This window comes from Thamnophis sirtalis, unplaced genomic scaffold, assembly GCF_051295495.1.
Source record: "Thamnophis sirtalis isolate CommonGarterSnake01/CBP01778 unplaced genomic scaffold, rThaSir2_p1.2 scaffold_10, whole genome shotgun sequence".
NCBI lineage: Eukaryota > Metazoa > Chordata > Lepidosauria > Squamata > Natricidae > Thamnophis > Thamnophis sirtalis.
Genome location: NW_028261390.1, coordinates 69394369 through 69516264, shown reverse-complemented (window position 1 = coordinate 69516264; position 121896 = coordinate 69394369). Strand labels below are relative to the sequence as shown.

General features: G+C 43.3%; 6 protein-coding genes across 10 annotated transcripts in view; 4 read left to right on the top strand and 2 right to left on the bottom strand.

Moving 5' to 3' along the window:
• The first annotated feature begins 615 nt into the window (after positions 1-615).
• On the top strand, positions 616-24393 carry LOC148043924 (uncharacterized). 3 transcript variants are annotated; one of them, XM_087724828.1, is made up of 7 exons: positions 616-919; positions 1001-1054; positions 1960-2025; positions 2248-2373; positions 3960-4055; positions 20939-21081; positions 24238-24393. In XM_087724828.1, coding segments are annotated over exons 2-7 (513 nt in total). In that variant the 5' UTR covers positions 616-919; positions 1001-1052; the 3' UTR covers positions 24318-24393. The 3 variants fall into 3 exon arrangements, 2 of the variants coding, with proteins under 2 accessions (XP_087580954.1, XP_087580953.1); XM_087724827.1 differs by lacking the exon at positions 24238-24393 and having other exon boundaries at positions 20939-21790; XR_015697921.1 differs by lacking the exons at positions 1001-1054; positions 20939-21081; positions 24238-24393 and adding an exon at positions 4155-4832.
• On the bottom strand, positions 11996-35830 carry UBE2K (ubiquitin conjugating enzyme E2 K). 2 transcript variants are annotated; one of them, XM_087724825.1, is made up of 7 exons: positions 35671-35830; positions 21785-21878; positions 18891-18949; positions 15868-15950; positions 14622-14721; positions 14263-14391; positions 11996-13083 (listed from the first exon to the last, which is right to left on the bottom strand). In XM_087724825.1, the coding sequence occupies exons 1-7, from the start codon at positions 35731-35733 to the stop codon at positions 13009-13011; spliced, it is 603 nt and encodes a 200-aa protein (XP_087580951.1). In that variant the 5' UTR covers positions 35734-35830; the 3' UTR covers positions 11996-13008. The 2 variants fall into 2 exon arrangements, with proteins under 2 accessions (XP_087580951.1, XP_087580952.1); XM_087724826.1 differs by lacking the exons at positions 18891-18949; positions 35671-35830.
• A 320-nt stretch (positions 35831-36150) lies between these two features.
• On the top strand, positions 36151-72086 carry SMIM14 (small integral membrane protein 14). 2 transcript variants are annotated; one of them, XM_087724821.1, is made up of 6 exons: positions 36151-36294; positions 40452-40555; positions 50918-51023; positions 57928-57976; positions 65541-65689; positions 67353-72086. In XM_087724821.1, the coding sequence occupies exons 3-6, from the start codon at positions 50949-50951 to the stop codon at positions 67383-67385; spliced, it is 306 nt and encodes a 101-aa protein (XP_087580947.1). In that variant the 5' UTR covers positions 36151-36294; positions 40452-40555; positions 50918-50948; the 3' UTR covers positions 67386-72086. The 2 variants fall into 2 exon arrangements, with proteins under 2 accessions (XP_087580947.1, XP_087580946.1); XM_087724820.1 differs by lacking the exons at positions 36151-36294; positions 40452-40555 and adding an exon at positions 44913-45069.
• A 4456-nt stretch (positions 72087-76542) lies between these two features.
• On the top strand, positions 76543-102120 carry UGDH (UDP-glucose 6-dehydrogenase). The gene is made up of 12 exons (XM_087724818.1): positions 76543-76695; positions 85005-85173; positions 87102-87203; positions 89068-89268; positions 89351-89548; positions 90141-90288; positions 91270-91364; positions 93615-93745; positions 96266-96399; positions 98653-98744; positions 98822-98932; positions 100230-102120. Exons 2-12 carry the CDS (start codon positions 85012-85014, stop codon positions 100338-100340), a joined length of 1485 nt encoding a protein of 494 aa, XP_087580944.1. The 5' UTR covers positions 76543-76695; positions 85005-85011; the 3' UTR covers positions 100341-102120.
• On the bottom strand, positions 101700-119776 carry LIAS (lipoic acid synthetase). Its single transcript, XM_087724819.1, has 11 exons — positions 119595-119776; positions 116963-117129; positions 114930-115023; positions 113900-113980; positions 112535-112691; positions 110172-110229; positions 109924-110052; positions 107006-107151; positions 104980-105050; positions 103525-103636; positions 101700-102275 (listed from the first exon to the last, which is right to left on the bottom strand). Exons 1-11 carry the CDS (start codon positions 119673-119675, stop codon positions 102223-102225), a joined length of 1149 nt encoding a protein of 382 aa, XP_087580945.1. The 5' UTR covers positions 119676-119776; the 3' UTR covers positions 101700-102222.
• Positions 119777-119850: 74 nt separating this feature from the next.
• The window catches only part of RPL9 (ribosomal protein L9), a 10520-nt gene continuing 8474 nt past the window's right edge, over positions 119851-121896 (top strand). The window contains exons 1-2 of the mRNA XM_087724817.1: positions 119851-119918; positions 121826-121878. Coding sequence (XP_087580943.1) covers positions 121833-121878 — 46 coding nt within the window. The 5' untranslated portion in view covers positions 119851-119918; positions 121826-121832. The remainder of the gene's footprint in view (positions 119919-121825; positions 121879-121896) is intronic.

The window sequence follows — 121896 nt, the reverse complement described above, 5'->3', positions numbered from 1 at the left end:
GAGTAACGGGGGGCGGAGGGGGAGAAAGCTGTGGAATGCTTGCCTGCCTGCCTGCCTGCTCAATTGGGGGAGGAAGAAGGAGCTCCGCCGCTGAAGAGCCTGGACGGCCATTTGTCTGGAACGGTGTAGTAAGGTCACCTGCTCGGCCAAAGGGGTGGTGGACTAGATGACCTCTCAGGACCCTTTGTTTGTTTTAAAAAATACAAATAATAAATACAAATAATGCAGACATAGTAAATACAATTTATTTTTATTTATGTATTTGTATTTAAAATGCAAATAATAAATACAAATAATGCAAACATGGTAAATATTTTTTTTATGTATTTGTATTTAAAATGCAAATAATAAATACAAATAATGCAGACATAGTAAATAAAATTTATTTTTATTTATGTATTTGTATTTAAATGCAAATAATAAATACAAATAATGCTGTTGGGGGCAATATGCTGACTCTGTAAACCGCTTAGAGAGGGCTGAAAGCCCTATGAAGCGGTATATAAGTCTACTGCTATTGCAAACATGGTAAATAACAAAAAGAAAGAAAAGGGGAAAAAAAACCCAAATATTATAGTGCACCACCCCCCCCCCCCCCGACCCTTAAAAAAAAACACCTTATATTTCTTCGTCTATAACAACTAAAGGAGGGGAAAGCCAAGGGAAATCATCAAAGCCATTAAAAAGTGGTGGGCAAAGGATAATTGACGCGCAAAATATAGCCTCTCATTATCAAGACAACCCCTGCCTTCTCGAGGTGCCCACCGTTTTTCCAACAGAAGGGGCTCTGTCGACTCTTGGGCCCAGCCAGCTCAAGTAGTACTCAGCCTAGAATCATGGATCCCCTTGATTCGGGATGCATGCGACTCTACAGCGAAGGGACTGGCGATGCCATACTGACGCTAAAGACTTAAGTCAAGTAAGTCATTAAAAAGTGAAAGAGAATATTTTGACCATGCAACACTTGGAAAAATACAGCATCCTTCACTTAATCTTCCAGGGAAAGAGGACAAAGGAGGTCCAGGCAGAAGAAGAACATCGTGGCTTTTAAAATGTAAGGGACGGGTTTGGAGTAAACTCAGCAGCACTTTTTCATGCGGCTGTTGACAAAAATAAGATTTGCCAGCATGGTCACCAACATCCAATGACGCAGTGTTTTTCAACCTTGGCAACTTGAAGATGTCCGGACTTCAACTCCCAGAATTCCCCAGCCAGCGAATGCTGGCTGGGGAATTCTGGGAGTTGAAGTCCGGACATCTTCAAGTTGCCAAGGTTGAAAAACACTGCAATGACGGATATGGCACAAGAAGAAGGTAACAACTAAAATATATACAATATATTCCAATTGTGCCCTTATCCCCTCCAAAACAACATACGTTCTTGAGGAGGTTTATCCTCTTGGCCTTCCACCAACACAGATGTTATAAAATCCCCCCATATTTCATTATAGTCATTTGCTTTTTGATCACCCCCTTTTTAAAATTTAATTTCCGTTGTTAATTTATCATTTGTTGCCATGCTCCAAATTTCATTATGCCACTCATTTCTTTGAATATCCCAATTTTGTCCCCAATATTTAGCCATCACTAATCTAGCTGCCATTATCAAATGTACAATTCCTTTTCGGTTTCATTTATATCCCGTTTTTCCACCAGCGCTCCCAGGAGCCTTTCAACTCAATCTGAAACTTGTCGGGAGAGGCATTTTATAGAGGGGGATGTGAGGGTTCCCTGGGTCCTCATTTTACCCACCTTGGAAGGATGGAAGGCTGAGACAACCTTGAGCCTGTGAGATTTGAACTGCCAAACTGCAGCTAGTAGTCAGCTGAAGTAGCCTGCAGTTTCGCACTCTAACCACTGTGCCACCTTCTTCCAAAGATATGCAAAAAAATTGTTATTGATTTTAGATGTGTGTAAAAAACATTGTAATTCTTATAAACTTTTCTTCATTTGTTTAAAGGTACAGTCATACTGTCAAAGTCTTTGATCGCCATGGTCAAGTGAAAAATGAAATTATTTTACCAGGGTAAGTTTTAAATCTCAGGTTATGGCCTTAAATGTCTAAATTTAAAACCTCGCTTGTGGATGACTTAAAACAGACACTGGAGGTTTTGAAAAGAAACCCAAATAGATTTTCTCCATCTAGTATGCCAGTATCTTCATGTGCAGTTTTAAAATATGAGTAGGACAGACAATAAAACTGACGTTTATTAAAGAGCATTTAATTATTTTTTTTGTCTTTCAATAGGAACTGCATCATTATGAATTGGAATCAAGATGGAGATACTCTAGCAATTATGGTTGATAAATCCAGTGCTGTTTATCTGTGGGATGCCAATACAAACAAAACCAGTTTGATGGATACTAGCATGAGGTAATTTATTTATCAAATTAATGTAATGTAATGCCATGTATTTCAAGGGTGGCCTCTCATTTGGTGTGTGTGTCAATCTCACTGCCATCTTGGGAATTTGACTATTCTCCATATGGAGTAGATTACACATCTGTGTGTCACTATGTTATGTAATTTGCATGAGAAATTATAAAGCATCCAACAAAGATGCCTTCATTGAATCCTAAAGATTTGCTGTTTTGTCCATGTTGCTAATGAAGAAGTGTTCCAAAAGAATTTCTCCTGCAAATAACCATAATTCAACAATATTCATGCAAGTCTACCTGCCTAGACTTCCTCTTGTAAATCAAGGAGTTGTAGTTCAGTCTGTTTTTAAAATACTTTCCCTTCACTCTGGTCTCAAAACAAAACGGCTCCTTTTGTTTTCTTAATGGTTTATGCATAATTTCTCTAAAGTTGTCTCCATGGATTATTATTGTTTCCTCCATCTTATTTCACTTCTTCCTTCTTAGAAAAATAATTAATTTTAGGCAAGGGCAATATCTGCATTTTTAAATAATTTATCTAAATGCAAATGTTAATTTTGAATTTGGAAGTTGGTAATTTTAAGGTATGGGGTTTGATATCAGAATATATTATTGTTTTCTTTCCTTTTAATTTTATGTTCACATCAAGAACTATTGATAAATGGGCACATACTTTATGCTCAATTTTCTATTATTTTAATTATAATTGAATCATGCTAGTTACCATTGGCCTGGTGTTTTATGCATTCATTTTGGAATCGTTCTCTCATTCCTTTGTGTAAATTTAACTAGTTAATTCTTTTGAAAGCCATTCCAAACTTTTGGATTAAAAGAACAAATATCTTGATAAACTAATCATTTTAAGGCTGATTCAGATTTTTGTTTTTGTAATCAGTTTGGCATTTATAATATTTCTTGTGCTTTTACAAGTCAAGGACATACTTATTCCATGTTTGGAGACAAGGCAGATTTCCCCTCCTGTTTTTCATACAATGACCACCTTTTGAGGTGGATTGGACTGAGAGATCGTGATGCATCCTAAATCCCCTAGCTGGCTTTCAGTGGGAAAGTGGGACTAAAATTTGGTATCTTCTGGTGATTGGCACAAAGTCGTCCAGCTAGTTGTTATGACTAAAGTGGAATTAGAACTCACCGTCTCCTGGTGATTGGCACAAAGTCACCCGGCTGGCTATCTTGCCTCACTCCCGCAACTAGAACTCTCTCTCTCCCAGTTTTTGCCTGGTGCCTTAATCACTGGAGCAAAGTGGCTCTCCCATTTCCCAATCAAACTGGGCCAGGAGTTTGCCTCGGTCATGATAAAACTACTGCCTTTTCATTGTGATATGGCCAAGTGATGACGCGCATCCTGTGAATAGAGTGTGAGAATGGCCTGGTGTAGAGACGAGAAATCCCTTTGGCAGCAGTAAATCCCCGTGGATTAATTACACTTTCAAGGTGGCTGCTGGTGTTGCCAATAGTCCTGGAAATGTATTTCAGCAAGCAAGACAAGCTGATTCAAACAGATGCAGTCTCCACCTGCTACTCGCTTGACAAAAAAAACCAAGTTGTTTTCTTTCCCAGGAGATTAATTCTGACCAGGCGCCCCAAGAAAATGTCAGTGCCGATCGAGGCCACAAAGAAAACAGCACCAGCACAGAAGCAGATTGACCTGCAAAGGTAAACACAGGCTGGCTTGGTCTCCTGGGGAGGAGGGGGTGGTTAGCATTCGGCCTTTCTGGTTTTATTAACGGTTTCATTGGACCCTCTCTGTTGCAGCATGTGCTCTTCTCCTTTGCATGGAAGATGGCAGCTGGAATGGCCCCACTTCCCTTCTCTTGGGACACCCATACTTTTTAATAAAAAGTCCTCCTGAGTGGGGAGTTACACGTGCAAAGTGATAGGTTGGAGGGAGGTGCCTGAAATGATTCAAATCGAGCACTCCTCCCAAGCGTAAGGCTTGAATACTGACCGCAAGGTAAAGATAGAGGAGGTGCCTACCTCGCCTAGAGGGGTGTCCTTAGGTTTATGTGTACACCCAAAACTGACAGGAACACGTGTCTCCCATCGGGAAGGTTGCTGGAAGCCTGGATTTAGGCATGTGAACACCTGCTTTAGCCGGGAATGAAAAAGCAAAATGCACAGGATTTATGTAAAAGAAAATGGACTAAAATATGGGAGGATACTATAGTAATTTAATTCAATTTGAGAAAACAAAGGCACTTTCAACTGTAATGAAAGATAAAATAAAGAAGCCTTAAAAGAGCTTGAAAAGTTCTTTTGGGGAAAAAAAACGCTTTTCTTAAAAAGTTGTTATTGGGGCTATGAATGTTTCTCGTTTAAATTGAGATTATTTTACCATCATTATATATGTTTGGGTATTGTAATGTTATGTTTAAAGGAAGAAAAGTTAAAAAGGTGATTTAATGATGCTGTTTTGATGAGCTATAAGAATCATTTACCGTATTTTCACGACCAAAAGCCGCACCGGATTAAAAGCCGCAGTATCAATTAACGTTAATTTTTTTAACTTTTTCCACATATAAAGCGCACCGGGTTATAAGCCGCACATTTCCCGACGCTTCTGGACATCGCGAGGAGCGGCACGAGGGTTCTTGGCGCTCCGGGGGGCGCCGAGGGCGGCTGGGAGGGGCGCGCGGCTTGGTTTCTCCTCCCTGGACGTCGCAGCGGCGGCCCCGGGCTCACCGATCTCTGTGTTTTTCGCATCGGGGCATGCTCTTGCAGCGCGCCCCGATGCGAAAGGCACTGGGATCGGTGAGCCCGGGGCCGCCGCTGCGACGTCCAGGGAGGAGAAACCAAGCCGCGCGCCCCTCCCAGCTGCTTTCGGTGCTTCCTGGAGCGCCGGGAGCCACAGATGTCCAGAAGCGGCTTTTGGGGCTGGTGGGGATTGGATTTCCGGCTCGGTGGCCCCTGTCGCTTCTGGACGTCTGTTGTGGTTGTGGGGAGCCGAGGAGAGTGTGGAGGGGAGCGCGCGACGGTTCTTGGCGCTCCGGGAGGCGGGAGAGGCGCGCGGTTTGATTTCTCCTCCCTGGACGTCGCCCGATCTCTGTGTTTTTCGCATCGGGGCGTGCTGCAAGAGCATGCCCCGATGCGAAGGGCGCGGGGATCGGTGCGCTTGGGGCTGCTGCTGCGGCGTCCAGGGAGGAGAGGCCGGGCCGCGCGCCTCTCCCGCTTCCCGGAGCGCCGGGGGCCGTCGCGCGCTCTTCTCCGCGCTCTCCTCGGCTCCTCACAGCTGCGGTGGACGTCCAGAGGCGACAGGGGCTGTCGAGCTGGGGGTCCGGTCCCCATTGGCCCCAGGGGCCGCTTCTGGACATCTATTGCAGTCGCGAGGAGCAAAGCAGCTGGGAGATCTTTTTCCACATATAAAGCGCACCGGGTTATAAGCCGCACTGCCGATTTTGGATCAAAATTTAGGATTTTTAGTGCGGCTTATGGTCGTGAAAATACGGTACCTATGTTTACCAGCCAGAGGCTGAGAGGGAGACTCTTTAATCCCTCTCCTTTCTGCTGCCCTTCTGACACTTTTGCAACTACTAAACATTTCTTCCCTCTAAACCTCTTTATGAAAACTTACTGTTTTTCTAATCACAGATGCTAATTAAGGGGAAGAAATTGCAAACCCACAATCCAGGAAAAGCCCGTTTCCCAACTCCATCATATTGATGGAGTTTTTGTGTTTGTCTTTGTGTTTGTAAACTGCATTATATGAGATGAGGGAAATGTATGGATAAACATAGCTACCACCTTTACAGCTGTGATTTTCATAAATGTATATGGTTGTAAGAAAGTGAATGATTTATAGCTCTTTCGTGGAAAGGGGAGTTTAAGAAACAGCTGAGATGAAAAAGGAAGGGAAAGCTTATACTGCATGTGAACAGAAAGAAGATAGTTTTAAGAAATGTGATTCAGAAGATCTGAAGCCAGCATATGGTGTGTAGCAAAATTTAAGTGATTTTGGCATTTTAATCTGGATATACCCATAATAAAGCCTTTGGAACTACAAAGTGAAGACTAGGTGTTGCTAAATGTGTACTAAGCTTGTTTTCTTTTAATCAAATTAGCAGATAACTAACCAAGTGCCACCCCCTAGAAAAATCTGCTGGAGTACCCATTTCTCTGCAGCCTGCTCCTAAATGCACCTTCTTTGGATTTGGGGAATAAATATTTCTTCTTTCCTCACAGCTTCTCTGGATCTCATTTTTATTTATTCTTCTGCAACCCCTGGCTGAAATTGGAGCTGCCAATTAGTCTTCTGCCCCATTAGTTGCTTTCCTTGTCACAGTTGTTAAGTGAACCATGGCAGGTGCTAAGTTGGTCAAACGGTTGTTAAGTGAAGCTGGTTTCCCTGTTGACTTTGTCAGAAGGTCGCAAAAGGTGATCCCATGACCCTGGGACACTGCAACCCCCATAAAGAATCAACCAGTTGCCAAGCCACCTGAATTTTGATCAAGTGGCTTCAGGAATGAATGCTGCCAATGACGCAAGTATGAAAAATGGTCATACGTTCCCCTTTTTCAGTGCTGTTATAACTTTGAGTGGTCACTAAATAAACACGTGTAAGCAGAGAACTACCTCTATCTGCAGCGACGCGCGTTTGGGGTGCCATCTGGACACATGGCCAACCAGTGTTGGGGAGGGAGTCAGGGCTCCCACCCCCCACCGCTCATGCAAGCAGGGCCGTGGAAAGCTGGGTGTGGCAGTCCTGCTAAGACCGGGCGGGGTCTCCGGGGGCTGGGACTTCAAATCCCATCAAGCCATCGTGTTGGCTGGGGATAATGGCGCTGTAGTTCCAGCCTTAACCCTGGTGTAAGAAGCTTTGCGCTGAGCCAGAATGAAGCCGAGGAGTTCCGGCAGCGCCTCTTGAACGTCATCAAATCCGGACGGAGGCGTGTTTTGCAGTCAGCGACATCCGGGCTCCGTTGCCACCGCGGCCGCCTTCTGGAAACGCACGTGATCGCCGCGGCTTCGCTTTCCCTCCATCTACGCAGAAAAGCGCATGCGCAGATCAAGGACCCTAGGTTTCGGCGAGGGAAGTGCACCTTAACAGCGGCAGGAAGCCGGAAGTGAGCGTTTCCGGAACATAACATAAACATAATAAGAGAATATCACAAGATCTGGGCCAAATTTGAAGCATAATAGGAGTTGAATGTAGAAATGCTGCTTCTTTCATATCCTAGCAGGAAACTCTACAACGAAGGAGATCCTGGAGCTTCTATTAGAATGTAGATAGCAGTAGCAGTAGCCGCACAGCAGGCAAAGATGGCGTCCTTAGTTGGAGTACCCCTAACATGTTTGGCATCCGTAAAAATTTGTTGTGGCCTGCCAGTGGAGCAGGTGGCAGACTCGGACAGTGAGGAGGTTGGGGAGGAACCTGGGCCAGTACTGGAGTCTGGGGAAGGCTCTGAGGAGGGCTCTGTTTCGGAGGCAGAGAGGGGGCCAGAGCCGTATGCCAGTTATCAGCTGCCTTCAGAGTCAGACGTCAGTGAGGCAGAAGAACAGCTGGAGCCTGTTCCCAGTGTGCGCAAAGTTGCCAGATGAAGGGAACAGCTAAGGAACAAGGGTTGACTTGGGACTCAGGCCTCAGGTGGATGATGGATGGTCCCTCCACGAGGAAATAAGAGAGGGGTGAAAGAGTTAAATTTGCAGGAGACAATTAGTTCGCTTAATTGGTTCGTGACTCTCCGAGACTCCTTGCCAAGTTTTGCAGATATCAGCCTGGCAGCTCTCCAAACCAGATAAGGTCTATGACTGTAAATCCTCCCTTGAAAGATTTTACTGGATGTGAAGGAGCAGAATTCACAGGAAATAAAACATTTTTTTTGTCGGAACAAGGAATTTGTTCTTGGGAAGCCTCGGTCAGAAGAAAAATGATGGGTTCCAAGACACTCAGTGAGCTTCCATGGCTGGAGGTGAACCAGGATCCTAGTTCTTCACGATTCTGGTCTTAACGGTTTAACCATTACAACTCACTTCTGTCTAGATTCCTCGAGTCAAAATGGTTCTCTTGGCTAAGATTTCCTCCAAAGACGAGCTGTTCAAACAGAACAACAGCGAAAGGAGCACGAGGGGAAAGCCAGAAAGATACCGAGGAGCAGTTTTGGTGCTTGGCCATCTGTAGAGCTGAGGTTCTTCCATCAACCACTTGAGAGGTCTCACCTGCTCTACTTCCTGCGGGACCCTTAAGGGTTGGCCGACGGCATCCTTCACTTTCATTTACTGTCCATATCCTATTTGGCAACTGAGCCTGGGCATTTGGAGACATTATACTCTCTGTGAGGGACCCCACGAGCTAAAAAAAACCTCCAAATCCTACCAGGGAAATCGCAAGAAATGAAGAGCAGGGATTCACGTCTCCCGTCCCTACCCCTGCGCACTCTTTTCTCATGCCAGGGTTGATCTCTATGGTGCTGTAACACCTCCAGGGGCCGCTCTGCACACACCTGCTCCATAACCAAGAGTGAGAATTTCAAGGGCTCAGAGCATCTCCTCAGCCAAGGTCATCACAGTAGGAACAAAGTTTCTGCAGCTCTCTAAAGTATAGGTCCCGTTACATTTGTCCTCTTGCTGGCCAGGCTTTCAAGTCTACCTTCATCCCCCTGCAGCTCCTGCCGAAACCTGGCCACCCCATCGTAGTCTTCTCCGATGCCTGCTACCTTTGCTCTAGCAACAGACTTTATGTAGGGGTCTGCATGGGGTGAGGAGTACGAGAGGTTGGCCACTTTCTGTAGCCTCACTTACACACACGCACACTCCTCCTGTGTCATTCCTGCCCTATATACCATTCTTGCTCTGCTACACCTGTGCTACGCAGCTGCAATTGCAGAAGTTGATGTTTCGTTGCAAGGTCATTGAGCCCCTTCTCAAACAACCTGTGGCTGCTAAGTCAGGCGGGACATAAGAACCGCAGCTGGGCCAAAGCAGCCTTATCTATCTGCATTTAAAATGATAAAAGTAGGAGCCAAAGCGCCTTTTCCAAAAACAAGGATGCTGCATCCTGCGTCCCGTTTGCGTAAGTTTACTCGCGCTGCAACCTATTCCTTTCATTTACTCTCCGCCGTTCCCCAAACAAAAGGAGGAAAATAATGCATGTAGAAATCCGACTGCCGACAACAAAATTAACACTAAATGCTGCTGAAAAAACACAAGCCTCCGATTACGATCAGCTGGTATGGGGAATCTTTTATCACACTCGGTCGTGTACGGTACTTCACCCCTTAAATGGGACCTTGTAATAGGGAAAGAGCGTGCCTCCAGTAGGAACTTTTGGAAAGTGCTTCCATGTGATGTGCGTTTTTGCACTTTGCTTGAGGTCTCTGGGAAAAAGGCTCCCTTCTGAATGACTAACTGATCCCAGCCCTCTTCTGAAAAACACCCCAAACCAAAGCTGGACTAGCTCAGGGTTCGGGTTCTGTGCAGGAGAAATTATGCCAATGTTGTTGGGAGGGAGTGCATTATGCAGCAGCTCCTTTAACCGCACACGTACATCAAAAAGGTTGCTCGATTGATGCTTCATAATATTTATTTTCCAAAAAGAAAACGAAAACCCTGAAAACTTAGCCAATGTTAATCATTTCCAAGTCATTGCTATCTGTGATTAGATAATCCAGACAGAATTTTAACCTGTTCAGCTCAATTGCCTTCCAAAGCCAATCTAAGTATCTAGTCCCTCGCACTGCCAGTTATGATCAGTCTTAGTTAAACATGAATATAGGCCAATATGGTTCTTCCTTTCTCCATAAATCTCTCCTCCTTTAATTGGGGTTGAAGCACTAGCCAAGAGTAGTACTTCTAAGGATTCCATATACATTGGCTCCCCATCGGCCGAGGTTCACTCTCTTTTGTAGAAATTTATTAAAGTTCAGGCGAAATCATCACTCTGAGCAAGGAACCCCTGAACAGGGATGTACAGCTAGCCCTCGACTTAGTTCTTGGTTCTCGACTAAGGACCGCAATTGAGCCCAGCACTTCTGTTTTTAGGTAAGACCTTTGTTAAGTGAGGTTTGCCCCATTTTACGACCTTTCTTGCCACAGCTGTTAAGTGCATCACCACGTGATTGGTAAGTTAGTAACACGATTGTTAAAAAGAATTGACTTGGCTTGTCACAAGGTTGCAAAAGAGGGCCACATGGGGATGCTATAAAGGTCGTAAATCTGAAAAATTGTAATAAGTCCCATTTTCCAGTGCCGTTGTAATTTGAACAGCTACTTAGACCTGGCTGTTCCGGCAGGCCTGGGGCTGACGAGTTCCCGGCCCCACTTAAACTGTTGTGGCTGTTGTTTTGTTTTTAATTTTGTTTGTCTTTTGTTCTGTTTGTATTCCCCTTCCCTTTGGTTTGTTAGCCGCCCTGAGTCCCTCGGGAATAGGGCGGCATACAAGTTGAATGAACCTGAACCACTAAATGAACTGTTAATAAGTCAAGGACTAGATGTATATATCACGAGCCCCTTTCTAATTTCATTTTGACACCACCACAGAATTTTCCTTAGAAAGGTTATCGAAATATAAAAAGCAGAAGACATTTTATCCCAACTAACTACTCCCAAGTTCTTTCTTTTAATAATTCGCCAAGAACAAGGAAATATGAAATCTATGTTTACACAATTACCACCAGGGTAAATAATATTGTGATGACCTCATCAAAATATAGACTGTTAAAGAAAAATACAAACACAAATGGCAAATTTCCAGGGCTGTATTTGCCCCAGCTAGTATTTTAACAAAAATGTTGAGCAGCAACAATTTTCTTTTTTAAAAAATAAAATAAATATCAAGGAAATACCAAGGAAAAAAAAAGGGTGGGGGGAGGTGTTTCGTCACATTTCCTTTGGCTTCTGCCAGTGATTTACGCGACTGAGATAAATCACACAATCACCGAAGGCAGAAATGGGATGTGAAAAAGCAGTGTTTTGTATTGCACAAATAATTTACTATTTTCTGTGTCATAATATCTGAAACTATAGATAACTTGAATATCTGGCAGGAAAGAATCCTGCATGCCCATCTCGACTTCTCATTATTATAATATTATTATTATTATTATTTTTTACAGTAAATGTAACACGACAATTTCGCAAAAACGTACGAGTAGCCCATTTTGCCTGTCCTTCAGTTAAAACACATATTATGTAATGTTTAACATTTCTATCTACAGTACATAAGAAACTGGATTGAGGAAAATAATTTTGATATGCTCCACGTGTGCCATTGCCTTTTGCTCAGAAAAATTGGCGGGGCAGCGCTGAAATTCTCCGACTTTTTTAGTTTTATAGAAAACTTAACAACCCAAAGAAGAGTTCAGATCTCTCCAGAGTGAATACAAAGACACAGTGTATGTACAGTTTCTTTAGCAAGATCATTCATCCTGGAGAAATTACTATCGGCATTTAACATATATGTACAGTTTAAAAAAAAACAAAACCAACAAGATTTCCAAATGTCAGCTGGGGGAAAACACACACAAGTGGCTCTTGCACAACCAACCTTGTATAAGCAACTGATTATTATGTCCAAAAAAAGCTGACAGCGTCACAGAAAAAGGAATGGTATTCTCAAGTGTATTATTTTTTTTTTTAACAGAGACCCGGTTTTTTTCAGCAAATTCGTTCTAGCCAGAATTTATTGAAAGAGGTTTTGATTTCTGCAGAAGAAATAAAACAGCAGCTCCACTGGTTTGTGCTATGTCCAAAGATACCAAACCTTTTTTATACAATTGTGTAGAAATTACAATGGTGGAAACACTCGTATGGATTATTCCAAAGAGACCACGCGAAGTGGGAAAAACTAGGCTAGGATGGCACAGGTACCCACACATTCTGGAGAGGTTCCTAGTGTGATTATTGCAACTGTGCGTGCAGCTGAAGGGTTGGGTAGGTGGGAGGAGGCTGGGAAGGAAGAGGAGGAGGGGTGCTCAGGATCACCCCACCCCAAGGTGGTGAAAGTATCAGAGTGAAGCCTCCCCCCCTCCCCCCACCCCAACATTGAGCTTCGAGGCCATCTGGAAAAAAAAATCTTTAGGCAAAAAAAGTTTACAAGAATGAATACTCCTTAAGTACTTCGAATGGCGCTCTGGTTCAGTTCACCCTAACTTGCTTCAAAGCATCTAGGTAAAAGTACAGGCATGCAAATATTAAGGTCAGTCCACAGGCATGTTAAGATCCATATTTTTTTTTTAAAAAAAAAAAACGGTAAGGGAGCCGGGATGGGTGAACATCAACGATTGATGATTACAGACACACAACCTGATGTGTTCTGGACAAAGTCAAAATCCTGATGCAAATTCCAGCTCGCACTGCTAACACTACAGCAGACAAGGTTGTCCCCACCAGTAATTTTTTTTTTTTTTTTTTAGCCAAGCTCGAGGAATTTACAATATTTAGTGTTTTTTTTGTGTGTTTTGTTTTGTTTTTAAATTTACACAGATGTTTAATTCGCTTTATTTACAAAGCAGTTGGTTGTTTTTTTTTGTCAGTCTCCAACAGGGCCTAGATAGCATCAGGCAAGAATGCCAGTTTTAAAAGAGAATCTATATTGAAACCTAAAAAGAAGAGATGATGTGACGTTTCCTCAAGAAGAGGCAGGCTGGGCTACACTGAAGCAGTTTCTGCACAGGGCTCAGTTACTCAGGAGTAGTTCTGTTGCTCTTTCTACATCCCATGATTTTGATGACAAGGCCACTATTACTGCATTCTGAAAGAAAGAAAAAAAGGCAAGAAGCAACTAAGATCAGGAGCACCTCTATCAAAAAAATATACTGTATTTTTTGGAGTATAATACACACCTTCCCCGCCCCCTAAAAGAGGTTGAAAATTTGGGTGCCTCTTATTCACTGAATGTAGCCCTACCCACCGCCCCCCACCCTTTGGCCTCTGCCTCCCAGCAATCTGCCTCCTTGCAGCAAACAGGGAAAATTGGCTTGAAACAGCTGATCATCCCCTGCTTAAATTGAAAGTGAAACTTGCTGTTTATTAATTATTAATTATTTATTAATTAGACACATACCGCTTCATAGGGCTTTCAGCCCTCTCTAAGCGGTTTACAGATTTTAGCAAATTGAGTCAGCAAATCGCCCCCACAGTCTGGGTCCTCATTTCACCCACCTCGGAAGGATGAGTCAACCTTGAGCCGGTGAGATTTGAACCGCTGAACTGCAGATAACAGTCAGCTGAAGTGGCTTGCAGTACTGCACCCCAACCACTGCGCCACCTCGGCTCCTTCCTTGTTTGCTACAAGGAGGCAAATTGCTGGGAGGCAGAGGCAGAATTTTTTTTCTAATCAGGCTAAATTAAAACAGGCTGTTTGCTGCAAGGAGGTAAATCAATAACTATAAATGTCTATAGAATGTTCAAATTATGAGACTTATTTTTTTAAAGGCTGCTTTATTATTGTTCTAGGCAACTTAACAAAATGAAGAAGCTTTTTTAAAATAAATGCTTGATCTGAAGAGGCCCAGTGCTATCGTCTCTTCTTTTAAATAGCAGAGAACACCCCACTAATAATAGAGGAGCAAAAGGGGAGTGGAGTTTTCAGAAGACAATTAATTAATTCCTGCATTCTTGCCAAGTATTGCAGCATCTGAAAGATCTCGGCCTGGCCACTCTCCAAGCCCGATAAAAGTTGTCATTGTGAACTCTCTTGAAAGACTGTGGGAGAGGAAAGACTTTCCTGGAGGGGAATTCACTGTACATTAAATAAAAGGGGTTTATCGGGACGAGGACTGGGCTTCGTGCGGCTGGGGAAGCCTGGGTCGGAACAGTTAGGTAGCTCTAATTCTGGATCTTAGGAAAGCAGATTTGGTTTGAAAAACCCAACCCTTTACCACACTTGGTAACATTGAAGTTAGCAGGCCTTACGCGAAGCGAGGCTTACCCTATCAAATCCCATAGCACAAAGATTTTCTATCTTCTTGGTATATTCCGGACTAGAAAGTGGTGCTCCAGCATACACGTGCGCCCAAAGTCGAGCTGTCTGTTTAAACATTTCTGAATTCTGTTTGTACTGTGTCAAAGGAGAGAAAGGGGGAAGACAAATTGAAACCTTGTGGAAATCTGTAGCTGTGGAGACATGTGATAAATACTCTTCAACGCAGAGTGAAAAAGCATCTTTCTTTTTTCATGCTGGTTTCCAGATTTTTAAAACCCCCACTTCCTGGAGGGTTGGGTGGGTTTGGAGAAAACCTTGGAAACTCAAGGTGGATTTTCTAAAAGGAAAGGGAATAGCGGTGGTACCTGATTTGCCACAACTGCATCTTGTGGGTCGTCAGGTTCTGCAGCCGCCAAGAGGGCTTGTAAGGATAACAACACTGTTCTTAAAGTCATCGCTGCGGCCCTGGAAAGATAAGGTCGGAAAATGAGGACGTGACTGAGATAGGTAACATCAAGATGTAACAGACTGTTAGCTAGTACAAGACCAGACCACTGTAATATCCCTTTGGCAGAAAAATCACCACCTGAGACGCGGTGGCTCAGGGGCTAAGATGCTGAGCTTGTTGATCAGAAAGGTCGGCAGTTCGAATCCCCAGCGCCGCATAACGGACTGAGCTCCCATTATTTGTCCCAGCTTCTGCCAACCTAGCAGTTCGAAAGCATGTAAAAATGCAAGTAGAAAAATAGGGACCACATTTGGTGGGAAGGGAACAGCGTTCCGTGCGCCTTCGGCATTGTGTCATGCCAGGCACATGACCACAGAGACGTCTTCGGACAGCGCTGGCTCTTTGGCTTTGAAACGGAGATGAGCACTGCCCCCTAGAGTCGGGAACAACTAGCACGTATGTGCGAGGGGAACCTTTACCTTTATCTAAGTCAAAAATTATCAACTGCATAATATTCACTTGGCTAAACTCTTTCTACGCAACAACTTTTTGCTTCATCCCATTTTTCTTGGCTATTAACCCTGTTTATTTCTACATTTTTTCTTTTCTTTTTCTGCTCAAAATGAAGCTACAGTGATATTCTAGCTTCTAGTAACTGGCTTACTAAAGGTGGTTACTATAGGAGGGCGATATCAGTGGTTAAAATATATGTATACATTATATATTGGACCTCTGGGCAGCTATACACATCAAATCAAAAAAGTGATAGCATCCGATACAAAGCAGAGTTTCTTTACGTTCACTTTCTATACTTGAGAAATGAAATTACTGCTACATTTCTCCATGTCTCAGGAGTTCAGCTATACGGCCAAATTAAGTTGCATGAATGAAAATACTCCCATTTTTTTCTTCTGCCTCGATGCTTCATCGTTTTTGCTTAGGGTATAGTTTGCCATCAAACTTCGGAAACTGTGATCAAAACTGTTCAAAACTCACAATGTAAGAAGCACTTTGGCAAATCATTTGGGGAGCAGCAATAGCCAGTTTGAGACTTCAAATATCATGGTAGACTAAGAAAGGATCACTATTTCCTCCCGTATCTACAAATATAATGCAATTATTTGCAGGATTCCCCCCCACCCAAACTTCGTGCGGAACCTTACCACTGATCTTTTAGGATATCCAAACAGATAGCTCCGGTGACTGAGCTAATATTAGGATGCCAAATTTTGGTGATAAACCGCACCTAAAATACAAGAGAAGCTGTTATGAAAATAGTAGCTACACAACAAATAAGCAAGATACAGCGGTGATTTCCAACTTTTCTGACTCTGGACTGCCAGCGGCGGGGGTGGTGGTGTAGGCGAGTGGTTGTAGAAGGGATGGTTTTGTGTGCGCACGTGCACCACTTATACAAATGCGGCTCTGTGCGCCTGCCCGTCACTTGTGTGGTCTGGTTCCCAATGGGCCACAGCTTGGCACCGGGTTGCAGATCGGGGGGTTGGGGAACCCTGCCACACAGGACAATTTTACAGTGTTTTTATGGATAAAGTTGGCTGGTCCACAAAAGAGTGATCATCTTAACATCTGGGCTCTGCGGAATTGGACTCAGCATCGTATTACTTTGGAACATGTGTTCATGTGTGCTCCTACGGTACCCTAGATTTCTGAACAACCGTGCCCTGGTGTCAGGCCTGCAGCCCTCTTTTCTTTCGGGTCTTTGGCCAGCCATACTTTCTATTATTCTACCATGCATTTTCTGCTGTGGGAAAATGGGAAGGGGGATTGTAAGGAGTTAGGTGATAGGTAGCCATAACAACATTCTTTCTAGAAAGCCAAGGTCATCCTTTGTCTTTGCACCTGACCGGAACTGGATGGGTGGAAGCTGCCAGCATGGCAGTGGGAGATTGGACCATGAGATGGACTTGTGGCTGTGGGGGCAAGATCCTGAACTTTCAACTAGGTGGGAAAACCGGGAAGCTTTCAGATTCGGGTTTTCCCCATATGTGCCAATATGGCTCTCTTAATAAATTGGAACTTTGAGGAATCCTTTGCCTCGGACTTTTACTTTTGGATGCTATTTGGAACCCTGACACCCGGGATCTGGATTCTGCTGCTTAGTACTGTCAAGAGTTGTATTTTGTCCCTGCTAGCTCCTACAGCCATGCTCACAAGTCCTCTCATTCAGACCTTCTCACAAGTAACACAACTCCAGACTTAAAGTCTGTAGATATTCTCAAATCATCCAGGGCATGGTTGTCCCAAAGATGCTTTTTCAGGAGGCAACTGGGCTTTATGGTTTGTTCTTTGAAGACGTTTCACTTCTCATCCCAGAAACTTTTTCAGCTCCGACTGGATGGTGAGGAATGGAAGGATTGATAATCCTTGCGGACAGCTGGTCATTTGCATCCTTTTGGAGAGCCACTGAGGCCACTTGGAGGTTTATCTGTGTCCTCAGGGTTCACAGCACCTGAGTAGTGCAAATGGGTCCTGTAGTCTGCAATTTCTCTCTGGAAAAAGTAGTAGGAGTTCTACTCAGGTGACCCTGAGGACACAGATAAGCCCCCAAGTGGCCTCAATGATTCTCTAAAAGGATGCAAATGACCAGCTGTATGCAAGGAGTATCAATCCTTCCACTCCCCACCATCCAGTCAGAGCTGAAGAAGATTCTTGGAAAACAATCGAAACACCTTCAAAAGAAAAATACAAGAAATGTCCAGTAACTTCAAGTAAAAAGCATCCTTGGGACAACACCAGACTAATCTCACTTCCAACGGCTTGGGGAAAGGGAACAACATTAATTTAGATTTTGGTGAGGAGATGAAACTTCAACTCATGATTATCAACAGTTCTAAACCACATCAAATCTGGTTGTGTGTTTGTTTTTTAATCTTTCAAAATAAAGATTCCTGGGAGAAACTGAGAACTCAAACTTTATATTTCTTCCCCTCTAATTTAACCACATTTCATTCCTTGGTAATTAACATTGTTCTTCAGGTTCTTGGGGCCTTTGAGAGTGAAACTTTTCATTTGATGGCAGCTTCTGTGAATGAAGGACTCTTGATCAGATGGATGAAGCATGGTCGCAACAGTGGGGCTTGGAACAGCTAGGAAATGTTTGGGACAATCTTTCAAGGTCAAGGGGGGGTTTAGGGGTGTTCTTTTCACTAAGAGACCTTCCTGAGTTTAAGTTGTCTGCATTTGGGGTGCCAACGACAGGATTTGGGTGGATTGTGTATGAAATTGTGTGGTGAACCACAATATAGGGCTTAAATGCTCCTTTTTAAAATGTGTTGCTATTTGTACCCTGTTTCCTCAGAAATAAGACCTCCCCAGATAATAAGCCCAATTGGGCTTTTGAGCGCATGCATTAAAATAAGCCCTCCCCAAAAAATATTGCAACACAGCAACAGCCATGCGGTGACCACGCTCGCCGCCTCCTGTACCTCAAAAATACTAAGACCTCCCTGAAAATAAGGCCAAGCGCTTATTGGGGGTCAAAAGAAAATAAGACCCTGTCTTATTTTCGGGGAAACATGGTAAGAATTGAGTGAAAGAAATACAGGTTCACTGGCTCATTTAGAGATGCCCACTTTAAATTAAAGTTGTATTAGGTTTCACCAACTCTCATACTGCCCACAGATGAGGATATAGAAATTCTGTAAGACGGTGTTTTTCTCTATTATTTTCCAACTGATATTATTGTTACAGGGGAAAACCTTACTTTGACGATTGCTATGGTTTTATCATTAATCTATTTGGCTTTTTTAAAAAATAGCCAAGAAAAGAAACACTTCCACCTATTGGTTCCACTGAAAACGCAAGCATATATACAATTTTCTACTGTTGCACTTGAGCCACTATAAGAAGCAATCTCATTAAATAAAAATCTTATTTAATTGAAGTGACATTAGTACATGTGATCACACTTAAAGCAAAGAGACAATGAAATTAATTTTTACACAAATGGAAGTTTTGATGTACCATAAAGCATTTCATAAGCAGGGAGTTTCACAAAGCATCATAAAAGATAAATTGGAGTTTTTTTGGGGGGTGGGGGTGGGGGTCCTGTATTCAATTAGAAAGACCTTAGAGGGGCAGCCAAGACAAATAAAGAGTACTGCACAAAAAGGATTCATAAAGAAAGAATCCAAAGAATTATTCACAATAATTATATTCACCATACCTTAGGGGGATTAAAAGGATACGTTTCTGGAATTTTTATTTCTAATTGATATCTTCCTCCTATAAAAACCAGAACATATAACCACTAAATACTTATCAGACATTAATTTATCACAGCAATGAACTTTCCTTTAAGTTAAATAATAAACAATAAGATTTTAAAAGTTTGCTTTGGTTCTAAGGCAGGATGGACACCTTTTCTAATGTAGCTGGAAATTGTATTGCTAGCCTTCCAGCATGTTTACCTCTACCATTGTAAGTATTACACAGAGATTACTCAGTTTGCAAACCCCTTGAGGTCGAAATCCTTCAGTGCATCATCTATAATACCACAGTAATTGTTCTTATTTCTTCCTGTTGCCTTTTTTCTCCCCCGAGAAAAGCTCTTGGCATATGGGCACAATTTACTAAAAGCTGTAATAAAATCCTCCATTTGATTAAATGAAGGTGAGCTATTCCAATATTCCAGTGACAATTTAACAAGGAGCAAACACAAATGTAGATGTAAACTTATGATGCCAAAACACTAGTTCAGTGTTTCTCAACCTTGGCAACTTGAAGATGTCCGGACTTCAATTCCCAGAGAATTCTGAGAGTTGAAGTCCGGACATCTTCAAGTTGCCAAGGTTGAGAAACACTGCACTAGTTCCACTCTCCCCCCCCCCCCCAAAGTGTCAAGGACAATCAATTAAGACTAGCAAATCTCCAAGGATAGATGGAAAAGATTGAAGACTGTTGGGATAAGATCTTGAGAACAGGAAATGTCCAACCTTGGCAACTTTTTTAAGATCGGTGGATTTCCGCTCCCAAAATTCTCCAATCAACCGTGCTTAAAATTGCCAAGGTCAGTGAAGGAGAAGACTTGAAGGAGAAGGACGTTGAAGAACGTTCTTTCCCAACAAAAACAAAGCATTTAATTTGACGTGTCTTCCTAAGACGAAGACATGCTCACAGTTTTTATCCGGTAAACCGGCTACTTAAAAACGAGGCAGAGAGGACCAGGATGGTGGCCATCCATCCAAACATGATTCATTTCGCTTCAGCCAAAATAGTACTCCTGAGAAGGAGGCTGTGTCTGAGTCATCCTTCCTCAGGCTATCCATAAAACAAACTAAAAGCTATGCAGAGTGACAGTCTGACAAAGGCCAGGAGAGAAAGAACACATAAAAGGGGGTGGGGGGTGGGGGACAACCACAGATCATGAGTGACTTCTCTGAAAAGAAAGGAACCCAACAGGAACACTGTGGCGGTGTTTCTTGAAGAATGTCTACTTTCTTGAGTAGACATTCAACCTCTCACTATTTAGTCTAAGTTCAGAGGTTTTCCAGCTGGAGCCATGATCAAGCACGCAGCCCTCTACAGAAACCACCAAAAAGATGCGGGGGGGAAAGAATCTTTTTTTTTTTTTTTTAGGAAACTAATCAAGGAGCGAAGCAACCTAGAACTAAGGAGAAATTTCCTGACAGTGAGAACAATTAATCAGTGGAACAGAAGATGTAAATGCTCCAACATTGGAGGTATTTAAGATGTTGGATAACCATTTGTCTGAAGTGGTGTAGGGTTTCCTGCCTAAGTAGGGGGGGTTGGACTAGAAGACCTCCAAGGTCCCTTCCAACTCTGTTATTCTAATTGAATGGGGATTTCATTATTTTTAAAGAAGAAGAAAAAAACTACTTTAGGATCCTCCCAAGGAACACCATGAAACAACTATATATCAAAAGGAGCGACACCAATGAAAAGAGCTCTCCACAGGTATTTGCTAACTATTTTAAATGAACCTCCAACTCCTTTAAATCAGGGGTGGTGAATGTCGGTGACTCCTTGATGACTTGTGGACTTCAACTCCCAGAATCCCTGAGCCAGCCATTCTGAGAGTTGGAAGCCCACAAGTCATAAAAGGGCCATTGGTTCCCCACCTTTGCCTTATAACGAAGAAAGAAGCATTGTCATGTTTCTGTTTCCATTTCAAAAAAAGTGTTTTTATCCCCCTCCAGGTACGTTCTGCATTGACTCCAGTTCCAAGCATTCGTCTTTTATATTTTGTTTTAGGGACAACTTTTCATTAAGGAAACTATTTGCTTCATACGAGCGGAAAGAGACAGATCTGAAGGCACTTAAAACTATTCACATGTCAACAGAATACCCACCAGCTGCTTGGAATTTTGTTGCTAAGCTGAGTCAGGGAAGAGAAGGTGAGAAGAGAAAAAAAAATGAATTGAAAAAACTGTCCAACAGTTACATTTCCAGTGCAAAATCTCAACCTCTAGAGAGTGGATTCCCCCAAATGGCAGCTCCTAGTGCAAACCATTTGTGGGTGCTACCTGGCGTGGAAATTTGGGAGGGGGGGAGGGTTGTACAAATTGGGAGTTCTCTAGAAGCAGGGACTAATATTCAGAATTCTATCCGTATTCAGGGAATTGCTAAGAATTCTCATGATTGAAATATACGTAACTTGAGGAAGCCCAGGTAACTGGTTTACGGAAACAGAATACCAAATTTATATTTTTGCCTGTTTTATTAATGTAAAATGTAATCTTTCAGCAATTATTTCATTGTGCAAATATTGGCCAGGAATAACGACTGAAAGCTGTTTTAAATATTTAAGATGTTTTGAATGGTAAATTAAGCCAAACGTCCACACACAAACACACACACACACAAAAAACCCAGACCATAAGAACGGCGAGAGTTACAGAATAGCTTGAGTACTATAAACCACAATGCAACTTTTAGTTATCCTGCACGAATTATTAAATTTAGGGGTAAATTACAATATTTATATTTGCAACATATTTACGGTGTTTTGCAAAGGACTTCCAAAATGAGACAGATTGCACTTACGAGCTTTAACAACAAGATTAGAAAATCTTAGACTGGCAGAAAAAAATTACTTACCTTCATATGGTGTGTCTGGAGGCCCTGCTATTTCTCCTCTTAGTTCTGTAAAATTTTCATCTACAAGATCTACTTTAATTTGATTTTTGTTCGTCTGAAAAATAAAACAGAAAAAACAAAACAAAAAAACAGTTTAGAGGTTTACTATTCATTGTATTCTTTGTTGGTTGGTTTACTTAAATTTAGAGAGATGAATTTGCCATTTAAAATTGGTTTTAATAATTGTGTTTTAATTTCAAAATTGAGCCCAATCTTTTCAGTTCTCTTCACATTGATTAAATACTCAATTCCAGTTGACACACTAGAACAAATTCAACAGAAATCCTTCTAGGAAATACTAGAAAACAGCACGGGAAACCCAAAGCTGTATAAACCACATGGGTTGCTGCTGCTAGCAATTTCCAGCCTCAGCTTTTGATACGGGGAGCATCCACCTGCTTCTCATTTTCACAGTAGTCAAGCCATGATTTCCTTGACCCCTGATCAATCAATAATAGATATCTCTAATTTCTATAATTGCACTAACAGTCTATACCAGGGGTGTCACACTAAATGTCATTCAGGGTTGTGTTTGACTTGGGGGGGGGGGAGGGGGGCATGGCCAGCTCAATGTCACTCATGTCGGGGGCACCTCTGGTGGCCTGCACACTCTACCAGCGAAAATGGGCTACCGAGCTCCGTTTTCACTGGCAGAAGCCCCCCTTTACCAGTCCTTCACTATTCCCAGGGTGGCCCCATGGGCCAGATCTGGTCCCCCGGGATTTGAGTTTGACGCCCCTGGTCTATGACTTTGTGATTTCAGCATCAGACCAAAGCTATAATCCTACCACTGTACACAATCACTGGAATTCAATAAGGATATTTAAAATAATGTACAGGTAATACTTGACTTACGACAGTTCCTTTAGAGAACGTTTGAACTTACAATACCACTGAAAAAGGCGACCTATGACTGTTCTTCACACTGAGACTGTGGCAGCATCCCTGTCAAATCACAGCAATCACATGGCCAGTGTGTGACTGTTGAAAGTCTGAATCTGGGTTGGGAGTCTCTCTTACTGGATCCCTCATAACTTCCAACTGTCACTAAGCATGCAGCCATAAGAGAAGGAATACCATGCACTAAAATAAGCCCTCCCTGAAAATATTGCAGCACAGCAGCAGCCATGAGGGGACCATGCCAGCCGCCTCCTGCACCTCAAAAATAATAAGACCTCCCCAAAAATAAGGCCAAGCGCTTATTTTGGGGGTCAAAAGAAAATAAGACCCTGTCTTATTTTCGGGGAAACACGGTATGTACTGCTTCACAGTGCTTTCCAGCCCTCGCTAAGCGGTTTACAGAGCCAGCATATTTGCCCCCAACAATCTGGGTCCTCATTTTACCCACCTTGGAAGGATGGAAGGCTGAGTCAACCTTGAGCCTGGTGAGATTTGAACTGCCAAATTGCAGGAAACCAGCAATCAGCAGAAGTAGCCTGCAATACTGCACTCTAACCACTGCGCCACCACGGCTCTCATAGACAACAGTTATGAAAACATTCCAATCAAACTGGTATTTTGTAGAGATGCATATTCTGTAACATGTCTCAACTTGTCTCAGGTAGAAGCATTGGACCAATATGATCTTGGCTTGGAAGCTCAACAGGTTTAGGATTCGTTAGAATTGATAAATCAAGAGGAAATTTCAAAGCGCTAAGTTATACTAGTAGGGAAGCAATTTACTGGAAACCACCACAGGAGGAAAGTATGGTAAACTAACTTTATGGGTATATCCATATAATTTCCAAGATTCAAGCTTAACTTGAGAGTATCTTCACATTTATCTTTTAAAATAACAACATCTTCTAGTTTTAAGTATTAGGAAATATTTTCAAACAGTGGCACCAGGTGACAGGATATCCCACTCTTCTCTGCTTTTCAATCACTTGAGCTATTTTGCTGCCTATGCAAACCAAAACCAACAGGATAAAATAACAACCCCATAATCCCTTGCAGGGTGGAGTCTGGGCAACTGAATGGAGCTGGGTGTTTACTGGCCGGATACCCTTCCTGTTGCCAATGCGGAGTTATATTCAGGACATATATTCTCATTGTGCCCAGAGAGAGAAATATCTGCCTCTACCTAGGATCGAACTCACAGACTCCTGATGGGGAGGCGAGAGCTCTGCCTTTAGGCCACCGGACCACTCAAGCAACAGGATGAAATGATTCATCAATATCTACTCTGCTAGGCATCCGATACCTAAATTTTAGGGCATGTGAAATTTTTCCAACTTTCAATTGCCAAACATTAGGGGATTGTAAAGGTATTTTGGTTACTTTAATATAACTTAGATGTGCTTCGGGATTGGGTGGCCTATACATTTATTAAACAGTTAAACAGCCTGGTAAGTTAACTACGTAAACATCATAACTTTTTAACAGTTTGCTTGTTTCATTTAACATACTTTAAGGCAAAACTAGGATGGTATTGCTGGGAAAATCAGAGAGGTTGTTCAGCCTGCTGAAAAAACACCTTTTGGGGCAACCATGACCTGGATGACGGAGAATCTCCATAGACAACTGGCTCTACAATGGAGCTTTATTTGTTTATAAAAGCTGTAAACTGAGGTATGCTTTGCTCTCATTTGTATATATCCTAAACCAGATAATGAATTCTACTTATGGTTGAAGGACTCGGATTAGTTAGGGGGGGGGGGGAATGCAAATTCTGTCCCGAAATCCATTTGCAGTTTCAAATTAAATAGCAACCGAAGTCTAATTGGTCACTTCATTGAAAATGGAAATCCTTCCGATTAGCTTACTTTCCTTTGGCATGTATTTATACCTCCCTATTGTTTTTAAGTCATGCATTACACGCTGTGGGCTGCCTGTTTACATCATGCCTAACTTCTGTGACTATCCCTAATTATATCTGACCCATTTACATGTATGATTAAGAAAATAATGATAGGTGTATTTCCAAATAATACGTATTTTTTTTTTAGATTGTACTGCTTTTCGTAAGAAGCATAAACATATTTGTTTGGCTGTTGAGTTTCTCACAGCTCAATTACATATTTACAATAAACCAATTACCAATGTATCCCCTACTTAAGTCTAGGTGGTAGTTGAATTTTCCAGGTATGTTGGAAACACAAAAGGACTCAAGATATGGTATAAATCTTAAAACTGTTGTTTTTCCTGGAGTGAGAAAGATCCCATTATCCGCTGGTGCTTGGCAAAGTGGCTTCAGTTTATATCAATTTCTTTGTTCCTACTGGTTAAAACCATTTAAACGATGCTTCAATAACGTTACAATCATTTAAATCAACAATTTCATAAATAAAAGCCCTAAATTACTCATTTCATTTCAAATATTTCCAGCAAGATTTTATATAACCAGCCACAATTTTTCCACCTGAGCACAAGGTCCATATTGCTGCAAATGTTATTGTGTAAAATAATGTTGTTAAACAAGTCACTCTGGTTCACTACAACTAATTTGCCGCTCAGTAGTCTTATGGCCTTTAACAGACGTAGCTGTCTAACTTTATAAATACATATTTGGTGATGTGTGTCTGCAAACGCTAGGAAGAACTGCAGTAGAATGAATGCTTCAAGCACCTAAAAGCAAAATAGTGTACCCATTTTTCATTTTTTTTAATGGCGATTCCTCCCCTCCAAAAATCAACTCACACACAACAGTATCCCACACGTTGTAGCTGCAAAGGAGATAACTAAACTCCTTTCAAAATTACATATTGTGAAAAATAAAAAATGAAACATTACCCTTTGCAATTGTTATTTATAGCCTCCATTAAAATTCACCTCGGAGTCCACATTCAATCATTTTTTCCTCTTCCACAACTCGAAGTCAGCTTGCCTTGTCTTAAGAAAATTCTCCATCTATTGTTATTTTACATTATCTTATCTATCATGGTGCCTGTTGGTTGAGATGGGCAGCTGTGTACATTTGATTAATAACTGGAATAAATTTCATTGAACTGCTACAACAAACAGTCCGTGCCACTAATTTAGTGTTTCAGCTTATCATCTCGGGGCAAGCCCTCAAGTTCCTGGAGCAGACTTTCTGCTTTCAACTGTCAAACGATGGCCCTGAATTTATTTGAAATTGTCTTTGTTGAAATTTCCAAATCTTGGCCGAGTAGAAAAAAAAAATATCCATTGCAATTGGCATCATTTGTATAATTCAGCAAAGTTGGTCATTTGCACCCATTTACATCATTTAGTGGTGCATATTACACGATGAGGTACTTACCCCACTATGTAATTTGCGACATTTAGACAAAATCAATCTTTTATATGCAAGCCTGTATTTGCACAAAAGGAACCACACACCACCATCATTCTGGCCTTCTCTATTCCTTGAGACCTTCCTTCTAATATCGTTTACACTAGCAAACTTCGTGGACATCAGGGTGTGTGTGTGTGTGTGTGTGTGTGTGTGTGTGTGTGTGTGTTTCTCCACATTTATTTTAATTCAGAGTTAATTGGATTGTTTTAACTCTATAATTGTGCTGGTGTCGTGGGAATTATTGTCTGCCACTTTAAACAGCAGATGGGTAAAAACGCTTATGGCTCATTTACAAATCCCATCGACCTCAATCCCGTCAGCGTTACACATCCAGAGGCTGCAAACAAGTTGCCCAACGGTCAGTCAACATTTCTACCTGTTAATTTAATTATTTTGACGCTGCTGTAAGCTGCCTTGCTTTTACAGTAAACACCAAGACCACAACGAAGAAACCAGCCTGAGAAATGTTTGGTTGAAATGAACAGTTGTGCACAAAGTAATGTGAAAGTACATTAAGAGGATATGGACCTGCCAATCAAACAGCCAGGGCTTCATGCTAACAGGTGGGTTTTGCTGAAAATAAGGCGCATTGGCTTTTCCCATGATCAATTCTAAAGAAAAAGACCAGATTTCACTGCCTTTCTCAGGGAATTATGAGAATTAATTAGCCAAAATTATGGATGTTTGTGTATAGGTAGTCGTTCATTCAGTGGTTGTCTCGAGTTACGATGGCACTGAAAAAAGTGATTGATCAATTTTCACACTTACAACCGTTGCTGCATCCCCATGGTCCCCTGATCAAAATTCAGATCCTACTTATGACGCTTGCAGCGTCCCGGGGTCATGTGATCCCCTTTTGCGACCTTCTGACAAGCAAAGTCAGTGGGGAAGTCAGATTCACTTAACAACCATGTGACTAACTTGACAGCTGAAGTGATTTGCTTAACAACTGTGACAAGGAAGTCGTAAAACGGGGCAAAATTCACTTAAGAGCTGTCTTGCTTGCTTAGCAACGGAAAATTGGGGCTGAATTGTGATGGTACATGGAGGGCCTAACCTTAACCCTAACCCTAAAATGCTATTTTTTCGCAGAGCTCCCACTCTTATTACCTGAACGGCTTTTCTTAGTTCTCTTCCCATCTCATTTATGATCCAAGGGCCTTTTGCTTCCCAACGCCTTAGAGAAGGCAATCCCACGCCACAAAAGTTGCCATCCCATTCTAATTTCTAAAATGTCAGATAGAAAACCGATCCAATACATGGAAAGGAATTGTTATTGTTGCTGAATTTTAAAATAAAATATGAAAGAAATGAAATCAATCTTCTTTCCTGGTTATATTTGGGAAATGCTCTATGGACGCTGCATTTCCGATCTGTTCAATTGGGATGTTTATTTGGTAATCATAAAGCATAAAACATCTGTTTCTTTAGTGGTATGCAACAGAAACATTGTCATATTTGCGTTTGGTTTACAAAATAAGGGTACTTTCCGTAAGCAATTATGTTAAAATTCAAACAGGCAATCTGCAAACTCATCTTAAAATAGAGAAAACCGTCAAAGGTGAAGGTTATTGGTGGTTAGTTGGTTATTTTTGAGAACGCAATCATTAAAATGCTATCAGAGTTCTTTTTCCTAGTATTGATGTTACCAGAATGCTAATATAAAATTGCATTCTTCATCTTGCTGATATCAAATGCAAAATTTTGGAAAAGCAAGCCTCCAATTTTGGAAGAAGGAAATGACAAAAAATTCTTGCAATACAGAAGCCGGTTTAAAGTTGAAAACTAAGTAGAAAAATCAGTAGAAATGAGAGCTTTTTACCTTTCTTTGGATTATATTTTTGGCTCCTGTCCGATGCTACTTGTCCTAAGAATAAGGGTCTCTGAATTCCCAGGCAGCTATTTTGGAATTGACCTGTAGCTCAACAATCTACTGCAAAATGATGTACCATTAACTTGCCTTGTTCCAAAAATTCTGCAGAATCTTCCTTGACTGTGTGCTTCAAGGTGCATAAAGAAACAGTATACTGGGAATGATGGCAAACCTATGGCACACGTGCCAGAAGTGGCAGGCAGAGTGCAGCGTGCTGGCAATCTGGTCTTCATGGGCGCCGGAGTGCTTGAAAACAGCCCGAAAAATGGCCAAAACCAGACCATTTTTCCGGGCTGTTTTCAGGCTGTTTTCCAGGCCAAAAATGGCCTGGAAAACCACCCTCAAAACAGCTGGAAAAACGGCCAGAAAACAGGCATGTGTGCACCGATTAGCAGGCTTTGGGGTTTTCGGTGATCCAGCATGCACTCTCCGGTTTGGCCACTTGGTGCCAAAAAGGTTCGCCATCACGGGTATACTGGGAGTGATTGGAAAACTTGTAATTGCTTGCGTACCGTACCCTTCAAATGACTGGATATTTTGCAAGCACAAGATTTGCTAAGATTAATCCATTCTAAGGTACAGTTGGGCATGTTTCATCTTTATCCCATTTAGCATAAATTTCTAATTGGCTTGAACTGGAATCTTCAATATTCCTGAAAAGCTGTATATTAAATAGCTGCCTACATAGGCTGCAGAACATACTTCTGCCTTCCTTTGGTCGACTATGCTGCCCGCATTTTTTTCTTCTTCTACAGTTGTGTTTGTGATACTCTGCAACACTACATTAAAAAAAAAATTCATCGAAAGGCACATTACTGTGAAAATACATAAACAAGGGATATTGTAATGTCAGTCGTGTAACAATCTGAATATGTCACGCTGTTCACAGAATGGTAACAGCAAAGTGCAATTATTCATTAATTTTACATAATGCTAAATTACTGAAGCTTCCGTGTAGTAATTGTATTTAGTAAATGCAGAAGGAGGGAAGTAATGGTGTATTCCCCTTGTGCACAGATGTTACAAATTATAGTTTGATAACATCACTACGCTTGGAAATGCCAACAACTTATGGAATTGTTGTGGCCCGCCAGCAACCAGCGGAGTTGGCAGCAGATTCGGACAGTAAGGAGGTTGCGGAGGAGGATGGGCCAGTCCTGGAGCCTGGGGAAGGCTCTGATGAGGGCTCTGTGTCGGAAGCAGAGTGGGGGCCAGAGCCATATGCCAGTTATCAGCTGCCTTCGGAGTCAGACATCAGTGAGGCAGACGAACAGCTGGAGCCTGTTCCCAGTGTGCGCATGCACAGAGTTGCCAGGCGAAGGGAACAGCTTAAGAACAGGGGTTGACTTGGGAGGAAGGCCACAGGTGGACGGTGAATGGCCCCTCCCAGAGGAAATAAAAGAGGAGCGAAAGGGGAGTAGAGTTTGCAGGAGACAATTAGTTTGCTTAATTGGTTTGTGACTCTCCGAGACTCCTTGCCAAGTTTTGCAGCAAATATTCCCTCAAAAGACTTTGCTGAATGTGAATGAGCAGAATTCACAGTAAATTAATAAAAGGGGTTTTTGTCGGAAGTTTGCTTCACGCTCTCGGAAGCCTTGTCAGAACAGGAATAGATAAAAAAGAAAGAAATTTCTTGCAGAAAAATTGTCATATATATTTTTTCACTAAACCCCTCAGATTTTTAGAAATAAATATAATCAAATTTAAAGCTGTAAATATCCCCTTTCAGACCATCATTCTTAGGAAATCTATCTGTAAATCAGGTTAGATATGCTGAACTCAATATATTAATCATTTTCACTATCTTCTCTTAGTCAATTTTTTGGAGAAAACCCACACTGCAGAATTTTAAAAAAATGGATTAAAAATTAATCCAGCTTTAGGACATTACATTTTCTAGAAAATCTTTCAATGTATATTGTGTGTTTAAAAGACTGCAGGAAATGAGGGGAGGGGGTTTGGTGAAATTTATTCCAGGCAAATGGAAATAAAGATCATAGCTATGTACTTTTTTAAAAAAAAACCTGAATCAATGTATAAAGAAGTATTGCGATGTTAAGTAAAATTTATAGACATGTCAAAAAGCAAGCACATCCCATTGATCTGTTTTAACTTTTTCATCATATTTCAACATTTCATCACATGATCTACAGCTATCGCTCCTACTGATATCAAAGTGCATAAATCTACCACTAGAAAGAACTGCATAAATTACACATACAGGGGAGATCCCAAAAGTGCTTCCCTCCCCCCCCCCCCACCAACCGAGGAGGCAAGTGGACTTCTTTTTTCTTCTCATCCAAGAAGCTTCTTCAGCTCAAGGCCTTCAGACTGGGAGGTCTGGGAATCTCTCCAGAGTTTTAGCTGTACAATTTGGGATGAACACCAAAGGGTGTGGGGGGGTAGGAATGGGTTTCCACAGGAAAAAGAATTGCGGACTAAAGGAACCATTTGCACCACTCGGGTGGCCCCGAGGACAGATAAACTTCCAAGGGCTTCAAGGACTGTCTAAAAGGATGTAGATTTCCAGCTGTCTGCAAGGAATATAAATCCTTTCATTCCCCTCTATCCTGTCCGAGCCGAAGAAGCTTCCTGGATGGGAAGCGAAATGTCTTCAAAAGACAAACCAACAAAGTCCAGTTGCCTCCTTTGGGACAACCGTGACCTGGATGACTGAGAATCTCTACTGACAACCAGGGAGAGGTGACACAAGGAAACCTTTGCTGTCCAGAAAGACCATCAAGACTAAAGTTTGCTTATGAGTGGCTAGATAAAGACCAGGGCCTTCTGGAACAATTGAGCCTGCAGAATTATTTGGCCCTTTGGAGAGATCCAAAGACAGAATTTGATCAGAAGAACCCCCATAAAGCAGGGGTGTCAAACTCAATTTCATTGAGGGCCACGTCAGGACTGTGGTTGACCTGGGAGGGGGGGGGGAGGCATGACTAAGTGGGCGTGGCCAGTTTGATGCCACTCCCCAAACTGCTGGCATGTTTCCCCTTCGCATTGAGTAGACCAGGACGGCCCCGCGGACCACATCATGGGCCGGATCCAGCCTGTGGGCCTTGAGTTTGACACCCCTACATAAAGCATGGTGATGGTGGAAATGATAAGACTTGTGGATGCTTCGATGCATCGTGGACCAGGTGGCCTCCATCCAAAAGGATCTTAGTGGTGTTTTTTTTAGCACAGTTGAGTAAGAAACAGTAATCCTGCTGTTTAAAAATATGAATCTAGCTTTTATCTTTCCAAATTATCAGCTTTTTACAGACAGGATGCTTAACTGGATGATGGATAACCAACTCCATCCATTCCTAGATAGCACAGATTATATCTACTGTATGTACATTTTGATCTTGATTTTAAAACTGAAAACTGCTTACAGAGGGTAATGCAGAAACAGACACCAGCACTGATGTTACCTAGTAATGAAACATCTGCAAGAAAACAACCAAACTACCTCAGCTATCTTATTTTCATTTGTTCAGCTGACATTAGCAAGGCGATATCAAAGGAAAAAGTAGAACTACTTAAATCAAATAAATACTATCTCAAGAGTTTAAAACTACTGTAAAAATAGACAACACCCAGCTAATAATTATTGTATTTTCTATTAAAACAGATACAGACATCACATTCTTACATAACTTATGAATTTTAATATCCTTTAGCAGCCCAAACATTCCTAACTAACATTTCTAAGGTGTGATTTTCCATCAAGCTATACAAAATAGATTTTGTAAGTACATGTATATGAGTAGTCCTTGACTTAAGACCACAAATTGTCTTTGTTGCTAAGTGAGACATTTGTTAAGAGAATTTTGCCCAATTATACAATCTTTCTTCACACAGTTAAGTGAATGACTGCGGTTGTTAAATCAGTACATGGCTGTTAAGTGAACCCTGGCTTCTACAATGACTTTGTTTGTCAGAGGGGATCACATGACATAGCAATGGTCATAAATATGAACCAGTTGCCAAGCATCTGGATTTCGATCACCTGACCACAGGGATGCTGCAATGGCTGTGTGAACAACGTTCATCAGTCAGATTTTCAGTGCCATTACAACTTCGGTCACTAAACAAACGGTTGTAAGTTGAGGACAAACTTTACACTCCACACTTGAAGTTAACATGAAAGAAAGCTAAAGATATTTGGATTAACATGTGATACATCTTTGTTGGAATTAATTTTATGGCTGTTATATAAATACATTTAGAATTGGGTCAACTGGATCTTTTTATACAATAAAGTTGAAAAACATTACTTTCCAGCTGTTCAATGCTAGTTCCTCAAATTATTTTACTTTACTAAATCAGATTGTTAAAAGAATCACACACATTCCAAAGAATATTTCTTTGTTTTAACATATATTAAACAGTGTCTCAGAGATCAATGCCTGTATTTCAGGAAAATACATTCCATCTGAAGAAAAGACAGGATTATGTGGCCATCTATTTCTATCCAGTTGGCATTTTACTGATGTTGAGAAAAAGCAGGATTATTACAACTATGACAGGGACGGAACAAGAATTTCTTAGTTGTAAACTAAACTAGTACTGAATATTGAGTAGCATCAGGTTCAAAATACTTCACATTTTGTGAAAATAAGTGAAAATAGTAGTGAACTAGTAGAAAATAGGGCTAAGACTATACATACCACTCTGAATAAATTGGAGTAAGATCAGGATACAAATATAATGCATTATAATGCTCACTTTTTCACTATTATCAGTTGTGCCAACTGATATTATAATATGTTCTTAATCCACTGAGATATACAGATCTGAGTGTAGAGTTAAAGGGCCTCTGGAAAGAATATCATGCTAATTGATAATACACAGCATAAACAGAATATATATTTTAAATGAAAGAACTGTTTTTTAATGTGGGCCCCTTCATCAATTTTTACAATCAATTATATATGTATTGAGAGAAATCCTTTTTTAAAATAAAAATAATAAAAACATCCTCTCGATGAATTGTCATCCAAAAAGCAGTGTTATTGATGAACATTTAAAATATGTAAGAATGAAATAAGAGTTCTTTTAATCAATGGTTATATAGGTTATAGTTACATCTGATTCTTTCCATATCTGTATCATAGGGAAATATCTTAAATATATTTGGTTTCAATATTTTTTTTCAAATAGTTTCTCCAGTCTAATATAGCTTCCCACAGTCCATGCATTTTAACACACCATCCCATGCACTGCATTAAACTATGTTGTTGACTTGTTTTCACCTTAGCATGTTGTACACCAAAGGCCAACAAACAGGCCATAGCTTAAAGCTTACTCACTACAATTAAATAAGACTACATCAACACACAGGTTGTTGCAATTTCCTTCCTTCCTTAGTGCTAATTCATATTTCTGGCTTGCTCAAGCTCTTAAACAATATTTAAAGATTCAAGACTTGTTAGAAGAACTAGGGATTGGCTAAAAAAGCCACAATCACTTGCTTACCTGGATTCTGGCTTATTCCACAAACTATAGTTTTTCTATATAATGAAGCCTTGCCTATTTTACATACTCTGATGTTTTACTCTTTCTGTGTTCACACATATACACTTGAATTACAGAAAACTGTGCCCATTAAACCAGTATCAGGGAAAGACCCCAGATTCTGCTGCCAGGTTAAACCCCTCAGCAACAAGGGCACACAACACTACTTTTCACTTAAATCCCACTAGAAAAACTTTCCTCTGACGCGGTCAGGTTCCCTGGTCAACTGGATGGAGTAGCAGACCTGTAAGGATATATCCCAACCTAAAGGAAAGACTGCTGGGCCTATAAATGGAAAGAGAAGGCCTGGCTTCTTTGTTAGATTTTGTCCTGCCTTTATAGGTTATAGGTAACTCAAGGTGGCAAACCTAACTCTCCTTCCTCCTCCTCCTCCTGTTTTCCCTGAAACAACCACCTGTGAGGTGGGTCAGACTGAGAAAGAGGGACCGGCCTAACCAAAGTCACGCAGCTACCTTTCTTACTTAAGGCAGGCCTAAAATTTACAATCTCCTGAGGACTGGCCCAAAGTCACCAGCCAGCTTTTTATGCCATAGCAGGACTAGAACTCCCAGTCTCCTGGCCCAAAAGGCATCCAAGCTACCTTTCTTAGGCCAAAAACTCACCATCTCTCACAGGTTGGCTTAAGGGCACCCAGCTGGCTTTTGTGGCTTATGGAAGAACTAGAACTCCCGTCACCCAGTACCTAGCTGTTGGATTAGACCTCCCACTCTCCTGGTGAATGGCCACCTTTCTCGAGCCTAAACTCACCATTTCCCAAGGACTGGCCCCAAGTGACCCAGCTAGCTTTTATGCTATTCACAGGACTAGAATTCCCAGTCTCCTGGTGACTGGCCCAAAGGCACCCAGCTATCTTTCTCAGGCCTAAAACTCACCATCTCCCACAGGTTGGCTTAAGGGCACCCAGCCGACTTTTGTGGCTTATGGAGGAACTAGAACTCCCATCACCCAGGACCTAACTGCTGGACTAAACCTCCCACTCTCCTGGTGAGTGGTCACCTTTCTCGAGCCTAAAACTCACCATCTCCCAAGGACTGGCCCCAAGTGACCCAGCTAGCTTTTATGCTGTTCACAGGACTAGAACTCCCAGTCTCCTAGTGACTGGCCCAAAGGCACCCAGCTATCTTTCTCAGACTTAAAACTCGCCATCTCCCGAGGACTGGCCCAAAGGCACCCAGCCAACTTTTGTGGCTTATGGAGGAACTAGAACTCCCATCACCCAGTACCTAACTGCTGGACTAGACCTCCCACTCTCCTGGTGAGTGGCCACCTTTCTCGAGCCTAAACTCACCATTTCCCAAGGACTGGCCCCAAGTGACCCAGCTAGCTTTTATGCTATTCACAGGACTAGAATTCCCAGTCTCCTGGTGACTGTCCCAAAGGCACCCAGCTATCTTTCTCAGGCCTAAAACTCACCATCTCCCAAGGGCTGTCTCAAAGGCACCCAGCCGACGTTTGTGGCTTATGGAGGAATTAGAACTCCCATCACCCAGTACCTAATTGCTGGACTAGACCTGCCACTCTCCTGGTGAGTGGTCACCTTTCTAGAGCCTAAAACTCACCATCTCCCAAGGACTGGCCCCAAGTGACCCAGCTAGCTTTTATGCTATTCACAGGACTAGAACTCCCAGTCTCCTGGTGACTGGCCCAAAGGCACCCAAGCTACCTTTCTCGGGCCTAAAACTCACCATCTCCCGAGGACTAGCCCCCCCCCCCAAAACACCCAGACGGCTTTTTTGAGATGGCTTTAAGGAGGAAACTAGAACTCCCCTCGCCTGGTTACCTTCTTTTTTCTTCAAGCAGCAAATGATTCCCCACCCCCACCTCTAAAATCAGGCCTGACACTTCAATTTGGGGGGGGGGAGAGATCAGCCCCTTGAAAAGGGAAAGGATTTAAACCTCCCCTCACAGGGTTGGAGGATCTTGGCGATGTGGGGGGAGGGGAAGCCCTTCTTGGCCTGGCCTCCCCCCCTTCACTTCCCCTCAGGCGTTGCTTTTGGGGGGCGCCCCTCCCCCTTCAGCGGACTCCCCTCGGGGCAGCCCCTCCCCCGTCATCCCCTGTAGGAAGAGGAGGAGCGGCACCAGGCCGCCTCAGCTCCGGACAGGCCAGGAGTCACGAGCCGGGATGAGCCCCCTCACCGCCGCCCGGTGAGGGGTAGAAAAGGGGGGGGGGGGGAGGTAAAGGCTGACCTCCTCGCTCTTCAGCACTTCTTTGAACTCCCGCTTGATCCGCTGCACCGCGATATTGGCCATCTCGGCAGCGGGGCCCGCCGAAACCCAGGTCGCTCCCGCCGCCGCCGCCGCTGAGCCGGGCCGAGCTCCGCCGCCAACCGTCACCACCGCCGCCACCGCGGGAGAAGCTCCGGCGGCCCGTCCAAAATGGCGCCCGCGCCGAGCATGCGCGCTGCGCCTCCCGGAGCCGGCCTCTTCCTCTCCGTCATAGTGGAAAGGGGGGGGGAGAGAAGCGGGCGCGCGACGCGGCGCGACGCGATGCAGCGCCGGCGGAGGGGGCGGGGCCTCCTAAGTGTCGTCACTCGCCGCGCGACGGCGTCGCCTTGGCAACCGGTGCGAGGCCCGTTTTGAAAGAGGAGGCGCCTCTTCCCCTGAGGGGAAAACCGACGAGGGGCGCTTTTTCTCTCCCCCCCCCCACTCCCCGTGAGACTGAGAGTCGTTGAGCGAGGGCTTCCCTCATGGCGGGCGGGAAGGCTCCGGTGAGGAAATCTGCCGCTCCCGGCTCTTTCGTTTACGCTTCGGCCTCCGGCTTGGTCTCCCGGGGGACACATCAACGCCGGGGAAGGCTTGAGGCCTAGTGAGGTGGGTGCAACTGCCCTCTGAAAGGCTGGAGAGGTGTGTGTGGGGGGGGAGGTGGACAGCTGGCAAAGGTACGGCCGTGTGTGTGTGTGTATGTGTGGGATGAATAGAGATGAGGCCCTTCAGTGTATTCAGCGTCCTAAATGTGAACCTGTTGCTAAGCGTCTCATTCAGCAATGGACGTTTTAGAGGCTCAATTGTGGTCGTAGGTTGAGCTCTACCTGTACTAGTCAACTAGCTGCTCCCAAAACTGGATGCCCTCATTGGGGCAGCAAGCCAATTGGCAAAGGTTTTCCAGGCTCTTTTCGGAAGGCAAAGATTTTGCCTTGTTTTTTTAAGTTTGCGGTTGTTCAAGGGCAAAGTGATAGTCTTTACAGGAGCTTATGGCATCTCTTTAATCTACAGGAGCTTCTCTGCCACCCAAAATAGATTCCTGTCCCATCCCATCTTTTTTTTTTTAAGCAAAAGATTGTTTTTTCAAATGATGAGATTTGAATTCTCCAAGACCCTCTTGTTTGCTTATTCCTTTATGGGTGATGGGTGATCACCGATGTGGCGCAGTGGTTAAATGCAGCACTGCAGGCTACTTCAGCTGACTGCAGTTCTGCAGTTCGGCTGTTCAAATCTCACCGGCTCAGGGTTGACTCAGCCTTCCATCCTTCCGAGGTGGGTAAAATGAGGACCCGGATTGTTGTTGGGGGCAATATGCTGACTCTGTAAACCGCTTAGAGAGGGCTGAAAGCGGTATATAAGTCTAACTGCTATTGCTATTGATCCTAAAATGCATATTCTGTCTACCGCTGTGATACCTTCATTGTCAGTTTTAAGATGGTTGTATCTATTTCGTTAGTTGATGTTCTTTCTAGTTAATTTTATTTTTCCCCCACTGTGCCTCTTGACTTTTATTACTAGAGGTTGTAGATCCTGCATTTTTGGCCATCACATTAGTGTCAACAGCAAAGTGTTGGTCATTGCTGTTTCCAATTTGAAAACCATGGGTTTTTTTCCCCAGTCAGGTTTCCCTTCACATATATTCCTATAAATATAGGTTTGGGGGGGGGGGGGAGATAAGGAGAGAGCATACAGTTTGTCTCTTTTGCCAACATGGGGCCTATCCGTTTCTCCATGTTCTCTACTCATACTTAAAGGTTTCACATGAAGGTAATAAGATTTTGGGATTCTCATTTTTCTAAACAAATATCACAACTTGACATGATTGACATAATTTAAGGGCTTTGTACAATCAGTAATCGGGATGTGGTGGCTCAGTGGCTAAGACGCTGCGCTTGTCGATCAGAAAAGTCAGCAGTTCGGTGGATCAAATCCCTAGCACTGCATAACAGAGCGAACTCCCGTTATTTCTCCCAGCTTCTGCCAGCTTAGCAGTTCAAAAGCACGTAAAAATGCAAGAAAAAAAATAGGGACCACCTTATGTGGGAAGGGAACAGCATTCCGTGCGCCTTCGGCATTGAGTCATGCCAGCCACATGACCATGGAGATGTCTTCGGACAGTGCTGGCTCTTCGGCTTTGAAACGTAGATGAGCATCGCCCCCTAGAGTCGGGAACGACTAGCACAGATGTGCGAGGGGAACCTTTGCCTATACTCAGTGAAGCACACACTGGCTTCTTCTTCTTCTTCTTTTTTTTTGTAATCTTTAGCTTTCTTGATTATACAGTGTACATCAGCATAGAGCCACACTTTAAAAAGTAGGTGGAATCCCAGGATCTGAAAATTCATCTTTTGTTTCATATTTCTAGTTCATCTAACTCAGCTCTGTAAAATGAGTTTGGCAGTTTCACAAAATTAAAAAAGAAGAAAATATTACCTATGAAAAGAACAATACTGTCACTGGAGAACAGAAAAGTGTTCTCCCACATCACCCACAACCTTAAAGAGGAGCATCAAGTACCCTAACCCAAAACATGGGAAAGAGTTGAGTTTTACTTATTCTCCTGATTAAACAAACCCACACAGTATAGTGTGTCATATCTGTAACAGTAATGAATTTTCTTAGGTGGTAAATTGAGTCTGAGGTTTCATTCAATTAGATGACAACCTGATGTTGATTTCAGGGGCCTCAGATGTAAAAGAACAGCATCCTTTTAGATTGGCAAGGTGATTGTCTGTTCTTCATGCCATGGGTTTATGGAAATGTACCATGCTCGGATCAAAACAGATTTTTGTAAATCTCAGAAATAATGAGACTGGAAAGGCCTCTGTTACTCTGCAATCAGACAAACAAGTGTAAACAGAGGAAATGAGAACAATTGTCATCATTTATAAGAGCGATCATCCAGTAACAATTACTTCCCAAAATAAGGTAAAATTGTAACGAATCTGCAGGCTATTCTTGTATGGCCTGATGTCATTGTTCCATAGGCTCACCACAAGGAAAATATGGGAAGATACGAAAGCAGAAACTGCCTCCCAAAAGTGTATATGGCCACTTATCTCAAAGACCATCTAAAATGAATCCAGCAGAGTATTAAAACAGGAGATAGAAAAGTGGAACTTTCTGGCACTAGTGAGAGAAGTGCTTGAATGAACAAAATATTAAATTTCAATAAAAGAACTTCCTCACCTGCAAACCGTGTGAATAAAAATGCCCTGCAAGCTTCAGGGCACAAATTGCTTACAATCGTGGCAGGAACAATGCATTCTAGATTGTACCAGGGAATTCTGCAGAAGAATGTTGATTTCTACCCATGAACTGAAAGCGTGAGTGTTAGTCATATATAGTATAACAATGACCTAAAGACACAAATCCACCAGAATAGCTGAAGCAGCAGAAATTTCACGATTCAGAAGCCTTAACTATAATAACCAAACTGAAATTTTGTGGCATTACCTTGAATGGGCACTTCATGCAAGCACTAAAGCAATTTTTTAAAAAGAGAAGTAGACCAAAATGCCTCCAGGATAATATGCAACATTAATCAACGGATACCTCAAACGTTTAGTTGAAATCATTGCCAGTAATAGAAATGCCACCAGTTACGAAATCTAAAACTTCAAGGATTATTTTTTCTAACGCAGGCAGAGAATATTGGCTGAGTAAAGGCAAGGGACACTTTTTGGGGTGTTTCGATAACCAGAATGTTTGTTTGAGTTGGACTTAAAGCTTAGTTAAATCACAGCTGCAGGATTATACATACATTTCCCATTGCTATTTATGCTGGGTATCAGCATATGTACTCCAATGCTCTCATTTGAAACCTCACCAAGTCATATCCTCTCAAAAATGATTAAATACAGTATCAAAGTTATACAAAATATATACCAAAAGATGTACCCACCAAATTCAAACCTTCAGCTGTAGCATGCCACCCTCCGGCGCTTGGTGAAATAACCGAATCTTAACTCGTCTCCTGAAATCCAGAAAAGGAAGGAATAGATTGGCTGTTAGTAATGAAATGAAAAAAAATTGAAGGAATATGTTGGGCTTCTTGATAGGTGATACTTTATGTTAAAAAGTAAAGTGCTGTATTATATGGACTAAAATGTAGCTGCTATAGTGCTTTGGCAGGATACTGTATGTTAGTTCAATTGATCATTGAAGGCACAGCTTTTGTAAATGAGTTTAAAATGTTTCAGTGGAATAAAGCTGTATTTTTGAGATTTCTTAGGCAAAACCAAGGAAGTCTTCAGTCAGATTTTTTTTAATTAAAACTTTATTTTTATTAATATTGCAATCCTGCAATTCAGGAAGCCTCACAGTAATGTAAATTTCTAGCCATCAGCAGATTCTGGTTTATGAATTGAAAAGGTCCAAAACTCATCACAAAGCTCATAAACATTGGCTATATTTGAGAAGTCCTTGTGAGCTTCACTGTTTTCTCTGCAAAGGTTTCATTACCCAAGAACTACCAAGAACACTCCCACCAACACAGAAGAGGCAAGCCTTTGTATATAAAGAGAGAGCAAATTCCATTTCCCTCTAGCACTGATGATGCTATCTACTTGGGTAATAAAACATCTGCAAGAAAACAGCCAAGCTCAGAGAGGACCAAAGTAAAGTGCCCAGGATTCAGTCCGCTAACACCATTGCCCAAATGCTCACTTGTCTGTGGATCTTCCCATCAGTGCAAGGTTGGATGGGGATGTCTCCACTAAAACATCAGCAGTCCAAAACAAATCTTGTTATGTCTTTTACTGCAGGGTTTTCTCAACTGCCATTCTTGGAGGCCTTTGGATTATGTAAGAATTTGATGGAATTCCTTGAGAGCTGAAGGGCAAAAAGATCCAGCGTTCATTTGGATACAGTGAGTTTTGTTCATCTGGGAATTTTTTATTTATTTTGTTTTAGGTAACAGGTTCCATAGCCTGGAGGGGGAAAAAAAGAAATTTGAAAATCCCTGTCTTGATGCACTGTGTTAAAGCAGCTTTCACTCAGTTGTAGTGGCTGATTATCTGATCTCTTATTGCATTCCATTACCAAGAAGTGAATGAGTTGCCTTTAAATATGATGCCAATGATTTGATCCGTGTTATTGTGTTACTCTCCCATCCTGAGTGTGAACCCTTCAAGATAAGCTAAAGAATAGCATAGCATTATGGAAAGATGGCGTTGATTGGCTTGCCAACTAAGCTGGCTTAGTTTATACCCCTGACTTGTTGTGTAAGCAAAAACATTGGGTTGTTTTGGTAAAAAAACTAATTCAGTTTCACAAGTTGTGAGAAAATAGCCAAACTATAAGAAAACAATTTTCAGCTTGGAGTTCTGGAGTGAGCATGTTTATTTTAAATACTGGAATTTTAAAAAATCGGAAGCATCATTGCCTGATAAAAGGGTTTTGGAATTAGAATGCATTTTAGGTTTTTTTTTAAAAGGAGTGAGGCAATCAATATTTATCTGGATAGCAACAGGTGCTGCGTTATATCATCACAAGAATTGGGTTTTTATGAGAATTAGCAGAAGGCCGGTGAAACAGAATATTGGAATAATGTATTTCTCTCTTTTAAATTGTAGTTATATATTTATAAATATACATTGTTTTAATAATTGGCATATTGTACTGTACATTCTGGACCAGTCCTATGGTAATAAAAATCTTTAAGCAAGACTTGTTCTATTTTTTTACTGGGTTATCTAATGTCCTGTTTGAATTGGCTTGCGTTATGAGGCGATTAGACTGTTCTGTTCTTTACTGTTTATGCTATGCTTAATGACCAATATAAACAACATTGCACAGTAAGGGCTTTAATGTCTATCATTATGTAATGTAAAGTTTATTTTATTATGTACAAATTAACTCTATGAATGTCAATCCAGATGTAAGTCTCAAATGAGATTATTCCCAAGACAGCACCCTACAACAATTCGATTTGGATGTGTCTATTTAGAAGTACCGCTACATTCATTGATGTACAACAAGAACATTTCACAGGATTGTGTCAAAATACCATCAGAGAACCAAGAGATCTACTTCAGTAAATATATCAGTGAGGTTGTGCGTGTGTGTGCCTGTGTGTCTTCAGTAAATATATCAGTGTGTGTGTGTGTGTGTGTGTGTGTGTGTGTGTGTGTGTGTGTGTGTGATGGCACCTTTGTAGAATTGCAGGGTTATGATAGAGCAGGAGGAAAACTTGATTTCTTTCCTTTCTTTATATATTTCATTTTTTCTCCCTGCCTATGTTTCTTTACTACATGGAACCATAAAGTTGTGAACTACATTTTAGCCTAAGTACCATGTGAAAAAGCAGCCCATGTAATTAATTTAAGTCAACGTATTGACGAGACATAGGGACGCGGTGGCTCAGTGGCTAAGATGCTGAGCTTATCTATCAGAAAGTTCGGCAGTTTGAATCCCAGGCGCTGTGTAACGGAGTGAGCTCCTGTGACTTGTCCCAGATTCTGCCAACCTAGCAGTTCTAAAGCACAGAAAAAATGCAAGTAGAAAAATAGGGACTGCCTTTGGTGGGAAGGTAAAAGAGTTCCATGCACCTTTGGCATTTAGTCATGCCGGCCACATGACCACGGAGACGTCTTCGGACAGCGCTGGCTCTTCGGCTTTGAAACGGAGATGAGCACCACCCCTTAGAGTCAGGAACGACTGGCACATATGTGCGAGGGGAACCTTTACCTATACCTTTTATTGACTAGACAATTGGATTGAGTAAAGTATGGCTGTTAACTCCTAGATAAGCTTGTCTTATAGACGCTATATATTTATATGTAAATATCTTTGAGTATGAGTTTAACTTCTTAAAAATTACACCAGAAAATACTATTTGTAATGGGAATACCTACAGAACAGTAGGATCACAGACACTGACCTACTGGGGAAGCACCCCCCCCCCCAATGATGCTTTGCAAATAAAGATCATAGTAAAACCCAATAGTTATAATATTGGAGCAGTCAAAAGCTTATTTTACAAATAGTAAAAAAATGTTAGCTGTATTGGAAGAAATAGAAACTCGTGATCATTTAGCAATTGTCAATAATATGGATCCAGGTGACAAGTGGTTACATTTCCACACATATATTTAATAATTGATCCAAGTGACATGAAAGTTTAAAGATATCACTACATTGTTTGATATACCATCAAAGAAAAGTACTACATAATTAGGTTTCCCAAGCTATGATAAAAACTAGGTTAATTAAACTGATAAGAGAACTCCAGAGGACTAAAAAGTCCTAATTTATAAAGTCCACATTTCAAGTAGCATTTTAAATATGAATTTATCCAGAATAATCCCCCGAGCTTTTTATCTCTAATATGGCAATGAAAATACCCACATGCCTTTTTCTTTCCAAGTACAAAAATGGGACATTGTAGGATAAAACTACATGGGAGGAGATTTAGGACAAATAAAATCAATTTTTCTAAAACACGTAACAGTTGACCTACATATTATCCTACAAAGAGTAGTAATTGGACAATTTTAAATGGGGCTTGGACAGATATATGCAGATTATTAAGGCTCAATGGTCACAATCACTGCATTTTTTTCTACTCAAGCTTTGTTGTGTTTGGTGTTGTATCTAGACATCCCACTGGCTAATCATTTTGTTGTTAGATGGACCTGATCCAGAACTGCATTTATGTTTTTTTTGTCATGAAGGAGATCTATGCGGCAGCCCAACTAACAGAGTGGCATATAAATAAATGACTATAACTACTAACATCTAGTTTTTAAATTAAGATTTTAAATCTATACATACACAGACACACAAACACACACACGATTTATACCCAAAATATATTTTTCCCCTCCCTATAGTGGATGCTAGTTATAGTCCTTTAGTGACTTCAAAGTTACAATGGCCCTGAACAAGTGACTTATGGCTGCATTTTGTACTTTTCACCGATTTTAGCATCCCCATGGTTGTGTGATCAGGTTCACTTCCGTTCCTAGCTTAAAAACTGCAGTGATTCATTTAATGGCTGTGGCAAGGAAGGCCGTACAATGGGGCAAAGCACACTTAACAACGATCTGACTTTGCAGCAGATTTTGGACTCAATTGTGGCATTGTGGTCATAGAGCTGAGGTGGCGCAGTGGTTAGAGTGCAGTACCACAGGCTACTTCAGCTGGCTGCTAACTGCAGTTTGGCAGTTCAAATCTCAGCTCTTAGGGAGTCCGTTCGCAAGAGAGCCCCAAACAATAACACTTCCCCCCTGATAATAAGGCCCAGGCCATATTTTGGGGGTGAAAAGAAAATAAGGCCCTGTCTTATTTTAGGCGAAACATGGTATTATAGTTGTGATGTAGTGGCATTTATATTCTGCTAAACAAAGGTGATTTCCTAGCTTTGGTGATTATTATAGTTTTATCATATTCCGCTGTTTAAATTTTTTTGAAATTGGGGTGTGGGAAAAAATGCTGTCAGTGGCAAATTTATAATGATTACATTGTGGAGATCCTGGGAATAGAGAAAAATATGTTTCAACAAGCATTAAGGAATGTATCCATATAGGGCAGGGGCATCCAAATTTGGGGACTTCAACTCCCAGAATTCCCCAGCCAGCATGGGAGTTGAAGTCCACAAGTCTTAAAAGTTCCCAGGTTTGGACATCTCTGATATAGGGAATATGCCAAGAATATAGCGCCACCCGGACCAGATGGTCTACTCCGGGGAGGGGAACGGTAACCAGGTGGAGATAAAAAGGGCACCCAGGGATGGATCTGGCCCACTTGATAAGAACATGAGGGGGAATGTACCAATATAACGGGTGCGATCAAAGGCCTCTTAAAAAGCATGTAGGGAGGGATGGTTCTGGGCCGTGGAGACGATCTTGAAAGTGTAACCAGTGGCCTATTGAAAGGCAAGTTGGGAGGAGTTACAATCTATGGAGTTACAACCCCGGGGGACGTAAGAGCGAAACCTCCCAGCGCTTTCTCTTCCTAAGGCGGGACCCAAAAACAAAAGCCGAGCTAGATCGCTTTGAAGTGTAGCAATACATCCCGAGCGTTCCAAACGAAACGGGCCAATCAGCGCCTCGCCTTTAGCGGCTAATTTGCATGCGAATGCCAACTCAGCGCGAGCAAAAGCGCCTTTACGCTGCAAGGGGCGTCCCCGGGAAAGGGCGGAAGGGAATCAGTTGCAACGGGGAGGGAGGGAGGGAGGCGGGGCTTGCGGCCATGCACCGCCCCGGGGAATGGAGGGAGGGGGGGCCTGACTCCTCCCCTTTGGTGGGAGCCGGCAGATCCGGGTCTCCTTGCAAAGGGCCGGAATCTGACGTGGTCAGTGCAATCAAAACAAGACTCTAGAGGGTGGATTTCTTCCTCTGCGAGCCTCGCCAAATTGCACCAGCCGCCGCCGCTAATTTGGTGAGTTCGGTTGGGCTCCGGCTTCTTGACACCGAGTCTTGGGCTCTCTGCGGTTCAAAAGGGATGCAATCCGTCACCCGGGGGCTGGGGGGGGGGTGTTGGCTGCGAGGGGAAAGGAAGGCAGGGCGTGATGGGATCCTAAAAAGTTTCTCCGGCTTGGAGCGAAATCAGATCCTCCAGCTTTCGCATTCCGGGGGCGATCGCTTGCTCGGTTGCACCCCAGCTGCTCCCGAGAGAGAGAGAAAGAGAGAGAGAGATCCTTAGGAGGAGGGATGCGCTCTTATGGGCAGCCTCCCTTGCGCGAATGGCTCGGGAGAAAGTTGCGCGTGGAATAGCGATCTGGCGTTGCGTACCTATGGATCCATTTTGCCCCGGCGGCTTCGTGTTCGTGTGAGTGGCTCGATCTAAAAGAGGAAGCCGGCCTTATACGCTTTGCTGGCTAAGGTCTGTTTGTCCTGTGCATTCCGATTTATTTTGCAATTTAATCGAGCGATACAGTTGATAAGTAGGATCTAAAAAAAATAAATCTGGAATTCTTTGGAAGTGATGCAGTTATGTGGGCTCAATGAGGTCATCAGCTATCCTTGCTCCCTAGAGAATGCTTGAAACTAATGAGACAGACCTGACTGCAGGGAAAAAAGAGTAAATTATTGCTAATATTTAATACCTTTAGTATTACACCATTTAATATGCTGAGCAATCTGGTTGAAGCCCTCTGTAATCTCCATGTTGAGTTGAAAGTTTATTACTCTGATAAAATCTTCTTGCTTTTCAGAAGGAACTTATCTTGGCTCATAACTTCTCATCCATTCTGGGGTCAAACCCTTTAAACTGACCGTATAATTTTATTAGTTATTCCAGAATGATCAGGCGTAGCATCTTAAAAATAATATGACTGTGAAATGCTTGTGCCTGAATAACTTTGAAACTGGTCTTTTGTCTCAGGCCATGATGGGACACACACGTCTCATCAAAAATGGCTTTAGGTACGCACTGCTCAGTTGTGTGTGTGTATGTTTGTCACCTTCAGTTATTTATAGAAGAACTGAGCTCCGCTTAAGGAAGATAACTTTTTTTAAAAATAATCTCAGTATGTTTTAGTTGCTTCTTTTTTTCTTTCTGTTTCCTCTTCCTTCCCAGTCCTTTATTGCTTCTGACTGTCCTCCTGTTTATTCTTGCTTACAAAAACACACACACACCCAAACTCAAGTCTAAAGTTGCAGCGGATAAACAGAGCCAATTGTGAAGTTTCTGGGCTGTAGCCAATGACAATTCTCTTGACTCTCAAAGATGACCAGAGACTACATATTTCCCTGCCTGGATTCTTTTAATAATTCACCACTTGCTTTGAAATATGCTGAAAGGTTTTCAAGAATGGACAGAAGCCATTGCAGAAAATTAAAATCTCTCTGGTCACTAATGGACATCTTTGTTTGTTTGTTTGTTTGTTTGTTTATTATCTTCCCTTGAATTGTATCCTATTCTTCTACCTTTCTCGTTCTGGTTTGGCTATTTTTGCTCTTAATTCCCATTGCATTTTATTCCTGTAATGGGCCCTTCATGGATTACTGCCTTGTCAGATCTCTCTACTATGACCTGTCCGTCTTGCGTGGCCCTGCATGGCATGGCTCATAGCTTCATTAAGTCATTCAGTCCTGAAGAAAGCTAAGATCATGGCATCCGGCCCTCTCAATTCCTGGCAAATAGATGGGGAAGAAATGGAGATAGTGACAGGTTTTATTTTCCTGGACTCCAAGATCACCGCAGATGGGGGCTGCAACCAATAAATTAAAAGATGCTTGCTCCTGGGGAGGAAAGTGATGGCAAATCTAGACACCATATTAAAAAGCAGAGACATCGCCCTGCCAACAAAAGTGTGTCTAGTCAAGGCTGTGGTATTCCCAGTTGCAAAGGATGGCTGTGAAGGTTGGATCATAAGGAAGGCTGAGCGCCAAAGAATGGAGGCCTTTGAACTCAGGTGCTGGAGAAGACTCCTGCGTGTCCCTTGGACTGCAAGGCCATCCAACCGGTCAGTCCTAGAGGAGTTCAACCCTGACTGCTCTTTAGAAGGCCAGATCCTGAAGGTGAAACTCAAGGACTTTGGCCACCTAATGAGAAGGAAGGACTCACTGGAGAAGAGCCTCATGCTGGGAAAGACGGAGGGCAAAAGAAGAAGGGGACGACAGAGAATGAGGTGGCTAGATGGAGTCACCAAAGCAGTCAGCGTGAGTTTCAATGGACTCAGGAGGATGGGAGAGGACAGGAAGGCCTGGAGGAATGTTGTTCATGGGGTTGTGATGGGTCAGACACAACTTTGCAACTAACAACAACAAATCAGTAATGGCATTCTGGAAGACTGAATTTAACACATGATAAAAGGTCCCTTTGTGACTGGTTTAAGGAAATGCTAGCAGTTATAGATTTTTTTTAAAAAAACAACAACCAGTATAACCAGTTGGAAAGGATGAGAAAGAATGATTAGCGCATAATATGCACTTGAGGAAGAAAGACAAAAAGAAAAAAGAAATTTGCTGCATAGTATTAGGAGTTGTCCATCTGTAAATACCTGTGACATTAAAAAGTGATTTCTTTCCAGATTTTTTGAACTACAAAATAATTTCCTTCTATGTTGACCACGACCTGCAGGAATTGTCTTATGGGGACACATCTGGATGTGTGTGTGTGCACATGTGGCAGAGAAATAGACAAAGAGACACCTTAAAGATTGACCAATATTTTGACCTTGCTGTTGATGACTCTGATTTTGGGGGGTTAGATCGAAGTGGAAGAATTTATTATAACGACCAGAATTTTCAGCTCTGTAACGCATCCGATTGCTACATGTCCTCAAATGCAAATTGCATCTGAGTGAATGAGTGAGAGTGTTATTGGCCCAAAGTCACCCAGCTATCTTTCATGCCTAAGGTGGGACTAGAATTCAGAGTTTCCTGGTTTCTAGGCCAGCACCTTAATCTCTAGACCAAGTTGATTCCCTGTATGTTGTTAGGGTTCTTTTTCAGGTTTGATCTTAGACAGATGTGTTTCCTTTATCATCGGCTGTTAGAATTTCAAGCGACCTAGGCTAATCCAAATTCTGTCTTAAGATTTTATTTTGGCAAGGAGGTCGGGACAAACATTGAATGATTTCAGTGCTGCAGTCATATTGGTGGGATGAAAACTGTCTCGGTCTTTAGTTGCAACCACAATATACACTTCACTGCACAAGCTATTAAAACGTCAACAACACGGTGAGGTGTTGTAACCATGTAGTTTGCATTGTCTTAACATAAGAGATACTGTTTTTAATGAAAGTTTGTTCTGCCTCATGAGAAATTTCTCATTTCCTACTTTCATCAATATATTTAGCAGAGGCGGTATATAATATTTGCAAAACAAACACCTATTCCCAGACAAAGCTGCTGATAATGTTTCATTATTTTAAGGGCAGTTCGTGGCTGCAAGTAGTCCTCAACTTACGGCCACAATTGAGCCCAAAATTTCTGTTGCTAAGCCAGACAGTTGGTTGTGAATGTTGCCCCGTTTAATGACCTTTCTTGTCACCGTTAAGTGAATCACTGCAGTTCTTAATTTAGTCAGACGCTGGCTTCCTCCATTGGTTTGCTTGTCAGAAGGTCACAAAAGTGGATCGCATGACCCCGGGGACACCGCAACCGTCATAAGTATGAGTCAGTTGCCAAGCGTCTGAATTTTGATCACACGACCATGGGGACGCTGCAACAGTCGTCACTGTGAAAAATGGTCGTAAGTCACTTTTTCAGTTCTGTTGTAACTTTGGCCGTGCAATGGACAGTCGAAAGTCGAGGACTGCCTGTAATTGTGTTCAGCACAAAATGACTTTTGCAACAAAGAATTGCTTTGTTGGTATAAGCTTGAAGGTATACCCTGGGCGATTAATTATTGCACAATAAAAATCGCCACGTTCCGTTCTAATTTTTGTATTTACCTTAATGTAAGCCTTTGTTTTAGGCTAGTTAAACAGGTGTGGCAGGAAACAGCCGGTAGAGAAAGAGAATGTTGTTGTTTGTCAGACACTGAAGTAGGATTTCTACTCCTTAAATACATAGATACAGTCGGAAGGTAACTTGTTCTTGTTCTTTTATAATTTTTATAAAGATTGTTGACGTGTACTTTTTTCAATATCTTTTTGGAGCCTCTGATACAGGCATAGAATTATGACATTGGCTATGCTTTAGCAAACCACCCATGGAAAAACTACAGATTACAGGATTAGCTTGTGTTTTTCTTTTTAATTTATATTTCATTTATTTGTATCTTGGCCTCCTCTGCAGCGGCTCCTTCCCTTGGGAACGTCGCTCCTTTGGAAATCAGATTGATGCCCTCCTTCCTGTTCTGAAAGGCCTGGAAGAGATGATTCTGTCAGTGGGTTTGGGGACCTCAAATTGATTCAGACATGGTCAAAGGGCTTGGATTATTGTATTTGTCACTGCCATGGGGGGGAGGGGGGAGTTTCTTGTTGATTTTTAGTGCTTTAAGCCAGGGGTCCCCAACCTTTCGGACCTCAGGGACCACTAAATTCATAATTTTAAATCCCGCGGACCACTTATATGGCTGGGTGGGCGTGGCTAGGCGGTTATGTGACTGGGTGGATGCAGCCAATGTGATGTCACTCACATTGAGGGGCGCCTCGCCAGCCTCTATTCGCCCCTCCCCTCCCAGCCGCTCCTCCTTAGGGCCCCAACAGGAAGTAGTTGTTGGAGCTAAGCGGCTACTATGAGAAAGAGTTGGCAAAACAGCTCAGTTCCAATTGGATCTGACCGAGAAGGAGGCTCAGCAGAAGCACCTCACTGAGGACTAGGAGCATAGGCTTTCCAAGCAGAGGGAAGACCTGCAGGAGTGCAAGGGACAGGTACCGGCGCCTGGAGGCTCAGTGGGCTGAGATGGTCAGCCAGTTCCAGGCCATGATAACAGTCCCACTGGAACAAGGCCCTCCGGCTCTTAACAACCAGCATCGCTTCCCTCCAGCCTTCGCCCAAAGCCCCCCACCAGGAGGCTGAAGCAGACCCCAAGTCAGAATTTCTGCCCCCCTCCAACCCACACAAGAAGACCCCGAAGGGGGAGACTCTGCAGCAACACAAGCTTTCATTGCACATATCCAGCCCAGGGGTCGTAGTTTGAGCAGCAGAGATCACTGCTTTACACCCTCCAGATGCACCATGTATGAGAGTTGGACAGCCCGAGAGCCATTTTGGACTAGTGGCTAAGGCACGGGGCTACAAAGCAAGGGACCGTGAATTCTAGTCCCACCCTAGGCATAAAAGTTGTCTGGGTGACTTTGGCTAATCACCAGGTGATGATGGGTTCTAGTCCCTTCTTGAGCATGAAAGCCCGCTGTGTAACTTTGGACCAATCACCAGAAGTGGGAGTTATAGTCTTGCCTAGGCATGAAAGATGGCTGGGTGACTTTAGGCTAATCACCAGGTGATGGTGGGTTATAGCCCCGTCTTAACCATGAAAACCAGCTGAGTGGGCCAATTACCAGGAAATTGTGAGTTCTAGTCCTGCCTTAGACATGAAAACCAGCTGGGTAACTTTGGCCTAATTACCCGGAGATGGTGAGTTCTAGTCCTGCCATAGCCATGAAAGCCAGCTGGGTGATCTTGGGCAGTCATACTATCTCAGCACCCCAACCCACCTCACGAAGATGTTATTATGGGGGAAAATAAGAGGCGGAAAGTGTGTTGGGTATATTTGTCGCCATGAGTTATTTCTGAAAACAACAAAGGCAGGATAATCAATGGATGAACCAATAAAAACAACTCTAAAACAAGTGGAATAAATAACCCAGCCCCTTTTTGTTTCCTCCTAGGGTCCCTTAGCGCTCCAGGTCCATCCACAACATGGCAGAAGGCGGCTTTGACCCCTGCGAGTGTATTTGCGCGCAAGAGCACGCCATGAGGAGGTTGATCAACCTGGTAAGGATAATCTGGGGGGCTAGAGTCTTGTTCTGGGCAGTGGGCTGCTTTGAAGAGCCTTCAGTTCCGATCCGCATGGATGAGGGCAGCCAACCCCTCTTGGATCCAATGCAGTCAAATGCAAACAGCAATGTGCTTGGAAGAGTCCTCCCTCCTTCCTGCGTGGATGGAGGAAGGGAAGGCTAGACGGGCAAAGAGACGTCCACCTGCTCTAGTTCTGTATAGATACCTGTATGTCCTACTCCCCCCCCCCCCCCCCACAGCTATCGAAGGAGACTTTCAGCTACAGGGAGTCCCCTGACTTGTGACCAGAATTGTGCCCAACATTTCTGTTGCTCAGCAAGAGAGTTAAGCGAATTTTATCACCTCTCTTGCCACAGTTGTTAAAAGTGAACCCCTGCAGAGGTTAAGGGCAGATACAGACCTGCCGGCCTTTTGCAGCTGAGCCGTTCTGCTACGATGGTCTTGCTAGTTCCTGTAATTTTCTATGAGACTTTTGAAAAGAGAAATGAAGCAGTGAGAGTTTTCGCATAAGCTGTAGTAGTTACGCTTCGGGGATTAAGGGGACTTCCCCTTTTCTTGTTTTAACTGTCTCATTCCTGCACCTGGAACAATTGCCCGTAAACTTTTTCAACCATTTTTAGGAGGCCTGGTATCATAACAGAGTTGGGTTGTTTTTGGCTCGGATATGATTTACAGGGCAACGTGATGGCTCAGTGACTAAGACGCTGAGCTTGTCAATCAGAAAGGTCGGCGGTTCGAATCCTTTGCGCTGCGTAACGGAGTGAACTCCCGTGACTCGTCCCAGCTTCTGCCAACCTAGCAATTCGAAAGCACTGCTAGGTAAAATGCAAGTAGAAAAATAGGAACCACCTTTGGTGGGAAGGGAACAGCGTTCCGTGCGCCTTCGGCGTTGAGTCATGCCGGCCACATGACCACGGAGACGTCTTCGGACAGCGCTGGCTCTTCGGTTTTGAAACGGAGATGAGCACCGCCCCCTAGAGTTGGGAACGACTAGCACAGATGTACGAGGGGAACCTTTACCTTATGATTTAAAGAAAATCCAGGGGCTGCAATCTCTATATTTGGTGTTTGCAAAAGTGAGGAGTCTATTTTCCTTTTGGGGTAACTTGCATATTTGTGGAGGGTCCTTTTCAATTTTTATGCCCTCTTTCCACATATAGGGAAAAAAAATATAGAAATAGGCTTCCATGAGTCGCACAAAATAAAGAGGAAAAAAATGTCTTCGATCGTATTAGCATTTCTGGGATAGCAAAATAAAAGTCGACACAGCAGAAATTGGTGCGAATGTGGGAATTCCGTGTTCTGAGAGCCGCTGCAGCCTTATGATTTAATTTTCAGCTAGCCCTGATGATGTTACCTAGTCAGGTAATGAAACGCCTGTAAGAAAACAACCAAGCTCAGGGAGCACCAAGGATCCCTCCTTTCAACCCTGAGCTACAAATATTCTCCTTTATTGATGTTTATCCCACCCCACTCCCACCCCCCCAGCAATTCTCCTGCCTTGTCATCAACAGGCAGGCTTTTTATCATTATGCTAATCCACAATTACTCAAGTTTGTATTTTTCTATGAAAATTGCTTGGAAGCTGACAACACAACAATGGCAGTCTCTTGGGTAACTGTTCCTGTACATTACTATACAGCTTTTCCTGGCCTTACGGCCACGATTGAGCCCACGTTTCTGCTATTAAATGAGACATTTGTTAAGTGCTTTTTGCCCCCTTTTACAACCTTTATCGTCACCGTTGTTAAGTGGATCACCGCAGTGGTTAAATTAGTAACGCAGTTGTTAAGTGAACCTGTCTTCCCTATGGGCTTCGCCTTTCTGACGGTCGCAAAAGGGGGATTGTGTGATCCCAGGACAACTGCGAGGGTCGTAAATGTGAACCGGTTGCCAAGCGTCCGAATTTTGATCCCCTGAATTTTGCAAAGGTCGTAAGTGTGAAAAACGGCCATAAGTCATTTTTTATCGTGCCGTTGCAACATTGAATGGTTACTGACTGGAGCTGTTATAAGTTGAGGACCATCTGTATTTGTCGTGAGGACGAACGTGTCCAGAAGGGGGAGCCCACGAGCTCAAATCCTGCTTGTCTATGTGTTATTTCAACTTTGCAATCTGTTTTTTTACAGGCGATGCTTAATGGTGGAGCGATATGGTGGCCTAAAGGTGGCGCTCTCTCCTCACAATCAGGAGGCCATGAGTTCAATCCTACATAGCGGCAGCTATTTCTCTCTCTCTAGATACAAAGAGTTGATTGTCTGCTGCGAACTCCACCAGTAAATGCTCCGTTCCTATCAGTCCTCATCCTGAAGTAAGGGATGGCACGATTCTTAAAAGAAAAAAATAAATTCCTTACCCTAATGATAAACTTAAATTTCCTAAACTTGAGAATTCTTGGGAAATCTTTGAATATACTCCAAACAGAAGAATTATTACCAGCTCCTTTTAACGACAGCATAATTCCTTGCAGGGTGAAGTCTGGGCCTTAGACTGTCTACTGTTGACCTCACCCCATTCCTAAGAAGTCTGTAAGGGGCGTTCATAAAGCTCACCAACGTCCCTACCATCTCTGTCCTAACAACCCCATTTATTCGTATCCATTTCATGTGTTCCTAATCTTGTATATACTTATATCCATTACCTTATACATGCTTGACAAAACAAACAAATAAACAAATAAAAATAAACCGAATGGAGCTAGCAGAGTGTTTACTGGCCGGATGCCCTCCTTGTCGCCAGTGCGGAGTTTTGATCAGCAGATACATTCTCATTGTGCCCAGAGAGAGAGAGAGATACCTGCCTCTAGCTAGGATCGAACTCACAATCTCCTGATCGTGAGGCGACAGCCCTACCTCTAGACCACCGCGCCACACTCTCCAAACAGAAGAATTCAAGTATATAAATGATTCTGAGCTATAAAATTCCAAATATTTCTCTGGACAGGATATCTTTTACACTAAAACACTACGAAAAAACCTGGTCTCTTCACGAAGTTTACTAAGGTTTTTTTCCAATGGATGCTTGTGCTTATTCAGAAGACGGGGCCTACCCTCTCCGATCTTAATACAGTCGCTGCAGAACGCAAGTGCTATGATTTAATTTCAGCTTCTTAATTCCCAAGAGCACAATTGGATTCCGCCTGATGGTCATGATGTTGGTATTAAGCATCAGGATGGAATAAATGAAGGATCAGAATGGAATACATGAAGGGAGCTCTCCAGAGAGGTTACTAATGCAGCCATACAGTTTTCCATCAGCTTAAATTTATGTTAATATTGCCATCTTTTGTTTAAACACACACAGACGCGCACGCTACACAGAGCAAGGTGCAATCTGTTTATGGACTCATTAGAAGCAATAAAAAGTCAGACTCCTTTCCTAGGGACTTCATAAACACCTCCATGCAAGAGTTTTCTTGTTTTTATTTTGATTTTCCTTCAACAATAGAGAATTGGCTTCTGTGCTCTGTGTTTTATTTTTTAAGGGTCCTCTTTGCTTAGCAAAATATTGTTCTTTTTAAATGCAGGATAGCACCCTCGCTCTCCTCTCTGTCTCTGCTGTGGCCCGCCAGCGGCCAGTAGCACTGGCAACAGATTCGGACAGTGAGGAGGTTGGGGAGGAAGATGGGCCAGTCCTGGAGTCTGGGGGAGGCTCGGACGAGGGCTCTGTGTCGGAGGCAGAGAGGGGGCCAGAGCCGTCTGACAGTTATCAGCTGCCTTCAGAGTCAGACATCAGTAATGCAGAAGAACAGCTGGAGCCTGTTCCCAGTGTGCGCATGCACAGAGTTGCCAGAGGAAGGGAACAGCTAAAGAACAGGGGTTGACTTGGGAGTAAAGCCACAGGTAGACAGTGAATGGCCCCTCCCCGAGGAAATAAAAGAGGAGCAAAAGGGGAGTGGAGTTTGCAGGAGACAATCAATTTGCTTAATTGATTTGTGACTCTCTGAGACTCCTTGCCAAGTTTTGCAGATGTCGGCCTGGCAGCTCTCCAAGCCAGATAAGGTCTGTGACTCTAAATCCTCCCTTGAAAGACTTTGCTGGATGTGAATGAGCAGCATTCTCAGGAAATTAATCAATGGGGTTTTTGTCGGGACCAGGAATTTGCTTCAGGCTCTCGGGAAGCCTCGGTCAGAACAATCTCACACCCTCTGCATTTGCACAAATCACTTTGCAGTGCTTTAGAAATGGACTGAGCGATTAAAAAATCAAAAGAAGGGCTTGCGTGCCTGTAACTTATGCATCCTATTGCGGTTGCAGAATCCCCTCTCCCCAAAAAGGGTTAGGCTTTGTTAAACTTTTTTTTTTTAAGTGATAAGCTGTTAGTGCCAGACGGAAGAATGGAGAACAGGTGTTTCCCATGGCTTTTGCAAAATCAGTGCAATATCTGATGAGTTTAAAACTCAGCTTTGCATATCTCATGATTCAGGAACCAGATACTGTAACACAGATACAGCTACAGTCAGTTTATTTAGAGCAGTGTTTCTCAACCTTGGCAACTTGAAGATGTCTGGACCTCAACTCCCAGAATTCTGGGAGTTGAGGTCCAGACATCTTCAAGTTGCCAAGGTTGAGAAACACTGATTTAGAGAGTTTTTGGACCACAGAGATATCATTATTGTTGGTTTTTTTTAAAAAAAAAAACACGTTTTACTTCTGAGGGCTACCGAGTGTTAGATGGACACAACATTCATAGCAATTTTCCCCCCCTGGAAGTTGGAACTTTTTTAAAAGGCAGACCAGGTGTGTTTGAAGCGAGTCTTCGTTGTGTAAGCAGTCTTAAGCCGACCAATCCAGTTGAGCCCAAAATTTCCCTCGCAAAGCGAGGCAATTGTTCCAGTGAGTTTGAACTCATTTTACGACCTTTCTTGCCACGGTGGTTAAGCGAATCCCTGCATTGGTTAAGTCAGTAACACGGTTGTAAAATGAGTCCGGCCTCCCCCACTGACTTTGCAAGGTCGCGAAAGGCGATCACGTGACTGCCCTGCAACCCGTCGTAAGTACAAGTCAGTTGCCAAGCACCCCAGTTTTGGTGACGTGATGCTGCTTTCCAGCAAGCCAGCCTGGCTTGAACAAAACAAAATAAATTATTGACCACTGTTAATTTTAATTTTAATTTTTTTTTAAAAAAAATGTCATTGTCAATTTTAATTGGGTTTGGGATATTCTATTTAATTTTTTAAAACTTTTGTATTATGTGTTTCTTTTTTTTTCTTTTTAATTTTTAATTTAAAACAAGTACAACATCCTTCTTTACATGCTATAGAAAGTGTATCAGTCGGTCACAAATAAACTTTCGTACATCTCCTCCACAGTCAACAAACATAACTCATGTTAACTCAAGTGTTTTAACTCAGATATTCATACATATCACCATCGTCATATATCCATTTTCATTTGACTGTAATTATTATTTTAAAATATTAATAATAATAATACTCTTAAACAATACATGCCCACACCAGTGGGAAAATTATTATGTGTTTCTTTTAATGTTGTACGCCGCCCTGAGTCCTTGGGAGAAGGGCGGCATATAAATCTAATAAACCTAAACCTAAACAGTGTGAAAAATGATCATAATTTATTTTTTTCCATTGGCCTTTGCAACTTCAGTCACTCAGCAAATGGTTGTAAGTTGAGGACCAGGTGTCGGGCTGAAAACTGAACAAAGCAGTGCTGGGTTAGGAAGCCAGGACACAAGAAATTGTTATTCTATGTGTAGGTCCTATTTTGCCCTGGAACGAAATCCGTGTGAAGAGTTTTAGGAAATGCCTACAATGAAATTATTATCAGTGTTCCTAAAGGTTCCAATGATATGTTGCAATAAACTTGCATATTTACACAGCACAATTTAGGTCGGTTTTCAACTTTATTGGCCAATGTCAGATTTCTCCCAAAATTGTCACCGGCTCTGCTATAAATCACAAGAAATTCTGATAGGATAGGATAGGATAGGATAGGATAGGATGGTATAGAATAGAATAGAATAGGAAATAAATGAATAGAATAGAAGAATAGAATAGAAATTAAATGAATAGAATAGAATATGTGAGTAGAATAGAATAGAATAATAAAAAAATAGAATAGGAATTAAATGAATAGAATAGAATATGTGAGTAGAATAGAATAATAAAAAAATAGAATAGGAATTAAATGAATAGAAGAGTTGAATCGAATTGAATTCTTTATTGGCCAAGTGTGACTGGACACACAAGGAATTTGTCTTTGGTGCAGATGCTCTCAGGGTACTTAAGGAGAATAAAATATATTCATCAAGAATCGTCAGATACAACACTTAATGATAGTCAGGGTTACTAATAAGCTATCAAATTGTACTAGGAGACAAATAAAACAATATAAATTGAAAGATACAAGCAACATGGTTCTAAACATAAGTGGGAAGAAGTAGATACTAGGAAGGAAGAGAAGAAGAATAGTAATACAGTCTCGGTAAATTATTGACAGTGTTGTGGGGATTAGTTGTTTAGCAGAGTGATGGCATTCAGGGAAAAACTGTCCTTGTGTCTAATTGTTCTGGTGTGCAGTGCCCTATAGTGTCGTTTTGAGGGTAGGAGTTGAAACAATTGATGTCCAGGATGTGAGGGGTCTGTAGATACCTTTTTGACTCATACAGTGTAGAGGTCCTCAATGGAATATTATGAATATATGACGATGAAAAAATGATGAATATTATCTACATTTCTCTGAGCGACCACAGTTCCTAGGAGCTTACGGAATCAGATGCACCAGTGCTGTTTTACAGACTAAATGGATTTTTTTTTAATCAATGCCATTTAACTCTCCGGTATATTTTTAATGTTTGGGAATTGTCAACAAGCTGGTGAAATGTCATTGAACTTCTTGTATCCTTGTCTTTGTTTCAGTTACGGCAATCTCAGTCCTACTGCACGGAGACAGAATGTCTTCAGGAACGTAAGTAATTGGAAGGCAAGAATAGTTACTGTGACTAGGTGGTTGAGGAACACATACATTACTCAAGCCAGTGTAGATAAGCCAAAATTTTATCTGCAGACCTTGCCTTTTGTCTTGTCCTTATTCTGATTAAGACAGGCATCCTGTTGGCTATGATTAATCTGGAAAAAAGTACATTGCTTTAATACAGTACGTTATATTAAGCAAAGATTTGAAACTGTTTCCTCAGTTTCTCTGGCTGAGGCAGGTCTTTCTTTCCTTCCTTCCTTCTTTCCTTCCTTCTTTCCTTCCTTCCTTCCTTCCTTCCTTCCTTCCTTCCTTCCTTCCCTCCCTCCCTCCCTCCCTCCCTCTTTCTTTCTCCCCATCCTCTTTAAAACATCCTATTTCAATTTCTCTGGCTGAGAGGGATCTTTCAGCCGTTCATTCATTCATTCATTTATATTGCCGCCTATTCACCAAGGCAGCTTACAGAATATAAAACCACATTTACAACAATAAAAACTAACAAAAAGGATCAAATAAATTAATATAGTACAATCTAACAAAATCAATCTCCACCTCCCACATACGCACCCTGCCCCAGTGACAGCCGTTCACACGATTTAATGGGCTTCATCACACTCTGCGTTCCTCGGCCCACTGGCAGAACCAGGTCTTCAGCGCCTTCTGGAAGAGTGTCAGAGTGGGGGCCATTCTAATCTCTGGGAGAATGATGTTATAGAGGGAGGGAGCCACCACCGAGAAGGCCCTTCTTCTGGGTCCCACCAGGTGTGTCCCCTGCAGGGATGGGACCTGCAGCATTCCTTGCCTCCCTGCTCTGGTGTGTCAGGTAGATGTGACTGGCAAGAGACGGTCCCTCAGATCACCTGGTCCCAAGCCATGGAGGGCTTTAAAGGTGGCAACTGCCCCCTTGAATTGCACCTGGAGGCAAATTGGAAGCCGATGCAGCTCCCGCGGAAGAGGTGATACATGTGCACACTGGGGTCTTCACAAAACCCTCTGGGCCACTGCATTTTGCACCAACTGGAGCTTCCGAATGCTCTTCAAGGGCAGCCCCATGTAGAGCACATTGGAATAGTCAAGTCAGGAAGTGACTAGGACATGAGTGACTGTGAGTTGGAACTGTCGGTCCAAGGCAGGGTGTCCCTGGCCCACAACCCGCATTTGCGCAAAGTCCCAGTTGCTATATAACCAGAATAATCCATTATAATTATTCTGTTAATAAATTATGGCCTGCTTGTTGTTTGCCTCTGACTCATTCTTCTGTCATCCCTTTGCTCCCTGATGGATATTTAACAATTTGTAGACAAAATCACTGGATTGTGGTTCAGCTGATGTCAGAATGATGTCTGTTCTGCTATTACAAATAAAGGAGTCAGATTTGAAAATCATCTTTGTCTGCCACAGAAGTTAAGACATGCAATTCTCTCTCTCTGTCTCTGTCTCTGTCTTTCTGTCTCTCTCTCTCTCTCTGTCTCTCTCTCTGTGTGTCTCTTTCTGTCTCTGTTTCTCTCCCTCTCTGTCTCTCATTCTCTCTGTCTCTGTTTCTCTCATTCTCTGTCTCATTTTTTCTCTCTTTCTCTCTGTGTGTGTGTGTCTGTCTGTCTATCTATCTCTCTCTCTTTCTGTCTTTCTTTCTCTCCCTCTCTCTGTCTCTCATTCTCTGTTTTTCTCTCTCTCTCATTCTCTCTCTCATTTTCTGTCTCTCTCTGTCTCATTTCTCCCTCTGTTTCATTTCTCTCTCTCTCTCTCTCTCATATTAATTTTTGCTTTCAGACTGTCCCAAGAAGCAATTGTGAGAAAAACATACCATATGTTAGCAATTCCTGAATTGTTCATGTTCCAACCTTTCCCCCCAACTTCCCAAATAAATTTGGAAACTCTTTATCATCCCAAGAAGTAAAAAGAAGGCAAGAAGACATTCCAGAGTAGGACTGCTTTAGAAAACAGATATATTAGATGCATGTGATACAACGTTTAGGCCTTTAAATAAAATGTGATAGTAGGGAAAGTTTTTTTTAAGTTCCATAATCTAATGCAGTGTTTCTCAACCTTGGCAACTTGAAGATGTCCGGACTTCAACTCCCAGAATTCCCCAGCCAGCGAATGCTGGCTGGGGAATTCTGGGAGTTGAAGTCCGGACATCTTCAAGTTGCCAAGGTTGAGAAACACTGATCTAATGCACTCTCCTCCTATAAGTTCAGACACATCACAAATATGAACAATGTTGTACAGACATACGAACGGTAATGATGTTTTGTGGACACATATACGCATCCCTATTTCTGCATAAGATGTTTAGCATACTTAAGAGCTGGGAGGAAAAAATACCCTGCTATTCAAATACTGTTATTTCCTGCTATGACTGACTGACTTTCTTTTTTTTTCCCCCCATGGAGCATGCCACAAACTAATACCTTTGCTCGGTAAAGCTGAAAGCCTCATTCATACTTTTGACAAATAGCCTTTTCATTAAAAGAGCTGTTATGCAGGATATGCCTGCTTTGGAATATGCAAACAGCTATGAGGTCTGCGCTTGACATTTTGCATTGAGAAAGAAACTTAATGAATGCTTAAAATTTTGGCACCCCTTTTTTTTATATGTATATTTCATCTCTGGTATTCAATTTTGTTTGTTTTTTGCTGCATTACTTATCCAAATGTCCTGTTGGTTTCTAAGGAAGCAGTTTTCAGCAGCCCATTTCTGTGGCTAATAACTGACAAAGCAGTCTTAGCATGTGCTTTTGTATTACTTTCTATATTTTGTTTAGTAATGTAGAAGTATCAGCACATTCAAGTAGGGGCTGACATTTGTGGGGTGTGGAAGAGAACATTGCTTCCTCCAGTCTCTTTTCAAAGGACACTGATAAATCCTCACTTCAGTTATAAATTAGTATTTCTTTTAGGGCTACATATGGCAATCTCTTCCAGCAGCAATTTTTTAATACCATCAATCTAAATAAATTAAAGGGGTTTTTTTGGAGTGGGGGGGAAAGGTAGCATAGTTGCAATTTTAATCATTTTAATAAATTAGTTGATCAGGGCAGGAGTCAGCAATCTGTGGCTTTTGAGCCGCATGTGGCTCTTTCATCCTGCTGCGGCTCCTTGTTGCTCAAAATTTGCATTGCAATCGCCAATGTGTGATTCCTGCTGCCATACGATTTATTGAGCCTATTTGAACCCCCAGTAGGCCAACCCTGGATAAATCCAAGAAAAGAAAAGTTTCAGAAAGAAAACAGAACCTTTAATTCAACTACATATGTTACTTTTGTGGCTCCCGGTGTTTTCTGTGGGAAATGGGTCCAAATGGCTCTTTGAGTGTTTAAGCTTGCTGACGCCTGAGCTAGGGGGAAGTTATTATGAAGATTTAAGACCAAGTTGCCTTGTTTTTAAGATGTTTGTGATACTTATAGTAAGATCAATAATAAAAAAAACAATAATTATAACTTTACATAATTTCATTTGGACATCACATCCTATTAAGCATCTCATCCACAGGACAAAAATACAATTTGTGGCTGCCGATTTGAAATGACGTGACTGGTTGGCCATGACGCTGGACTTAAGACAAAGTCATCTTGCTTGCACATCGATATAAGACGTCCCATTGACTAGCTAGCTCAGTTTTCTCCAAGCCAACCTGATCCCTTTCAGATGCATTGGGGATCGCAACTGTAATTTACACCCATAGTTGGGGAAGATGGAGCTAGCAGGAGGAAGGCATGGAAGGAAGAGAAAACAGGGCCCTGCAGAGTTTGACAGATGGGATTGACAGATTATTCAGTTGAAAGTCAACCAAGGTGAAGTGGGAAAGCAGCCGGCTGCTTGTGGTTCACACCCACATAGTGATTAATCTCAGTCTTGAGTGTGGATTGTGACTAAGATTTGTGTGATATTAATCCTGGGAGTAAAGCTAAAAAAATTATCAAGAGACAGGTTGGGGGAACGTAATCTGCTCCTTTCAGCATGAAGAACCAAGTCAGAGCTACTTCAGGGAAAAGATTCCAGGAATAAATAAATCAAGAGTTGGGGGGGGGGGGACCCGTAGGATATCGTGTCAGATATTGTATTTGTATTGTATTGATTGTGCTGAGCTGTGGTGGCGCAGTGGTTAAAGTGCAGAACTGCAGGCTTCTTCTGCTGATCGACGCCTGCCTGCAGTTTGGCAGATTGCATCTCACCAGATTCAAGGTTGACTCAGCCTTCCATCCTTCCGAGCTGGGTAAAATGAGGACCCAGATTGTTGGGGGCAAGAGGCTGACTCTGTAAACCACTTAGAGGGGGCTGGAAAGCACTGTGAAGCGGTACATACCATGTTTCCCCGAAAATAAGACAGGGTCTTATTTTCTTTTGACCCCTGAAATAAGCGTTTCGCCTTATTTTCGGGGAGGTCTTATTATTTTTGAGGTGCAGGAGGCGGCTGGCATGGTCCCCTCATGGCTGCTGCTGTGTTGCAATATTTTCAGGGAGGGCTTGTTTTAGCGCATGGGCTCAAAAGCCCGATTGGGCTTATTATCCGGGGAGGTCTTATTTTCAGGGAAACAGGATAAGTCTAAGTGCTGTTGCTATTATCATGTCAGATATTATATTTAAGTATTTATGTTACACTCCAGTCCTGTCCCTCAGGAATATCCACAGTTAAAGAGTATACTAGGAAGAATTTTTTGATGTGCAAAGGACCTATAGAATTTTTTGGGTAGTTGAACAAAAATAGATTTATGGGGAGCTGGCAAGATTCATTTCTGCTCTCAGGATTATCTCAGATTGAAGACAAAAAGATGTTGGGATGAACTTCTTTCAGTGGTTCTTTCAATAAGAGAATAAATAATAGAGAAAGACGGGTCAGGAGAAGTCATGAATGAAGGACAGACGGAAGTCTCAAAATGGTTGCGTCAGTTCCCTTTCCATTCTTTAGAGTTGTGTCTCTTGGCAAGTTTGTGATGGGTGGACTTCCAACGCCCAACATTTCCCAACCAGGAAGCTGTCTAGAGCCAGGCTGTTATTAAGGCCAGCTGGGATGTTGGACGTAATGTCTGTCCTGACATTAAACACATTGCTAAGGTTACACACTGACTTTTGCAACTTCCTTGTTTCTTAGCATGAAAAATTAAATCTATCTCAGCAGTTTTTATAACTTCTAGTGAAATCTTTACCACGCTTTTTCTGAAGTAAATTCCTTTTTGTTTAGAATAGAATAGAATTTAGAATAGAATAGAATTTAGAAGAGAATAGAATTTAAAATAGAATATCAGAATAAAGAATAGAGTAGAATTTAGAATAAAATATCAGAATAAAGAATAGAGTAGAATTTAGAAGAGAAGAGAGTATCAGTCTATAGAATAGAATAGAATTTAGAAGAGAATAGAATTTAAAATAGAATATCAGAATAAAGAATAGAATAGAATTTAGAATAAAATATCAGAATAAAGAATAGAGTAGAATTTAGAAGAGAAGAGAGTATCAGTTTATAGAATAGAATAGAATTTAAAATAGAATATCAGAATAAAGAATAGAATAGAATTTAGAATAAAATATCAGACTATAGAATAGAATAGAATAGAATTTTTTATTTGCCAAGTGGGGTTGGACACACAAGAATTTGTTTTTGGTGCCTATCTCTCAGTGTACCTAAGGAGAATAAAATACATTCATCAAGAATAAAATGATGAAACTCATACTAGGAAACAATCAAACAATATGAATTGTAAAAATACAAGGAACATGCTTATAGCCATAAGTGGGAGGAGATAGGTACTAGGGAGGATGAGGAAAATAATAGTACTACAGTCTTAGTAAATAGTTTGACAGAGTTGTGGGGATTAGTTGTTTAGCAGAGAGTGATGGCATTCAGGAAAAAACTGTCCTTGTGTCTAGTTGTTCTGGTGTGCAGTGTCCTATAGTGTCATTTTGAGGATAGGAGTTGAAACAATTTGTGCCCAGGATGCGAAGGGTCTGTAGATATTTTCACAGCCCCCTTTTTGACTCGAGCAGTGTACAGGTCCTCAGTGGATTCTATTGGAGCTGATTAAGTGCATATATGAAAGAGGAAATATTTCCTTTCTCTCGGGATTTATTTGTTCTCAGTTATGCTGGTAGGACCCTCAGCCTTCTGCCCTAGGGCAGGGGTCTCCAAACCTTGGCCACTTGAAGACTGGTGGACTTCAACTCCCAGAATCCCTCAGCCAGCAGGACTTCATGGTCATGCTTGGCAGGCACAGAATCCTGATGATTAGGCGGGGGGGGGGCATGAATTATTTTAGGACGAGGAGTTACGTTATCCAACTGCTGATGTTCAACTCCTGTCCACCTGTTTAGCACCGCAAGAAGTCTAGACAAAATCCTAGCACTGTGTCAGTACTCTGTTGGATTCACAATTCCACCCTACCCCAAACTACCCTCCTTTTCTGAGTATAAGATGCTCCGGAGTATAAGACGCACCCAGCTTTTGGGCAGGAAAACAAGGGGGATGGAAATCTGCTTCCCAGCAATTTGCCTCCTTGCAGCAAACAGCAAACAGTACAGACGATATACACAGTTTGTGGTGTTACATTTCAGACTATACATGTACAGATGCTGTTAAAATTGATGTGGCTTTCTGGAAGTAGAGTTATTCTCTGTTATTTAAAAGAAGAGACAATAGCACGGAGCCTCTTCAGATCAAGCATTTATTTTAAAAAAGCTTCTTCATCTTGTTAAGTTGTCTAGAACAATAATAAAGCAGTCTTTAAAAAAATAAGTCTCATAATTTGAACATTCTATAGGCATTTATAGTTATTGACTTGCCTCCTTGCAGCAAGCAGCAAACAGCCTGATCAGCACAAGTGGGGGGAAATCTGCCTCTGCCTTCCAGCAATTTGCCTCCTTGCAGCAAACAGCCCATTTCACTTTCAGTTTTAGCAGGGGTCTCCTGATGATCAGCTGTTTCAGACTGCAGGGATTGCCACAGCCCTGTGATGGCGAACCGATGGCACGAGTGCCGGAAGTGGCACACAGGCATCTCTCTGGGCATGTCAGCCATCAGTCATTGCTCTTCCGGGTTTTGGTGCACATGTTCTGGCCAGCTGGTCTTCGTGCATGCATGAGAGAACCAGGTGACTGGCACGCATGTGCACGCCAAAAACCAGAAGTTTAGCTTCCCTGCGCGCATATGCGCATCAGGAAACTGATCTTCCGGTTTCCGGCGTTCCCACGCATGCACACCGCGGAACTGCTCTTCTGGTCTCCAGTGCTTCCACACGTACGCACCCGTGCTCCCGTTTCGGCACTCGGTCCCAAAAAGGTTCTCCAACACTGCCATAGCCTATTGCCGCCTCAAGCCCCATTTCCCTGTTTGTTGCAAGGAGGCAAATTGCTTGGAGGCGGAGGCCAAAGGGTGGGGGACGGTGGGTGGTGGGTAAGGCTACATTCAGTGTATTAGACATACCCAAATTTCCACCCTGTTTTAGGGGGGGGGAGTGCATCTTATACTCCAAAAACTACGAGAACCTTCCCAGCTGATCATTTCTTGACGTGTCCGAAGTTAATTCTGCCCTCCCTTTCCTTCTTGTTGTCGTCCTTCTTCTAGTGCCGGGACCAAACCCATCGGCTGAGAGCGACATGAGTGTCACAATGATAATGGTGGGCTGGCTGGTCATTGCACTGGTCTTGTTCTTGATGAGACCCATCAGCTTACGGAGATCGATCACTTCCGATAAGCCGTCGAGCCCACATAATGTGAGTCTTGTTTCCTGGTGCCTTTATTTCCTTTGGTTGGGTAATAACAGAACGGGAAGGAAATGTACAAATACATGGAAAAAATAATCCACTCATCCCAAGGTAGCTTGTATGACACTGGTTCAATACAGGTAGTCTTCGACTTACAACGGTTTCTATAGTGACCGTTCAGAGTTACAACAGCACTGAAAAAAGGAACTGACGGCTGTTTTTCACCCTTAACGACCTTTGCAGCTTCCCCATGGCCACGCGATCCAAATTCAGAGGCTCAGCAACGGGTTCATACTTACGACCGTTGCAGCGTCCCGGAGTCACATGATCCCCTTTTGCAACTTTCTGGCAAGCCCGGGGAAGCCAGATTCACTTAACAACCAGGCTACTAACTTATCAGCTGCAGTGATTTGCTTAACAACAGTGGCAGGAAATGTCGTAAAATGGGGCAAAACTCTCTTGAGCAAATGTGTCATTTGTCTCGAAATTTTGGGCTCAACTGTGGCCGTAAGTCGAGGACTACCTGCAAGACTTATTTTCCAGGATGTCGTAATACTGCATTGCTGTTTAGTGAAATCATTCAAGTTAGATTATCTTGAAGAATTTTTTGTGGGCTGATGAGATTTTCAAGAAAACAGAGAAGGGGGTTTGAATAATCCTGTCAGCTTATCGGTGATAACCTGGTTAACGTAACGGATTAGGATAGGATTATTCTAAGTAGCATTTCGTTCATTTTCTTGAAAGCTCCTTGCTAGCTACTTGGATTTTCCAGTGAGGTTTCCCCCCACCCCCAATCTAAATAGCTCTTCATTTTCCCTTCCTCCTTTACCTTTTAATGCTTCCTTGTTCTCTTGTATTCTTTGCTGCTTTTTCTCTGTCTGCACGCACCACACAATCGTGTCTCCTTTCCTTTTGGCCGCAATCATTCTACACACACCGCACAACAGCCTTTGCGTCAATTTTTTAGCAAGCATCCTCTTTCATTACTTCCCATCAGTGTAAGTCCACGTACTTCTTTGGCACGAATAAGATGCTTTTCCTTTTGTTCCAGGTAGCTTCCACTTCCTCTTTTGTTGACTTTCGAGTCCAGAGGTCTCCAACCTTGGCAACTTTAAGACTTGTGGACTTCAACTCCCAGAATTCTCCAGGTCGCATGGTTGGCTGAGGAATTCTGTGGGTTGATGTTTGCAGATCTTAAAAGTTTGCCAAGGTTAGACACCCCTGTTCTAGTCACTCACTGGGAAATAATTCTATTTTTTTCCATACAGTAATTTTTCCCCCTCTATTTTCACTTTTTTCCTGCTGTTTCTTGTGCATTTATTCCAGAGATCATCCATTGCTTGTTTTACGTTCACAATTTCTCATCATCACCTATCTCCTTGTCTTTCCGTCGTCTTCTGCTTTTAGATTTGTATTCCTCCCTTTGCCACCCATATGTATGAATAGACGTATTCTTAAACCGTACATTCAAGACCCTGAGTTCTAATCCCGCCTTAGCCATGAAAGTCTGCTGGGTTGACTCAGCTGTGGTTGTAAATTGAAGACTACCTGTGATTTCTTTTATTCCCTGAAATAAAAATTTGTAAAGAGGTATGAGGCTCTTTTAAGTGGGCAGCCCCTTCTCTTGTGCAATATTCAGAAATCTCTAAATCAATATATTCTCAACACACAGGGACAAGAACCACCAGCTCCACCAGTGGACTGAAGTTTCCTGGAAAAACTCAACAAGTTTAATCTTCAGCGACCAAAAAAAAGAGCATTCCTTATCATTGTATAGTAGGGACTTATTTTGTACATAGAATATCCATTTTCTTTTTCTATTTCTTAAGCGACATTTAAATGGATTAACTTAACGTGGTGGGAAGTAACAGCATTTCATTGATGGGTGTTGAACTTACATCCACTACAATATTTAAAGAAAAAAAAAGTTAAACCTCTCTATTGATAATCAGTTAATCTCTTGTTCAGACTAGTAGGTTTTCTCTTCCTATCTATTTAGAGATTAAAAATTGCAGTAAATTCCTCTGTGATCTTCACCCATTTTGTGGGGGAAATCCGCAAAAGTTCCTTCCAGTGTGCCCATTTTCAAAAAGTTGATATACTACAGCCTTCTCCAATTAGTGCCTTTTGCATATGTTGAATATTATGTCGTATTCCTAGCTGGCAGAGTCAACAATCCAGATGATTTCACATTAAGAAAGCTGATGTAGTTATAGTTTTATCAATGAAATAGTTTATTTAGGGGAGGGGAGGGAGGAGAGAGGAAGGAAGGAAGGAAGGAAGGAAGGAAGGAAGGAAGGAAGGAAGGAAGGAAGGAAGGAAAATAAGTTAACAAATAAAGCCTGAATAATTAAAATTTACATTGAAAACTAGTCCCACTCTTATACAACGATTTCCCTTCACTGCAATTGCTTAAAAGCTTCTGTTGGTCAAAATCAACTTCTGGATTGCATTAGATTAACACATTTTTTTTACATGTTATTCAAATGTCGATGGAATACTGACACAACCAAACACTTTGCCTCATGAGGCCACAGCACAGAATTTGCCAAAAACTGCAGATTTCGAGTGGTCTTCCCTTTAGAAATAAGAAGCAAAATTGGCGTGTTAAGCTTCTATGAAGCTCAACCTGTTGATGTTATACCCTTTCCTAAAAAAAATGATCAAAACCAGGGAAGTCCAATCTTGGCAATTTTAAAACTTGTGAACTTCAACTCTCAGAATTCTGGGAGTTGACGTCTACCAGTAGGTTGAAGCCCACAGAGATAACATCATGTCTTCTTGTTATAAAAAAGACAGCCCACTTTTACAGCGTGGTAAATTACAGAGGGAAATAGCTACTGCTACAACCTTAAGATCAGTTTTGAAAAACAAACATTGAATTATTCCATTACGGGAAAGTTCACTTGAAATTAAACGAGGACATTCCTGGAATTTGGGCGCAGATTGACTTTCCCAAATCTATGGATTAGTGTTAACCTAGGTTTGCAGGGAAAATTTCATACTGAAAGCACTGTTCTTTCTACGAATGGAAATCGACAAGAGTATCTGCCAGTTGCCAACAGTTCGACCATAAAAAAACCCCAAACGTTTAGGTTTGCTTGAGTGATTGCCATTTTTAAAATTGAATGTTCTGTGTGTTGCCAATCATTTCAGCTACTTAGAGTCTCCCCCAAAATACAGGGAGCAAACATTTATCCCCCCCATTTGTGAGCGTACTTGTGATGTTGGGAAGGGAATGTGTAGGTTTTTTTTTTACTTTGCAAATATCTTCTACAAATAGGTTATTTCCAAGAATTAAAATTATTACCTGCATCATAAAGCAATAGAAGGACATAAATAACAGTCTGGGAATACAGAATCACCTACAGATTCGGTGTTTCTGGGTGCTGAGCAGTGGTGGGATTCAACCAGTGTAACAACCGGCTTGCTGAGTGCGCGCATGAAGTGCATTTAAAAACAGGTGAAAAACTTACCTTCTACTGCAGCCCCCGTGAGTAAAACAGCCGAGGTGGGGCTATCCGCTCTACGGCGCTGATCAGCTGGGCTTCTAACGAAGGAAATATAGGTCAGTATAGTGCAGGGGCAGGCGGATTGTCGGGAGCTATCAGTTCACTCGAACCGGTCTGAACCGGCTGAATCCCACCATTTAAAATGCTTCATGTTTGGTTATCGAAGCTAACCAGGATGCCAACCAGTTACAAAAACGCCTCTCTCCCAATAGGATTCAAAATCACAGTTCTCTCTGTAGCCTTTCCTTGGTTTCAACTGTAATTCTGTTAGCGACAGAACGTGTGAGGTGCAAAGTGGCTTTGAAGGCTGACACCGTTGTTTGGCTTCTTCAAACTGGCCCTTTGGTGAGAGAACGTGCCCAAACAGCCAAGGAACCAAAAAGCCTTGTGAAAATTTGCATTCTTGTACATTTAAGGTAGCTTTCCTGCTGCATTTTTAAAATTCCTTGAATTACTATCAAGGACAATGCAAGGGGAATACAGTTCCAGTGTAAAGTTATGCAAAGGTTCTGTGTTTTAAAAAGTTTCTGAACCGTCAGGGCAGCCAAATCCTGAGTTTAGTCTGTTGATCTGCTCAGTGAGAGTAACCGTATTTTTTGGAGTATAAGATGCACTTCTTTCCGCCCCTAAAAGAGGGTGAAAAATTGAGTGTGTCTTATACTCTGAATGTGCTGTGCTTTTGAAGCTGTTTATCATCCCCATCGAGGATGTGTGCTCACAAGCAGAGAATTAATGTGCTGAAACTGACCAGGCTAAGGATGCTAGCCAGATGAATATTTTTTTTCTTGTTTTTCTCCTCAAAAACTAAGGTGCATCTTATACTCTGGAGCATCTTATACTCTGAAAAATACGGTAACTGCTAAGTAAGCATGCCTAACATTGCATTTTTAATGCCAAGAAGAATCCTCCCGGTTTTTCTTAACCGTTTTCAAAAAACACGCCAAGAGTTTTCTCCAACCTGCCAAATTCATTTTAACAAGCCTACAGTCCTTTTTTATTTATTTATTGGGCCTTAAGATTTTTAAAAAAATCAAGAGGAGTTATCCACATGCTCATTAGAAAAACCTTAACATTTCAATGTCTTTTGTTGGATCCAAATAGTTTAGGAGGGTGGACTGGAACCTGAACATTGTAGTTTCTCATTCATCCTTAGCCCCAGAAATTCACTGATGACTCAAACTATTTCAGCAAGGTGTGACTGTGAAACAAACTGGAATAGATAAACCTCTATACGTTTCCTTTAATCCTTAGAGAAGACCAGTCTAACAAATATAATAAGGTTGTTGGACATCACTTTTCCATTCCATTTCATTCCACCACCACTCCGGCAAAAATATTGTAGGGAAACTTGGTGAAGGCAGTGAGTTGTTGAGAGACCTAATGCTTGCAAACTGGAAGATGTAAGTTACAGGGAAGTAGGATTTTACTATCCGAGTTACTTCTGAACCTCCCCGAGTCTTAAAATCCAGTTCTTGCTGGATTTGAAGGATGGGAAATGTATTTCAACTAATCCTAGTAACTTAACCTAATTCATCTGCTGTTTATTTGTACGAGGATTAAAGATGTATTCTTTAAAAGTTTCTCAGTTTTTACACCTCTCAGCAAGCTTGGGTAACAGATCCATCCATTGATAACTGCATTTGGTCAATTTATTTCAAGGAAGGGATCTACCGTTTGTATTAATGCCAATGTGGGAGCAGTCTGTCCCAACCTGTGTTCATAAAATGCTGTTTTTTAGATTTTGGAGATTCACTCTTTTAGCCAGGGAATAACATTAAAGAATTCTTCGGAATTGTTTTAAGAATTACAGCACTGTGTTTGAGGCATTTCATGATTCCTCTGAAAATAGCGTTTGAGAACCTTTCTATGTTTCATTTTTTTAAAAATGTCAGTTACTTTTCATGCAAGTTTGTTCATCTTTACCAACCTTTCTAAGGTTGGCAGAACAGCTAAAAAATGTGACGCAGTTACGAGTCCTAGGGCTGAATAGATTTATTTTGTTCTCAAGAATAATTTGTTGATATAAACATTTGGACAGAGAAACTGAAGAAGCAAAATGTGAATTAATGTACAGCTTGTCCATCAACAATTATTGGTCAACTAGATGCCCCCAGCCCAATCTCCTTCCAAAACTGGGAAAAAATGAAACAAAACTCAAAAATAGAAAATTCCAGGGCCATTTTATGAAACCACAACATTGCAACAGAGCCACAAATATAATCTGTTAACAGATACAATAACCATTGTGTTAAAAGTTCACTACAGGACAAACCAAATTTACAGCCCATACATTGGTTTTATTGACTTTTTTTTTCTACTTTTAAGTGAATAAGCTAGATTTATTCTAAGCTAGAATAAGGTGGACGATTATGATGACTTGTTTAAAAAGCTGGTTTATGGGATGATGGTAAGATTAGCAGAATTTAGAAACCCCAGCAAAGTGTGTGGGAGGGATTTTGATTGTGAAAATATGGTGCAGAAAAGTTTTGGAAATTCTTTTTCTTTTTCTGACATTGCAGCTTTTATATAACCCCAGCCACTGATTAAACTCAGAAAAAAAAAATGAACATAGTTTTTTCTACTTACTGAATTTCTAACAGCATTTAATGTTTAAACTTTAGGTGTCAGAATCGACGTTTCACATTCACCTATGAACTGCGACAGCTCTTTCTGCCTTAGTTTAGAATATGTCTCGCGGACAAAAAGATTGAATATACTGTGATGGGTTTTAGTGATTTAAATTGTCTGAATTATGCCAAACGGAAAAGATCTGTGCCATGTTATATACTACAAGATTTGCTGTGAAATAAAGGGCTTGTTCTATGCACTTTTTTTTTTAAAAAAAACCAAATTCTCTCGACAAATAGAACCACTAATAAAACTTCTCAAAAGTCTGGATTTTGTATTTCTCTGTCATTTTGCTTTGCTTTGATGTGGGAGTGGGGGGGGGGAGGGAGAGGCTGGTCTCCATGCTTCACTCAACATGTGCCATTTCGACATGTCACATTTCCTGAGTCCCTTTTGGATTTGTTTACAGTGATTTCAAAGTTTGTTTGTTTTTTAATTGAGAGTCAACCGTTGCGCAGATGCGTTGTGTTCAGTGCAGTCACAAGACTGCGTTTTAAATTGGTACATTTCTTATTCTGAAATTCTAATTAAAAGTGTCCTGCACTTTTCTACTGGGAGAAATGTCAGCCTTATTTACATGTCTATGGGGGAGGGAGGGGGAAGCTGGATAAAATACAGAAATAAAAAAATCTTAAGGGAGGCAGAAATTCAGAGCCCCAGTCCTCTGCCCCCAAGCAAATACTAAGCTGGGGCAGCTTTTATAAATGCAGATTTGGTAATCCCTACAGCAAAGTCTGATTAAAAAGGTAAAGGGTTAGGGTCACTTGAGTAATTGTGAATTAGGATAATGATAAAAAGCCTGCCCCTTGATGACAAGGCTGGGGGGTGGGAGTGGGGTGGAATAAACATCAATAAAGGAGAATATTTGTAGCTCAGGGTTGAAAGGAGAGATCCTTGGTTGTTTTCTTACAGGCGTTTCATTACCTGTCTAGGTAACATCATCAGTGCTAGTTGAAAATTAAATCATAAGGCTGCAGCGGCTCTCAGAACACGGAATTCCCACATTTGCACCAATTTCTGCTGTGTCGGCTTTTATTTTGCTATCCCAGAAATGCTAATAGGATCGAAGACATTTTTTTCCTCTTTATTTTGTGTGACTTATGGAAGCCTAGTTCTATATTTTTTTTTCATGCATGTGGAAAGAGGGCATAAAAGTTGAAAAGGACCCTCCACAAATATACAAGTTACCCCAAAAGGAAAATAGATTCCTCACTTTTGCAAACACCAAATATAGAGATTGCAGCCCCTGGATTTTCTTTAAATCATAAGGTAAAGGTTCCCCTCGTACATATGTGCTAGTCATTCCCAACTCTAGGGGGCGGTGCTCATCTCTGTTTCAAAACCGAAGAGCCAGCGCTGCCTGAAGATGTCTTCGTGATCATGTGGCTGGCATGACTCAATGCCGAAGGCAAACAGAACACACTTACATTCCCACCAAAGGTGGTTCTTATTTTTCCTACTTTGCGTTTTTACATGCTTTTGAACTGCTAGGTTGGCAGAAGCTGGGACAAGGAATGGGAGCTCACTCCGTTACGCGGTTCTAGGGATTCGAACCACTGAACTGCCGACCTTCTGATCGACAAGCTCAGTGTCTTAGCCTCTACGTCATTATGTATGTATGTATGTATGTATGTATGTATGTATGTATGTGTATGTATATATATGGGACAAGTAACAGGAGCTCACTCCATTACGTGGCGCTAGGGATTCGAACCGCCGAACTGCTGACCTTTCTGATCTGCAAGCTCAGCATCTTAGCCACTGAGCCACTGCATTCCTGTGAAGTCTGATTAGCCCTCACCCAAGAGCCAACACAAGGCCAAGCCATTAAGCCATAATAGGAATGATTGCATCACCCTCCAAACTTCAACCAAACTTGGCTCCGACAAACACCTAGGATTTGCACTTTGCCTATAGAGCCAGCTATGACTCCTACAACAGCCAATAGAAGACATATTCTTGCACAGGAACAGGAAGCTCAAGTGCAAAGCCCAAGAGAAGGTATATAAACCCCCCACTCTCAAAAGCATGTGGTCAGCTGCCCAGAATCACATGCGCTTGGTGGTTCTGCTTCATCCAGAAATTGTTTATTAATCCATAAGCTTCCGTCATCGCTTCATTTAGCAATAGCAACAGCAGTTAGACTTATATACCGCTTTCAGCCCTCTCTAAGTGGTTTACAGTCAGCATTATTGCCCCCAACAACAATCCGGGTCCTCATGTTACCCACCTCGGAAGGATGGAAGGCTGAGTCAACCCTGAGCCGGTGAGATTTGAACAGCCGAACTGCAGAACTGCAGTCAGCTGAAGTAGCCTGCAGTGCTGCATTTAATCACTGCGCCACCTCGGCTCTTTGCAGGTATAGAAAGGGATCTGGTGCCCCCTAAATATGATGGAAGGGAAAAACCTGGAGCAGCAAAGGTAACATTTCAAAGTCCTATTTCCTTGCCTGCGTGCCATTTATATCGGGGGGGGGGGCAACCTTTTGGACTTCAGGGACCATTAAATTCATAATTTTAAATCTCGCAGAGCACTTGAATGGTTTGCGTTAAGACAACCTTATTGCAGTGCCTTTGAGTTAGCCATGGTTTATTGAATGATCTCAGCTTATGCCCCTTGCTTGGCTTCGGAGAGGAAGGGCCAGCAGCCCCTTTGGCTGTTTAAGCTGCCTCGGACAAGCCCGTTTCCTCTGCAACAGGTTTGCCTAAAATGAAATTTCCCCTCCACGCAAACTTATGGATCTCAGGCCGAGGAAGGGCAGCAGCTGCAGGGAGAAGCCAGGCTCCCCTGGGAAAGGGTCATTAAACTGGCTGGTGGAAGCCTAGCCCGTCCCCGGGGTGGTCTAGAAAACCTCAAGGGGGCCCAGGATGGGAAGGTGGAAGCCCAGACAGAAACCCATCCTTTGGCCCGCTGGGCTTCTGCCCTTTTCCCACCTTACTCAATGGGGCCATTCCTTCCTTTCTTTTCTCTCCTTTTCTCCTTCCTCCTCTCCTCTTCTTCCTTCCTCCTTTTCTCTCCTTCCGTCCTTCTTCCCTCCCACCCTTTCCTTTTATTCCTTGTCCATTATGCATTCCTTCTGTGTCCTTGTCTGACCTCCTTTCCTCTCGCCTTCCCTCCCTTTCGTTTCTCCTTTCTATTTCCCCTCCTCCCATTTCTATTCTTCTAGTTCTCTCCTTCCTTCCTTTTCCGTTCTTTCATTCCTCTTTCCTCCTTCCCTCCATTTCTCTCTTCCTTCCTTCCTCCTTCCCTTCCTTTTCTCTTCTTGCTTCCTCTCTCCCCTTTCCCCTCCCTTCTTCCTTCTCTCCTGCCCTGTGCTTTCTTTCTCCCTTGTCCATTCTCCTTTCCTTTCTGTATCCTTCTCTATCCTTTCCTTCTTCCTTCCTTCCCTTTCATTTTTTCCTAACATCTTTCCCTCCTCTCTCTCCCTCCCTTGTTGTCTTCCTTCTTTCCATCCTTCCTTCTCTCCATCCTTCATTCCTTCTCTCCTTCCTTCTTTCTATCCTTTCCATCCCTCCTTCTTTCCATTTTTCCTTCTCTCCATCCATCATTTGTTCCTTTTCCACCCTTCCTTCTTTATATCCCTCCTTCCTTCTTTCCATTTTTCCTCCTCTCTATTCTTCCTTTCTTCTTTCCATCCTTCCTTCTCCCCTTCCTTCTTTCTATCCTTTCCATCCCTCCTTCCTTCTTTCCATTTTTCCTTCTCTCCTTCCATCCTTTGTTTCTTCTCTCCATCCTTCCTTCTTTACATCCATCATTCTTTCCATCCTTCCTTCTCTCCATCCTTCCTTCTCTTTTTATCCTTTTCATCCCTCCTTCCTTCTTTCCATTTTTCCTTCTCTCCTTCCATCCTTTGTTTCTTCTCTCCATCCTTCCTTCTTTACATCCATCCTTCTTTCCATTTTTCCTTCTCTCCATCCTTCCTTCCTTCTCTCCATCCTTCTTTCCTTTCTATCCTTTCCATCCCTCCTTCCTTCTTTCCATTTTTCCTTCTCTCCTTCCATCCTTTGTTTCTTCTCTCCATCCTTCCTTCTTTACATCCGTCCTTCTTTCCATTTTTTCTTCTCTCCATCCTTCCTTCCTTCTCTCCATCCTTCTTTCCTTTCTATCCTTTCCATCCCTCCTTCCTTCTTTCCATTTTTCCTTCTCTCCTTCCATCCTTTGTTTCTTCTCTCCATCCTTCCTTCTTTACATCCGTCCTTCTTTCCATTTTTCCTTCTCTCCATCCTTCCTTCCTTCTCTCCATCCTTCTTTCCTTTCTATCCTTTCCATCCCTCCTTCCTTCTTTCCATTTTTCCTTCTCTCCTTCCATCCTTTGTTTCTTCTCTCCATCCTTCCTTCTTTACATCCGTCCTTCTTTCCATTTTTCCTTCTCTCCATCCTTCCTTCTCTCCATCCTTCTTTCCTTTCTATCCTTTCCATCCCTCCTTCCTTCTTTCCATTTTTCCTTCTCTCCTTCCATCCTTTGTTTCTTCTCTCCATCCTTCCTTCTTTACATCCGTCCTTCTTTCCATTTTTCCTTCTCTCTATCTTTCCTTTCTTCCTTCCTTCCATCCTTCCCTGGGCCAAGCGGGAAGACCCGGGCGGCGGCGGCTTTAGGCATCCTCCGGCGGAAGAGGAGCGATGGGTTCCCTCCCTCCGCGGCCTTCCCCGCCCACTCCGAGGCCCAGGCCGCCTCCGGCGGTGCAATTGGGTCTGGGCTTCCTCCGTGCCTGAAGTGGGGCTGGCCGGGCCGGGCGCCGCCTCCTGCCCGAGCAGGAGGAGGAAGGCGCCCCTTTAAAGCAGGAGGCACTGCGGGGCGGCCCCACTCGGCCTCTGCCGCCCGCCCGGCTCCTGCCTCGCCTCCGCCCGCCCCGCGCCCGCCTCGCCGCCCCTCAGGTAGTCCAGGCCTCCCGGGTGGGGAGATGGGTGGAGGGGGAGACCCTCTGGCTCTGGTGGGGAGAGGGTTGAAGGGAAGGGGGAGGCCCTTCTCTTCCTCCTCCTCTCTCTCTCTTTCCTTCTCTCCATCTTTCCTTCCCTTCCTCTTGAAAAAAGGTCCCTTTCCCTCAGTTTCTCTCTCTCTCTTTCTTTCTTTCTTTCTTTCTTTCTTTCTTCCATCTCTTTTTCCCTCCCTCTTTTTCTTTCTCTCCTTTCCTTCCATCTCTTTTTCCCTCCTCCCCTTTCTTTTTCTTTCTTTCCTTCCTCCTTCCTTCCTCTTTAAAAAAGGTTTCCTCAGTTTCTCTGGCTGAGGTGGGTCTTTTCTTTCTTTCTTTCTTTTCTTCCATCTCTTTTTCTCTCCCCCTTTTTCTTTCTCTCTCTCCTGTCCTTCCCTCTTTTTCCTTCCCCCCTTTCTTTTTCTTTCTTTCTTTCTTTCCCTCCCACCTTCCTTTCTCTTTAAAAAGATCCTGTTTCCTCAGTTTCTCTGGCTGAGGTGGGTCTTGTCTTTTCTTTCTTTCTTTCTTTCTTTCTTTCTTTCTTTCTTTCTTTCTTTCTTTTCTTCCATCTCTTTTTCCCTTCCCCTTTTTCTTTCTTTCTCTCCTTCTTTCCTTTCATCTCTTTTTCCCTCCCCCCTTTCTTTTTTTTTGTTTCCTTCCCTCCTCCCCCTCTCTTTCTTTCTCTCCCCACCTTTCTTCCTCTTTAAAAGTCCTATTTCTTCAGTTTCTCTGGCTGAGGTCGGTCCTTCCTTCTCTTTCTTTCTCTCCCTTCCTTCCTTCCTTCCACTTTAAAATATCCTATTTTCTCCATTTCTCTGGCTGAGGTGGGTCCTTTCTTTTCTTTCTTTTCTTTCTTTCTTTCTTTCTTTCTTCCTTTCTTCCTTTCTTCCTTTCTTCCTTTCTTCCTTTCTTCCTTTCTTCCTTCCTTCCTTTTTTCCTTCCTTCCTTCCTTCCTTCCTTCCTTTCTCCCACCTTCCTTCCACTTTAATATGTCCCATTTCCTCTATTTTTCTAGCTGAGGTGGGTCTTTCTTTCTTTCTTTCCTCTCACTCCATCTCTTTCTTTCTTCCCCCTTCCACTTTAAAATGTCAGATTCCCTCCATTTTTCTGGCTAAGGTGGGTCCTTCCTTCCTTCCTTCCTTCCTTCCTTCCTTCCTTCCTTCCTTCCTTCCTTCCTTTCCTCTCCCTCTCTTCCCCTCCCCTTCCTTCCACTTTAAAATGTCCCATTTCCTCAATTTCTCTGGCTGAAGTGGGCCTCCCCCCACTTCTTCTCCTGTGATGTGGGGCAAGAGGCTTCAAGAAACCCTGGGGTAGAGGTGGGGGGTGCTTCCCCCCCCCCCACGCTTCCTTTCCTCCAACTTCATTCATTCTGGGAATTTCCCAGCATAAATGAAAGGACTGACTTGAGACTCAAGATGGACTGGAGTGGGGTTCCCAAAGCCAATTTTATTTTGGAGCAGCTTTTCCCAGCCAGTGGTGGAAATGTGGAGGGGGAAACCATACTTGCTTTGGGGGGTTTATAAAATGGGGTTCCCCTCTATAAGACCTAATGGGTGAGCCAATGTATTCTGCACCCTTCGTGGATTCACTCCACCAACATCCCACCCCCCCCCCCCAATCCATTTAATCTGGAATAATTACCATATTATGCCCGGCTCTGCATTTGTAGAGTTCAGGAAAAAATATTTCGCACACAGCTCTTCCTTTCCAGAGGCTGTTTTAAAGTAATCTATCATTTCCAAAAGATTCTTTTAAAGTCATTAATTAACATACTGTCTTCATTAATTTTCAGCACTGCATTCCTTTTACCGTATTGTCTATTATTGTATCATGACATCAGTACTACAGCCTTGCTATCGATAGTTTCTATCCTATATTTCTATTCTATAAATTGTGTGTGTGTGTGTGTGTGTATTTTCGTAGATTTTCACGGGTGTAGGTATGCTGATCTTGTTTTATCCAGGTCTTTTCCCGTGTAAGACCCGAATACAACAAAACCAGCATACCTACACCCGTGAAAATCTACGAATATATATATGCTCCCTCCCATATTTGGGCATACCAGGTGCTTTGACATAACACACACACACACACACACACACACGGCTATGTGTGTGTTTCTGTGTGTTCCATAAGTCTGGAACGCCTTGAGTGGAATTACAACCAAACTTGGTACACAGATGACTTACTCTCTGGAGAAAAACACTGTGGGGGTAAGACACCCCTCACACCGTGAATACTGTTAAGATACAGCCTGTTGTGCCGTAAAATGGCTTCTACTGTACAGCGCAGTGGAGTTTTGCTACTGATAGTTTCTATCCTTTTCAGGACAGCTCATTTTTTATTCCCTTGTGAGATTGGAGGAGTGGATCTTAAGGGTTAGGGGGAAATGAAGATTTTTTTCTTTCTTTCCCCCAGTTCTGTAGTAATGTATTTAGGATGGTATTTCAAGGTATCCCTTAAGCAAATTCTGTAGGTCTGGAAATCCATTGCACAATTGGGATTTAAGCTGGTGTGTAGTTTGTCACTAACATTCTATAGTTGCATGGGGGAAAAAAACATTCTTGGGGCTATAAATGTAATCTACGTAAAAATGGCTATGTGTATGTGTGTGTATATATGTTCCAGCATAACTCTGGAAAGCTTCGAGCAATTTCAATAAAACTTGGTACACAGATGACTTTCTGGAGAAAAATATTGTGGGGATAAGACACCCCTAACACCCCTCGGGGTGTGTGTTCTGTTAAGATGTAGCCGGTTGTGCCTTTCAATGACTTCTACTGTACTGCCGTAAAACGGCTTCTACTGTACAGGGCAGTGGAGTTGCCACGGTAATGGCTTCACCGTACTCTTACCCTCTTGGTAAGGGGGAAAATCCAACCTTAGAAATGGCGTTTGGTCCGGATGTTTTCCCCTTCTAAATAAAATTCCCTGGCAATGCCAGGCTATCGGCTAATTATATTATAAGAAGGAATTATAAGAAACCATCCTAACTGTGTGTTTCCGATCACTATAACATTAGCCATATATATATATATATATATATATATATATATATATATATATATATATATATATATATATATATATATATATATATATATATATATATGTATATATATATGTATATATGTTATATTTATGCTGATAAATAAATAAAGGGAGACTAGTATAGATCTATTTCAAGCTATTTAGCTCTCATCAGCTAGCCACACCCTTGTTGGGAATCGAACCTGTGCTCTATTGCCTCTTAGGCAGATGTGCTCTATTGCCTCTTAGGCAGATGTGTTAACCATTGAGCTACACAGCTCGACTCCTTATCAGCCAACCCTCTAAATATATACCTTTCACCCTGGCCTGGCTGATAAGGAGTCGATGGTTAACACATCTGCCTAAGAGGCAATAGAGCACAGGTTCGATTCCCAACAAGGGTGTGGCTAGCTGATGAGAGCTAAATAGCTTGAAATAGATCTATACTAGTCTCCCTTTATTTATTTATCAGCATAAATATAACAAATGTAACAAAAAAGGCAACAGTAAAAAATATTGGGTTTCTGTCTGGATGGTCTCTTGTGACGAGCCGAAGACAGAGAGTGGAAGTGTGACCTTCCTCCCATATTTGGGCATACCAGGGGTTGTGACTTTATAAAGCTTGCTTTTATGAATTGAGACCTTTGGCTGGACCTCAATCAAAGGCATAATTGAGTGCCAAATAAGTTTTTTCCTTCTTCTACAGCCAGCGTGTCTACTTCTAGGGCAATGAATATCTATGTCTGTTGAGACATAGACTTATTGAGATCTCAGCGTTAAATTCAAGATTTAGCATTCGATCGGCGACCTGCTGTTCTATTTTGCTTTACTTCAAAAAGTTATAAAAGGAAGACATTGATATTCCTGCTTTAATAGGAGAGTTTGCTTCATTTCTTACCATATTTGGTAAGTTTTTGCATCCTATTGGTGATCAACCAATAAGACTGCCTATAAGGCAAGCCATGGACTCCAAGGCTGCCTTCCTTCCTATCCAAACCCCCCCCCCCCCAAGGAATCATCCTCTTTTTCCTGAAAGTGCTGTCTTCCCAAATGGTGTTAAAATCTCTGTTGGTCTTTGCTATGGTAAGGATGGGCAGAAGTTGCAAGCCAATAACATCTGGAGAGCATTTCTCCCCTCTGACTTATGAGGCAGCTATGGGATGATTTGAAGATTTTTGACTCATGCTGAGCAGCATTACTTTAGACCTGCTGGTTGCCGTAAAGAAAGAAATAATTCAGGATTTCTGGTTTCTGATTGACAAATATACAAATAAATACAATAGCAGAGTTGGAAGGGACCTTGGAGGTCTTCCAGCCCAACCCCCTGCCTGCCTAGGCAGGTAACCCTATACCGTTTCAGACAAATGGCTATCCAACATCTTCTTAAAGACTTCCAGTGTTGGGGCATTCACAATTACTGGAGGCAACTTCTGTTCCACTGATTAATTGTTCTCACTGTCAGGAAATTTCTCCTCGGTTCTAAGTTGCTTCTCTCTTTGATTAGTTTCCACCCATTGCTTCATGTTCTCAGGTGCTTTGGAGAATAGTTTGAGTTCCTCTTCTTTGTGGCAGCCCCTGAGATATTGGAAGACTGCTATCCTGTCTCCCCTAGTCCTTCTTTTCATTAAACTAGACATACCCAGTTCCTGCAACCGTTCTTCTTATGTTTTAGCCTCCAGTCCCCTAATCATCTTTGTTGCTCTTCTCTGCACTCTTTCTAGAGTCTCAACATCTTTTTTTACATCGTGGCGACCAAAACTGGATGCAAATATTCCAAGTGTGGCCTTACCAAGGCCTTATAATGTGGTATTAACACTTCACGTGATCTTAATTATATCCCTCTGTTTATGCAGCCTAGAACTGTGTTGGCTTTTTTGGCATCTGTTGCACAAATGCTGGTTGACAAATGCTGATTGACAAATGCCGATTTCAATCACAATAGCAATAGCAATAGCAGTAGACTTATATACCGCTTCATAGGGCTTTCAGCCCTCTCTAAGCGGTTTACAGAGAGTCAGCATATTGCCCCCAACAATCTGGGTCCTCATTTTACCCACCTCGGAAGGATGGAAGGCTGAGTCAACCCTGAGCCGGTGGGATTTGAACCGCTGAACCAAATTGGATTGACCAAATCCAGAACTATTTGATTGGGAAGTAGGTGCCGGTATATAGAATATAAAAATGCTGGATTAGGTCAGCCTTGGCAATTCTGGTATCCTAAGAAGCGACTGAACAACAGATAATAACAGCAGTGTGACTTAATTTGGTCAAAGGGAAGTTATGTGATCTTCAGATCAGTTAATGATCTGATGTGATTACTGGGGGGGGGGGGGAAATTGGTGAGCTATTTGAAATCCAGTCTGATCCACAGAGTGAAACCCTTACTGAGTAGAGTTGAGACTCTAGAAAGTATAGAGTGAAGAGATTCACTAAGGGGCAGAGCCCCCAAAAATACAAAGAACGGTTGCAGGAATTGGATATTTCTAGTCTAGCGAAAAGAAGGATTAGGGGGGGGGGTGACACGATAACAGTTTTCCAATATTTGAGGGGCGGCTAGAAAGAGGAGGGGGTCAACCTCTTCTCCAAAGCACCTGAAAGTCGGAGACGAAGCAACGGATGGAAACTAATCAAGGAGAGAAGCAATTTAGGAGAAATTTCCTGGTCGCGGCCCAGACGAACACCCGTGTGAAGCGCTCATCTTTTCGATTCTTGGTGACGAAAAGATTCACCGTCATTGCTATAAGGTCTCCTGCTTGAGCAGGGGTTGGACTAGAGGACCTCTGAGATCCCTTCCAATTCTGCTGGGTTCTGCCGTAGTAAACGAACCCAGCTTAATCTTTCGTCTCTGTGTATGTGTGTGTAATATCTAATCCAGGCAGCCCTCCGTTCCAACCCCTTGGAAGAAAACGGAGAGACGTTTGCCATTTGGAAGGGATTAATCAGCTTCAAGAATGTCTAATCCACCAGGCCAACCCGTGTTGAAATCCACCCAGATTCCGTTGACCGAGTGTGCGTCAATTGGGCAATTGCCCCACTCCGCCCTTCTCTTTAACAGTTTCTTCCTTGTATTTTGCAAGAAAAAGGAGGAAAAAAAAGAGGTTGGCTTGGGGGAAGGGAAGTGACTCCTTGCAAACCGCTTCTTAAAAGAGAAGGAGTTGTAAAGAAGATGTTTTACTCTGGGGTGTGTTTGCAAGCACTCTTTCCTCAAAATGCTGCTTCTTACCAAGTCAACTTCATTTCTTTCTTTCTCCCCCCCCCCCCTTCCACGGTTTATAATTCAGTACAGGCAGTCCTCGACTTACAACGGTTCGTTTAGTGACCGAAGTTACGACAGCACTGAAAAAAATGACCACCATTTATATCACACCTGCAGCCTCTCTTGCGGTCGTATGATTTTACATTCGGATGCTTTGACAACCGACCCACATTTATGACGGTTGCAGGGATGTCCCAGGTTACTGGGATCCATTTTTGTGGCCTTCTGACAGTGCAGCTTGCCAATTTAAGAACTGCAGCGATTCGCTTAGCAAATGTGGCAAGGAAAATTCGTAAAATGTAGAAAACTCGCTCAACGACATAAATTTTGTGGTCGTAAGTTGAGGAATATTGCAATGTGCTCTACATGGGGCTGCCCTTGAAGAGCATTCGGCGACTCCAGCTAGTCCAGAATGCTGCCGCGCGAGCGATTGTGGGTGCACCTCGGTTCACCCACTTAACACCTATCCTCCGTGAGCTGCACTGGCTACCTGTTGATCTCCGGGTGCACTTCAAGGTGCTACTTATCACCTATAAAGCCCTTCATGGTAGTGGGCCTGGGTACTTGAGAGACCGCCTACTGCCAATTACCTCCACTAGACCGATTCAATCGCATCGATTAGGCCTCCTCCGAATCCCATCTTTTAGCCAGTGCAAACTGGCAACTACCCGGAGGAGAGCCTTCTCGGTGGCTGCTCCATGCCTTTGGAACGAACTCCCCGTGGAGATTCGGACCCTCACCACCCTCCAGTCCTTCCGCGCCGCTTTAAAGATCTGGCTGTCCCGGCTGGCCTGGGGTTAAGATTGTAGCCCCACTCGAATTGTGCGATTGTTGTGTTTTCTTTTTAACATGCTGTATTGTCTATTGTTTGTCTTCTCCCCCTCCCTCTTTTGAATTGTGAGCCGCCCTGAGTCCCCCCAGGGAAAAGGGCGGCATACAAATAAAGGCAAAACAAACAAACAAACAAAACAAACAGACTATCTGTATTGCAGGGCTTAGTTTTTTCTCAGGCCGGGATGAGCATCTGTGAACACAAAGGAAGATGGGGTTGAGTGACTCTTGCAAAGAGAACATGCTGGGATTGCCATAAAATGCTTCCCAAACAGCTCCTTCCTTCCCAAATTGGCTTAGGCAGAACTTGTAGGTGCTTCCAAGCAGAAATCTTGAACGCAAATTTAGGGACCCATATGAGCATGCTTTTCAAAAGTGGTTTTCACTTTGTGCAGTGTTGAAACTCTGCTGAAACTATGGTAGCAACTGTGCCTCAGATAGAAAGTCCATACAGAAAGTGGTGAGGACAGCAGAGAAGATTATAGGATGCTCACTTCCCATTATTCGGGATAGTGCTTATAAGCGCTGTTCACTCAGAACTCGAAGCACTGTTAGAGACCCCACACACCCTCTCCATGGTCTGCTTCTGTTGTTCCCCTTTGGGGGGAGGTGTCAGAAGTATTTCTAGCACGACTAACGGATTCTGTAATTGTATACATATACATGGCGAGAAAAACAAATCTTGTGAGTTTACCAGATGGATGGCATAAGGACCAAAGCTGTTACAGAATCTAGTGGTCCTTCTAGAAACGCTTTGAAACCTCCTCCCAGAGGAGAGCAACAGAAACAGACCGTAAAGTGTATGTGTAGGGACTCTGACAATGCTTTGAGCTCTAAGCACATAGCACTTATAGGCAGTATCCTGAATAACGGGAAGTGAGCTTTCTATAATCATCTCCACTGTCCTCATCACTCTCTGTATGGACTTTCTGTCTGAGGGGCTGCTATGTATACATTCGAACTAAACTGTGATGTTTCTTTGTGTCATATAAATATCTGTGTGTGTATGCACAATGATTATTTTTTGAGAGCTGAACGCAATGATATTTTATTTTAAGATCTGCTGATTTATGTACCTTTAAACTGACGATACAGTTTTTATTCCATTCTAAAATTTGGCTCCAATTGACCCCCATCCCAATTTATTTCCTCACCAGATCAGTCATGTTTGAAATCAAGAAAATCTGTTGCATCGGTGCTGGTTACGTTGGTGGGCCAACATGCAGCGTTATTGCTCACATGTGCCCCAAAATTAAAGTCACCGTAGTTGATGTTAACGAAGCTCGAATCGGGGCATGGAATTCTGACATCCTTCCGATTTATGAGGTATAGTGGCTCAGTAATATTACCTTTTTGTTCTGGCTGATTTTATGCTGCCTTTCATGCGCCTGGATTTCTGCAACGCTGCTGTTACTATCTTTATGAAATCCATCCTTATTGTTAATCATTTTTTACGTGCTGTTCCGGTGTGGCTAACGGAAGAACCTTCTGTCACATCTTCATAACTGCCCACGGGGCAGAATAGAATAAGGACAAGGACTTGCTCCCTCAATAATTACTGGGTTTTCCCGAAAATAAGACAGGGTCTTATTTTCTTTTGACCCCCGAAATAAGCACCTGGCCTTATTTTCATCACTACTAGAAGGGGGTGGGATTTGCAGAAAAGGAGAAAGCTCTCTGAGCTTAGTGGTTTTCTTTCAGACGTTTCATTATCCAACTAGGTAACATCATCACTACTAGAAGGGGGTGGGATTTGCAGAAAAGGAGAAAGACTATAGGGTCCTCGGTGCTCTCTGAGCTTGGTGGTTTTTCTGGCAGACGTTTCATTACCCAACTAGGTAACAACTTCAGTGCTAGAAAGAAGGGGGACTTGCAAGGAGGAGGAGGAGGACTGTGGGGTCCTTGATGCTCTCTCAGCTTGGTGGCTTTCTGGCAGACATTTCATTACCCAACTAAGTAACATCATCAGTGCTAGAAGGAATTGTGGCTTGCAGAGTGAAGGAGGAGAACTGAAGTTCCATGGTGCTCTCTTGAGCCTGGCGGTTTCCTTGCGGTTCACCCGCTGTTTGCTTAACAGGTGGCTTGCCCTGTACCCCACTCCTCACTAGCACTGATGATGTTACCTATTTGGGTAATGAAAGGTCTGCAACAAAACAACCACATTCAGAGAGCACCAAAGACCCCACAAGCCGCTGTTGACCTACAGCGAAGGAATGAAGTTGCTTTTTAATTTTTAGTCATGAATTTATTCATTCAAATTTTTTTTACAGCCGCCCATCTTCACAAATGACTCCGGGTGGCTCACAATTCTGCTATAACTCGATCAGGCTTCGTCCCTTTCAAAATTCAAATTTAATGAATTTATATGCCGCCCAATCCCGAAGGACTCCGGGCGGCTTACAGAAATACAACTCTAAAAAGGATAAAAATTAAAAATAGGGAAGAGAAGCAGATTAAAAGAGAAACACATGATGCACTCAATCTAGGCGGGGCTGGACCTCATTCATGAGGTCAACAGCCCCAGGCCTGCCGGAATAGCCAGGTTTTAGTAGACTTTCGGAAGGCCGAGAGAGTGGGAAGGGTCCGGATCTCAAGGGGTAGGTCGTTCCATAGGGTCAGAGCAGCTACAGAGAAGGCCCTCCCCCGAGGAGTTGCCAGCCAACATTGTCTGGTCGACGGCCCCCGGAGAAGGCCCATCCTGTGAGATCTTATCGGCCGTTGGGAGGTACGTGGCAGAAGACGGTCTCGCAGATAGCAATAGCAATAGCAATTAGACTTATATACCGCTTCATAGGGCTTTCAGCCCTCTCTAAGCGGTTTACAGAGTCAGCATATCGCCCCCACAGTCCTCATTTCACCCACCTCGGAAGGATGGAAGGCTGAGTCAACCTTGAGCCGGTGAGATTAGAACCACTGAACTGCAGATAACAGTCAGCTGAAGTGGCCTGCAATACTGCACCCTAACCACTGCGCCACCTGCACCATCCGGGTCCTAGGCCATGTAGGGCTTTAAAGGTGATAACCAGCACCTTGAAGCGCGTTCGGAGACCGATAGGGAGCCAGTGCAGCTCGCGGAGGATGGGTGTAACATGGGTGTATCTCGGTACACCCAGTATCGCTCGCGCGGCTGCATTCTTGACCAGTTGTAGTCTCCGAACACTTTTCAGGGGCAGCCCCATGTAGAGCGCGTTTGAGCCATGTTCCTCTTGAATAAAACCCATCCAAAAATGCTTTCTTTGTTGATTTTTTCCCAGCCGGGACTTAAAGAGGTAGTCGAATCTTGCAGAGGGAAAAATCTCTTTTTCTCCACCAACATCGATGATGCTATCAGAGAAGCCGATCTCGTATTTATTTCTGTAAGTAACTCATTTTACTTCTTAAAAATTTAAACCCGAGGGAAATGGGAGGAAACCCGAAGGAGGAACTCAGTTAGTCATATTGCTGGCAATATTGCTGGCATCACAAATGCCAGCAATATTTTCACTCGGCTTCCAAATTCATTGGTGTTCTGACCCAGCTCCCCTAACACCACCAACCAGGGGGGTGAAATGCTACCAATTCGGGCCGGTAGCAAAAATGTGCTTTAAAAAAAAGTTCCGAGGATCAGCTGTGCAACGCCCAGGAATTTAAAGGAAATAACCTCTTTTATTAGGAGTGCCAGCAGTTCTGGGGAAAAGTTTATCTTGCAGGCTAACAAGTTCCTCGGAAGATGAATAATTGTCTGCCACACCTATTCATCTCACCCACCAAGAGTTCTGACCTGGCTCCCACCCACGACAAACCCTCGGTAGTTAAATAAATGTTTCCTTTATTAGGAGTGCCATTAGCCCTGGAAAAATGTCTCTCTCTCTCTCTCTCTCTCTCTCCCTCCCTCCCTCCCTCCCTCCCTCCCTCCCTCCCTCCCTCTCTCTCTCTCTCTCTCTCTCCCTCCCTCCCTCCCTCCCTCCCTCCCTCCCTCTCTCTCTCTCTCTCTCTCCCTCCCTCCCTCCCTCCCTCCCTCCCTCTCACACACACGCACACACACACAGCAGGCTATCAGTGGCTGACCGGCAGGGAGATGAATAGCTTTCTGCCACATCTATTCATCTCCGCCTCCTAGTGGGGCTTCGCTAGCAGTGGTGTCTCTTCTGTCCCAAGGACCAGCCCACAGACTTCCACTGCTCTCCTCTCCTATCTGCACATCAGACACTGGACCCAGCTGTTCCTCCTCTTCCTCATCAGCCACCTCCAGATCTGGGGGCTGTTGACTCTCCATCTGAGGGCTGACAGACAGCTCATGCTCATTCATTCATTCTCTCTCTCTCTCTCTCTCTCTCTCTCTCTCTCTCTCTCTCTCTCTCTCTCTCTCTCTCTCTCTCTCTCTCTCTCTCAACATCTGACTATCTATATCCATCCATCCCTCCTCTCTGTCTCTCATCTAATCTCCTTTCTCTCTCTCCAATGCCTATCTATATCATCCATCCTCTCTCTCTCTTATCATCTCAATTTTCTCTCTTTCCAATATCTGACTATATCCATCCATCCCTCCTCTCTGTCTCTCATCTAATCTCCATTTTCTCTCTCTCCAATGCCTATCTATATCATCCATCTTCTCTCTCTCTCTCTCCAACATCTGACTATCTATATCCATCCATCCCTCCTCTCTCTCTCTCATCTAATCTCCATTTTCTCTCTCTCCAATGCCTATCTATATCATCCATCTTCTCTCTCTCTCTCTCTCTCGTTTACTATTCAATTATTCTCATAATTCTTAATTCTAATAATAATGTAATAATTATAATATAATAGCATAGTGCATATAATCAAACTTGACATCTATACATTTTTCTCAGTATAATCCATAGTTTTTTTAAACGTTTATTTCTTGTTTTGGCTCTTATTCTCTAGCCACTTGTACAGTCTACTCCAACTTTTATAATTTAATATTATAAATACTATTATTATTAGCAAAGCAAATTTTAATTTGCTTACATATCAATAAACTAACCCAGAGGAGCAAGCAAACCTTGGCGGTGGAGACTGGATTCTGACAACTGATGATGCTTAAGCATGAAGGATTTCAGATGCGCATCAAATGTTTCTCCAGCTCTTCTCAAAAATAAGATCGCGGTTTTCTTAATGATCTAAATTTGAACCAGGACATTACATGATGGGACACAGCCCAGGAAGCAACAGGTTTTCCCGATAATCTCTCCTCTTTCAAACCCTCTTTTAACCTAGGTTAATACGCCAACGAAGACCTATGGTATGGGGAAAGGCCGGGCTGCTGACCTGAAGTATATCGAAGCTTGCGCAAGAAGGATCGTGCAAAACTCCAACGGTTATAAGATTGTGACCGAGAAAAGCACCGTTCCCGTGCGGGCCGCCGAGAGCATCCGACGGATATTTGACGCCAACACGAAACCGAACTTAAATCTGCAGGTAAAATAATCGAGAATTGTGAAGCGATGCGATGCGCATCTCGTCTGCGCGACGAGAAAACAGTCTTTGTTCTTGGCTGCAGGTCTTATCCAACCCGGAGTTCTTAGCGGAGGGCACGGCCGTCAACGACCTCAAGAATCCAGACCGCGTATTGATAGGGGGGGACGAGACCCCCGAGGGGCAGAAAGCCGTCCATGCGTTGAGTGCTGTCTATGAGCAGTGGGTGCCCCGGGAGAAGATTCTGACCACGAATACATGGTCTTCGGAGCTCTCGAAACTGGTTGGTATCGTAGGAAAAGGTAGAATGGCACACAGGGAGTCCTCAGTTTGCAATCTTTCATTTAGGCTCCATTCCAAATTATTACAGAACAGCGGAGTGTTCTGCCCCCCCCCCTTCTCCGTCCAGGAACGAAAGCCAAAAGCCACGTAACTAAAAAGGTTTCTTTTAATCAGGCAAGACTCTCGTTGGCTGCAAGCCAAAATAAACAAATAAATAAACTATCTGGCAGCAATTACTACGAACTTAGGCAATGCAAATAAGCTTCTCACAGCAAACCACTTATCCAAGTTGGTTTCTCTGAATCATGAACGTGAACGAGAACGTTGACTCCTGCAACCAGGGCGTGGCACGAACAGTCTCTTTTATAATCAGGAGAGGATCTTAATCAGCATCAGCTGCTCGTAATCACCTCCTGTAGTTACTCCGTTGTTCTTTCCTTCGAGTAGCCCTTCGCCTGCATGCATCCTGAAACAACTCCCAAATGTTTTCCTGAACATTCCCACTTTCATCATTTCCTTGCGCTTTGTTGCCTGGTTCCTGAGTCTCAACCAAAATAACTTTGTGCTTCGCTTTCTCTTGGCTTCAACCCCAGGCAGCCAATGCGTTCCTCGCACAGCGGATATCCAGTATCAACTCGATCAGTGCCCTGTGTGAAGCCACGGGCGCCGATGTTGAAGAGGTGGCCAGAGCCATCGGAATGGACCAAAGAATTGGGAACAAGTTCTTGAAGGCCAGCATTGGTAAGTTCTCAAGCGCGGCGGCGTTCTACTTGTGATAGATCCAAGGATGAAGAAGTTTAGTTAAAACTGTTTCTAGGCCTCCCTGAAAGGCAAAAAAAATAAAATAAATCTATATCAACCTGGCTTCTGCAATACAGATATTCCTGACCACCACAATTGAGCTAAGCAAGACGGTGGTTAAGTGAGTTTTGCCCCTTTTTACGACTTGTTTGTTAAGTGAATCACTGCCGTTGTTAGTCAAACGGTTGTGAAGCAAATCTGGCTTCCCCCATCGACTTCGCTTGTTGGTAGGTCGTAACAAGGGGAATCATGTGATCCCAGGACACTACGGCCGTTGTAACTACGAGTCAGTTGTGCCAAGTGTCCAAATTTGGGGATTTGGACACTTGCAAGGGTCGTTAAGTGTGAAAAAAACCAATCCCGTCACTTTTTACAGTGCCGTTCTAACTTCAAACCATCACTAACCAGACTTCGCTTTAATTATGATGATTTATAAATCTTATCGAAGGAATACCAGTAGTAAATAAATATTACGCTAAGGAGATACTATATATATATATTAGTTCAGTTCATTCGGGTGAAGATCTGTTCCTGACTCCTTGCCAAGTAATTGCTGCTACAGCATGGAGTTTCGAAGATATCGGCCTGGCAGCTCTCCAAGCCCGATAAAGGTCTGTAGTTGTGAAATCTCTTGAAAGACTGTTGGCCGGGACTTTGCTGGAAAGGAATTCCCTTTATAAACTAAATAAAAGGGGTTTTATCGGGACGAGGAGTCGGCTTCGTGCTTTTGGGAAGCCTAGGTCAGAACGCACAACTGTGGAGCAAACAGAAAAGTCACCCCACCATGTTTCCGAAATCTGTCGACCTCAGGTAGACTAAGGCAAAAGGCCATCATAGGAAGAAGAAGGTGCTTGAAAATCAAAAAGAAAAACATTGTCCTTCAATCGGGGACTCGATTCAATGTTTATTTTTCCTCCCCAGGATTTGGTGGGAGCTGCTTCCAAAAAGATGTCCTGAATTTGGTTTACCTTTGCGAGGCCCTGAACTTATCGGAAGTGGCTCGCTATTGGCAACAGGTAAGGCAGAGGTGGGCTTTGGGAGGGACACCTCAATCCTAAGGGTATGCGATTCCTCTAGTTTGATTCCCACCTGGACCTCTTGCTGGGTGTGGAAGCACAATGAACGGTTCTAGACCAGCGGTCACCAATTGGTGGTCCGTGAGAAAGTTTTGGTGGTCTGCCGAAAAATTATTTGCATTTTTTTTATATTGCACTAAATCGGGCGTCCTCAAATTACGGCCCCTGGGAGACGGAGAAGTGCAATGAATGTTTGTGTTGCTGCAGAGAGTCTCCCCCTTCGGGGTCTTTTTATGTGGGTCGGAGGGGGAAGAAATTCCGACTTGGGGTCTGCTTCAGCCTCCTGGTGGGGGGCTTTGGGCGAAGGCTGGAGGGAAGAACCGCTGGTGGCGAAGAGCCGGAGGGCCTCGTTCCAGTGGGACTGTTATCATGGCCTGGAACTGTCAGCCCCTCTAATATAGGAGGTGGTGGGTTCTAGAGCCGAGGTGGCGCAGTGGTTAGAGTGCAGTACTGCAGGCCACTTCAGCTGACTGTTATCTGCAGTTCAGCGGTTCAAATCTCACCGGCTCAAGGTTGACTCAGCCTTCCATCCTTCCGAGGTGGGTGAAATGAGGACCCAGACTGTGGGGGCAAGTTGCTGACTCAATTTTTTTTTTATTGAGGATTTATATGCCGCCCTTTTCCCTGAGGGGACTCAGGGCGGTTTACAACAATGAGGGGAAGGGAGTGCAAGACAAGACTTAAAAAGAAAAAATCGTGAATAAAAAGAAAATTATCCATAAAAACACAACATTCACTCAACATTCGGGCGGGGTGAGAGTAATCCTATCCCCAGGCCTGACGGGATAGCCAGATCTTGAGGGCTGTGCGGAAGGCCTGGACTGTGGTGAGGGTACGGATCTCCACGGGGAGGTTGTTCCATAGTGTCGGAGCTGCAACTGAGAAGGCTCTCCTCCGCGTAGTCGCCAGTCGGCACTGACTGGCGGATGGAATTCGGAGGAGGCCTACTCTGTGCGATCTGATGGGACGCAGGGAGGTAATTGGCAGGAGGCGGTCTCTCAGATAGTCAGATCCACTACCATGGAGCGCTTTATAGGTGGTAAGACCTTGAAGTGCACCCGACGATCAACAGGTAGCCAGCGCAGCTCACGGAGGATAGGTGTTATATGGGCGAACCGCGGTGCGCCCATGATCACTCGCGTGGCCGCGTTCTGAACTAGCTGAAGTCGCCGGATGCTCTTCAAGGGCAGCCCCATGTAGAGCACATTGCAGTATTCCAGCCTAGAGATCACAAGGGCTCGAGTGACTGTTGTGAGAGCCTCCCGGTTCAGGTAGGGCCGCAACTGGCGCACCAGGCGAACCTGGGCAAATGCCCCCCTGGTCACAGCCGACAAGTGGTGGTCAAAACTCAGCTGTGGATCCAGGAGGACTCCCAAGTTGCGGACCCTGTCTGAGGGGTATAAATTTTGCCCCCCCAGCCTGATTGATGGAACGTTAGCCGAATTTTTGGGAGGAAAACACAACAGCCACTCGGTCTTTTCCGGGTTGAGCACCAGTTTGTTAGCTCTCATCCAGTCTTTAACAGCCTCAAAAAAAAAAAAAAAAAAAAAAAAAATTTGCTAAAAAATCTGTAAACCGCTTAGAGAGGGCTGAAAGCCCTATGAAGCAGTATATAAGTCTAACTGCTGCTGCTGCTGCTGCTGCTGCTGCTGCTACTACTACTACTACTACTACTACTACTACTACTACTACTATAGGAAGATTGCTTTCCTGTCTCCCCTGGTCCTTCTCTTCCCTAGACCAGCCAGGCCCAGTTCCTGCAACCGTTCATCGTATGTTTTAGCCTCCAGTCCCCCCCCCCCCATCATCCTGGTTGCTCTTCTCTGCCCTCTTTCTAGAGCCTCCACATCTTTTTTTTATAGTGTGGTGAATAAAACTGGTTGCCTGACTTTTGGGGAGCAATACAACAACACAAAATGATTCTAAATAAAAGCAATTTTAAATCGTAACATTGAAGTTGCCTTGCTCTTCTCCTGGTTCAAGTTTCCATCCACGATTCCTTGTCTGGCCCTTCAGGTGCTTTGCATGTTTCTATTACCTGAGCAGCGTAAATTTCCCCCCAGCCTTTGGGTGTTTATAAACTCGGACATTGGGAGAAGGGGGGGAGAATGGAAATTTATTTGATGTTTACAAAGGAGGAGGCTTTACTCTCCCCACCCCCTTTCGTTTTTTTTCAACCCATAATGACAGGTGATTGACATGAACGATTATCAACGAAGAAGATTTGCTTCCCGCATCATCGATAGCCTCTTCAACACAGTCACTGATAAGAAGATCGCTATTTTGGGATTTGCATTTAAAAAGGACACAGGAGATACCAGGTAACATGAGGGAAACTGTGGCCTGGCCAACAGATTCTCCTTCCCCCTCCATCTGACTCTCACTGAGAGCTGGGTGTGCGAAACAGCGACAGATCAGGGTTGGCGTAAGTCGCAAGTGAGATAGAATCACAGTTAGTCTCCGATTTCGCGGCCACCATAGAGCCCCAGATTTACATCACTAAGTGAAGCATTTGCTAAGTGAGTTTTGCCCCGTATTACGGCCTTTCTTGCCACTGTCGTTAAGGGAGTCCCTGCCCTTGTTAACTTGGTCACCCGGTTGTTAAGTGAATCTGGCTTCCCCATGGATGTTGCTTGTCGGACGGTCGCAAAAGGGAACCGCGTGGTTCCCGCCCCCCTCCCCGGCACGCTGCAACCGTCATAAATGTGAATAAGTTCCCAAACGTCTTAATTTTGATTGCGGGGAAGCTGAACTAGTCAGTAAGGGTGGAAAATGATCGTAAGGCCCTTTTCTTTCGGTGACGTTGTAACTTTGAACGGTCACTAAATGAAGTGCCCGTATTCAAAGGCTTGTGTTTGATGTCATCTCTTTCTTTCCTCTTCGTTTAGGAGAGCATGACTAATTGGTACATAAATTCAGTATACGCCCTTAATGATAGGCACGCCCAACCAGGAAGAGTTTATCATGATGAATTCTTTATGGCCCTGGGGTTAACTGAGCATTCAGCTCTATGATTAAACAGTAATCCCTTGTTTTAGACTTCAAAGCAGCGGTCATGGTGGTCCATGGACCCCTGGTGGCCCACGAGAAAATTTCTTGCTGGGTGCGGAAGCACAATGAATGGTTCTAGACCAGCGGTCACCAATTGGTGGTCCGTGAGAAAGTTTTGGTGGTCTGCAGAAAAATTATTTGCATTTTTTTATATTGCACTAAATCGGGCGTCCTCAAACTACGGCCCCTGGGACGGATACATGCAATGAATTGTTTTGCTGCAGAGAGTCTCCCCCTTCGGGGTCTTTTTGTGCGGGTCGGAGGGGGGCAGAAATTCCGACTTGGGGTCTGCTTCAGCCTCCTGGTGGGGGGCTTTGGGCGAAGGCTGGAGGGAAGCACCGCTGGTGGTGAAGAGCCGGAGGGCCTCGTTCCAGTGGGACTGTTATCATGGCCTGGAACTGGCCGACCATCTCACCCCGCTGAGCCTCCAGGCGCCGGCACCTGGCCTTGCACTCCCGCAGGTCTTCCCTCTGCTTGGAAAGCCTATGCTCCTAGTCCTCAGTGAGGTGCTTCTGCTGAGCCTCCTTCTTGCTCAGATCCAATTTGAGCTGTTTTGCCAGCTCTTTCTCCTGGTGGCTGCTTAGCTCCAGCAACTGCTTCCTGTTGGGGCCCTAAGGAGGCCAGACGAGGAGGGGCTGGGAGGGAAGGGCGAGTGGAGGCCGGCAAGGCACCCGTCGAAGTGAGTGATACTGAGTTGGCCACGCCCACCCAGTCACATGAGCACCTTGCCACGCCTACCCAGCCGGTTATTAGGCAGATCATATTAGTGGTCCGCGGGGTTTAAAATTATGAATTTAATGGTCCCTGAAGTCCGAAAGGTTGGACGGATGGAGGATAAATAAAATGGATAGAGTTTAAATTGGAAACTCAACACTTACTTTTTTTTTCTTTCTTTCTTTCTTTCTTTCTTTCTTTCTTTCTTTCTTTCTTTCTTTCTTTCTATCATTTCTCCTTCCTTCTTTCCTTCTTCCACCCTTCCCCTTTAAAAAATCTATTTCTCTTGCTGATGTGGGCGTCCCTCCCTCCTCTCTTCCCCTCTCTCTTTCTTTCTCCTTTCCTTCTTCTTTAAAGTCTTATTTCCTCAATTTATCCCTCCCTTTTCCTTCCTCTCCTCCCCTTCCCTTTCCTTTCCTTCCTTCCCTTCCTATTTTTCCTTCCTGTCTGTTTCTCACAAGGAATGTGTCAGCACCTCTTCATTGAGTAATTAGGAAAGAAGACCACGAGACTCCATAGGTAGAAATCAAGTGTACTTTTACTAATTATAAATGATTAGAGGCGTAGCAAAGCGAAGTCTGATTATTTAGGCGCGAAAGCGATTGATATATAAAATAACCCATTCCCCACCCCTTGGCATCCCAGTTACAGTCCAATCATAATTCTCCCAAGTGTCAGGTGTGAGATAACTTCGAAAGGCATCACCAAGATGGAATGTCGGTGCCGTTAGCCTTGGCGGGAACCTCCTCCGCATGTGTAGTCCGACAGGCAGCAGAACTCCAGAATCTTCCTCCAGTACAATTAGTAACCCCTCCCAAATACCATGCCCTCCCTCCCCGTTTCAATGGCAGCCGAAGCAGCAGCAGAGGCTGACAGAATGTATTTCAGGTAAAGACGCTCTCAGTGCTTTGCCCAGAAGTAAATCTCATCACATTCAGTGGCGCTAATTCTAATACCCACCTGTTTGATAAATTGGTCATCTTCGCCTGCCTTTTCAACACAGGTGTCCTGGGTTAAACTCTAGAGGATGGTTAACAGAGGTAAGGATTTCAGGACGTTGTACGTTTTATTTTTAGAGAATCATCCAGCATCTACATCAGCAAATATTTAATGGACGAAGGTGCCAGACTCCACATCTACGATCCCAAAGTACTGAAAGAGCAAATCATTCTGGATCTTTCTCACCCAGGGGTGTCTGAGGATGACCAAGGTGAGAGGGATGAGCTTTCTAAAGATGTCTCAGAAAGGAGACCAAAAAACCTTTGTTTTTTTAGAAAAAGGATAAAGTTTACCCCTCAGTTATTTTTGCTACGTATAATTACTGACTGTACAGCTGTAGAGATTAATTTGATTTTGCACTTGGTAACTGCAGCTAGATTGTTGGTGGTGCAATACTGGAAGAAGGAAGATTTGCCTACTATCCAAGAATGGACATTGAAAGTCACAAACTTAGCCGAGATGGCCAAAATATCTGCATATCTTAAGGACTATTTAAACGAGAGATATAAACGAGACTGGGAAAAATGGATTGATTATACTCAAAATAAATATGGGACTAAGAAATTCCAGATAACTTATGATTAAGATCGGGAACGATATAAATTGTTTAGAGTTAGCCTAGCAAGGAGGAGCTAAGCTCAATTTAAAGACGTTATTAATTTTCTATTCTCTTTTCAAATATATTTTTGTTAAAGACTTATACCGTGTATTGGTTCTGGGAAGTCGGGAGGGGGGGGAAGGTGGGGGGGAGGGAAGTATATTAGGCTTGAGGAGGGGTGTTGGGTTTTAAAGTAATATGATTGCACATGTATACTGTCTTGCCTTATTTTATTTTTTTAAACAAAGATATGTTAAGTATATTGATATGGAAGCATAAATACCATCAACACAGAATGGAGTTTGCTCAGAAGCTGAAATACACCAAGTGAATGAGAGGAAGAGTGGGAAGCAGAGAAGAGAAGAAAGAGAGGAAGAGAGGGATAGGAGAGAGGGCAAGGGGGGGGAAGATGAGGTGTATAAGGAGGAGTGGAATGAGGAGAGAGGAGAAGGAGAAAGGAAGGGGAAGTAGAGTAGAAAAGGATGATGGAGGGAAGAAAGGAGGTAGGGAGGGGGAGGAGAGAGGGAGGAGAAAGTGTTGGATAAGGTATAAATATGGTATATGGAGAGCAGAAGAGCCAATGATTAGTTTTTATTTTTATTTTTTCGGTAGTTGCTGGCAAGTTGAATTGATGTAATTACTTAATAATACAACATGATATTGGCTATGTAATAGTATACATGTGATTATGTTATGAAAATGGAAAATAAAAAGTTTTTTATGGAAAAAAAACCCAGGATATTGAGCCACATTGGCACAGTGGTTAGAGGGCCAGGCTACTTCTGCTGACTGCCGGCTGCCTGCAATTTGGCAGTTCGGATCTCACCAGGCTTCAGGTTGACTCAGCCTTCCCTCTTCCCGAGGTGGGTAAAATGAGGACCCAGATTATTGGGGGCAAGAGGCCGACTCTGTAAACAGCTTATGGAGGCCTTTAAAGTGGTATATAAGTCCAAGTGCTATTGCTATATTGAAAAGCTTTTTTGTATAATACACGTCAACACTTGGAAAGGGAAAAGAACTGTAGTGATTACTGAGACCAAAGAATAAACTGTAAATGCTGTAATTTAATTTAAAAAACAAATACAGGCAGCCCTCGACCTATGACCACAATTGAGGGTCTCCTGACTGAGCAAGGGGCTGGACTAGAAGACCTCCATGGTCCCTTCCAGCTCGATTCTGATTCAGTCGTTTCTTTCATTATTTTATACATTTTGGTATGGATCACTTACACAAACACAACTGTGGTGGCATGCCGGCAGCCAGCAGAGATGGCAGCAGAGTCGGAGAGCAAGTAGGTTGGGGAGGAACCTAGGCCAGTCCTGGGGATTGAGGAAAGCTCAGACGAGGGCTCTGCGTCGGAGGCAGAGAGGGAATTAGACAGCAGTGAGGCAGAAGAACAGCTGGAGCCTGTTCCCAGTGTCCATATGCACAGAGTTGCCAGAAGACAAGAAAAACTAGGAATTCAGGGTCGACTTGGGAGTAAAGCCACACCTTGGAGGGGATTGGCCCCTCCCATAGGAAACAAAAGAGCGAACAGGGAGGGGGCTTTTGCAGGAAACAATTCTTTCATTCAGTTGTTTCAAGAATGGAAAGTTCTGTTTGCGACTATAAGAGGCTCTGTGCCAAGTTTTGTCTTCGCCTGTGTTTGGAAACTAGTTATCTGGCAGCTCGCCAAACGAGATAAGGTTCGTGTTGATAAACATTCCTTGGAAAGACTGTTTGCTAAGCCTGGCTGACTGTGAATGAAAGGAATTCGCAGTCGTGTAAATAAAAGGGGTTTTGCTGGGTCCGTTTAAATGGGCTTCTCTTGGCCCATAGATGCTCAGGGTTTGACTCCCAACTTCCCTCTCGTTCTCCCCATTTTAGTCTCGCGACTGGTCACCATTAGTAAGGACCCGTACGAAGCCTGCGAGGAGGCCCACGCTCTCGTCATTTGCACGGAGTGGGACATGTTTAAGGTAAACACGGTGGAAATGCTCTACATAAGGGAATCCGGTGCGAATCGTTTGAAACTTATCTTGGGCGTCCTTTGCAGGAGCTGGATTACGAGCGCATTCACAAGAAAATGCTGAAGCCCGCTTTCATCTTTGATGGCAGGAGAGTCCTGGATGATCTCCATCATCGGCTGCAAGCGATCGGGTTCCAGGTATGATCTCCTCCTGTTATTCTGCTCGCTAACCATGTGCTCTGACCTGGCTCCCCCAAACCCCCTGAATTGAACTCAAAATTTCCTTCATTAGGAGCGCCAGCAGCCCCGGCAAAAAGTTTCTCTCTCACCGCAGGCTAACAAGTCTGGCCGGCCGGAAGATGAATAGTTGTATGCCACATCTATTCATCTCCGCCCCCTGCCTTTGATCCCCAGAGCTAGGGTGGGGCTTCGCTAGCAGTGGTAGCTCTTCCGTCCCAAGGACCGGCCCATAGATTTCCACTGCTCTCCTCTCCTCTGCCACATTTATTCATCTCCGCCCCCTGCCTTTTATCCCCAGAGCTAGGGTGGAGCTTCGCTAGCAGTGGTGGCTCTTCTGTCCCAAGGACCGGCCCATAGATTTCCACTGCTCTCCTCTCCTCTGCCACATCTATTCATCTCCGCCCTCTTCCTTTGATCCCCAGAGCTAGGATGGAGCTTCGCTAGCAGCGGTGGCTCTTCTGTCCCAAGGACCAGCCCATAGATTTCCACTGCTCTCCTCTCCTCTGCCATATTTATTCATCTCCGCCCCCCTGTCTTTGATCCCCAGAGCTAGGGTGGAGCTTTGCTAGCAGTGGTGGCTCTTCTGTCCCAAGGACCAGCCCATAGATTTCCACTGCTCTCCTCTCCTCTGTCTTCTCTGCATCTGTGTGTCAGACCCTGGACCCAGATGTTCCTCCTCTTCCTCATCATTCCCCTCCAGACTTGGGGATTGTTGGGGGCAATATGCTGACTTTGTAAACCACTTAGAGAGGGCTGTAAAGCACTACGAAGCGGTATATAAGTCTAAGTGTTATTGCTATCTAGCTTCAGGTGACCCGTGGTTTCTTGGAGTCAGACAGTGTTTAAAAACCCTACAGAAACCTCACAAAGTTGGGTTCTCACAACCAATTGAGAATAAAATGCATGGAAATGAATAATAGATGAATAAATGTACAATACCAACAGGTGGTTCTTCGAAGTAAACACAAGGCAGGAGAGTTACAGGCAAACACAAGCAGTTTCATATCAGCAGACAAGCCCAGACAGAATGCTTTAAGTTTACTTCACAGAGCAGGAGACTGCTTAAGTTTCTGTTTCAGTTCTTTGCACAGACTCAGATCTGTTTAAGCTCCCATTGGCTGTCTTAGTTAGCCTATTCATTGGCTGACCTTGTTCCCATGTCTCTCCCAGTCATGAATATTTTAGCAAGCCCCTCAAATACTGATTTCATTCTCTGTCAGCTGATTTTGTGCATTTTTTTTTCCTTTTTCTTCAGATTGAGACAATCGGGAAGAAAATCTCAGCCAAAAGAATTCCCTTTGCGTCGTCCGGTGACATTCCAAAATTCAGTCTGCAGGACCCGCCTTTAAAGAAACCAAGGATGTAGGCTTTTTTTTGGTACAGAAAAGTTGGAAGGAGGAGGAAAATAGAAGAAAACAAGAAGGGACCCTTTGAGCCTCAATAAAGCATTACAAATTATTTGATTTCAATGGGAGATTTAAATATCTCCCGCGGAAACCCCACTTAACACTCCGCTCTGGCTAAATGAAGTTTTAGTATTTTTTTTGCATAGTGAAAAAGATTTCATAACGAACTATTGAGGTACAGCGCCGTCGTTACGTGGGACATTTTCAACCAGATTCTCTTTTATTATAAGGTCTATTTTTCTAGTATTGTAACTTCTACCAATGACGTGTTAACTATACAACCATCACGTTTTTTAAAATATTTTTTTAACGGGACAACGCATCGGATTTGAACTTCCAAGATTTTAGGGATATTTTTGCAAGATTTCACAGACTTAAAACTTTAGCTTTGACAGATTGAAAGTAGAAGCAAGGAAGAAATTTCCTATCCTATTGAATAGATAGTAACCTATTAACACCATGTAACATTATTCATGTTGGAAGTTTAAATTAAGACTTGTCTGGTATGGAAATCTTCAGCAAAGGGATACTTTTTTCCATGAACGAAATCAAGGCATTAATGAAATGACGGTTGAAGTACTTTGCATAAAACTAATGCTTATTCCAGAGAAGACCCAAAATAAGGAATTATTAATTCTGCTTTCTCTTCAATTGCTGATATGCTGACCATCACTTTCTCACCTTAGAAGCTAAGCAAAGCACGATTCTTATTGTGGTTAAAAGCAGACTTGGGACTTAAAAGTTCTATCCATATATGGAATTGATCTGACTTTAGTACGCTACATTAAGCTGACTTATTGTAACCACGGTTTACCGAATAAATCCAAGTTGGTCGGGTTCGTACCGTAAGCCAAGACCAAGCGAAGTATGCTTTTAAGCACGCTGCGTGAACTGGGACACACAACATCCTTAAAATATCTGAGGAAATGTGTTTTGCAGAATCTTGGGCATTACCAATATCTTTTCACATCCTTATAAGACAGACATCAGATTTTATTTTTTTTGCAGTTTATCCCAGTAAACTACCACACCCAAAATAACAACCAAAGGATGCTTCCGTTTTTTTGGTACCCACGGGAATAAATATAAAACTGGAATACCCATCACTGCAGTGGGATTGTTGCTTAATTCTCAAACACACTTGTACTCAACACAACAGAAGTCCACTTTTTTCCTTGGATCAGCTGCAAACAAATCTTCGAGGTACCTCTTTGTCTAACGGCCTCAAAAATTAGCACGTCGATCCATTTTTGACTTAAGACCCTCATTCGTACCTTTTTTATAAAGCGGTCAGGGAAAAGATAATATTGTAGCCGAGCTCCAATCCAACTGTTTAATCGCGAATATCATTTCCAATCCAACAGTTTTAATTAAGAATATCATTTACGGTACAGAGATGCTTCTAATCCTATTTTAAGGCCAACGAGAAAAGTGATTTCATTGTGCTTTATGCAAACAAGGATGATGACTGAGAATCACTCGTGTCCCAGGAGCGTCATTGAAAAGACGTTTAGCGATGCGATGTGGGCTAATAATGGAACAAACCATGATTATAGATGAGAGAGGGGGAAAAATGCATCTTTTGATTCCTTAATGTATGTGTCTCATTCTACCTCTGTTTTTCTTGATGTATCTGGATGCTAGTTATTGGATAATGAGTGATACCTTTGTTTTGTATAATATCAGAGCGTGTCAGGGTCCAGGAACAAAATAAAATATTTTGTATTCTTTTTTTTTTTTATAAAGCAACGAAAGCTTTCCAAGTTGTTTTCATTGGGTTTATCCGTGATGCTGCCATCTAGAACACAAGAGTGGGATTCTTCTTCTCGGTCTTAAGAGGCATCAGATGTCCTTCTTCTTTCTCTTGTGGATTAAGTTTTTCAAGAAAAATTCACCTGTGCAGTATCCGAAACAAAAGACGTTTTAACCAAGCGGTAAAAATCTTCCGCTGTCCATTTTTTTGTCATTATTGCAGGAAAATACAAGGGAGCCATCAATTGCGGCAAAGAATCTAAATATGAAATGGACCTTTTTGTGGGGGGGGAAAAAATCAAAATTTCAAGAGCATCTAAGGGCTAATAGCTTCTGTGCTATTTGGTGCTCCTATAAGTTTCAGCATAGTCAAAAAAGCAAGAGAGATTTCGAAAAGTTATCATCCTTTGGTTTTTTAAAGCTAAATACTATCCAAAATCTTCCCAGTGGCTCAGAAATTAGTTATCGTACCTAACAGGATGCTTCAAACATGTTAACAGCTCTGAAATAACATTTTTTAAGCTTCTCAAATAGTGCTGTAGTTCAAGGAGAGCGTATTCTGATTTTAAAGAGCACTTGTAATGAGACCTTCCAAGTTACAACAAATGATGCAAATTACAGAGCAATTTACATCTAAATTAATCCTTGCTGTGATCTGCTGCACACTGGACTTCTAAAGTCTCCATGAGGATCATCAACATGGATTCATAATTGAAGTGTCGGGCCCGTTCAACCAGTTGGTGGAAATTTATATATATATATAAAAATGGCTGTGTGTCTGTGTGTATGTACCAGCATAACTCTGGAATGCATTTGAACAATTTCAACCAAACTTGGTACGCAGATAACTTACTCTCTGGAAACAAATAATGTGGGGGTAAGACACCCCTAACACCCCTCGGAGTGTGTGTTCTGTTAAGATACAACCTGTTGTGCCTTAAAATGGCTTCTACTGTACTGTAAAATGGCTTCTACTGTGCAGCGCAGTTGCCATGGTAATGGCTTCACGGTACTCCACAAGGGTAAGGAGGAAAATCCAGCATTAAAAATTACGTTTGGTCCAGACATTTCCCCCCTATAAATAAATACCCGGTCAACGCCGGGTTAACGGCTAGTAAAATATAAACCCTGTACATTTGGGCTAGGTTGCTGTAGTAGTAGACGATCTGTGTTCTAGTCCTGCCTCAGACACGGAAGCCAGCTAAGCTTCAGCCAGTCAGTCTCTCTTAAACCCTGAGAAGGAGGCTATGGCAAATTGCCCAATTGAAGTGCAAATGCAATTTACCAGTAGTAATTTAATTAGTAACCCTTGAGCAACCTGTTGAGTTCTGGATACTGTGGCTGGGCTGAGTGACTCGCTTGTGGTCCTGCTAATCGGACAACTCGTTGTACCTGCTTTGTAAGAAGAACGCACAAGAGGCCCACTGGCTGTGTAATGAAATCCGAGGCTGTTTCCAACTTTCTCCCAGTGTTTAAATTTCTCCGGAGCAACATATTCTTCCACCTAGGAAAAAAAAATAATGATATTATAAAGGCAGTTGAGTTCTGGGTCATCTGAAAGTTGGATAGTTTTCTAATTGCTTTCGCAAAAGCCCGTTTATACCGGGAGTCCTCGACTTATAACAGTTCATTTAATGAATGTTTGGAGTTGTGAAACGGAAAAAAAGGGACTTATGACCGTTTTTCACACTTAACGACCGTTGCCGCATTCCCCCTGGTCACGCGATCGAAATTCTGGCGCTTGACAACTGGCTGAGATGACACAGATTCACTTAGCAAAGGGTTACTAGTTTGAACAACTGAAGGGATTCACTTAACAACTGTGTCAAGGTCGTAAAACAGGGAAAAACTCACTTAGCAACAGAAATCTGGGGTTCAATTGTGGTCGTAAGCCAAGGACTATCTGTACTTAATTTAGAGCTATTTTAAGGGCAGAATCCTTCCTTTTCCTTGTGCAAAAGGGGAAGAACAAAAATGATCCTTTTGGAAACCTCTATTAAATCTCACAACTGGGCAAATGGCCAGGTTTAGAAACACTTTTTAATTTTGGCCCCATTTTTTATTCTATTTTTTGTAAGGAACTGCACGGCTTGCTGCTACTGTCATGGTATGCAGAATGTTTAAATGTGAACTATTCTGAAAATCGAACCATCTTGTTACATGTCCTCCCTTAAATGTAAAAAAAAAAAAGGACTTCAAAGGTTGAAAAAAAAAAGGGAGGTTTTGAGCATTTTTCAAACCTTCAAAAAGGTCTTTTTGGGACACTTTGGCATATTTTGATCATGGAATACTTTCCAAAGTGCTCCAATCCCCTGTTTTGGGCTTGGGATGGGATATTACAAACCGAACATCTGGGTCTCCATTCAAAACGCTTATTGCCAGCAGTAAAATGCAATTTAATATTAGTCCAGATATTATCCAACAGGTTTTAGGGTATCGGAAGCAATGAACAGCCTTGAGACTTCCAATCTCTCTCTCTATAAAAATGGCTGTTGTGTGTGTGTGTGTGTGTGTGTGTGTGTGTGTGTGTGTGTGTGTGTGTTCCATTATAACTCTGGAACGCCTCGAGCAATTTCAACCAAACTTGGTACACTCTCTGAAAAAAAATTCTGTGGGGGTAAGGCACCCCTAAAACCCCTCAGGTGGTGGTGGTGTTCTGTTAAGATACAGCCTGTTGTGCCTTAAAATGGCTTCTACTATACTACCATAAATGGCTTCTAATGGCTCCCTCTGGTAAGGGAGGGAAATCCAACGTTAGAAATTACGTTTGATCCAGACATTTCCCCCCTATAAATAAATACCCGGGCAACGCCAGATTATCAGCTAGTTAGTTCTAAAATAAAATACCTTCAGATGCCGTTTTGTTGGCTGCATATACTGTCCCAAGGTCAAACAATCCACATCGGCTTCACGTAATCCTATTTTTTGTTAAAAAAAATAAGATACTCTTAATAAATGACAGAACCAGGATTTGGCATTTTTCTCCTATCTTTTTTAACAATAATTTTATCCAAATTTGCAAGTGTGGGTAGTTATTGATGTACCTTCATAAATGAGGCCAAAATTTATATTGCCGAGACCTTTGCAAAGTGAATTTCCCCTCCCCCCCCATTTTACAATCATTCTTGCCGGAGTTGTTAAGTGAGTAACATGGTTGTTAAGTGAATCTGGCTTCCCCATTGACTGCTTGTCAGAAGGTCTCAAAACATGACCCCAGGATGTTGAAACCGTCATAAATATGAGTCAGTTCCCAGGCACCTGAATTTTGATCATGTGACCACATGGATGCTACAACAGTCGTAAGTGTGAAAAACGGTCATAAGTCACTTTTTCAGTGCCATTGTAACTTTGAGTGGCCACTAAATAAACTTGTTTGTCAGGTTTCCGAAAGATGCCCTCATTAATTCATGAGCCTCGAGCCAAGTTTCAAAAGAAAACCAGCCATTTGTTAGGAACACCATTTCGGCAATCCCTCATTGCAGTCAGATCTGACCTCATTTGCATTATGGCTGAACTTTACCCTCTTCCTCCCCTCCTCTTAGTCTGTGTCATAAATCACATCCTCCAACAAGGTGCACAGTAATCTGAGACCCCACTCTAGTCGAAGGTATATGTAGAATGCGCTCCCCACTCCCGCTTCACTCACCATGGGAACTTAAACATGCCAATGGCTTCTGTGTTGACACTGTTGTAAGTCAAGGACTCCCTATACCAAGATATAAGAAGGCTTCATACAAACTAAGGAAAATATAAAAAGTAAGGAAAAAGAAAAATGCAAAGAAGTGGTGTAGGGTTTCCTGCCTAGGCAGGGGGTTGGACTAGAAGACCTCCAAGGTCCCTTCCAACTCTCTTATTCTGTTCTTTTCTGTTCAGAGAGATAGAAAAATGAAAACGAAGCGAGATGTTAAAAAAAAAAACCTAAGCCTTTTTGTCATGTGAATCCTCTGCAGGCAGTCCTCAACTTACAACAATTCATTTAGCGACCGTTCAAAGTTACCACGGCACTGAAAAAAGCAACTTATGACCGTTTTTCACACTTAACGACCATTGCAGCCTCCCTGTGGTCACATGATCAAACCATTCAAATGCTTGGCACCTGGCTCGTACTTCTGACGGTTGCAGCGTCCTGACGTCACATTTGGCGGACTGACAAGCTAAGTCAGGGGAAGCTGAATTCACTTAACGACCCGTGTTACCAACTTAACAAACGGCAGTGATTCACTTAACCGCTGTGGCAAGGAAAGTTGTAAAATGAGGCAAAACCCACTTAAGAGATGTCTCATTTAGTAACAGAATTTTGGGGCTCAATTGTGGGTCGTTAAATTGAGGATTAGCTGTCTACATCATCCTTTTTTAACGAACCCTAATCCAGAGGTGGGTTCCTACCGGTTCGGTCGAGTAAGTAGTAACTCGGCTGGACACATGCCCGAATCAGTTCTATTGGTGCCGCCATGTTGTTTTTGCTTCCGCGCATGCGGGCGCCCGAAGCGCGTCCTTGAGCAAACCAGTAGTAGAAGAAGCCGTAACCCACCCCTGCCCTAATCCCTTGCGGGGTGAATTCTGGGCAACTGAATAGGAGCTAGCAGAGTGTTTACTGGCCGGATGACTTTCCTGTTGCCATTGCGGAGTTTTCTTCAGCAGATATATTCTCATTGTGCCCAGAGAGAGAAATATCTGCCTCTACCTAGGATTGAACTCACAGCCTGCTGATTGTGAGGTGAGAGCTCACAATCACTGTATCACTCGGGGATTAGCTGTCTACGACGCAGATAAATAGGGGCGGAGCATGGAGGGCCCATTTGGAGTGGCCAACTTCACTTATTTATTTATTTTTGAACCCCTATGCCACTTATCCCTTCTCCTCTCTACTTACTTTCCAGGGTGGCATGCAACTGTTCGTCCGTCTCCCCCAGGCCAAGCATGATCGACGTTTTGGAAATCACGTCGGGCTGAACTTCCTTGGCGTGCTTCAACACGCGAACGGATTGCTCAAAATTTGCCCGTGGATCGCGAACTTTGCTGCAAGAAAAAAAAAGGTATGCAAAAGGGTTTTAGCCCAACGCTGGGTGGATCTTAGGTTCGTTGCAGCTCTGGCTGAGTTTGATCCCTGCACGGAGACCCCAGAACATTAAGAACAGTGGTTCTTCAGCTTGCTACTTTCAGATGGGTGGACTTCAACTCCCAGAATTCCCCCAGACCACTTTGGGATTTGCTGACAGGAGAGGTGCAAAAGAAGAAAAAAAAAATCACCGTATTTTTCAGAGTATATGACGCGCCTCCTCCCGCCCCCGAAAAAAATAGCAATAGCAATAGCAGTTAGACTTATATACCGCTTCATAGGGCTTTCAGCCCTCTCTAAGCGGTTTACAGAGTCAGCGTATTGCCCCCACAGTCTGGGTCCTCATTTCACCCACCTCGGAAGGATGGAAGGCTGAGTCAACCTTGAGCCGGTGAGATTTGAACCGCCAAACTGCAGATAGCAGTCAGCTGAAGTGGCCTGCAGTACTGCACTCTAACCACTGTGCCACCTCGGCTCAGGTGGGCGAAAATTTGGGTGCGTCCTATACACCGAATGTAGCCCCACCCACCAGAGGCCAAAAACGCAAGGCGTGGAGTCAGCGACGGTCTGCGGCAATCCCTGCAGCCTGGAACAGCTGATTGGAGCAGTCCGATCCACCCGCCAATCAGCTGTGCTGAATCAGGCTGCAATAAGTGCTGAAGCTGACCTGGCTGGTTGGAGTTTTACAGCAGCAATCACATTCAGAAAGCACAGTAACTGATTCAGCAGGATTCAAAATAATATTAATAATATACAATACACTACCAAAAGCAGGTTTTCCAAGGTAGCAGTAAATACAAGCAAAACACAAGCAGTTTCACTTTCGGTTCTGGGCTAAGCCAGGCTCCTTCCTGTCTCCTTGTTGCTCACACAGCAAATACTGTTTCAGAATCCAAATAGCCCCCATTGGCTGACTTAGTTGCTCTGCCTATTCATTGGCTGACCTTGTTACCATGTGTCAGCTGAATACCATGGATGCTGGTAGGCAGAGGCAGAATTTTTCTTATTATTATTTTCCTCCCAAAAAACTAAGCTGCATCCTATATTTTGGAGCCCGGGGTGGGTTGCTGCTGGTATTACTGGCGGTTCGGTGGGTGCAAAAAAAATTAAAATGCTCCACACGCAAACACATTTGCAAATGAAAAGGTTTGCGCATGTGCAAAACTTTAAAAAATGGAGGGTGGGATAAATGTTTGCAATGAAAATTGTTCTGCGCAGGCGCAGAACCGAAAAACAAGATGGTGCTGCTGGAAGGAGGAGGAGGAGGAGGAGGAGGAGGAGGAGGAGGAGGAGGAGGAGGAGGAGGAGGAGGAGGAAGAGGAGGAGGTGGTGGTGGTTATCATGCATATTAAGGACTGAAATAAAATCAATACTATTCTATGTGCCAAAATTCTGACCTTTAAGTATGTCAAAATTGTGGTCTGCAGCGCTGGCAGTTGCTTTGCTGGCAAGATGTCATGGGGAAAGAGGAAGTATGCGCTTAAAGTGGATGTAAATATAACTCTGTTGTAACGTTGAGGTTAAAGGAATGGGAAACTGCCGCTGTTGCTACGACAAGTTGGCAGAATCTTTAAAGTAATAAAATGCTGGACGGTGAATTGGGGTCAATTGTCCTCAAGCCGTCCTCTTTTGATTGCTTGTCCGACGGACCCTCATTGCAATGTGATTATGTTGTAAGACTTTCGATGGGTCCTCATTGTAAGTGCTGTTGTGGTCTGTTGACCACCCGTCCCGCCAACAGCCAAAGTTGGGGTTGGGAGTTGGGGTCAGAATCAAGGCAATCTGAGAGCTCCGAGGGGGAAGAGAGAGGGAGAAAGGGAGAAGGAGAGAGAGAGAGAGAGAGAGAGGAGGGGGGAGGCAGAGCCTCTTGGCTTCTAGGTGCTCGCTAAGAAAGGATTTTTCGAAATGACCATCAGATCATTCATATTTCTTATACAGTAATTAACATGCTCTGATGCTAAGGAGTTCTACTCCCCCTCCCCACCCGAAAAGAACTCTGATCCAACTGCCAGTTGCCTCACATTCCGTTACCTCAGTTCAAACTGGCAGACATTCCACTCCTTCAGTCAGGAGCTCCTTACAGTACTAAACATCGGTCCCTCACCCAAATGTCTACGCCTTCCACTTATGGAACTGCTTCCGGACTCTAGGCGGCGGGAGCGATATTCCCTTATGCGTTTCTATCGCAGTGGTGCGACCACCACTGAGCCAATGGATTGAACCGGATTTTTCTTGCATTGCCCAATCCAATAGTTTCGTCGCGAAGCATGGGTATCCAGCTTATAAGGTAAAGGTGTAAAGGTTCCCCTTGCACATATGCTAGTCATTCCTGACCCTAGGGGGCGGTGCTCATCTCTGTTTCAAAGCCGAAGAGCCAGCGCTGTCCGAAGACGTCTCTGTGATCATGTGGCCGGCATGACTCAACACCGAAGGCGCATGGAACGCTGTTACCTTCCCACCAAAGGTGGTTCCTATTTTTCTACTTGCATTTTTTACGTGCTTTCGAACTGCTAGGTTGGCGGAAGCTGGGACAAGCCAAGGGAGCTCACTCCGTTACGCGGCGCTGGGGATTCGAACCGCCGAAATTTCTGATCGACAAGCTCAGCATCTTAGCCACTGAGCCACCGCTTCCCTTCTACCCAGCTAGTACTTATATATAAATTAAAAATATATTAAGAAAAAACAAAACCAATGTCCCTTGGAACGAGGGCATTCTCTGGCTGAAAGATCACCTCTGCAATTCAGGAACGGTCTCCACATTGTGGGCATAGACATCTAATCCAGATGAAGCCACTTTCTCCACCGCGCCGAGATCCCCTCGGAAGTCCGGCGTCAAGCATTCAACCAGAATGTTGGGATTCCTGCAACACAAGGAAGGTGTGTAAACTTGCACAAGAGTCAAGAAAACCTCTTCAGGGAATCTCTTTTCAAAAACAGAGAAAGGTTTTTGCCTTCGGCGTATCCGTGTTTCCCCCCCTACCTTTCTTTTAAGTGGGAGACGGTCTTGGCAAAATGTTCTGCGCCTCCATCGGAAAGATCTGCAAAGTTTGTTTTAGAAAGTTTATTTTTATTTTTATGCCCTTATATATAGTTACAGGTGTACATTCACATAGTTATTATTCCTATTTATCTTTATCACTTTTACATATTTGCTTTTCCATATAAAAGGTTAAAATATACATTCTGGATTGCTTTCCTTACCATCCCATACATCTATTTGGCATTATCACCACCCTATTTTTTTTTCTTTTCAACCTCCCTCCCTTCTCCCTTCCTTCCTCCTCTCCTTTCCCTTCCCTTGCCTCTCCCCTACTCCTCTCTTCCTCTTTCTTCTCCTGCCCTCTCTCCTTCTCTTTCTACCTCTTCCCTCCTTCCTCTCCTTTCCTCTTTCTTACTTCTCTCCTTTTTCCTCTTCTCTCCTCCTCTCCTCCTCTTCCTATCCTCTCTCCTTCTCTTTTTATCCCTTCCCTCCTTCCTCTCTTTTTTCCTCTCTTCTCCTCTCCTCCCCTCTTCCTTTTCTTTCCTGTTATTATGGTTATCACCACCCTATTTTTTTTCTTTTCAACCTCCCTCCCTTCTCCCTTCCTTCCTCCTCTCCTTTCCCTTCCCTTGCCTCTCCCCTACTCCTCTCTTCCCCTTCCTCCTCCTGCCCTCTCTCCTTCTCTTTCTACCTCTTCCCTCCTTCCTCTCCTTTCCTCTTTCTTACTTCTCTCTTTTTTCCTTTTCTCTCTTCTCCTCTTCCTATCCTCTCTCCTTCTCTTTTTATTCCTTCCCTCCTTCCTTTCCTTTCCTCTCTCCTTCTCTTTCTATCTCTTCCCTCCTTCCTCTCCTTTCCTCTTTCTTACTTCTCTCCTTTTTCCTCTTCTCTCCTCCTCTCCTCCTCTTCCTACCCTCTCTCCTTCTCTTTCTATCCCTTCCCTCCTTCCTCTCCTTTCCTCTTTCTTCCTTCTTTCCCCTTTCCTCTCTTCTCCTCCCCTCCCCTCTTCCTTTCCTTTCCTGTTATTATGGTTACCCCTTTTCAACTCTGAACTGTCAAGACGGATGGATGGATAATCAGGAAAAGGTCAACAGAAGAAAGGCATAATAAGGTAAATATTAGTAAATATATATAAGAAGGTAGATCAGGGGATGGGAATGTGAAAGGAGACAGTTCAATAATATTATTAATTTTGAATGTAATCTAATATTGGGAATTTAAAATGTTAATCATTGGGGAAGGGGAATTTGTGAGATATTTTTTGGGAAGAAGAAATAGGGCAGTGATGATGAACCTTTTTGGTCATTTTTTGAGTAAAAAAACTGTCTCAAACCGTGCCAAAAAATGGCCTAAAAACAGCCTTGAAATGGCCTGGAAAATATTCCGAAAAATGGCCCCAAAACAGCCTAAAAACAGCCCAAAAATGCCACAACAGATGTTCTCTAACAAAAGACTCCCTTTTCTTTTTTGCATGTGTTTATGGACTTATGGAGCCGAGGTGGCGCAGTGGTTAGGGTGCAGTACTGAAGGCCACTTCAGCTGACTGTTATCTGCAGTTCAGCGGTTCTAATCTCACCGGCTCAAGGTTGACTCAGCCTTCCATCCTTCCGAGGTGGGTGAAATGAGGACCCGGACTGTGGGGGGCGATATGCTGACTCTGTAAACTGCTTAGAGAGAGCTGAAAGCCCTATGAAGCGGTATATAAGTCTAACTGCTATTGCTATTGCTATTGCTTATTTCTAGAAATAGGGAAAATTAAAACAGCAAAGGAATAAATGGAAAATTGGAGAAATCCACTGAAGATATCCCAAAATTACTCATGTTGCCTAAAAGACACAGAAATACCTGTCACTTGAGGGAAAACATTAATTACCTGCATTTTTTTTCACCTTTTGAGATTTTTGTATACAGGTGGTCCTTGATTTAACACCGTTCATTTTTCGAAGTGACAACGGCACTAAAAAGTGAGCTGTGACCGTTTTTCACACTTACGACGCTTCCAGCATCCCCATGGACATGTGATCAAAATTCAAACAACCTGGCAACTGACTTGTATTTATGACGGTCGTAGTGTCCCGGGGGGGAGGAGGGGGGTGTCATGCGATCCTCTTTTGCCACCTTCCGACAAGCAAAGTCAATGGGGAAGCCAGATTCACTTAACAACCGTGTGGCTGACGTAACCGTGGCAATGATTCACTTAACAACGGTGGCAAGGAAGATGTTTTAAGTTTACATCTGTCGTAAACTGGGGAAAATTCTCTTAACAAATGTCTTGCTTAGCCAGAGCAATCCTGGGCTCGATTATGGTTGTAAATTGGCATATTATTATTATTTTGTTTTCTCGCCGGCCAAGTAACACAACATACCATCCCTGTCCACAGAGGTCAACACGACATAATCCAGTCCCCATTCTGCAATTGCTTTTGCCGTGTTATACGGTTCCTCGGGGTCCAACGGGGGAGGGTTTCGTGATGTCTTCACCGAGCAGAAGCGACAGCCCCTCGTACAGGTGTCCCCCATTAGCTAAAATTAAAAAAAAAGACGAGGGTTTTTTTTCCCATCTAAAAAACCCCCCATTTTTTTTCAAAATTATTTGAACTGCCTGCGTGTCCGACTGCGAACGATGAAATACCTCCATGCCGGATGGCATGGAGACCAGAGGTATCAGTCTCTGGATTCAAGAATGGGAAAGCGGTAAATTTGGTAGTGGGGACCATCAAAATGGGCAAGATGGGGCTTGGTGCTCCCTGAACTTGGTTACTGTCTTGTAGACGTTTTGTTACCCGACTAGGTAACATAATCAGTGCTAGAAGAATTTGGAGTTGGAGGAGGAGGAGAACAACTCTGTGAGCTAGGTGGCTTTCTTGCAGATTTCACGACCCAACTAGGTAACTTCATCAGTGTTAAGAGGGAGTGGGGTTTGTGGATAGGAGGAGGAGGAGGAAGAGGAGGAGGAGGAGGAGGACAACTCTGGGGTCCTTGGTGCTCTCTGAGCTTGGTGGCTTTCTTGCAGACGTTTCATTATCCAACTAGGTAGTATCATCAGTGCTAGAAGAGAGTGGGGTTTGTGGAGAGAAGGAGGAGGAGGACTGTGGGGTCATTGGTGCTCTCTGATTGCTGTGGCTTTCTTGCAGACATTTCACAGCCCAACTAGATAACCTCATCAGTGCTAAGAGGGAGTGGGGTTTGTGGAGAGGAGGAGGAGGAAGACTATGGGGTCCTTAGTTCTCTCTGAGCTTGGTGCTTTTCTTGCAGGCGTTTCATTACCCAACTAGGTAACATCATCAGTGCTAGAAGGGAGTGGGGTTTGTGGGGAGGAGGAGGAGGAGGACTGTGGGGTCATTGCTGCTCCCTGATCGCTGTGGCTTTCTTGCAGACATTCCATGACCCAACTAGGTAACATCATCAGTACAGAGGATGTCATCTTGTTTGGGTCAGGAAACATCTGCAAGGAAACAGCCCACGTCAGAGAGCATCAAGGACCCCACAGCTCAACAAAGGGCCCCTTCTGGGAGCGGCCGATGGAACATCCCAAGGAGGACTCCCCCGTCTGAACTGTCAAGTTGACCCATATACTAAAGTGCTTGGGTTGCTTTGCAAGGTTCCTGCCATTCTGCTAATTTTGACACTCCCTGCGTTTATGCAATAATATGGAAAGGGCGACTCTATGGTTTAAATCTGGGTCTTTCTGGATCTATTCCTTAATGTTGGGGCCCACCAGATGAACTTACCATGATAGTGGCTGTAGCGGTAGCATATTCTCCTCCCCCCCAGCATTCTCCAATGTTTGGACACCTGGCCTCCTCACACACCTATGTATAAATAGAATTAGAAGATATCTGTTGTTTATAGCAGTGATTCCCAAACTTGGCAACTTTAAGACTTGTGGACTTCGACTCCCAGAATTCTCCAGCCAGCTCAAGAGTTGAAGTCCACAAGTCTTAAAGTTGCCAAGTTTGGGAACCACTGGTTTATAGCAACATAACCAAAGGAGAAAATAAGAAATGAAAATCTGAAGAAGCTAAGATCAATGTAGAGATGTCATTAATTTCTTTATTTCTTTTTTCTCAATAGATTTTAGACTGTGTTTGTTAAAAATCCATACCGTGTACGGGTTCTGGGAAGTCGGGGGGGGGGGAGGAAGAGGGGGGTTGGGGGGGGAGGGGGGAGGGAGGGAGGGGTATACATTAGGCTAGACAAGAATTTGGTGGTAAACTAGAAATATTTTGACACACACAAAAAATTGTACTCAGATATCTCACTGATTGAGGAATGATGAAATGTTTGTTTTAAAAGAAAACTTTTGGAAAAAAAAAAGAAATGAAAATCTGTTGTAACTTTGAAGGTTAAAACGGAAGATATTGCTTAGGTATTAAGAAAAAAATAACTATAAAGATGGAAAATAATGGAAGAGAATAATTTGGCTGAAAGGGAAAACAAAACGATGGTGTAAAATGGACTACGTAAATGAAAGGACGTAAAAGACCCAGAAATGCTTCGTTTCTATAATATGTACAATTTATATTAAAAAATAGAAAACCTTGAATTAAAAAAAAAGAAGTTAAACCTAAACTGGAAATTTAAGGGAAACTTTTCAGGAAGGATTTAAAATGGATTTTTGGCTTAAGTGTCTGAAAAAGCTACTGCGGTTGTGTTATCTCCTTCACATTCGGCCCAATCACATCTCCTTTATATAGAAAGAAAAAGAGGAGAAAAATAAAAAATTTCCGGAACAAGTGTTGGTACTGACACGATACTTACCGTATGTAGATTTAAATGGCGCAACGTGTTCTTCAGTTTATTATAGTTTTTCCCAACGGGGATCTCGGTTTTCAACCAGGGAGGGAGCCGTAACCTAAAAAATAAAAAGCTTATTTTAGTTCACCAATTATCTCTGTTTTAGAATTATTATTATTTTTTTGTCTTTCTGTATCAATCCTGTTTTGTAAGTCCACTGTTCACATTCTCAAATTCTTCTTTAATTACACTTCAAACAAATCCATCCAGGAATGATGTGAAATTTTATGCGGGGGTTTTTTTTGGCTGATTTTTTTTTTATATAGGTAGTCCTCAATTGAGACAAAATTTCTATTGTTAAGTGAGACAGTTGGTAAGTTTTTTTTTTGTCCCATTTTACAACCTTTCCTGCCACGGTTAAGTGAATCACTGCAGTTGTTAAGTTTGGCTTCTCTTGTTAGGAGGTCACAAAAAGATTGTTATATGAACCTGGGACGCTAAAACCGTCGTAAGTATGAGTCAACTATCTGAATTTTGCTCACCCACGTGGCCCTTGGGCAGCTGCAATACTTGTAAGGGTAAAAAACGCTTGTGCAGAGGTGGGTTCCTACCAGTTCGCACCAGTTCGGTAGAACCGGTTCGTCAAATCTACCGAACCGGTTAGAAGAGGTTCCACCAGAAAGCAGGCCACACCTACAGAAGAGGGTCCAAAAAATTTTGAAACCCACCACTGACCACTGACACACACACACACACACACAGACTCACACAGAGAGAGAAAGAGAAAGAAAAAAAGAAAAAAGAAAGAAAAAGTGAGAGATGAAAGAAAAAAAGGAAAAAGGGACAGAGAGACAAAAGGAAGGAAAGAGAGAGAGAGAGAGAGAGAGAGAATACATGTCCGGCAAGCCACTCCCACCAGGTCACATGGCTGGCAAGCCACTCCCACAAAGGAGGCCACACCCACAGAGTAGGTTCGGAAAAAATTTGAAACCCACCACTGCGCTTGTGTCACTTTTTTTCCTATTTCATTGTAACTTCAAATGTTCACGAAATAAACTGTTGTAAGCCGAAGACAACAAAACAACAGAGAAGAATGCAAAATACGTGATAGATTTCTTAAGGCTTCTACAGGTTTATGACACCCATCCAATGGCACCATTTTATTATTTACTAGCTGATAACTCGGCGTTGCCCAGGTATTCTTACACGCTGAAGCATTTGTCTGACAGGGAGCCATTTGGGGGGGGGGGGGCTTTCTTCTTCCTATTCCCATGCCCATCATCCCTGCCCTCTCTCTTCCCCCTCACATGCGCTCCTCTTTCTTGCCCTGTTTACGATCCTGGCACCTTGCCCCAAATCCATCCGGCGCTTCCCCGTTGGTCCATTAGAAAGCGGACGTCACGGCTGGCTTTCCAGAGGAAGCTGTGAAGGAACTGACATCACAAAAAATTGCCGCTCTAGGACACTGCACTCGCTCTCCTTAACAGCCTAGGCTCCTCCTTCTTTCTCCCATGGCATCACAAACGATTGCCATTCTAGGATGCCACACTCTCTCTCCTTAACAGCCCAGGCATTCCAGAGTTATGCTGGAACACATAGACACAGACACCTGGGAGGGGGGGAGGATTATCACCAAACTTGGTACACAGATGACTTACCCTCTGGAAACAAATGGGGAGAGCGATGGGAGGGGGGGGGCGCGCACTATTTGTTTCCAGAGAGTAAATCATCTGTGTACCAAGTTTGGTGGAAATTGCTCAAGGCATTCCAGAGTTATGCTGGAACATACATACATACATACACAAAAAAGAAGAAAGAAAAAGAAAGAAGAAAAAGAAAGGAAGAAAGGAGAGGAGGAGGAAGGTTTTATTTCATTCTGCTAAAAGAGAATCGGGGAATGACGGCCCCTCTATGACTTGTGGACTTCAACTCCCAGAAGCCCACAAGTCATAAAAGGACCATCATTTCCCCCATCTCTGAGCCAAAAGATGAAACCCCAACAGGCTAAGGTGCGTTTGAATGGATTACAAGAAACGAGGCTGAATATTTCTCTGTACCTTTCTCCTTTTTGACGCTTTAAATTGCCTTTGTATTCCGCCCACTTGGCTTTGTCCGAAAGTTCCCCAGATATGAAATCTTTCAAATTGGGTCCCTCTTGAAAATGTCCCATCTGGGCTTCTGGCAGCGAATTCGAGCTTGAAGTCCTCAGCTGGTTTCCAAACACCTGGGGGAGAGGAATAGATGTATGTATGTATGTATGTATGTATGTATGTATGTATGTATGATATAATATATATAATTGCTTTGCAAATGTAATATACAGGTAATCCTCGACTTATGACCACAATTGATCCCGAAAGATATGTTGCTGAGTGAAACAGTTGTTGTTATGCCCCCGTCGGAGCCTGAATCCGAGGAGGAACACGAGCTGGAACTGGAGCCGATGGAGATCAAACATGAACATGAGAGACGGAGCTCAGGCGATGAGCAAGAATCACCTCCTCCTGATCCAAGAGCACCGAGAGTGTAGAGAAGGCGAGAACAGCGCAGACTAACTCAGCTACTCAGGAGGAGAGCACCTGTCCCCTCTTCACAAGGCACACCTGGGGAGATGCTGTGGGGAGGGGGGCATTTGTTGGGAACAAAAGCTGAATTCATGGAGGTTGCCAACACTGAACATATCCTGGATTTCTTGCTTTATTTCTTGCTTCCTGGATTAACCGCCTTGTTCCTGTGCTTCCTGGACTCATTGGCTTATTCCCTTGGCCCATTGGATGTTGTGCTCCCAGCGCTGTGCTGGATTACTTCCAGCCAGAGGCTGCTGGAGTGGTGCGTGCGTGTGATCACTTTGCTCTGGCACTTGCCAGAAACGTGGGAGCGGTTGGGGGGAAAGTTGGAGCAATAAAGGGTTAAGTGATCTCTGCCCCACCTTACAATTTTTCTTGCCACTTTAGTTAAGCGAATCACTATACTTGTTGAAGTAGTAACACCATTGTGAAGCGGACCCAGCTTCCCCCTTGACTCGGCTTGTCAGAAGGCCGCAAAAGGGGATCACACAACCCAGGGACACTGCAACCATCATAAATATGAACCAGTTGTCCGGCACCTGAGTATAAATCGCATGATCATGGGGATGCTGCAGTGGTTATAAGTGATGTGGCCCACCAGTTGGCCACAACATGGCTGGCAGCAGACTCGCACGATGAGGAGGTTGGGGAGGAACTTGAGCCAGTTCTGGATCCTGGGGAAGCTTCGTTCCCCAAAAGCGCATGGAACGCTGTTACCTTCCTACCAAAATGATGCTGTTTTTCCACTTGCCTTTTTATATGCTTTCAAACTGCTAGGTTGGCAGAAGTAATGGGAGCTCCCTCTGCTACACAGCGCGAGGGATTCAAACCGCCAAACTGCTGACCTTTCTGATCGACCAGCTCAGCGTCTTAGCCACTGAGCCACCGTGTCCCTCTGTGAATAACAGAGGACAAGGAGCCGACTCGGGAAGCAAAGCAAAGGTGGACGCTGAATGGCCCCTCCCTGGCTGGGGAATAAATAGAAGGAAAGAGGAGTGGTGGTCGTAGGAGACAACAGCTCGTATTTCTGGAGATTTTGCTCATTGTGTTTCGTGCATCAAAGACTGCTTGCCAGACTGAGGTTTATCTCTTTCTCTGTTTGAACTGGCTTAATTTGCAGCCTCCTGGCTGGGAGCTCACAACCTTGAATTATGATAACGAGCTGCTAAGGACTATTGATTCAGTTAACTTCTTGCCTGGACTTTCTGTGGGTGAATGCAGCTAATTCCCAAGTTTGTAAGTAAAGAGGGGGTTTTCTTTGCGGGGAGTCCGTTTCTTGCTTCTGCGAAGGCCGGGTCAGAACAATAACAACTTTTTTCAGTGACAACTTTGAGCGGTCACTAAACAAACTGTTGTTAAGTCGAGGACTACCTGTATAGCCTTTTTCAACACAGTAGGTTTAAGAAGAAAATTAGCTTGAAAAGCTTCCCTCAAATAATTAGAATTGATCCCACTGCTAGTTATACCAAAAATATTTCTTCTTTTCCTAGCAGCGTGTCAGCGTGACAACAGATAGTCCTCGACTTACGATAGTTCATTTAGTGACCATTCAGAGTTACAATGGTCCTGAAAAACTGTGGCTGGGTTTCACACTTACGACCTTTGCAACATCCTCCCGACCACGTGATCAACATTCGGAGGCTGGTTTATATTTATGACCACTGTGGTGTCCCAAGGTCATGTGATCACCTTTTGCGACCTACTTGCAAGCAAAGTCCATGGGTAGGTTCACTTAGCAACTGGGTTGCTAACATCAACTGCAGTGATTCACTTAACAACCGCGGCGAGGAAAAGTGGCAAAACGGGGCAAAATCCACTCGACAACGGAAAGGTTGGGCTCAATTGTGGTCATAGGTCAAAGACTACCTGTACTTAGCTTGCAAATGCCTGCTTGGAGCGTTTTCCCCTGCCCTGGGATCTCCTGGTGGTGCCCCATCCACCTGTAATCCAGATTAGATGCGATTACGCTTTCCAGATCAACCCAGGTCGCCTCCTCGGTGCTGGATTTCCGCCAAGGGCGACCGGACGGCTCTTCCTACCTCGCAGGGACGTTGTGCGGCCAAGGATACCGGGGCAGCAGCCTCGAAACGGGGGAAACGGGGCAAACAGAACGGCCTCTCACCGGTTTGCCCTCCGCGACAAGCCTCGTGAGGCTCCTCGGGGCGAGGGCAGCGCAAGCGAGCCCGCTACCGAGCAGCCACATGTCGGTTGTCCTCCCAGCCCGGCCGCCGCTCCACCGACACCGTCCCCGGGGCCGAAGTCCCTCGATGGGCAACCTCGGCGCTCGGCTAGTTTCCCCTTTCCGCTCGGCGATCGACGGATCGCGCCTGCGCGCAGGCCTTTAACAACCCCCTCCGGGCGCCGTCGTCATCAGGACGCGACGCGCCGTTTAAAAGCGTGATGACGCAAGACGCATTTCCTTTCCTCTTTCCTGTCAACGCGAAAGGTGAGCCGCACCGGTTTTTCTTTTCGTAGCTAAGGCAGGAGAATCCGGTTCCATCCGCCAAGTCGGTCCCGCCGGGTTTCTTCTAACGCTCCGGGCCAGGCCCGAACGGCATCCCCGCTAGGAGTGAGGGTATTCCTCGGGTTGCGGTCCGCGCGGTTTCGGAGAGGGACCCCACAAAATAATCCCCCCCCCCAATACTCTCGCCGGTGGCCTGGAGAAGGGAAGCGCGCGCCTATTGTTCATCTGCGCTTGCGCGACCATCCTAAGTGACTTTAATGGGCACGTTCTCTGATTTAGAGGAAGGAGAGTCCCAAGTTGTTGTGTGAATTAGCCTGTTTATAACTCCTTCGCTCTGGTGTTGGTTTAACGTAGGCTAAATACTAGGGAAGGCGTTGGTGTATCTCAGGAGTGTGGGCAATCATGACAACTTTTAAGACTTCAATTCCCAGAATTCCCCAGCTTGGTGATTATACGTCTGCAGTAGAAATCCTCAAGAGCAATGAATGGCCACATTGATACAGATTAACAGAGTTGGAAGGGACCTTGTAGGTCATCTAGTCCAACCCCCTGCCCAATCAGGAGACCCTACGCCATTTCTGACAGAGGGCAGTCCAGTCTCTTGAAAGCCTCCAGGGATGAAGCTCTCACAACTTCTGAATAACAGAATAATAACAGACTAACATAGTTGGAAGGGATCTTGTAGATCAACCCCCTGCCCAATCAGGAGACCCTACACCATTTCTGACAGATGGCAGTCCAGTCTCTTCTTGACAGCCTCCAGGGATGAAGCTCCCACAACTTCGAAAGGCAACTTCTGTTCCATGGGTTGATTGTCCTCACCATCTGAAAATTTATCCTTATTTCCAGGAAAATAGCTTGACCCCCTCCTCTCTGTTGGAATGGTTATATGTGATTTTATTGAGCCATAAGATCCAAAAAATTTTCACCACTCTCCTCTGCCTTTAATCACAATTGTTTCATCCGATCAAATAATTACATGATAGTTACTGTCCAAAATTTAAAGAATTTCAATGTGTGCATATTGTATGTTCATTAGAACTTCAATGTGCGTATTGTATGTCTATTATTAGCACAGCTTCAACACTGTAATGTGCTTTACAGGGATATGTGACAGCCAGTTTTATTAAAATCCTAAAGCATGTGTTTTTCCTAGTAATTTCATATTACTATTTTTCCTTTTCCTAAGAGGGAGATGTAGGAAAACAAAGGATTTAAACAGTGGTGGAGCTTAGCATTTGGAAAAAATCACCTTTGGAAAAAATAGTCAAGAAAAGTGTAGGTGGTAGGACAATTTTATAAAAACAGTACTGAAATAAAAGACATTAAGCCTCCTTGATGCAGCAGTGCAATTGGGCTTTCAAATTTGTTTTTCATAGAATAGAATTCCCTATGCTACTAGGCTCAAAATTCTCAGTTTGGATAACCTGGAACCACATCGCTTGCAGTCAGACTTCGGTATTGCATATAAAATTGTACGGAGTAATGTTTTAACTGGAAATGACTTTTTTCTGCTTTAATCTCAATAATACACACACAAACAACCTCTTTAAACTCAATGTCGATCGTTCTATAAACTTGACTGGAAAAAAAAAACAAGTTTTGTAATAGAGTTGTCAAAATCTGGAGTGCTCTTCAGTTGGCTCAGTTGAACATTTTCACAGTTTTAGTCACAAATTGACTTCCGTAGACCTCACTTCATACTTAAGAGGTCTGTGCATAAGTGCGCTAACATGCCTATTGTCCCTGTCATTGTATTTTTATATTATTCCTGTTTTCGTTTCTCTCTGACAAATTACAATAAATAAATGCATGCTGTTGAAATTTTGTTTTTAAAAAGGAGATTCTCTTGCTTAACTTTCCATTTTGTCCTTTTTTTTTTTTACTAGATTAAAAATGAAGACCATTCTCAGTAACCAGACAGTTGACATTCCTGAGAAAGGTAAGGATGTAACTCCAC

Excerpts from the sequence above, each read along its gene's own strand:
- LOC148043924 (XM_087724827.1), top strand. Across the intron at positions 2,374-3,959 it reads TTGATGGATACTAGCATGAG|GAGATTAATTCTGACCAGGC; the intron begins GTAATTTATTTA and ends TTTCTTTCCCAG. Across the intron at positions 4,056-20,938 it reads AAGCAGATTGACCTGCAAAG|GGACAACTTTTCATTAAGGA; the intron begins GTAAACACAGGC and ends ATTTTGTTTTAG.
- UBE2K (XM_087724825.1), bottom strand. The coding sequence starts at position 35,733 with ATGGCCAATATCGCGGTGCAGCGGATCAAGCGGGAGTTCAAAGAAGTG. Across the intron at positions 18,950-21,784 it reads TCCAGACACACCATATGAAG|GAGGAAGATATCAATTAGAA; the intron begins GTAAGTAATTTT and ends TGGTTTTTATAG. Across the intron at positions 15,951-18,890 it reads ATCCTTTTAATCCCCCTAAG|GTGCGGTTTATCACCAAAAT; the intron begins GTATGGTGAATA and ends CTTGTATTTTAG.
- SMIM14 (XM_087724821.1), top strand. The coding sequence starts at position 50,949 with ATGGCAGAAGGCGGCTTTGACCCCTGCGAGTGTATTTGCGCGCAAGAG. Across the intron at positions 51,024-57,927 it reads TGAGGAGGTTGATCAACCTG|TTACGGCAATCTCAGTCCTA; the intron begins GTAAGGATAATC and ends TCTTTGTTTCAG. Across the intron at positions 65,690-67,352 it reads AGCCGTCGAGCCCACATAAT|GGACAAGAACCACCAGCTCC; the intron begins GTGAGTCTTGTT and ends CTCAACACACAG.
- UGDH (XM_087724818.1), top strand. The coding sequence starts at position 85,012 with ATGTTTGAAATCAAGAAAATCTGTTGCATCGGTGCTGGTTACGTTGGT. Across the intron at positions 91,365-93,614 it reads TGGCTCGCTATTGGCAACAG|GTGATTGACATGAACGATTA; the intron begins GTAAGGCAGAGG and ends CCATAATGACAG. Across the intron at positions 98,745-98,821 it reads CGGAGTGGGACATGTTTAAG|GAGCTGGATTACGAGCGCAT; the intron begins GTAAACACGGTG and ends CGTCCTTTGCAG.
- LIAS (XM_087724819.1), bottom strand. The coding sequence starts at position 119,675 with ATGTGGCTGCTCGGTAGCGGGCTCGCTTGCGCTGCCCTCGCCCCGAGG. Across the intron at positions 112,692-113,899 it reads CCGCTACAGCCACTATCATG|CTAATGGGGGACACCTGTAC; the intron begins GTAAGTTCATCT and ends TTTTAATTTTAG. Across the intron at positions 110,053-110,171 it reads GTCTCCCACTTAAAAGAAAG|GAATCCCAACATTCTGGTTG; the intron begins GTAGGGGGGGAA and ends CTTGTGTTGCAG.